The sequence below is a fragment of the Megalops cyprinoides genome, chromosome 13, assembly GCF_013368585.1.
Source record: "Megalops cyprinoides isolate fMegCyp1 chromosome 13, fMegCyp1.pri, whole genome shotgun sequence".
Classification (NCBI taxonomy): domain Eukaryota; kingdom Metazoa; phylum Chordata; class Actinopteri; order Elopiformes; family Megalopidae; genus Megalops; species Megalops cyprinoides.
Genome location: NC_050595.1, coordinates 19,389,775 through 19,507,879, shown reverse-complemented (window position 1 = coordinate 19,507,879; position 118,105 = coordinate 19,389,775). Strand labels below are relative to the sequence as shown.

Here is a 118,105-nt window from a genome sequence, read left to right as displayed (position 1 = left end):
AGATGGGGAGTGACAAGGAGATCCCCATAAACACATAATTTCAAGGGGAAAATTAGCAGGTTTTCCCAGCTCATGAAATCAACTGGAGTGTCACTTGGTAGAGTGCAAATGTCTGTCACCCTTAATAGTTGTCGTAGCACTTCTGAAATCATTTCTTCTTGGTCCCAAAGGCAGTCGTTTCACCAACTTTTAACACATAGTCATCCATGTCATTTTTACGTAACCTTCTGACAGACAGACAGACAAACAGATAGACTGTTGCATGCAGACAGGCAGGAGAGATCACAACCTCTGTTCCTCTTGAACATTTGCAGAGGTAATTAGCAAGTGAAGACTGTGACTGCACACCACAACTAATCAAATGCTGCCTTACTAACAAGAGCAACCCCTGAGAGATCATGGGAAGAGGAAGAATTAGCCTCTCCTTCTGAGGACAGTGCAGGAGGGTCTTGTGTTCAAGCCAGTAGGGCTGCAGGTGGTGGTGGGGTATTTTTGAGGCAGGCTATGTTACTGATAATGGATTGCATTTTTACTTGCAGTCCTTCATCTGCACAGCGATCCATCCCTCTCATAACCTTTGTGAAGTCCTGAAGTGCACATGCTAGCAGCTCATTGGAGCACATGTCTGTTTTCAGAGAATGCATTTCCTCTGTAAAATCACCTGGTCAGCCATTGCACGCCTGAGACCGGAGGTGAAAATCATAATATTTCTGTGTATTGGTGCTTTGAAGAAATATCTTAATGACACCGATACTGTATACAGCACATTTATAAATGGACCACTCCACGTATGCTATATAGTAATACTTTTCCCATTATCTTGGACTTCTCGGGAAAGATAATTAGGCACTGCAGAAATCTGTACCAGTGTACTTGCACAGTGACTTATATCTGACTCATATTTGATATTGCGCATTATGAAAAACAAGGCCTACCTTTACATTACATCATATTTATGGCCCTGCTTGTACGAATGAATACACGTTTTTAGCAGTTATTTTCAGAGGCTGAGCAGACATTAAGATCATTATAACAGTTCTAGTACTGTATGTACACATTTTGGCTTTAACATGGTGCATCACAAATGTTAAATATTTAACATCTCACGAGGTGATAAATGGATGATACTTTTTAAAAAAATGTTTTCTTTTCTTTCTAACACAAAATCTCAGCAGATCCTAGGCTTCCCTGATGTGCCTCATTGTCACTACTAATATTATAATACTACTGTTGCATTACATATCCATATGCATGATACACATATATAATGTAGTAATTGCATTCTATATCGACATTTTATGTATTGTTTGACTTGAAATTTAGGATTTTCTTGACTACATATCACATATGGGGTAAAGGAATTCACAATAAAATTTTTAAATGTACTCAAACTCAGCATGATTTTTTAAAGCTCATTTTCACTCTGAACGACAGACTGATGTTGCATGCTGTCGAACTTCACAGGTCGATGCGTAAAGGATGACGTTAGTTAGTCAGATGTTGGTGTGCTGTTAACGATTAAGGGTTGTGCGTAAAAAAAGTCATGACTTCCTGTCAATGAGAAAAGCCCACCCAACCAGTATCATATAAAGGCTGGAGCAGAGTCGCAACAGCACAAGACGGTCAAGAAAGAGGAGGCAAACATACCAATTAAAGGCACCGTTTTTAACATACCAGAGGTATCCGTGAAATTTCAAGCTCTACGCATCTTTCATATCTCCTGGAGAGATGGCTGGAGTTACCTGGAACAGCATTTGCCATCTTGGGCTCCTCACCTATCTTCTGCTTTTCTCTTACATTTCTGTGACCACTTCAGTGAGTCTCGACCTAACTGAGCTTAGAAATAAAGTTGCAAAAATTAAAGTAAATCCGAGGGGGAATTTATGGGCCACAGGTAAGTCTATGGGAACTCCACCTGTCGTCATGTTATACCCCATTTTTCCCGCTTAGTACGTCGGGACCTTTGGCTTCTTTGACTTCTGGGATCTAACCTCAATAGCTAATATTAACATTAATTAGTCGCCTAAATTATAATTGTTTATTTTTGTGCCATTGTATGAACCAGTTTTTGTTAGATCAGTGAAACGTGTTATTTAAATAAAGTTTTAGAGGTGCATTCTTAGAATATTTCAATGCATTGAGGAATGTCTCCATGAAAATAATAATTCATTTTTAAAATGTTTACACTGTAGGCGTGCGTTAATACGCAGTGCATTAGCATCAGACTTAAGATGGATTTTACGACGAATAATAATCAGTGTTTTTTTTGTCTCCTTCTCTCTTTCAAAGGTCACTTCATGGGAAAGAAGAGTGTTGTGGACAGCTCGTTGCTAGCGTCTTCCAATGAGCCTTCCATGAACGAAATTCAAGTAGCTATGAGCCCCGAGCGGCAAGCGCAGGACTTGAGGGAGCTAGTCACACAAGAGCTGCTGAAAATCGCGCTGCAGGCTCAGTTACTGGACGCTCCGAGGAAACAAGATGCTGATGACCAGGTAAGCCAGCGAACTCATGCAAATTAAAAACTCATGACAAATAAGATTTAATTGAAATATGCAATGAAGTACCGTGAGCAAGCAAGTGCTAATAGAGCACAACTGATGAATGGACCAATTATTATTGTGCTGTACTTCAACCAGAAACATTTGGCAGAAGTAGGCTATGATCCATTATACTTAACATTTTTAATGTCTTAGCTCGTTGTTTTGCATACCTCAATATTTTCAGTAAAAGTGTGTTGTGAGATATATGTTTTTATGTATAATGTAATGTTGATATTTTCGTTATTCCCTTTTGTCTAAGAGGACGAGGATGGATCGGTTCTGTGTAAATTAACCAGTTAAATGTTTATTAATTGATGGCGGTGGTGTTGTGAAATGTGGAAAAAGTAGAGATTAAACACTGTCAAACACTATATGCAGTATTCACGAATAAAACTGTCGCGAACAGTAACGTATCTCTCTCGTGCTCGCATCTGTATTTCCGTATCATAAAAGTGAGCATAAATGATTTGATTACTTGTGAAAAAAAAATCTTTTCACCAAATCCCTGTTTTGACAGCGTTCTTTTGATATTTCAGGAGACGGGTTTGTTGATGAAGATATTGGAAACCTACATTGGAAATAGCAGAAAGTGATGAAGGCACAGGTCCTAATTGCTCCCGGTGGCTATACCGATGCAAAGCATTCGCGTGCAGCACAGGATTGAAGACTCGCATAAGAGAACTCCAAAGGTTTACGTTTACAATTTAGTGAAAGATTTTAAACAACTCTTCATTTTGAAAAGATTGTAATGTTGTCTTTTTATGTTAGCTAATGTAATATTGTTGATATAACCTATTAAAAAAGAGGCAAGCAGCTCAAATCTGTACATCGCTCCAAGTGTGTTGTTGCTTTATTATGTAATTTATTTTTTAATTAAATAAAGACAATGATTTGCAGAATCAGAGTGGGATTTATGAAAGTGAAACGCCCCTCCACTGGATAATTTCATCCAGTTAATATTTTTCACACATATATTTTGGTTTCAGTGAAGCTTGTGATATTGGGTCATAATCAAAGGGGTCATAATCACAGTGAATCCATTTTTATGGAAAAGGTTCCCTTCACATGAAACTACCTGTTTTGGTTGTGGAGGAACCATATTCCATATTCACATCTGTTTGACATGGTCCATAGGTTCTCATTGGTCATTTTTTTGACCTAAGATCTTCTTATTGCATACCTTTGCCCCCCTCTTCACACAACCCCAAGATTTTAATGTGTTTTGGTGGATGATACCACAGCATGATGGTCCAAAACATTTGGAACAGCATACGTACAGCAGAACTGAGTGTAATCTCTTTTTTGGATTGATGTATTTTGTGAAGCAAAACAACATGGTCAAAATTGAACTCATAGTTTTCCCAATGTTCAGAATTTGGCATACCACACAAGAGCAGAGGAGTGCTCAGGAAGCCTTGTTTGAATCTGATTGGCTTTGATTGGTCTGTGACAATTTCTTTGGTGTGAAGCTTGATGTACAAATACTGCCTTTAGTTGGGTGGGATGCTCTTAACCACAAAGCCACAGAACCACTATCAGGCAACATCAACCTCTGATTTCAGTCGAGGAGACAGATGTGAAGACAGCGCTGGAATCTCCCAGACAGAGCATGGAAGGAACGCTAAAGCTAGGTATCTGGTAATAATAGAGCATTTGTGCACCGACTTCATCTGTGCTAACAGGCCAAGGTCAGTAGGGAACAGTTACCATAGGGTGAAGCGTCCCATATTAAAGACAGCTAGCCAGCTATCTCTATGGCTAATTTACCAGGCCTCCCTCTGCCAGCTGCTTAACATAACAAGCAACTCCTCTTCCTGAGAGATTTCTCCCCTGGATATTTTGACGTTATTGTATTCTTATGGCAGTGACATTGCTCATGAAAATACAAAATTTAATATTCTTAAACTGTAATTTCTTCAGCTCCTTTTCTGCATTATGCGTATCAAGAAACACCTAAGCAGTAACATATACTCATTGGTTTTGATTTCTGCCAAATAAGGGTCCCATCCCTGTTTCCAAGCAACAATTTCTGTGTATAACCCAACATATGACTGATAACTCTACAGATTGCTTGCACAGCAGGAGTGATAAAAAAAACAAGTTGTATGTTATGTGTGCAAAACAAATGTATTTAAAAGAAATCGCAAACCAACACCCACATAATTACACAGGTGGTCTGCACAGTGGTATATATCCTCAACTAGGTAATAACTGTATGTTGTTTTGAGAAATCGAATCCAAATCTAATCATTCTCTCTCACTAGGCACACACAGCACAGCTTCAGATTATATAACATCTGTTATCATTGTATCCCCCACTCCCCAAAAAGGTTTGTTTTAAGTTTTGTTTGTTTTAGGAGGTTGATATTGATTTGCTTTCAAATTTCTATTGTATGTTCTTTTTCATTTCACAGTTTCTGCATGATCCTGTTTTCTTGTTCTTATTTAATACTAATATATTTCACTGATAAAAAAATTAATGGATCTACCTTGACTTAATATACTACATGTATTTATGCTAGCATATTGTCTGACATGAGCAAAGAATAGTTTGTTGTGGTTCACAAGCAGAGAGATGATAAATTAAACTGGGTAGAGTGCCTTTGACTTTCTGCTGTACGCTTACTTTGCCTTTTTATCTGATCCTTTTTATGATTCATCGCTGGTCTGACATAAAATTTGTGTGTGCCAGAAAAAAATGTTTATGAGAAAAAATTAGTTGTTGTACAGTTCTGTTTTAGTGTGTCTTCAAACACCAAAGATAAAACAACTTCAAATCAAATCTTGGAAGAAGGTGCTTCATACAGAAAACCCTTTTTAAAAAGGTTTTTACATGTCCATCTGACACTGAAGAGGCTTTCTGCAGTGGGTTGATAATATGGCCCCGGCGAATGAGTACATGAGACTCAGCTGATATAGTCCAGTACAGCTCCATTTCCACAAGGAATACATGGATCACAGGTTAGGTCCCTGTTCTCATGTAAATCTCCTTTGGTTTGCAAAACACACCATAAACCTAACTCTGATGCTTGGTAGCTGAATTGGTGAATGGCTAATTCCTAATTAGGAAGGATGTGCTTTCTCTACTTGTTGTTGGCATTGGAATACAGGCTCTGTAAATGTCAGGTGACTTTATCAATTTGAATATCAATTTGTGTCCCATGCCCCTCTCTGGATTTGCTGAAGCAATCCAGGTGCTGTTATGTTCACATTCCATGATCCCATGGAGTTCCCTTACCTTCACTGAGTGTTTAGAAGGCACTCTTCTCATTAGAATGCTTTCTGAGGTTGCTGTTTACAGAACGATGCCTCCCTTTAACCATAGTCAAGTATATGAACCCCTTCTGAATCAAAGAGAAAAATAATATTTTGACCTTCATACCACAGCTTCAACATTTTTGTTACATATTTGATTTTGTATTTTACAGTGGACAGGTCATATAGACTGGGTGGGAAAGGTCTTATGGGTATAGTACCTGCTAGTACCTAGCAAATATGTTACCTCACCATTTATGATGTTACCAGTGAACACCTTCCTATTTTCAGTGCATCCACACACTGAACACAATATTAAACGAAGCCTTTCAAAATTTTGGTCATGTTTTTTTTTTTTCTTAGAATGATTCACATGGATTCCAGGGTACAGGTGATACACAAAGGCACGTGCTTCAAAGAAGGAACACTGTCATCTGAAGCAAGGAGCAGCTTCACAGACTGAACACCCGGAGACGCGTCATCGTTTTCAGAGAAGTGGTTTAGGGTACAGACCAAATAACCCAATAAGACACGCTGGCTTTTAGAGGCAGCTTCATCGGCGGAGGGGCTCTCGGGGACAGAGAGAGAGCTGTGCTTTGTTGTTTGTGCCACAGCTGTCTTTGAGCTGGTGAGAGAACCTGAACCAGCCAAGAAATTAATCTTCTGGCCATTGGTGGTATTGGAGATCAAATGACTGGACTAATACAAGGCACGAATCTATGAAATATATACCCCTAATAGTCTGGAGAGAGAAAGCATATGGTTTGCCAGAGGCATATCAGTAAAAATGTTAGTGTGTTTGTGTGGGGGGCATGAACCAGCATGCATTTTGTACCCGATTACAATGACTACATCTCCTCGTGTTCAAATCTTTCTTTGCCCGTGTCCAGCTGCCTCAGTGACTGACAGGTCGAAAACTAATCAGACACGTCATGTACAGTACTTAGTATTCAGTGAGGAGGACTGGATGTGGACCGCATGACTCTACCCTGTTTGAAGTGTCAGTGGGTCAGGCCAGGGCAATCCCAGTGAGAGTAAAAAGTTACGAGGCAACAGTGGGTTTGGTGTTTGACTACAGTGAAATTACTTTATTTTAAACAAACAAAAAACTGTGAAAATCTCACATTGGTGGGGATGCGTTGAAGTGGCAACTATTTATTTCTTTACAGACTCCATGAAACAAATGTGTTTCATTTCATGGTATTTAAGATAATTCAAAGTAGAAGGAAAAAAACAGACTACTCTAGTATAACACTATCATGTCTCCAACAGCAGACAAAGTGAAGATACAACATTTCGAAAATAGTAACTTCAAACAACAAAATGTCTGGATTTATGTTTTCCGTTTCAATAAAAAGTCTGTCACTTAAAAAACAGGAATAATTTACTACAGTGAGCAGTGAGATCTCCCAACAAATGAGACACAGCAGAGAACATACACTTCCTGCTCTACTGTGCACCACTGCTGGGTATGAATGCAAGCTTGTGCCGCCTCCATCCCCGGTACTTCTGCTCCAAACTGTGTAAGGCCAGAAAATACTCGGGCGGGCGTATTACTTAGAGGATTTGCATATATTTCTCTCTGTGGGAGTTCTGAGATGCATATGGGTCCACAGGTTCCTGTGGTGTGTTTTTAATCGCTTTTATAAATGGTTAATTATTAAATAATTCCAAATTGGCAGTAAATGGAGTTATTTGTTTTTCAGCAATTTTAGTTTTTCATCAAGGGCTTTAAGCGTAACTGATAACAATAAAAAAGGGAGTCCATAGGCCTATATTTGTAATGAATACATATGTGTTTAATAATAGGCTGTGTTAAGTACTAATGTGTTTTAGTAATAATGTGTTTGGTAATAAGCAGTGGTAACTCACTACCTAAACGTGATCATTAAACCAGCAGCAATTCAGCTATGCGTTTTCTAGTTTTAAGTAATCCACCATTTCCACAGCTTTGATATGCAGATTAAGATCTTATTTTTCTGTGGTTTAATTTCCAAGATCAGGAATCGTTTGTCTCTGAGTTTTGGCCATGTTGATCTCGGAAGCTGTGAGCAGAGGACCCCTCCCCATTCTGCATCACTCGGATGTCCCCTGACAGGTCCCTATCATCCCCTGAGGGAAAGACAGTTTTATTTAATTTACCATCTCACTGGACTGTTAGCACTTAAGTCAGTCCACTCGACAACCTCTTAACCCTCTCACGTCCCTTCCTTTCACTTTTACTTCCCACCCACACACTCTTGCCTTGTGCATGGTAGAAATAAAACAGATAAAACAGATTATGAGATGGGTTGATGACCCTTAGCCATCATGTTAATAAGGTTTCCGGTTCCAATTAGGCAGCCAAAGGCAATGCACTGTTCTCTGATGAAAGTACACAAATGTAAAGAATCATAAAGAAACAAACAAAAAACCCTAGATTCAATCAATGTTGGCCCTTAATTTTGATTAATAAATAAAGTATTACTTTAACAAAAAGGATTTCTTTTTGTAAATCATTTTGGTTATAGCTGAACTTGCTGACCTGTTTTTGTGAGGGGAAAAAGGGAGTCTTGCATTTAATTGTGAACCAAAGTCTTCATGCTCGTTTGACAAAAACTGTTATCCAGAGTGACTTACAAATCAAAAGCATAGAAGCATATAATTAGGCTAAATGAACAGCAGCACATAAAAAAGACATCAGACAAAAGCGTAAATGCATTGCACAGTGTTATAATAACCAACTCAATACTGATTAAGCAGACTAAGAATGAGTGAGTGAAGAGCTACAACAATCAAAACATCAGAAACTCAACTAAAAATATACAAATCAGTGCAATATCACCACAGAATGTTATACTAAAACTTGACTTCTGTGCTACAACAATGTTAGTGGAGCAAAGATGGACTCGGAAGAGGTGGATCTTCACTTCATGGCAGAAGATGCTCTGCGACTCTGCTGTGGTGGCCACAGCAGGGAACACAGCATGGGAGCTGAAACAGCCAAGGAGTGTAACCCAGATCTCTGACCCAGTGGGGGTATCTAAGGTTTGCAGAGGAGAGTGGTCTGTTTGTATAGCCTGATTGTATAAAGCTTGTATAAATAGAAGACTCATTCCCTTTGGTGTACAGTAGGCTACCACCAGGTTTTAAAAAAAAAAAAAGTTAAGGGCAAGTTGTGGGAAACTGTGGATTGAATCTGAAGAAATGCATTCAGGAACACAGCATGCTGAGAATTTGAAAGATATAAAAGCGCAGTGTATACTGACCCAGTTATACCACATGTAAATGTGCTTGCTCTGTGTACACCACAAAAATGTTTTATGTATCTTTATTTAGACATATCTGGGGGATTTAAGAGGTTTTAGTTCACCACTGTAGTCTGTGATTCTGTGAAAGGACACAACAATACATTTTTTTCTCTCCAAATCTGTGAAAGAGAGGACACCATTCAGATTACTGTAGGCTGTAACTGATGTTGATTTGCTATATTTATATGCCCCAGCAATATTAAGACCAGTTGTGAAGACAATTGTATGAGGGCATACTTGTGGAAAATTTTTCATCTTTCACACATGAGAGTGGCCTGTAATATTTATATAACTAAGAACTACAGGCACACATAAAATCAAGGGATCTTCCTTACGTTTTGTCATCTACGACTACGACACACCTGTCGACATGTGAGAGCAGGAATTTGCCAATAGACTTGTGCTCACTGTAATATTGCCGAGAAGAATCAGTCGGTCCAATGGTGTTTAAGGATACGGCGTGTAACTAGCATTATTTTTACTGATTTAATGTTTACTAACATTTTACAGGAAAAGACACGTATTGTGCTGCTTAAATATGTCGATCAGATCCAACCATGCGCTGTGATCTGCAGCCAGAATGTGTTCTGACCAACCAAAGAAGAACCACCTCAGTTTACTGCATAGCCTACTCACTTTTTTATTTACCACCACACTACTACTGCGTCCAAAACAGGTCTGTGGACTCATGACAGGAAATGACATTTTCCCCTCAGAGACTAACTCAGAGGCGTTAAATGGAGGGTGCTGTTGTCTCCATTATCACAGCGCGTGCTCTCCCTGTTGGATTTGCCTGTTAATTGTGACACCTCGTCCAGGTCATGTCCACACAAGCCAGAGAAGGAGCTGTGATGTATTTATTTATTTATTTGACCTATTTTATTTTTGGCAGGGTTCACAGCTGTCGACGTAGTTGAGGCAGGTAGAAAATAATGGTTTCTATAACAAGCCCTTTTAACATTAATTCCAGAATTACACAATAACTAGGTGCAACTCAATTACAATGTGAAAGTATCACTCACACACACACACACACACACACAAGACGTAAATGCCTACTCGCCAACATCTTTTAATACTGTTGTTGACAAAGACGGATCGGGCCTACAGATTTTCAATATTGAGGTGAGGCTGATGGCAAAGCTTGCAGCCAGAAGCCTTACCCACAATGTGGGAGGGTGATTCTGTTTTTTTTTTTTTTTTTGTAATATTTAACTCCCACCCTCAGCGTTGCCTGGCAGCAACGATTAATGTTCATTGTGTCTAAAACATAAATCAAATATACAAAAAAGAAAAGAAATCAAAACTCAAGAGAGCAAGACGGAAGTCTCCAAAGACAGTGGCCTACGTTCCTGAAGAGTGGTTCACATCCTTACAGCTCCTAAGCTGTAAATATATTTGGAAGATAATGTGTAATACACAGTCTCAAGCAGTAAGTCAGATATAGCAGCCAAACTGGACATGGACATGGTTTAACTCCAGTATATTCACTAAAGATTGGCTTTGCTGAATCAGGCTGCTCCATGAATATTTGGTTTTGCTGGTAGAGTTGACACATGCGGGCCTTTGTCGCCATCTACTGGTGGAAGGTCCATTCGGCGCTGCATTTGCTAAAGGATTGAATAGCTAATTTGCAGACAATGACTGTATTTTCAGGCTTATATGATGACAAGCCCTTTATTGGTCAAGACTTGAAAAAAACGTTTGTGCTCTTTCAAAAATAATTTACCTTGAATGTGTAATTTTATCTGTACAGAGAGATATATAGGTAGAGTATGTATGTGCAGTATATCCTCTAACATAGTATGTAGAGGTGCCTCTGATAAGATATTGTAGTTAATATAAGACGCTAACAAACGTTCATGTTCATTGCAATGGTAAATGACAAAACTGACTTTTCAAATAAAATTATTATTCATATTCCCTTTCTATGCTTTTTTCTATGCTTAAAGATGTACGTTGACTGCAAAGTATAAAAAATAAAGTAAAAGACAACAGCTTTTTATGTTTTGAGGAACCAGAAAATGTCTTCTTTGCACTAATGATTATTCGAAGACTAGTCCTGTACTTTAGCAGCTAAACGTCAACAAATGATGAGGTTGGATATTAGATACTAGGATATTGTCCTGACAGAAGACACAAGAAATACCAAAATATAACAATTTCAATGAGACATATCTGCATGAATCAAACATAGAATATCAAATCTATCTATGCTCCTCCTAGCCATGGTCTTTTTATCTCAGATGGGGGTCAAAAATCTGGTTATTCTCTCTATCATAAAGTGTAGTCTTAATTACCCCTTACTATGCTGATGACAAGGTTCAATACAGATTACAACAGTCAGAGATCATGGAAATCTTATCAATCTGTGTGTTAATGATTGCTGTTCTACCTCTTTTCCATACACCAAATACAGAACCTCATAACCGTACAGGCTATATGTATCTAGACAATAAAAGTTACACATTAAAAAGATGCTATCTCTTTGTGCTTTTCTGCAGCTTGTTGGCTTGATAGCAATGGATTTATTAGGCAAATATTCTGTTTAAACCTCCAATGATTGTGTTTAATATAGCCTGTGGTTTGAAAATATAAGATTTAAGGAATCCTCAGGTGGTCCATGCTGAAGCTGTTTCTTGGTCGACTCTTCGAGAGATTAAATAAATAAGAACCTGAATGTGCCTTCAGTTATTTCTCCTTTAAAATACTCCCTGTCTTTGTAACCTGGAACCTGGCCAGAAAGTTAGTTTAATAGAGGACCTTATTTTGACATCAGATACAGTGAGGATAGTACTGGGGAATTATTCTTACGACGGTTACAAACAGATATGTATATGCAAATGTATACTGTGTGCATAATAGTTATGAATGTATTATAAATGACAAAGGTAAGATAGCTTTCCTTCTAAGAATCACTATAATCCAATCTGTTGCAGGAGAAAACACAAATAGGTTTTAAATATTTTAGGACTGTCATCAGATTACATCCGATAACTGGGTTTAAGAAAATCATAAAATATGTTCTAGAGAAAGCACAGAGGATATTTTCAAACAAAATAATGATTGGCATAAGGCCAGTGTTGTGCTGTTTTGCTTCAGGGTGGTGAAATGAATACTGAATGCTTTTTTCAAACTTGGTTCTATGAATATCAAGTTGTTAGGCTTATCCAGTGGCAGACACAGGCTTAGAACTTGATCCTGGGTTCAGGGCAGTGTTTCTACTACATACATAAATAATCAGGTGCAGGTGTAGAGACTCACAAAGTATATCTCCATCATGTTGTCTTTCTTCTCAAAATATCTACCAAAGAATGAAAATACAACTGTTCAAAGGCTTTCACATAGCATGCTGTTATTTGTCATATTATTTGACATTGTTCCTGTGGGAACATTGCTGTTTGTGTAATGAGAAGGAAAATATGTGAAAGTCCTCCTTATGAGGAAAACCTGGAATCAGGAACTCATAAGTGAATCAATACCATTGACTGTTCTGATTTTTTTGCCACTAGATGTCAACATAAGTCTTTTCCTCATGTCTGCAATAAACTACTTTCCCTAGAAGTTTGGTTATTTTATCATGTCATAATTATGCCCATATCCTGCAGTATTACATATGCATACACTGTATCTGTTTAGCAAAGGGAGAATAATTCTGATATGGGACAAGCATGAATGCCATATTCTATTGAGAACATGCAATAAGACCTTTTACTGTGTGTAGGTATAGGTGTATAAAATACAGCCAAAGACAGGTTTTCATCTGCAAGCAAAACAATTGGTTTTAGTTGGGTCAAAAGGGAGTTAGACTCAATGAAGTCAAGAGGACTAAAATTTAAAGGCTGCTAAAGAGAAAAAAGAGCAACAGCACTGTAATAAAATTGCATTTTATATCACAAATACCTGTCTGTTTGAGCATTAATCCAATGCAGAGAAAGTCACCATACTTATGTTATTGCTGTTACCAAGACAACACTTAAATTACTACAACAATGATCCTTACATGACTTGGAATGGAATCCTGAGACCCCTGCAAATAACCATGATTTTCATTATTTTCACTTTTAACCTAGATTATGGTTGCCAAAGAGCTTATTTGTCACAGAGAAGCCAGAAAATCTAAAGAAGAACAAGCAATAAAGGAATAAACTCAAAAACTTTAAGACTGTATGAGGAACAGAAAAGAATAATAACAAGCAACTAGACCCTGAGATATCTTGTTACCTAGCACAGACCTTCCCTATCCTTTCCAGTCTGATCTGGTCAACACTTGTAAGTAACTCTGAATACTGAACACAGGTTTATTACCCTCTGGTTCTTACAAAAGCTTTAGGCTTGTGTATTCACAAATTTTACGCACAAAAAGCACTTTCATCTTCAAATGATCATCATCACACTGTATCGGCCATTTATCATATATATGGTCTTTTGGATGCATACAACAATGCATAATAATTATCTGTGAATGTCTTTTGTTGCTTTTCTCAATTCCTCCAATGCTGCGTTATTCAGAGAATGCTAGCTTCATTGAGTGAATGGCTGTCATTAAAATCACAACAGAAGCCTCTCACCGGGTGCGAGATTAGAACCATTTACACTGTCTCCAGGCTCTGCCTGTAGGGGCCTTGCTGTTGTGGTAAACAATGTTTTAACTCCATGACTGCAGCAGACACTTTGGAAGTTTAAGGTGACACTCTAGCTTGCTTTCTCCCATTGCTGTACACTTAAAATTAACATTGATAAAAAGTAGGGTGACCATACATCCTCTTTTTCCCGGACATGTCCTCGTTTAGAGACGCATGTTTTAGGTCCCAAAACGAGGACATGTCCAGGAAAAAGAGGACATATGGTCACCCTATAAAAAGGGACAATATGTTCCCAAGTCTTCAACTCCAAGAACACTATTATGTTGAGAGGTCAATGAATGCTACTATCTTTGTTCCAGTCAAAATACATTTTCTGCACCTATTATGATTAAATATAGAGATTGTTAGGAGACACTCCAGGTTGTTCAATAAGAAAATGGACTAAGGAGAAGTGGATGTACCAAATATTTGTAAATCTGTGTTTCAGGGTCCACTAAAGTGTGCTCGACACCTCGTCTAAACAGAAGCTCAGATGTCATTTTCAGGTGCTGCCTTTCCCCCTAATCTCATGAAAACGAATTTCTGCATCCAATCAGATGTACATACCATATGACATAAAGTTTGAAAATATTTTTTACAGACAGTAGCCCAGGGTTAGAGGTTTTTTTTGTTGTTGAAAATATTTAGCTAATGCCATGTAATAATTCAAATTCCCTCTGCCTTTTAAGATGTGTATGTATTCTTTGCACAAAACCGATAACGTTACACATGCATCTAATTAAACCGTTGATTTGGGATCTGCATTGCACAGTTGTATACATTTTGTGTATTAACTATCAAATCTGCAATTGAAAATTTAACAAATTTAACCTTTTGATAGGCAAGCGCATTCCTTGCAGGGAAGATGATCTCATCTGGTCACGTGACTAAAATCCAGCTGGCTGGTTGCTGTGGTGGCGTTTCGATGATCCAGAGTGTGACCTGGGCAGTCGAATCGGAGGGACCGACAGCCATTTTACAGTTATAGCTGCGTAGATTATTAGTGTACAAAAATATAATAGAATTCCTACAGCGAATATGGGACAGTGTGGCATTACCTCCTCGAAGACGGTTTTGGTCTTCCTTAACCTAATTTTTTGGGTAAGCAAAGAGGGCGACTGCAGTTAGCCGCGTTGTTTGGGAATGCGATGGTTTCTACGCAGTAAATATAGCCACTAGCGAGCTAGCCTGCTGGGTCGTCATGAATAGGGCCTAAAGAAATGTAACCGGTGCCGGGACTAGCCATTGTTGTAGACTGCGATGCATGCAGTGTGGTTAGAGATGTGTTGCTAATTAAATTGCAAGCTGCTGTTCTACGACGAACAGATCTGAATCGGCGTTAGCGCCCTATGTAGCTAGCTAGCGATTAGACACGCAAAGTGCAGACCGTCCTGTGATGCCGATTAGCCAGCCTGCTAGCTAACCAGCTGTCTTGCCCGTCTTGACAGCTGAACTCATAACGTTAACGTTATTGCGACACGCTTTGCATTCTTTGTCCACAGCTGATTTGTGGATAGTAAGCAATCAACATTGGGCAGGCATGCGAATAGACAAATTAATTTATTTATGCTACTGCCTTGTTTTGCAAATAAGCCTGGTTCAGTGATCGTTCAATGTCGATGGCTGCTAAGTGGTAGCCCTATAGCTCCATAGGTCGCCTTTGTATAAAACTTGCTAGGAGGCATGTTTGCCAGCTAGCGCTATTGCTTAATCAATTGAACATTATTCTGTGAATTCGTGCGTTCACAATGGGCGTACACTTTACAAGGCATTTGCACTGTGCTGGTTTGCTTTGTATACTATTGCAGCAAGAAAGAATCAACTAGATACCGTAAGCTAACATTTGCAACACTTTTGTCAGGCAACTGCGTCGCGGCTGATTCTAGCTAGCATTCCTATAACGTTAGCAAACGGTCGCCTAATCAAAAATGCTAGAAGTCTCTTCGTTGGCTAGCGTTAGCTGGCTGCACATGTTTACACCGCTCGACACATTTAATTGTATACGTTAAGTATGTATCTGGTTAGCTGGATGGATAGATGCAAAATTATAGACAAGCTAGGTAGCTAGCGCAAACTGAAATAAAAATCAGTCACATCAGTCGTTTTTTTTCTGAACAGATATAAACAGCATGGGAAAGTAAACAGTTGTGTTTTGTTTGCATAATTGGTGTTGAAGTGTAACACCATGAAGTTGAGTTCAGCTGATAAAATGTTATATGCTGCATTGTCTTAAATGCATGCTGCTTTGTGCAGAGCAGTTATTGTGATGCAGAAAGGGATCCGTGGGCGACCTCTATGAGGAGGAAACATTGGCGCATCATTTCTTCAAAACCAAGCTTCGCATCACATATCATTGGTATTAACGTTATGAACGTGAAACTGTCCAATTTATCTGTAGAACGGCTGCTATGCCCCTTTCATTACACAAGTTATACACAAGGTATAGTTAACGTTAGAGAGTGCCATAGCTGAAAACAAGAAGTTGGTTGCTGGGAGGAATTTAAAAGCACAGCAAAAAAAATGTTCTCGCCTGAAATTGTATAAATATAGAACAAGCTCGACCAATGAAAGTAGAATAGAGACTGCAGTTTTTAAAGCAAACCAGCGACTTGATGAGCAGCATTAATAACGGCACTATTGGGCATATTCTGGCATAGAGTATTGCTTTTCATAAACCCTTTCAGCAAACTTATGTGTGCTTTAATGAAGATACTTGTTAATGTGCGACCATTCTCTGCATGGGCACTTTAAGAAGTCCATACTCTCTCAGCATACTGTATTGCTCTGTAAGCCAGTTTCTTCTGTTGCTTTTAGTGACTGCCAGTCAGAAGTTGGTTGTCAGTAATCATTTCCACAAAGGGTGGTTTTCACTGGTCAGCTGACTTACAGCATCCATGGCTTCATGTACTTCAGTGTATGTACATTTCAGTATTGCCAAAATACCCGAATATGAGTTCAGTTTATATTGAATTAGGACAAAACACAAGTGTTTTCTTAGCAGTTCCCCTTATTTATAGTGTCAAATGTTCTTGTTTGCAAATTGTAGACTGTGGAGCAACAGAAACATTGCTGTCTGATTAGATATCTGATTTCCGATTAGATATCTGACAAGATATCTGTTAACATTTATAACAATTAATGGTTATGGTCATAAATGTTTTCCAAACATTGAAAATGTAGGTTCTGAAACATCTTTCTCTCGGTTCACTCCCTGGACCTGTGCTTTGTGTCTCCGTAGTAGATTTGTGGGGAAAGAGATTTTGGCAAAATGGGTTTGGGGGTCGATAAGGCTTTTCCCCTATTGTCTGGGGGGGGGGGGGGGGGGGGGTCCCACAGGGGAAAAGCAGCCCTTTTAAGCACTGGGCCATGTCTGTCTTTCACCACTGTACCGACGGCCTTTGGAGAAAATCTAATTATCATTTCATTTAAACAATAGGGCGTAGCTGTGGCTACTGTTAGTGTGTGCTAATGAGCAGGATGTGTGCCTGGGTCAAAATCAAGTGGAGATTCTGTTTCCTGATGTTTACTCTCTCAGAAAATTCCAAGGAACCCTTTTCTTTGTTTTTATTAGTGTTTTCCATCCTAATGTAGTGTAGTCTGTAGTTGATTGCTCCTCATGGTCCTGAATGTTTTGCCTGATTTTTGGTTTAATCTATTACCTCCTTTAATTTCTTTAAAAAAATACTTTTCTGTCTCTTTTTGTATGGTAATAAGAGTTTATATTATCCCTTTATGTCTACTGTCAGAATCTCAGAATGATAGAATCTTGACAAATGTTGTAAAAGTAGAAATGTCAAATATATTTGCCTTTAATTTGACATTTAGTAAAAAAAAAAAAAGACACGCAACCAACCTTGAAAAAAATAAGAGCTGACCCAGTTTGAACCGAGGCTTGAGTGCGTCTCAGACAGGAAACAGTAGAGTCCGTTCTGAGAGTAGAGATACATGTCTGAATGGCTGATGGCTATCTTTATGTTAATTGGCTTGTTTTTCACCGGCTCTGCTATCTTGCAGCTAAATTCCTGCATAATATACTAAATACTTAAGTCATGAGCTTGTTGGCCAGCTAATCAGCTGAAAAACTGACCATTGGACACATGATACCCAGTGATGGCTAACAGCCAATGAATACACACAATTTGTTTGCATTTCAATGGCTAGCTGGCTTTCATACATTACCCCCAAACAGAGAACTTGAAAAACACAAAGGAAACATACATAGATGTAAGGCAGGGCCATGCAGCTCCATTCTGGGAGGGCTGCAATCCCAAAGTGTTTCTGGCTCTCTGTAAAGCAGTAGAATTGATTCAGTCAGCACAGTGATGAGTTTAATGAGGGGGGTAAGTGCTTGGCTGGAGCAGGCTGCAGACATTGTGGCCCATGGTGCCCTGGCCTACCTAGAAGACAGCTGTATGTCCTATATTCCCTATTTTGGTTTGGTCTATTCTTCATCATAAACCAGGTGTTCATGAGTCACCCTTGGGGCATTGCATAGGCCAAGTCATATCCTTGTGTTATTTGCTATGACATAAAATTACGGCCCACACAATATTTTAAATAGGGATGTCAAAACCACTTGCAAGACAACATAATGTTTACCAAATGCAGAAAAAAATCCCAGAAAACAGCTTATGAGGAGGGGCCCCAAGGTGTGTGACTGACTCAACAACAATCAAAATATTAAAATAATATTAAAATGTAAGCGGGGGGTGTAGACAGCCAAAGGTTAACAGCCGGACCTTTTCCAGATGGAGGTGCTTTGGCACGTGACATCGGTGGACAGGCCGATGTTGGGTAGCCCCAGGGCGGATCTCTCTGATGGGAGCTGAATTGGATTTTGACGCCATTGTTCTCTGGTTCTCCCTCCACAGGCAGCAGCTGGCATCCTGTGCTATGTGGGAGCCTACGTTTTCATCACGTATGACGACTACGATCATTTCTTCGAGGACGTGTACACGCTGATCCCCGCCGTGATCATCATCGCCGTCGGGACCCTCCTGTTCATTATCGGCCTGATCGGGTGCTGCGCCACAATACGAGAAAGCCGCTGCGGGCTGGCAACTGTGAGTGCACTGCGGTTTCTGTATGGAGCATTAAACGGGGTATAGTGGTTAAAGAGCTGAGTCTGAATGCTATAAAATCAGAGGGAAATTTATAAGACCCATATGTCCATTGCTGTGCTTTTCAAAAGTGTGCTAACAGCAGTAATGTCTTTGGCTTGCTGTCGTCATTTTATGGATTTATTAATTTGTTCTCTCTCTTCGCCTTGCAGTTTGTCATCATTCTTATGCTGGTGTTCGTCACGGAAGTAGTTGTGGTGGTACTTGGTTATATTTACAGAGCAAAGGTGAGTTCCAGCTCTTTCTGTAAATATTTAGAAAGGGTGAGCTCCTTCTTTAAGAATTTCAGCTGAGCGCTTGCTATGCAGTTTAAATAAAAAAAAAAATAAATAAATAAAACAAAAATTTCAGGTTTTGTTGCGAGATGAACAGGTATCTGACTGTTGAAACATACATTTTCAAAGGGATAAAATGCTGAACGAAGTGAGAATACATGAACCTTGTTCACGTGTAATTCCTTTGTGTGACTCAAGGTATCGAGTCTTACGACAACAGTGCACTATGTATACAGAGCCTGGCCAGTATGTCTCAATGTCTGAAATTCTATCATTTGCAAATATTTGGGCTACAGAGTCTCCAGGATCTGGTGCAGTCTTTCTGCAGCGGGATTCCAGCCTTATACTAATTTGTAGGGTATTTATCCAGTGATTCCATAGACTACATTCAGATTATATGGAATTGTGCCTGATACCATTGAGGCCTGCAGTTTTATTATTCGGTTGCATACATGATAAATTAAAGTGTCTGTTATTTTGAAGTGTTGTGTTTTACTTACCATCAATAGCATGAATACTTAATCGCATTGTGGTGACAAGAAAAAAATTGTGTTTTGTTTCACGTTGCCCACTTTGTGTTAGCTGGGTTTATGCTAAACCTCAGTGCCAAACAGAGATAGAACAGATGTGTTCATATAGTAATGATGTGAGAAATTCCCAGAGAAAGAGATTTGCGGCTGGTTTTGCAGGTGGAAGATGAGGTTGATCACTCCATCCAGAAGGTGTACAATGAATACAACGGCACAAACACAGATGCTCCCAGCCGCGCCATCGACTATGTACAGAGGCAGGTGAGTCCTGGAGGTGTCCCAAAGCTTTATCCAGTCCAGATAGGCATCTTTTATTCAAATGTTTCTGTGAGCGTTGACACGGTAAGGGATGCAGCATGGATTTCCTGGTTGGTTTCCACGTTTTACAGTATCTTTCTGTTCACAGCTCCACTGCTGTGGGATTCACAACTACTCTGACTGGAAGAACACCCGCTGGTTCAAGGAGTCCCGAAACAACAGCGTCCCGGTGAGCTGCTGTAAGCCCAGTGTCACCAACTGCACCGGATCCCTCGCCCATCCAGGGGATCTGTACCAAGAGGTGAGAGAAACGGGGGTCTTAAAGGACACTACTACCATTGTAGAAGGCCAATCCATGTGTCAGGGAAGCAGACAGTCAGTCATTTAATCAGTCAGTATACTATGTAGCTATGTTCTTTGAGGAATTGTCATAGAGCTGTTTAGAGAGCTTTACTGACACAGTACTGGTTGTAGCAGATACAGCATGAAGTTGTCGGTGCAAATGTTGGTGTAGATGTAGGGTCTTAATGGTGTCTGGCAACATGGGAGTATTCTTGAATTGATTCTTAACTGGCTGGTATCATGTTTCATATCATACTGTACTCCGTGTATCGATAAATGTGTTGAAATCGCTCTGCATAGGAGTGTCTTCTAAGTGACGATAATGAATCCCTCCTGAGCCAGAAAATTCATACGCGTATTGAAAGGTGAACATCCCAACAGTGCAGATACACATACTGTGTTACAAGAATCTCAGTATTCCGTCATTGCCAGGGAAGGGTGTGTATGGTGTGTGTGCGCACACACACACACACACACACCCACACCTGCGTCAGTCATCCACCTAATGCAGGGCGGGGTATCCTGAAGAGGAGGGGCTTATCATAGCTGCATTCAGTCTGCCCATACAGAGAACAATGTCCTTACCAGCACTTTTGTTCTGTGCTCTATAGGAGGGGGAAAATATCAGAGATGAGAGATAATGATCTGGCCTGTTCAGTATCATTGTATTTTTCACGTTGCTGTTTTTCTCCTCTGTCTGATTTTAAAGTTGTGCCCTCTGAGAAATGTAGCCTTGTTTAGCCTTGTTGAAAATGTCAGTTTTCGGTTTGTGCGTAGAGAATGATGAAAATAGCATCCAAAAAGTAAAAATGGCAGCTAAGTCTGTTAGAAAAAATGAGGGACTACTCATTGTGGTTGCCATTGTACTAAATAAGTGTACTATAGTGAACCTAATAAAGTCACAGGAACAGCAGCACATATATAACACAACCAACCACATCTGAACACGCGTCTGTCCATCACACGTTTCTGTAATTACTAATGTTCTCTAAAACACTGCAGTGCTACAGGAATTTCATAGGTGCAACACAACATACCCTACAGCAATACAGAGACCACACAAGTAAAGGCAAGACTTCAGTTAGACTTATAGTAAATTAGAATGGCATGTACATACAAAATCATAGTCTGTTTATCACCCTGAGAATCTATTTAAAATGTTTGCTTGATAAAATGTTTATCTTGATTCCTGATGTGTTCAGTACATCAGTCCAGGTACTGAGGTTATGTTGAGTTCAGTGGGCTGGAGATGCAAATGAAACCTTGGTTGTTTGAAATTCTGAATCTCCTGATCTTTTTGCAGGGTTGTGAAGCTCTTGTAGTGAAGAAACTGAAGGAGATTATGATGTATGTCATCTGGGCTGCACTGACATTTGCTGCGATACAGGTAAAAAAAAACATATTTTTAAAACCTGAATGCAAATCGTACATAGGTGAGTTAAAGCCCCCAAAGTATTAGTCAAATTGTTAATTTGGTCATTTATTTCCAAATTTGTTACATATATATCTATTGCTGTGCCAGTAATTTATTTGAACACTCATTAAAATGTATCCAGTTCAGTTGTGCATCTGCTGTAAATAATGGTATTACTTCCAGCTGCTTTAACACTGAGATGTTCTTTAATGATTTGATGTATACTGTTTCTCTTCTCTGTTTCTCTCCAGTCTGTTATAATGCCACTGAGGTAGTGGCATAGATGCTATTGTCAGCTTTTTGATATCTGTGAGAGTTTTCAGCCATTCTTAGCAACTTGCTCACTGTAGGGGTTTTTACGTTCATTTTACGTTTACGTTTTTGTCCTTTATCAGATGGTTTTTTCCAGAGACTTTCAAAGTGCGAGTATGAAGTGCACCTAATGACATGGCATGAAAGTTATCAGCCACTCTTTGCAACTTTTTCACTGACTGGGACTCAGACTGTCTCAGACACTTTTTTTCTGGGAAGCAACTTGTGACAATTCCAGCAGCTTTTCAGTATCATTGTGGAGACTTGACTTAAACACTGTCTGAACCCTGTGGTCCAGGCTCTGCCTTTTCCACAACTCCAAATTGACATTGTGTGTGTAGTTACTGGATGATAGAGCTGAAGTTGTGTCATCACACTGTGACATCACAATGTATACACAACAACACACATTCACATGATGTGACCTTCAGTTGAGTATCTGGTGGAATGTTGGCGGGGGGGAGCAGAGATGCTCTAATCTTGAGCAGCCTAGGGATTTCCACGTGAGAGCTTCAGCGCTGACCTGATTGTGTCAGGTCTTCGGTCTGCATTACAGCAGCACTCTAAGGAGTAAGCACGGCACAAGGTACTGTTCAGAGACACTGCATGTCGAGGCAGTCAGAGAGGCCGAGCATTGCCATGCGGTAAAGCAGGAATGGCAAGTGTTTTCCAGTAACTGGGGGCGACCGTGAACAGGGGGTGTGGATAGTGTGTCTGCAGCTAGTTTCCTTCCTTGGTTCGAAATGTAAGTTCACAGCTCTGAATTATTTACCCTGCTTAATGTGACACATGCAACCCCTCTGCAAATGTTAGCTTCCTGTTTTTGGGTCTTCTTGACATCACAGACCTCCAAGTACTCTTAAGGGGTTAACTGTGGGCTCTAGCTGGTAACAGTAACCGTGTACCTGCGTGTTACATCGGCTCTGGGGCAGAGTGAGGCTTTTCTGTGTGTGATGTTTTGCTTTGTTTCTTTTGTGAGTTAAAGCAGCTGCTAGGCCCTCTCATGGGCTTTTTGGATGAAGACATTTTCTTCCTATGTGAAGTTTCTTTGCAGTATCAGTACAGTTCCCCTTTGCTCTCATTTTCATGCTGTAGTCAGCTGCCACTGTGCTGACAGTGCTATCTCTAATAACAAAACTTGTCTGTTTGTGTGTGTGTATGTGTGTGTGTGACAGAGATAGAGACTGAGAATAGTCAATGTATTGTTGTGGCTTTTGAATTATGTTCATAACATCATCTATAAAACTTACACATTTTCATTTTTAAAACTTTGCTTTTAACTTTTATTGGTGGTATATTCCAGGAGGGCCAAATAGTTCACAGTGTGTGAGGGTAGGTGGAATGAAATGGACCAGGTTGTGTGAGTCTGCCAATAAATTAAGACAGTGTCTTTTTTTTCCATAATGAAACATTATCTGCTTCGTTTTCTCCATCTCACTCCTTCTGTGTGAGGGACAGTGGGAGGGCAGCAGTGTAAAGCATGTAACAGCAGACTTTCCCACAATCCTCCACTGGAGGGGTCATGTCTTCCATTGATTAATGTTGACAAAAAACTCCAGGACTTATTCTTAAAGGTCACAGTTTTATCACTAGATGGTGAAAAGCTGTAATAATAGGACACACAAAATTGCAGCCTCTGAATAGTATTTGTTCATTTTAATAATTGGTTACACTTCCGTCTTTTAGCCTGTGTGAGGTGTTGCTTAGAGACAGTCCGTGGCCAACATCTTTCGTGGGCTTTGTCCCCACAGAGTGACTTTGCAGTGATCCCACAGAACCGCTCTTTGCTCTGCTGACCTGCTTTAGCAGGTGGAGCCATGATGAGTGTCTCACACAGGGTGGCAGTGGGGCTGGCAGTTACGTGACAAAGCTGAAAACATGCAGATTTATAGTTCTGACTGTATTGTAGATATCTCTGGATGATAACCTGTGGCACAGAGGCTTAAGTTTGAGTCACATATTACAGCTCAGCCTACTCACGGACGAGGTTTTGCTGTTGGTGTATTTTAGGATAGTTTTACCAACTGAAATGCCCTTAGTGTTGTATCAGGTACATGTATGTTATGTAAAGCTGGCTATTGTTGTGGATTCTTTTACTTTGCGATGAGACATGAAGTCAGAAAAGCAGGCCTTATCACCCCGCCTGAATCAATCTCTCCCTCTCACCCTCTCCTTGTCTTTCTGTCTGTCGCCCCCTGTCTGCAGATGCTGGGAATGCTCTGTGCCTGCGTGGTGCTGTGCCGAAGGAGCAGAGACCCTGCCTACGAGCTGCTTGTTACCGGGGGAACCTATGCTTAAAGAGGGACTCACACACACACCCACGTACACACCCACACACATGCAGGAACATACACACACGCAAACACACACAGCAGGGCGTAGGATACTGTATGTATGGGAGAGTTCACAGGAGAGACACACACTGGCTTTGTTTTCCTGTAGTAAGCTGAAGCACGCCTTGCACAATTCAGGACTACTTAGAGTATCCACTGGTGATGGGTAAAGCGACAACTAAACTATTTATTTACTTGCTTTTTAGGGTTTGGTGTTTTAATTTAAAACTTTGTTTTGTTAAAATGCTATGAAATCCTGCTAGCCAAAGTCTAAAATTGGCAGTTTGTGTTATTAACTATGGTAAGATTTGGCTATTTTATGTAGCTGTTTTTTGTCCTTTATTGGGGCAGGGGAAGGTGACCATTAGGGACTCCTGCCAGAGATGGCGGCCTACTGTATGGAAGGATATTCAGAATGTATTCTTTCCTTGTGTGTCAGTTTGCACTGTGTCTAGGGCTCTGGAAATACTTTATATATATATTTAATCGCACATGTGAATGTGGGGGAGACAGGGATCCCCCATGTATGAGGTTACCTTGTGCAGCTACAGTTTTAGTTCTGACAGTCTTCTGCCCATCACTAGTCTTCATTTGAGAGTAGAAGTAATGCCACTTAACACAAAGACACAGGGTCCATCCAGGACCGTAAAGAAATGTCAGGTTCCAGTCACATGAATCCAAATTCAGTCAGACCAGTGGATCAAGTAACCTAAACAATACGTGAAACTGGTTTTTGGGAATGATCTGTATGCACTATATGTTCAATACTCAAATGTTTAGTTAATATTATTTAGTTTTTTTTTTCTGTTTTCCTTTTCTCTCTGTGTTTTGTGTCTGATGTCTAGTGTGCTGGTAAGACAAGTTGATTTGGGACATATGTAGCCATGTAGATAAACATCAAATGATAATGTAAAACCGAAATTTCATGTAAATAGGTTGAAACGAAAACTTTCATTGAAATAAATCAGTAAATTCCAAGTGAAAGGTTGTTTTTTGTGCACTTTTAAGGTAAATGTTTGCAGAATTCTTTTAGGTAAGAGCTACAACCCAGATCAGATCCTTTTTAGAAAACCTTTCAAAGCTTTAGCATAACAAAGTCAGAAAATCCCCAGTTTTGATACCGCTTGAAGAAACCATATTAACTAACAGTGCAACCTGCATAAGTGTGCTGATACTAATGCTAAATCTCATGCTGCAAGCTTGAACAGCCTTGTGTTTAATGCCCGAAATCAGTTATGCACCAGAAACTTAGAGGAAGTATTTTTTTTCATTCAGTAAAAGAAACAATCATTTGAAAAACTCACATCACAAATATACAGCCAGTAGTTTGTCATTTGTAGTTTGTCCAGGTTTGTGTAGATCCAGGAGGATGGCGCCATGTCACCGTGTCCCTTGTGGTTTGTAATGTAAGAGAAGTAAACATATCCACACATGGTTTATTAATTCCCCTGATGGAAAAAAACTCATAAAATGGCAAAATGTAACTCTTCTACCATGTGGGTCTTGGTCCGATTGTTTTATTTTAAGGTGGTTGGGTTAGGCATTTCCCATGTGTGGGGGGAATGTTCTGTAAATATGGTTGACTTGGGTAGACTCTGCTCACAAGGCTTGGCAGAACAGTATAGCTCAGTATGGGTCTGGTGTAAGCAGTGCCCCTGGTATCTGGGGCTGTGTTTAGATCAACCTCTTCTCCCCGGTGCTCTGTCTCAACTTGTCGTCCTAGCGAAGGTCTCATGTGATCCGTTTCCTGTCCTGGGGTAACGGGAAACCTGTGAACCAGTTGGATCAGGCTACACTGTCACCCAATGCAGCATGGGGACACTGTGACTTGAGCCACGTGTGCCCCAGCTGCTTGTGGTGACGTCTGACTCCCAGTCTGATCAGACAAGCAAGTCAAGAAAGAGGCTGAAATTTTAATCAGGGCATTGGAGTGTTATGAACACTTGTCTGTCACTCGTAGGGATTCCACGGACCTTGTAAATCCTGATCTTAGACATTTGAAATCTTTGAAATTAAATCCCTGAAAGCATTCAGAGGAAAAGTGCCAGCATCTATAAATGGAGAAAGATACATTTCATTCCTTTCTCATTTACACCAAGTGAAATTTGTCTTTCAGTTTTCATCTTTTTTGTTAGTGGTAAATGACATCTGCATAATGACGTAAGACTAGCAATGTCAGTTTTCCTATATTGCTGACAGATAGGGTAGATTGCAGGCTTATGCCGTATATCCAGTGTTAAATTTTGCAGGTGATTTCACTTCACAGTCATGACCATCTGTAGTTGTGTCTGCCCTTGGGTTAAAATAATTTGTGTGTCAAAATGCAGCTGGGTTTCATAGGAACTGTAGGTACTTGTAGCAATAAAAGTAACACTAGAACACTTTAGGTTAATCCTGAAAACAACACTGAAGAGTCATGGAAAATATAAATGCGATTTGAGTGGCCGAGGTCCTGTCGAATCCCTTTCCATTTGTAGCTAGGTGTCCCTTCTCAGTTTACAGGTGAGTACAACTACACGTCTAGCAAAACCCACAGCATTCAGTCACCATGGTCAACATTCCCAAAGTGAAAGAGTTAGTCATTTTATTGGTGCAACATTATGGCTGTCATTGATTCGGTAACGTAAAGATAGCTCTGAGCTCACTGTCCTCAGCAATGACAGATTCGGCTTTGTGTTCAGCAGTCATGCCTTGAAAAAACCCCTTTGGGACAGGGTGGACAGAGCAGGGATTATTAATAGATTTGTGAGTGTCTCTTGAGCTTATGTCAGTAAATACTGCTACTGACTGATGGTGATTGTGTCCTTGGTCATCACAGCACCTTTTTGGTAAGTTCAGCATTGTCATTGAAGGCCAGCCATCTCAGATACAGGCTTTCAGGAAAGGCTGGGGCAAGGGTTTGGACTAAAACTAAACTTTCAGAAAGAACCATAATCTGGTTACAGGTAAATTTTCTTACATTCTACTGTGATTTTTCTTGAGATAAAAACCCTTTTGAACTACTTTTAAAAGAGTTTTTTTTTTATCAATTTGCTTTTCATGTTTTTTGTATACGTTTACAATCAAATTGTCATTGCCTTCCACTGCACTGTTTCCAGGAGGAGGAGTAATAAAAAATGAACTTTAATTGTCTTAAACAATGAAAAATGAAAATCTAATCTATCTATGACAAAAAAGATGCCTTTACCCTTTGCTAAAGTTGATGGAATAACAATGAATGAAGTCCTGGAAATACATGGATAGGGATGTTACATATGTATGCGTGCAAGTGTGTGGGAGCTTTCTTCAGGGGCTTGGAATGAATTGCTCTAGAGTGTTAAAATATAATGGTAGGGCAGGTTTGTTTTATTGTTTTAATATCCCACACGAACCCAACACACCCACCTAAAATGACCCGGACTCAAGTTACCTCCATAGCCGACTTTAATACAATACACTTAAATACCATACGTTTTCATTATGTACAGTGTTAATCCATTATATTTACAGATGGTTTCTTAGGCTACACTAAATCAAGACTATGCATTTCATGAGATAAGAATAAGTCTCTTTGAGCTGGTTCCAATGGGCTGATTACTATGTTTAATAAACCTGTGTAAGTGAGGTGTACTGTTACACTGGCATTGTAAAGAGGCATTGAGACGCTTTTCTTGGCTGGGCTATGACACACACCATGTCCTCTCCATGATGGTTGAAGGGACAAAAATAGATCCTCACGACTACATGTCACTAGTCTCAAGACTCAACTCAGTATGGAGAGCAACATGCTCAGTTTTGCACATTTTCTCCCAGATCCCCAGCAAACACATGACTGGATCTTGTCCTGAGGACCTCATAGGTATAAATATGTACAATAATTCTCCTGATGATAATGTCATCTTAGCCTTCCAATGGTAAATGGTTCCAGGAATGCAGTTTAGTCTGTGGAGTGTGACGATTTGGGGGGAGGGGGTCTCTCAACTCATGTAAAACAGCCTCTCACTACAATCTCATTGTCTGTAACACCACCAGGAATGAATGAAGTATGGCGGACAGTTCTGTGTATGGCGGACATCTAATGCTGTGTATGTGTGCATGCGTGTTTGTGCGTGAATAATGTGTGTAAGCTCAGGCTTTGGTCAGGTATGAGCCGGGAACCAATCCGGCCTCTCCGTTCCTGTCCACCATCCACCAGCCATCCTCGCTTTGCTCTGTCACCATGACGACATCGCCCGCCAATATGGTCAGCTCATCTGTACTCTGCGGGCAGAGAGGGGGAGGTTAGCAGCAGGATACCTTGATGCGTCTGTCACACTCAGGCCCGCTTGGCAGAAAAACCACCGCAAGTCAATATAAACGTGACCATCACGTTAGACACCACAGATGCACTGTAACAGAGTATCTGTGGTGTCTGTTGTAGAAGAGCTGGACAGGATTCATGCAGATCAGCGGATAGCCAAAGAGCATCCTCTGTAAAGGCTTCCCAGAGAAATCTCAATAAAAGTGGGTTGACATCACTGCAGTTCCCATGACGATGACTCAGACACAGTGATGCTCCATCCTTTATTTAGGTCAGGTCAAGTAGAGGGGAAAAAAACATTTCTATTCATCTCCTCTTCCATTGTGCAGAGCACTATTCCTCTCCCATTTACATGGAAAATGAAGGATGTGATCACAAGCCACGTTGTCTTTACAATGGCTAAAACACCTCACCATGCAGAGAGGAGTGTCTGATTGATGAATATGAATGATGAATGATGAATGAATAACAATCAGTGTGTCTCAGCAGTGATAATCAAGATAAACAGATGCGCTCCTTCCTTTCTCTTTGTGTTTAAGAGTGGAGCATTTGGCTTGACCAGACATCAATCCTGAACAGGAACAGATACTGGTAGCCACCCCTGTGAAGGTATTTTTGTTTCCATGGGAATCGTCACCCACCTGGGCAGTGTAGTCGTAAAGCACTCTGTATTCCGCCTCCGTTGCTGAGCTCCTGTGTGTCCCCTGAGGGAGGCCAGGTATGGATGCATACACGTTGTCCGAGTGGTCACCTGAGAGTTAATAATGCCAGTGTGACAAAACACCTTTTTATCCCAGCAGCAAGAGTGTAGTTTATGCATAAAAAATGGCAGATATTTCCAAGCGTCCTTACCAACTACATTTCCTTTTCATTTAAAGATATCACCAGGAAAGATGCATTTTTATTTGACAATGTTGACAGGTGTCCTAAAACAGAAAGGACTCTAGTTCTAGTGGGGCTAAAGGTCCAAAAACTGAAACACCAATCAAAATTCTCATTGAGGACCGAAGACAGTGGAGACAATGCCATACACAACTATAATACCACACTCTCACAATCGTAGGAAAGTTCAAGTGCTGTTCCTTGCTGATACTTGAGTATTGAAAACAGAAAACAGTCATTTGCACCCTTTCAGTACTAACCACTAGATGGTGGTGTTTGCTGTGAAGAGTCATTGACGTTCATCCTTGATCCACTGTAGGTCCCTTGCAATAGATTGGAAAACCTAAAAGCAGAAGCCTGCATTATGTCAGACTTGGATTTAGATGGGCAAAAAGGTAACAACATGAGAAATATCACAATCTCAGTGTGTCTGAACATTTCCTCTAAAAAGCGGTACCCTACCCCTGTAAGTTCTCTAGCAACAGTCTTGCTTTTGTTAATAAAGCCATTTCAATGTTAATCTGAGCAAGAGAGAAAGAGAGAGAGATTCTGACCGCTTCATCACGCCTCCTCCTCCTCCGAATCGGGCTGTCCCATTGCTTTCAGCGGCTGTTTCCCTCTCGTAGTAATTCTCAAACATGATAGGAGCTGAAGAGAGAGAGAGACTGGTGTCAGTGTTTTTTTTTTTTTCTGTAAAACATATTAAGGCCATGTCAGAGCAGGTCTACCTGTTTCTGCCTGACACCTGAGAATGCACAGACACAGGAAAACAGTGAAAACACAAGAGCATACCTGGTGGACTGGAACCCGTCATCTTCATCTCAATGAAGCACTTGTTATCTACGTCGATGTCACAGAGTTCTAGGGTTTTCCTGACTTCTTCGTAAAGCTGCAAACACAATCTGGTTAGAACATAAACTCACACCATCACTGTTCTGTGGATTTTACGACACCACCCACAGATGTGTGTTTCAGAGATAAAAATGCTTTGAAATAACAACTTGAAATAAACATTCGTATGGCACACAGGCGTACTTATAATCTTTTCACTACATGATCCACAGTGCATGGCTCTTGATAGAAGACTAGATCATAGCAACATTTTTCTCATATATGTAATTTAAAACTGACATATTAAAAAAATCATTGTACATTTATTTTTTGACAGTTTTACTATTATTGGTTTTGTGTTGTGCAGTATAAGGGGCGTTTCTGGTGGGGTTTAGGACATTGGCGACACCTAATTTAGGACACCTAAATTTCATCACAGCACCCCTAAATAACAATAATAATAATAATAATAATATAACTTATTAGTATTTTCTGAAATCATTTTTAGCCCTTTAACGTTATATTTTGTGAATTTGTCTGTAGAGACGGGACACACAGTTGCAGGTTCAAATGGCTTTATTTAAAAAGGTTTATACCACGGCTTGGTTAAATACTTGCTGATTGGCTGGAGGGGTGTGCATTATTCCCTTCCCCATTATTTCACTTCAGGGTGGTTAACAGCCCCTTGGCCCTGTGGGGCCGCATCACACCACCCTGTTGTGGTTTATTTCCATAGAACTGCACCACCAGTCGTGCTTTATTCCTTACTTAGAAAGTGTCTGGTTATAATTCCAAGAACATTAGCTGATGTAGTTCGCTAGAGATTATTGCCTAATGTTAGCTTTCTGAGCTAGTCTGCTTTCAATTTAAATAATTTCTTACCTGGCTAAATTACGTGGAGGACCTCTGATATCCTGCATAGTTACAGTCGAACAGCCAAGCAGCGATTTCTGGTTCCTATTAAACAACTTTCTGCTAATGCAGCGGGGGCTGCTCCAGAATCAAAGGCACTGGGTCCGACACCTTCGCATGAAGTGCCGAGTTCAAGTAGTGCATTTTCCGTGCCCACTCCGCTTTGACACATGATGTTCATAGTTCATGTATATATAGTTAGTTCATAATTACTTCAGGTAGCCTGGTATTTACAGTTTTTCTCAATTGCTCTGGCTAATGATATTTAATATTTTCAAAACAACAAGTGCAAAACTCACTTTTTGAAGGTTAAGTAATTGAGAAAAACTGTAATAACACATCGACATTCCAACATTTTTTCTATCTAAATGATTGGCTGTAGCAGATGACCTATTATCAACAAATATTGGCAGACAAGCCATGTTCAAACACCCTCAGTAGGATGCAACATGAAATGGGATTTGAACCAGATTTGAACCAATTCCCTATCTGAGATACTGCCACCCCTTATATCTTACATTTCTGTCAAGTTATAGGCTGTTGGTAGCCTATAGGCTGTACTATGCATTTTTTGATATGCTGTAAAAAGAAAATTATGCATTGGTGAATAAAAATTGCTCAACCCAAAACTATGATTGCCCCCCCAATTGGGGAAATCTAGAACTGGGCCTGGGTGGGGGTGAGGGCAGAGAAAAACTGGGGTTTTCTCGTGCATTTCATTTCTTAGCTCTGAATGGAAATTTCCTAAAAGGCTGTGTGTTGGCTCTGTGCAGCTCACGTGAAGCTGTTGTCAATTTGCTGGACAGCATCACTAGCACCGAAGAGGTTGACACACAGAGAGCCATGACAAGTAGGCGTGGTGTAAATGCAGATACTGTAGGGCAGGTGGGGCCTTTCAGAGCTCCATGTGCAGCACAAGAAAGGAGTGTGAAAGAAAAAAAAACATTCACTTCTAATTGACATCATTAAATACATCAGGCTTGGGTCCTGCGGATGTACAAAATGCTGCTACAGCATATATGACCACTAGGGGGCTCTTGAGCAACGTTATCCCTGTCATCCCACCAGAGCTATAAAACCAGCGGAGCTACAGTGTAGGTTTGTCGCAATATCTATCCCTCATACAGCAGATTTATAAAGCACTGTTGTAGGGATTTAGTTCTACTCAAATGAACAGCAGTTCACTGACCTCGTCATCTTTGACACACTGCATTGAGAAGTGGTTACAGTGGACCCAAATGGTGTTCCTCAAGATGCCGATGCGGTCACCTTCCTGCTGCTGAAAGACCTGCAACACAAACCCAGTCAACCAGTCAACCTGAAGGACCAAAACTCTGTCACCTCGGCTTCCCTCAGTAGTTCTCATCGTTATTGTGTCCTGCTCTGCTATTGTGTATCGTTGCAGCAACACATTACCGCTGTAAATATGGTCATATCTCATTTATTGCAATCCCATCTCTGTAGCCTGCATCTCAAGCAGTGTGTAACAATTGTGTGCCATTTCAAAGCAGACTTTATTGTTAAAAAAAACACTTCTGCTGTTGCTGTTTTATACCCAAAGCATCCAACCTGGTAGAAGTACAAAGCTGATCAGTTTTTATGAAATACTCAGTTGGCTTGTTTTATCCAGGGTGGCTGTGCTGTAGCAATGAGGAGTGCATTACACAATTTTAACAAAAAACATCTTCACTTAGTCGGGTCTGTATTGCTTAAGAATGGCATGCACTAACTTGAGTTGAGTTTATGTACCGTGGCCGCAACGGATTAAAGGAACCATTTCAAATCAATATCACAGCTGCCTAGAGAAAGGGTTCTTTAATTTTAGGATTTCTTTGTTAGGTGCTCTTTCGCCCAGGCACTGTCTTCAAGATGAGATGTGAGACTGAGGCCTCATGAAACCCAAAATGGGTGGTGCATCAGGCTCACATGAGTCGGTTGATTGACAGGACATTATATGGCCTCTCTCACCAGTTATTTGTGGGGTGTAGTAGGTGACCCAGGAGTCTCTGGATTCTTCCAGTAAACTATCAGATATGTTCACACATTTCTCTTGACTATTATTTCTGAGGCTGGGCAGGAATTCCTTTTCCAGTTTTTCCACAGTTTGCTATAGTTTTTCTGTCTTATTGAGTCCCTCTGGAGACTTACTCTGTCAAGTGCTTTCTTACAATGCAACTGTAAAAAATTTCTATAGCAAATAGGTTTTGGTTGATGGATTGAATGATTGACTGAGTGAGTGAGTGAGTGAGTGAGAGGTACAAGCTGCAGGGGCGTGAAGCTGATTTAATCTACCTCACATGTGCTCCTGTGCGTGCTCTCCCAGTCCTGGCGAACCTTGTCCAGCTGCTCAATATTAGCCATGTACTGCTTTTCTGCAGAAACAGCAAAGTGTTTGTTTAGATCAAGTTCTTTTTCATCTTTCACCTCTCAAATGGTCCTGGGGAGGAAATATCAACTTACGATGATTCCTGAAATTCCTCTTTTAAAGGTCATCACATTCTATTTTCAATGGGGTGAAAAAATGTTCTGGTTCTTATTGGAAAAGGTAAACCTACTTGACACATGCAGAGGAGGACAGTATATAATTTTCAGGTCACACTCAGGTCAGAGACCACTGAACTTCCAGCTGAAAGATCAGAGGAAGCAGTGTTTCCAGGTAACTAGTTCTGTCTAATTTCACATTTTCTGTTCGGGCTTTTCAGTTACTCTCTATAAATAGCAATAGCAATCTGTCGTTACAGCTGCCCTTTCAAAAAACAGGAAAACCTCACAGAAGATCTTAGACCGGCAGGAGAAAGACTGAGATAGAGAACAGCATGGCTCACATGCTGAAACATCCTCCACACAGTGCACAGCACATGTACCTCAATGGCAGAGGCAGGAATCCAGAGGAAATGTCTAACGTTCTAACAGCGCTGGGACAGACGTCCTATATGTTGACTAGATATTCAACTGCTGCGTTCCTTCCGTCCGACAAACTTCCTCCTCTTGGAAGTTCCGGTCAATAACAGGAAGCTCTGCATTGCCATGCTAGCTGTCTGGCCACACCATTACTTACCAGCCTCGCTAGCTGCGTCGCGGCACAGCCTGGCCTTGTTCTGCACCTGAAGACACAGAAACAGTGTCATGGAAACAGCCCAGCGCTGTGTCAAAACGAGATGCCGCTTCAACAGGTTCTCGTCTGAGTACAAAAAAAGCCGCTCAGTTCTCCTTTTAGGGAGAGACAGTGGGATGAGGCACAGAAAAGCTGGAGAGAAGAGCACTGGAATCTCTTCTGCAATGTGCATTTTCTGTTCCTACAACTCATAACCTAGAAATACCCTCCTTTCCTCATAATCCATGAATAAAATATTGTCTCTTTGAAATGACTGATTCAGTCCCAGGACCCAAAAGTCTAACACACTGCATTAGAAAAGCTAGACACATTTATGTAATTCCACAGGGATTCTGTTGTTCTAAATCCAGAGACTGTACAATCTCAAATTAATGTAGACTGACATAGGCTTTGATATGTCAACATTAATATTTTAAGTGAAATTACTGTGATGTAAGAAATCAAAAAGTCATGGTTATGTGACTTATGACATGGATAGTGACATGGCACATCCTACAAAAATCTCTTGTAGTGTTTATGGAGGTGTTATGTGGTTCTTACGCAGACTTTTTGTTGGTTCTTATGTATGACTTTGCATTGAAAGAAATAACATTTTCAAATGAACAGGTGAATTATATTATTACTCGTGAGACCAGCAGCTGTAGGGTAAAGATGAACTCACCTTCTCACACTGCTTTGGCGTGACAGAGGTCGTGCTGTTAACCCTTTCAGCAGCTTGCTCTGCCTCGTCTGCCTCCCTGCACTTCTGCTCATAGGACTTCTTAGACTGGGAGAGAGGACGGGGGCGGTGGTGGTTAAGGTGCAGGGCTTATAAGCAAAACATGTGGGTTTAGTTCCTGGCTGGGGCCCTGCTATAGCGCTCATGGCCAAGGTAAGCAAGTAGAATCAAACTGATGATGCAGTATGTAAAATGCAGGCTGTACATATGACATGCTATGGCCTGTGAATAAATGTGAGGCATTGAGGAAGCTTCGCTCATCCACTGTGTCACTCATCTGAGAATATGAATCATCACATCTTTCCACATACTGACTAATTCCATCATTCTTAGCTAACAGGAAGCTGTGACAATCTAAAATTTCTGGGACAACCTCAGATTGAGCAAGCTGCTGTAGCAGAATAAGGCAGACATTGAAGTAAAAAAGTAGCCTGGCAGCAGGACCCCTGTTTAGGGTGTGCCCACAGAGACTCATAAAGATACTAAAACTCAGAAAATAATGCAGAAGTAATTGCGCTTTCAGCCTTATCCACACTTAACACTAGATTAAATATGATGTGCTATACTTCTGACAGAAGTCAGAATACTAGACATCACACAATATTAAAACATACTCTTGTGGTAGAATTAGAAGACTTTATCCAACCTGACAGTTTTATCTCCCCTGTCAATTGTAGCTCTTAATTGTATCTAAGATCAACTTTAGAAGATGCAAGCGGCTCAGCACACAGCCTTATTTTTTGTGGTTCATATCTCATATTCATGTTGACGTATTTGGTCAGTAATAAATGCTGATACTGAATATTAAAAGGTGCAAGTGTGTGAGTTTGAGCACACACATGCATGCCTGTGTGTGGGTGTGTGTGTGCATTGTGTGTCTGTGCATGTGTGAGTGTGTGTAACCTGCAAATGTTTATGTAATTTTGTGTGTGTGCCCTGTGTCTTGTGTGTGAACATGTATATACATGTCTGGCTGTGCTTGCATATGTGTGTTGTGTACATATGTGTGTACCCTGTGTGTGTGTGTGTACATGTGAGTAAATGTGTGCATTAGTATGTGTTTGTTTGTATTTGTGTGTGTGCACCGTGTGTGTGTGTGTCTGTGTGTGTGAGTGAGCATGTACAGTTCCACTCTTCTTCCTCTTACAGTTAGAGCACGTTTCTCCCTCTGACTCGCTGTTCGTTTGTGTTTGGGTTTGTCAGCGCATTTCCTTCCAACAGATATATTGTGTGACTGAGAATGGCAGTTCCTCTTTTCCATTTTAACTCTTTTTCAGCAAATTTACATTTTGCTTAGAGCCCATGATCACAGACTCTGAACTCTCATTCCACACACCAGGACACTCTTTGTTATTTTTTCACATTGTTTCTGCATGTATTTGTGCAGCCTGGGGTTAACTCCAGGATAGAACATGACCTGAGCATAAAAAAAAACAATCATAGGCTCTCTTTTACATACTGGGTTTACCAGGGGCCATATGTGTCAGCTACCTGTTCCACTGGACATATCTGATACCTGTATGTTTATAAATACACTCTGTATTGACCAGGTTTGTACTTGGTATATCTGACCAGACATTTTCCCTGAAGTTTCAATTGCTTGTAGTCTTTATAAATAAATGAATCAGTCAGAAGTGCTGAATAGATTGCATGCATTACATACATTTGCTTTAAGTATGCTCTTGCTCTTAGAGCAACTTACATAGTTTACAATTTGTCCATTTATAGAGCTGGATTTATTAAGGCAGGTCCAGTTAAGCACCTTGCCTATGGGTGCAGTGGCAGTGGCCCAGGTTGGAATCCAACTGTGCTACACTCCTGCCTCTGTTAAATGATTTGCATTAGGGAGGAGACACTTATTTTCAACCAGGAGGAACATAGCTGACTGTCCCTTGTATTCACCCTCTCAATGAGCATAGAAAATGGAGTAGCCCTGGGTGTTTACACAGTCCCCAGTTCTACTGAACACTGAGTGCGTTTCTTTGCAGGCTTGATCGATAGCGATGCAATCTGGGTGTCATTGTCAGAGAGGAAACCCAGGCCTCACACGTCTCTCACCACCACTCCCACGAACAAGCAAATGCAAGCCAGGCTGAAATGTAACAGTCCGAGCTGCTTGCACGTATCTTAGTCTTTAGCTGAATTACATGGTACAATAAGCGTGTAACCAGAACGAGGTGAAAAACCATGAAGCAGGAAGTCTCAGCTTTATTTTTAGGGTGGCTTAGGTAACATGCCTACCTCCATGGTCTTTTTGTACAGGGCCACTTTGCTCTTCTGAACTTTCTCCATAATTCCTTCAAACTAGACAAATGGGGAAAAATACAAACACACACAATGCATAATACATACAGACCGAATGTAATGGCAACATAACGGACCCTGATCTTAAATATCTGACATCCTAAAAATAAAACTGACAATGACCATATGCTGAACATGTATATATGATACAAAAACTTTAAACTGATTAATACAGATTGATTTAAGTGTACTTTAAGGAGTGCTTTTGATTCAGTTCCTTCTGCAAGACAGAACCTTGAGTTTTCTATGCCCAGTGCTCTTACAGGCTAATTCATTAAGAAAGCCAAACTAAAAAGCACATAACCCCCTTTTCAAACACATATGACTTTTTCTATCCTTATTCTATCCTTTATTTGGTGGCAATGATAATGAACCTTTCAGTCAAAATGACCTTTTCAAGATTCAGCCCTCAAAAGGAAGCCAGCAACTGAACTGAGGCCATAAAGTCATGATTAAAAGTGATGAAAAATAACAAACAATTGTGTTCATATGAACTGTCTGATGCAGGAGTAATTTGGATGTTTTTACTACCCTTCTTTGAGCAATAGACAGATAAACGCTGACACAAACAAAAGTTGAAACAAATAAAAACCAATAGCAAATGCACCCCCTCTCTTCAGACAATGTTCTTACACAAAGGAGAGGGACAAAGTCTTTTAAGGGAGGGACTGTTCATTTCAGGTAAATGGTACCACATTGGGTTGAACAGGAAAGAACCGTTTCCACTGCGTAAGAATGGGAAGGAGGCAGGGGGTAGTGAGGTGGGATTTTTACTTCTGTCACAACACCCCCATGTTGCAGCCGCTGGGTCACTTCCTCTTCGTGCTTCTCGCAGTCAGGGGGTGTGTACATGTCTGCACATACATACCTTTTTCCGCTGCTCTTTCTGGTGCTCCCGGAACACCTCGATCCTTTTCACCTCCTCTCTCAGCGTCGCAGACAGCTGGATGTGCAGATTCCCGACGTTCTCGATTTCTGCAACAACACGACGGCACTTAGCACTTTGGCAAGGATCGGGTCCTCCAATGAGGGCTTCAGGTGCTTAAAGGTTGCTTTGATGGGGAGGGGAGCAGATGGCACAAACTTACGTGCTTTCAACTGGTCAAAGGATGTCCTTAGCGTGCTACAAAAACAAGAAACGCCTTTTATCACCGAAACATCGACATCACACGGGTAACAGGAAAAATAGCACAGTGGTGTCATTTCTGCCTAGTCCACAAAAGCTATGATAAAAAAAATAACAGCTTGATGAGGATTTTTATAACTCAGGCCCTCTTTCATATTTTAGTGAACATCTGATGAGCATGTAAAATGTTTTAGGTTGTGTATTCTGGGCAAAGCATCAAACCGCAATGGGCTTACACACGCACCGTTAGCACTAGCTTTTAGTGCTAACAATTAATAGTCTCATTGTGTCACTGTGATCAGATAAGGGTCTATTTTGAGCGTTACACATAGAACAGATGTCAGACACATACTATTTAAATGCCCCCTTGCTTCCTTCCTGTTCACATCACACCTCAGTTTCCATTGGGGGTTGAATCACAAACTGTGTACAGCCACCAACTCGTTACTGTGCATCATTCACTATTAGTGTTCCATTACTCAGGGCACACCAGGACTGAATAACCCCTCCATTGAGGGGAATGCACTAACACTGTGTATAGCACATATTTAGTGTGTTGGATGGACTTGATGTTATAAGAACTTAAACAAGCCCTTCACTGAAGCGAAGGTGTACAGGGCATGATTTGAATAAGCTGTCCTGCCTTCATCTTTCACTTCCTGCAGGTAACAACAGTGAAAGTGGGAGGGAGTGTGAATGTGTGTGCATGCGTGTGTGTGTGTGTGTGTGTGTCTATGTTTGTGTATGCATGCACAAACCTATTTTTGACAGCCTATCGCAGACAGAGCAAACAGAAACCAGAGTCAGTGCCAGTACGGAAGCATTGGTATGACCCCTTACACACAATGCTGAGTAGTAGTTCAAAGCATGCTTTCCATAGGACCTGGCAAGAAACAATCTGTAATAAGCATGCTTCTTCTGTGTGCTCAACCAGAGAGAACAGCAGCAAATTACCTGATCTCTGTCTGGCCCCCCACCCTCCGCGCTATCATCACCAGCTCCTTCCCGTACTTCTCCTCAGCCTGAGCTCTGTGGGGGAGACACAGCCCAGCTCTTTTGCCAAACCACAAAACTGTACCCTCTGTGTCACTGTGGTGTCTGGACCACCATACGGGTTATTTTTACATTTACTTTGAACAGGGTAAAACGAGGCATGTGTCACAGACCAGCGTGTGCAAATTTATTTCTCACAGTCAGGGTTAGTGACCACCATGCAGTTCTGCTCTAAGTCAGTGGTTGTGTCACTCTGAGTGGTCAGGGTCAGTAACTATGGTAGATTTCTGCTTGTACCTCAGCTTCAACAGGTCCTCCATGTCCTTGCACATCCGCCTGCCGTCACACAGCCTCTGAATGAGGGCCTCATAGCCTTGGTGACTTGTGAAATCTAGGCCCTGGAGAACAGAGTTTGGAAAATGTTTCAGTGACTCAGTAACTCAGAACACACCTGGAAACATTACCCGAAAAAGGGACTTTCCTGTAGAAAAAAAAATACTCACATTGGTGTTTATTTTAAATCCATAAGCAAATTAAATGCAAATATGGAAGAGGAGGGTCTGATGATATTTTTCTGCACCAAGGATTGACAGAAACAGAATATTTCAACTACTATCCATACACATATGACCCTGAAACGTATAACTACAGAAACACAAATTTATCACAAACACTTCTTTGTAAGTACTGTGGAAACCATATCTTCTGCAACTGTGAAAAAAAGTGTTATTTCAGATAGCTGCAGTAAATGTGAAAATAGCTGCATACTTCACTCACATTCAAAGATTCTTTTTTGCCTGCTGGACTCCTATTCTTATAAAATTATTTGAAATTCAAATTTGTGATTAATTCTCTTGCTATACAGCCCACAATGCATTGCCTCTGGACTAAGAGTAGATACATACCAGTGCCTAACAACAGAGGGTATAAATTTAGCATAGACTAAAGTATTCCAGGAGTTGCAACACTAAACAGTTTTCCTACATCCTACAGAATGGTAAAGTATGGGGTGCTTTGGGCATAAGTGGAAACAGCATCTGCTCTCAAATGATGCTTGTCAGCAAGTCATTGTGTTGCCAGTATCAGTCTGTTGAAGGAAAACTAGAGGTTTATTTTATCCAGAAACCCTCCCACTGAGAGTATGGTACCTGCTCTTACAGTAGCAGCATTACAGTAGTCCCAGGAGCTGGGACAGGTGACCCAGATTCATAATGGTGAGGCGGGGGGAGAAGGTGTTGGCATCTTGTGTTACATCTTTACATCTTTACAATAGACTAGTGACATCATCCTGGGGCTGGCTGGAAGGGTTATTCTGCAGTGCAACCAATATCGAATTGAGAGGAAGTCACATGACTTCCAACACTGGAAAATTAGTTTTTTTTAGCTGAGCTGTGCTATGCTGTCAAGCCTCTGAGGGTGGAACGTCTCAAAAACCCCAAAGTCCCCAGTGTCCAGCACCCCTGTGTCTGTGCACTCTGACATGCACTGATAAAACAGGGATTACTGCACGGTGCCTACAATGCAAATCAACCCAGAAACTTTCACTGGCACTGTAGATCGCAGCCATGGCAACATAACACAGTCAAAAAGATCAAAGGAAAAAAAGAAATATCATACACCATCATGAACAGGAAACCCAGGACAATGTGAATACTGAGTTAGGACAGAAAAGCCCCCCACCACAACACTAACAAGCCACTGAAAGAACACTCTGATCATCAACCATGAGAAGGCTCAATTCACTTTTGTCAAACGCCCACCTGTTTTGAAGTTCAAACTCCACCATTCATGGTTTTTATTTTAATCAGAAAATCTGAGTGACAGAAGAGCTTTAGAAGGTTCCTATCTCTGGGTTAACTTTGAAACATATTTTACAGAGTATTTGGCAATATTTTCATATTTCCACCCAATGGCATTGCAACTCACTCACGCTGTGCGAGGTTATCTTTGTGTAAAATACTAAATACTAAGACCTAAGTAAATAGATAACCTCTTCAGAATTATTGTATCAAACACATTTTTCAGTCAAGCAAGGTGTTATCTTAATGTGTTTTTCTAGCTGACAGGAGCAAAATCATCTCAGATAGTTGGTTGTTCATGCCTGCATTCAACTGACTAGGCATTTGCTTACGTAGTGAATAACACTAATGCTAAATCTCTTCCTGATACAGCAGCTGAGGGTTTGAACAGCTTTATTCCTAAAAACATCAAATGAACCAAAGAAAGATTTGTTAGCTCACATTTATTAGCAGCGTTAAAGAGGAACTTTGAGCTTTCTACATATCCCTGTTCTGAAGTGGTTGTACTAGTGAAACAGATTTTTGTAACGTCCTGTACAAGAGAAGTGTAAGCTTAACATATTTGTCACAGTTTCTGACCATCATTTAATCATTTGTCACTGCGTGATGCTCTTAATTTTATAATTTTGAATCTAAAGGGACCAACTCCAGTTTGCATTGTACTCACAGTAATCTACAACATTTGCCTAATGAATTTGGCAGGTGGAACACGAGCCAAAGGTTCACTTTACTCAGGAAGCTTTCCAAAAATGTACACCACTGCTGCAGTGGATGGCAGATCTAATAAACAAATTCATCCTATTTTCCACACAAGCTACTGTGTCACACACAGACCAGCAGAGGACAAGTTCACATGTGTCACTCACCCAGAAAGCGTCTTTGAATTGCAACATTGCCATTCTGACGGGAGGAAACTCTGCTTCCTGAACCAACAGCGATTTCTGTTTTGAAAATGTAATGCAGAAAATGTGAACACACTGAAAAAACTATTCCCAGCTCTAGAGCTTGAGGCAGGGAGGTTCACAGATGGAAAAAAGGAAAAGGCTCATACACAGCTGGCCCCCAGTTTTATAACACTGCCTGTGGTGAGCCAAGCCGACTCGAATGAGGAAGAGCCACCGGGTGATGTCATTGATCACAGCGTGATAACAGTAGTCGGTTTTGGGTGCTATTTGAATACATTATTGGCTGGGGTTCATGGAATAAATTTACTTTGCATTACAAGTGTGCATTACAGTCATGCCTAGTTTCTGTAAAGAGCAACTCACTCAATGTACCTCAAACCAGTTAATTAAATTAGCACAGACTTGAAATGCAAAATAGGTAACAAATCATGATACCTTTGTGTTATTGCTGGAAATGGCCTCCCATTTCAATCATAAAGCTGTAAGTATTTCATATATGTGTGGCTCATTCACTTACTTAGTAGGTGCCCTCATCTGTTATACTGCATTCATTTATATAGCTAGATGAGGAAACAGTATGGTTTCATGGTAAGGACAAGGCTAACAACCCAAAGGACACTGATGTTGTACCCTTGAGCAGGGTACCTACCCCAGGGTGCATCAGTACATATCCAGCACTATAAATGGATAACATGTAAAAATGTTAAGCTGTGTAAGTTGCTCTGGGTATAGAGCACCTGTTTACCAAACACAATGTAATGTGATGAAAATTTACTGTAGAAAACTGGGTTAAGTACATTCCCAGCTCCCCATTCGGGAATCAAATCAGTGATTTTTGGGTTATAAGTGTTGCTTCTTAATAGAAAAATGATTAAAAAGTTTTTAAACTGCCAATTACAGGGTTGTTCATTCGTACACCTCTATATGACATTTGTACATAAAAATGATAAATGATAGGGTTGCCAGCTCATGCATTCATCATAACTCTCCAGTTTTAAGGCTGTGAGGAAAAAAATTCTCAAAGTGTGAATATTACAGTAATTGCATGAGAAATGGTAACCTTGTAATTAGGGATGGCTACACCTTTACACTGAATGATGACTGTCACAATGTGATGGTAGTTTTTATGGTCCGTACTATAGGGAAGCCTTATGGTTGCACAAATGTGCTTCTTTGGACACCCTGATCTAATTTACTGATGAACTGGACTCTAGGTCAAGCCAAAGCTCCCAGCAGACCTGCCTCCCATACATTTGAGTAATTTGTATTTCTACTAAGAAATCTAATTTTTGCAGTGATTCTGGAGTGCCCTTGTCCTTTGCTCCAGCAAACTGAATTTCCATCTGTATATCACTGATACAAGTGTGCACAGATATGGGAATCATCACAAGATGCTATACAATATAGGCGTGCAATTCTGAGAACTATTGGTCTCTTATTTTGCCTATAAATATGGTGTAGCCACAAATTTGACTCTTCACAGAGAAAAAAAAAAAAAAACATTAATTACAACCTTTGAATTTACTGATTTCATTTGTACAACACACAATGAACTCATGACGTAACTCTTCATCCCAGCCGGCCCTTCCCCCCTGCATGACCTTTCCATCACCTTCGATGGCACCACAATACCATCCTCTCGGACAGCAAAGAGCTTGGGCATCACCCTCGACAGTAACCTGGACTTCAAGGAGTACATTGCTCGCACGTCACGGACCTGCCGATTCCTCCTCCACAACATCAGGAGGATTCGCCCGTTCCTAACCACATACGCGACGCAGCTCCTTATCCAGGCCACAGTTCTCCCTCGACTGGACTACTGCAACGCTCTCCTTGCAGGCCTCCCAGCATGCACCACCCACCCTCTCCAGCTCATCCAGAATGCAGCTGCCCGACTGATCTTCAACCTCCCCAAATTCTCCCATGTTACTCCCCTGCTGAAATCCCTCCACTGGCTTCCTGTCGCTGCCAGGATCAGATTCAAGACCCTGACCCTCGCCTTCTCCGCAGTCAACAGGACAGCCCCTGCCTACCTCCAAGAACTCATCCAGCCCTACACGCCAGCCCGACCCCTACGCTCAGCAGCAACTGGACGCCTTGCTCCCTGCATGGTCAAGGCAGGAGGTGCTCGTTCTGCCAGACATCGGCGTTTCGCCTACATCGCTCCCCAGTGGTGGAACGAACTCCCGGTCTCGCTACGGACAGCTCCTTCACCCCAGTCCTTCAGACGGGGCCTGAAGACGCACCTCTTCAGACTCTACCTGGACTGACCCAGCACACAATTGCTGCCCCTCCCCCCCCCCCCCGCCCATCAGTGCTGTCGTAAATTGCTGTGCTTTTTAAATTGTGCTTTTAAATTTCGTCTCTTGTTGCCGCCTTTACCCTGACGCTCATTGTGCCGTTTGAAGTTGTTGAAGTTTGCCGTTCGAAAGTATATCGTACTAGTTGCCCTTTAGGCTGTAATTGTAAAAATCTGATAGTACTGCGTCCTCAAACAGACCTTGCTCTCAGCTGAGAACTGTCTCATTGTGGAACTGTACACATCCTGTCCCCGTACTGTCGCTGTACCTACTGTATGCACTTTTGTAAGTCGCTTTGGATAAAAGCGTCTGCTAAATAAATAAATGTAAATGTAAATGTAAATGACAACTTTGTCTAAGTCAGCGAGTGTCCACAAAGGAACATCTACGGGGATGTTAGCTAGATTTTATGTAACTGATCATAAATACTGTGAAAAAAACTGAAGTATGGGCTACAAAAAACTGAAGTATGGGCTACAAAGTGAATAATTAATGCGACTGGTTAGTACTGTAAACGTTTATAGTGATTTCAGTATAACTTCTTAGCTGAATGCCCGCTACAAACCATCGCTGTCCCTAGCATTTTATACAGCGCAATACTGCCGCATAGTGGAAAATAGGGGCAAGTAAACCACAATGAATCCTCACAATGCCATGAAGATCACAACGGCTGTGTAGAGAAGTGACCAGTGGGTGGTAGCAGAGGGTCCGCTGTGCTTACTGCAGTGCTCAGGTGATCCTTTTTTTTCCTAAAAAAATACACAAATACACAATTAAAATATTTCTACTGGGAACATGAATTATCCACGCACATAGTTAACTTGTTGCTACACTGCACAGGACTAGACCGTGCATGTTCAAGGTGGTTTGTTGTGAATACCAGAGTTGAATTTCCATCTAAAAAACAAACTCTGACATGAATCTTCAAAGAGACCTTTAGTTCTTCTGTTATTCCTTTTCATAAAAGCCCAAAGAGACAGCCTATTAATAAAGTAATCAAAACGTCATACCTTAAAAAACATGTAGACATCGGGATATAAGGAGACAACTGGGGGTGCACTGGAGTCCGTCTGGGGGTGCACCCCACCAGCGCCGGCCCTGGTTGCTGGCATATGCGTTACTAGTGTGTGTGTATGTGTGTGTGTATATATATGTGTGTGTGTGTGTGTGTGTGTGTGTGTGTGTGTGTGTATGTTGGTCTGCTTACTGGATGAATTGGAAGAGAATATACATGTCAAATCATTACATGCGCCAAAAAACAATGTAATAGATAAATGAAATAACATTACAATAAATACATACGAAATGGAATATTCAGACAAGCTTTATTTTCATGACCACATCAATTGCATATTTTAGATATTCTCCGTATGGTTCTTGACGTTACACTCTGTAGCCTGTACCCCCACTCGCCTGTCACACTTTTATTTTCTAGAAAGGACATGGACGCACATATTTGGATCTTGTTTCAACAGCCGCAAATGGAGACACCCCCCCTACTCGGATATGGCCTTACTGCAGTTTCTAGACTTGATGACACTAGTGCGCGAAATTTCCGGCGCAGCCAGTACAGGCCCTCCAGAAAGTTCTGCACCGCGGCGGTATATAAATGAAGCCAGCCATCTTTCAAGGAAAACCAGCTGATAGCAGTGCGCACAACGAGCGGACGCGTGGCTCTCCCGGCATTTAATTTATACCACAGGTATGGTAACAGTAACAATGCGTTATGTGATTTGATTGTTTATGTACTCAAATGGTTAATCATGAATATGAAATGAATTGCCTGCATAACTGGCTATTGTTTTATATTTTCACGTTTAACTAGCTAGCCACCGGCAAGACGTACAGTATCTAGCAAGCCATGTTCAGTTTGTAAGAAAAATCTGCATTACTATGTACGGTTTACGTCAATGTGCGGAAGTATTTGTGATTATTATGATTGCGATAGTTGTCCATACATGCACTGTCTATGCTAATCACTGATTTCATCTGATTTCATTTAGAGAACATCTTCTGCATTCAAAATGGTTCGGGAAACCGGCTACTACGACCTTTTAGGAGTAAATCCCAAAGCTTCATCTGAAGAAATAAAGAAAGCATATAGAAAGTTGGCATTAAAATATCATCCGGACAAGAACCCCAGTGAAGGGGAAAAGGTAAGATATGTTTGATGTCGGTGTCCTGTTCCATCTGTAGGTTACTTGGTGCTTAAGATTGACAGCGACATGCTCGGAACTTTCTGGAAAGACCTTAACGTGGCATGCACGCATTTCATGGGCTAGCTGGAAGGATTGTGAAATTCTACATCCCAGAAAAGTCGAATGTTGTCGATGTTTAGTGCCCGTTTAGCGGAAGAAAATGTGTCATGAGAGCATTATTTTTGAGTTACTTTATGCAATATTATGTATTACGAGGAAGCAGTAAATGGCTGTTAGGCAGGTCATTTTTCAGTGCTGTTTGTTTTATATGCTACAATGAGGCAAGTCAAAAGATAATCAATCAGATTCATGTATTTTAACCTTTCCAGTTTCCAGTAAAACAGACAGAATTTTGAGCTTTTTCAAACCGCATAAACAGAATGAAGACAAGGAATGAGTGTAGAACCTTAAATTAGACTCACGTGAAAGCTAGAATCAGCCACTTCGTGTGGTTTTAGCAGATTTATTAACTGTGAGCATGAAGAAAATACTCTTGTAGGCTGTTGTGCTTGTACGTAGTACCGAATTGATGTGACGTGAATAAAATGTTTTACAGTAAATCTAAATAATTGGCACACAGTGTCTAGCACTTACTGAATGGGTAATTATTTTCAGTAATTCTGCCGCAGCTCTGTTTTAGAAGTGGTTCATTGTTTGAAAAGTAAAGGGGTTTCCTTCTCTCCTGCAGTTCAAGCTAATTTCTCAAGCGTATGAGGTTCTGTCTGACCCAAAGAAGCGAGACCTGTATGACCAGGGAGGAGAGCAGGCCATTAAGGAAGGAGGGACGGGGGGAGGAGATTTCTCTTCTCCCATGGACATTTTCAATATGTTTTTTGGTGGTGGTGGCAGAACACAGAGAGAGAGAAGAGGTAAGGCCATCAGAGAAACATTCCATGTCCTTGTGGAGACTACTGGGCTCGTGGTACATATCTTTACTATCTGAGTTGTTTCAAAGGGTATACCATAACCTATTCTTGTCTGAGGAAATTGCACGAGTCCCTGCTTCATTTACAGTTGAAAGTAGTATGCAATAATGTATTGAAACTCTAGCTGAAAGCCCTCACACATAGACATGAATGATGCTGAATGTTGTGTGGCAACACCTTGCATTAATGACCAAGCTCATTCCACAGTGGCTGTTTGCATGTCATTAGTGGTTATTCCTTAGTGGCTATTCTTTTCACTCCATTGTCTAACCATTGCTTTATGGTATACTTCTGTCTGCCTACCCAGGCAAGCCTGTTCTTGTGACTTGGACCTCATTGCCTGTGTTACTCAACAGTAGATATTTAGGTGGTGATTGTTTGTTTTTGTCCGTATTATGTTTAATGAGGTTTGCTTTTGTTTTCAGGGAAGAATGTTGTTCACCAGCTTAGCGTGACTCTTGAAGAGATGTACAATGGTGCAACCAGGAAGCTTGGCCTCCAGAAAAATGTTATCTGTGAAAAATGTGATGGTAAGTACTTTGATTACTCTGCTGTAACTTGTACCATTATCATTGGAATTCAATTTTGAATGTAGTGTCTGACTGCAAAAAAATACTGTTTTCCTACTTGATGGAAAGGTACAGCTAAGGGGTATTGTTGGCATAACAAGAGCGATTAATAATGCAAAGTGTAGTCCATTGCGTTTAGCTACGTTTGCATGCCACAACATATTTGAGGCATTGTGTTGATACAGAAAATGATTAATCGTATACCTGGACCTCAGAACCAGGGTCTTTGCTCGAGCATGTTGAGTTCATGCTCAAAGGCATCAACAGCAGTCTCCATCATGCATTTCCCCCCACATGTCTGAGCTGAGGGCCTGGGACTCAAAATGCCGGTAAATCTTGTTGACTCCAGGGTACGGAGGAAAGAAGGGCGCTCTGGAGAAGTGCTCCAACTGCAAAGGGAGGGGAGTTCAGATCCAGGTGCAGCAGATCGGGCCGGGAATGATCCAGCAGATCCAGAGCATGTGTCCGGACTGCCAGGGCCAGGGCGAGAGGTTCAACTCAAAGGACCGCTGCAAGAACTGCAATGGGCACAAAGTGGAACGCAAGAAGAAGATCCTTGAAGTCCATATTGACAAAGGTGTGTAGCCCCTGCCAACTTAAGTTGGTATATTGTTTTTTATTATAAATCATGTCTTTGGCTCGCAACCATGTGAATGACATTACAACCTGTGGTATAGCCTAGATGTCTACATGTATCTATAGATTCACATCCACATATTCAAGAAGCAGTGTCATGTCAGTACAGCCATATTAATTGTAGGACCAATATTCACTTAAACACTATAAAAGCAAAGGATGTGGAACTATATGAGAATGAAATCCAGGGAAAGCTGTGTGGGTGGATGTAACAAACATGTATGAGTCAGCCTTACAAGGGTCATTGGTTTATCCAGTTTAGCATTTAACATGTAACTATTGAAAGCTTTGAATTTTAAGCTCTGAATGCATATACAATTTGCAAGTAATTTACTGATTATTTTTAGAGAAAACCTGAAAGCCTTAATTGTCCATTTCCTAAATATACCCACACCCATGTTGAATACTTTGAATATCTGAACTGTCAACAAATAATTGTTCTTTTTTAATGTTTCTACATCCATATAATGTATGTCTTCATTGTAATGGCTAATGACTGAAGTTAAATATGAATTGTCCACTAAAATGTGATTTTGCTTTTGTGATGGACAGGTATGAAAGACGGCCAGAAGATCACATTCCATGGGGAGGGTGATCAGGAACCCGGGCTGGAACCCGGTGATGTCATAATTGTCCTGGACCAGAAGGAGCACCCAGTGTTCCAGAGGCAGGAGGACAACCTCGTTATGAAGATGGACATCAAGCTGGTGGAGGCACTCTGCGGGTTCAAAAAGACCATCCGCACTCTTGATAATCGAATGCTTGTCATCACCTCACTGCCAGGTAAGCAGTGAACTCCTGTGGTCAGAATTCATTTGATTCTTGGTGGAAAAATGTGCCCTTAACAGGCCCATGCTTCAGCAGTATTAAGCCTAGCTTTATTCTTCTCACCATATAGCTGTGTTGCTCTGTTCCCTGTTACAGGTCAGGTCATTAAGCACAACGACATCAAATGTGTACAAAATGAAGGCATGCCTCTGTACAGAGACCCCTATGAGAAAGGACAGCTCATCATTCAGTTCATGGTGAGTTTTTTTTTTTGCTTTTGACAAGAAGTTCATAGACGTGGAGTAAAATTCATAGGGTAAAAGATTCACGTTTGACTCAGGTGTAAGACTTTGCTCACTCTGTCTGTTGGGGTTCTCCCAGGTGGAGTTCCCTGAAAAACACTGGCTCCCAGAACACCTGCTGCCCCAGCTGGAGGCCCTGCTCCCCGAGAGAGATGATGTGATGATCTCCGACGACATGGAGGAGGTGGACCTCACTGACATTGACTACGAGTCTCAGAGGAGGAGCTACAGCGGAGAGGCCTATGAGGAAGACGAAGCCCCACGAGGTGGGGTGCAGTGCCAGACACAGTGAATGTGTGTGACCCCCCACACCCCCCCCTCCACGCTGTGCAATGTGTGAATGTCTGTGTGCACAGTTCATGTTGTCTTAGCATGCTGTTCCTGTATGTGTAGTCTGTTTTATAACTGATCTGTCCAAAAGATAACCCTCAGGGGCCAATGGAATCAAAATGTGCATACACTGTAGTTTTTTTTTCTTCACTTTTCATCTACCTTGTGTCAAAAAGGCCCATGAATGGAAATAAAACATCTATACTTTCTATGAAGGTAAAACTTTGTCATCTTGTGTACATGTTCATAATTATCATGATTTATGATAATGTATTTATTTTCCCCCCAAATAAAAGTATTTTCTATAAGATTGGGTTGATTCCTCATTAAAAAATGTGTAAGATTTTGAGGTATGAGCAAAGTGATTGACTGAAATGGGCATTACTCTTGTATTGAGTTGTAATTAAAACCTTGGTGGGTGCACATTCACTTAATGTTACCGACATCAACCGAAAAGAAGGGATCAATACTAGAGTAGAGCAACCAATAAGCATAGGTAGCACTCCTGGCCAAACAGAGTTGTGTTCAACTTCCTGCCAGCTGGTTATCCTGGAAAGGAATTCAGTATGTGGATACTGACACAGCTTAAAATGGTATTCTGTTTTTATGCTTTTATCAAGTTAGTTACCTTACATTGGTTATAGAATCTGCCTGATTTATCTGTATGACACCGTTTTCAATTCCTCCCTTTCCCCTTTTGGAGGGGAACCTTTTTCCTCCCTGTTTAGCACAGATTGAGAATTGGAATGGCTTAGCTCACAACCAGTTATCACACTGAAGAACATTACTATATGAATACGTAAGCACTCCCTTGTAACATCAAAAGCTAAGTCTTACCATCAAAACTTAAAAGACAAACCATTACTAAAAACCACTTTTTAATAAAAAAAATCTTTTCTGGACCATGTTTAATGAAGCACAGACTTATTTGCTGCACTACGTGAGAAGCTTTATTGAGAAAAATGAACAGATTACACAACAGAAAGAACCTGCTGCGTACCATTCAAATCACAATTACATTTCCATACTTTCATTCATTGGAATCAATGAAAAGTTTATAAGGCATTGCTCGGCCTAATACATAGATTCTTTCATTTCAATGCGAGCATTCTGCTTCAGTGTTGTTTCCTCCTGAAGGAGCAACCTGAAAATGAAAGGGGGGGATTCCCGGTGAGTGCTACAAAATGCACATCAGAAAAACAATGTTGAAATGTGTATGTCAGATTAGCAACCCAGTATTACAGATTTCATGTTCACACAATAGGCAGATGCACTTTGCAGAACAGACATCATCTTGTCAAAACTACGTGGCCTTCTCAGAAACAATACATATTAGCTGAGATGGACTGTCAACAGCATGGTATCTATCCTGTGTCTGCCTTCCAAATGTACATAAAATACAGATATGGCTCCTAGATGAAATTCTGCATTTGCAAGCAGTCTTCCTCCCAGGATATGGACAGGATGCAACTTGCCCCTCCACCCCTCCACCTACCCTCTGTGAGTCTGGCTTTTCCTCCTGTTGGCTGGCACAGCACAGTGGAGCAGCCAACACACAGCACCACTGTCTGAGCGTGGCTAAATACAGTTGTTATCTTATAACAGCCTGCAGGAAAAACACAAACTTATTCGCAACCAAGAAAACTACCACTTAGCTATGGATATCACACAAATGCAAACAGAAAACAATACAAAATACAAAACAAATTTTTGCTACATTTAGTAACTCTTATGGATACATCTCAAGCAAGAGTCATACCAGACAAAAAAAGGAGTATTGAGCCTTGAGTCATACAGTCTTATAATGCACACATACACACACATTAAGAAAGGCACACTCGGTGTTAATACCTGGACATTTCACATCCATGAAGTATGAGTTCGGGCTTTGCACCAGCCTCTTCTTCTTGTGTTGTCTCCTCTCCAACTCGAGAGGGGGGTGGAGTAAGTCCTTCGCCAGCTGACAGACAAACGAAACGTGATTGGGGTGAGAAACGGACACCTGCATAAGCCTAGTTGCTTGTTTGCTAGCTGTGCAGTCGGTTTACAATATCCTGGAAAGCAGAGCTATTAATACATCTGAGGACAGTGTACCTAGCGAGCACGTGCTGAAGCCAAGTTACATCGCTAGCTACTATAGCAATGCATCTGCTGTCCTCATTTAAACGTCACAAGTGGCAAGAAACATGTGGCCACCAAACCTCTTCGACACGCAGAGTTAGCCATCTTGGTGACGACTAATTGCCCTGGTTAGTTTAGTAACGAGCTAGTAGCTATTTAATATGACTAGGTAGTTATATAACCAATACAATAATACAGTATAGTCTATAATCTGCAGAGTGGGCATACAAATCATAGTTCTCATAGATAAAACGTAACGTGTGCAACAGACTTTGGAAATGATATTGAGCTAAACTAGCTAGCTAGCATGACCTGTTTTAAAGGAACGTGACATTTATATTCAACGATATTAAGTTTTCAATAAACGTAACGGCATCTCACTGAAGTTATATACTCAATATAACATAATAGAATTCGTTTGTAAAAACTTATAAAAACGATATTTTTAAGAGATTTGGGCGAACTTTACACGCTAAATTCGAGCACCATGCGTGTCACGGAAATACACACTTTAAAACACGTGCAAACTGTTCTTGGTGAAATACAGTAGTATGTGAACATATCGATCACTTGATCGATAGAAAATCAGTGCAAAAAAACTTGACGCTTATATAAAAAGTATAAAACAGACTTACGGGCATTTTCACTGACCAAGCGTTCCTTGCATACGCAGATTGTTTTGCTGATGTACGTAGATAGTAACGTTACGGTTGCCAGATACGAGATTTAAGTATCGTTATGAAAATGTTTGTATTTTCATTTTCGTTTCCAAAAAAATGAGGTTTTCCCCCAAAAGATCCATTGAATTGATTTTGCTACAAAATAGGCTACACTTAGCGGAATAGTTTAGAAAGGACGTTTTCGGTTTTTCTCTTACCCTTGTAGCCTACCCAATACATGTTGCTAGACCAGCAGCTTTCAGTGTCCTGAACAGTGTTATGAATATACGTGTGTAATACACGGTTGGTCTTATGTCCTTATGCAAGAAACAAATCACAACAACTGCACATTTTTTCATGACAGTTCAAATGTAATTCTGACCTATAGGGATTTCACTCAAGTAACTTTACAACATCAGAAAAAAATGAGAATGTGAATGAGATTTGAATCAGGATGTAGTTCAGAGTACAAAATACACTTCTAACCAGATTCCATAACAGATTCAAATCCTGGATGGGGTTGCTGTTGTATCATTGTTAAATGTGCCTGCATTGCTTTGGAAAATGTATAATACATAGCAGGTAATGTTATTCTGCGTATGTGGAAAGGATCAAATCTAAAATCATCTGAAATGGCCATGATCTTTCTTCAAAATGCAACAGTGAAATTTCTTTTTTTTTACCATTAGATTCTTCTTTTATTCTTATAATTTACATGTAGATCTCCAAAAAATTCATTCTGATCACTGAAACTCTCAATCAATGCATACACATGTCACTTTAGGATTGTGTTACATCATGCAGATCCTTTTGACTTTGGGTGTGTAACATGATGTCCTTCCAGTTTTCCCACTTGCCTCACTGACTTGGCTATTTCTGGATGCAAAAATGAAATCAAAATGAATGAATTAAAATGAAGACTGGAAATTGATGGAGGTCATTTTCTTTTTAATTTTATGTGGTTCAGACAGAAATGGGATATCAGATGAAAAGGGTTGTTTGTTTTGTATTAGTTTGCAGAGTTGCCCTGAATAATTATCTACTGCAAGGATCATCAATTGAGAGGGACTATTATCTTGAGAGCTATCTTTTCCGTGATAGGAAAAATTCCATGATGATTGACTATCGAGATGATGTGAACAGCATTTTTTCTTCAGGTATTTTAGTATTACCCATAGGGATATATTTAGATGTTTACATGACAGGAATGTGGTGTTGTGGTGAGGGCCAGGGCTCCCAAACCAAAGGTTGCTGACTTGATCTCCAGGTGGGCCACTGCTATTGTTCCCTCTGTAAGTATCCAGTTATTTAAGTGGATGATATGTCAAAATTGTAAGCTATGAAAGTTGTTCTTGTTAAGAGTGCCTACTACACCAACTATAATGTAAAAATATAACATATATGTAGACTGGAAAGCTCAAGATTATCAAAATCCACTTTTATAAAGTATGGTAAAACTGACAATATTGTTGTAATAATGTGAACCATCTGACTGCATACAGACTCTTGCAGGCATGAGTGATTCACTCTGATCAATCCACAATAAGGAATATATAAGAAATAATTCTGGACACCATTTTCCTACAAATCAGGAAATAATCCTCTTTATGTGGTTTGGAAACCAATCTGGCAACACGTATGTAAGTCATTCTGCTTCCTCAACTTCTTAAAGAGATAACATCATGTCCTGCTGGAACAGGACAAACAATATAATTTTGTTGTACTCTGCGCAATCATCCGACTTTCTTACGTTTAAATTCGTGGTGTCCTCGGCGGGTGCTAGAAGTAATAAACCTATACATTCCCACGACGCCCTGGAGCAGCTGTGTGACATACTTTGTTTCAGCCACTCTCTCATTTACAGATTCTGAGAATAATCATCTATTTCTAAAAGCACATTACAGCAGATGAACATATTAGTTGTCAAACAACTGAGGGGTTGACTGCAAAGACCTTGGGACACTGAGTATTCATTGCACATATGATTTTAGAGGAGTGGTCATAGTGAATCGATAATTAGTGATAATTCATAACAACACATTGTGTTCGAGAAATTTTGGCTGCAGCCAAACTCAGCACAATTAATGTGGCCACAGGATCGCATTTGGTCAGTTTTGTATTGGTTCATGCCATACGGTACTGTAGAGCACGCACGCTGTTGCTTTCCCTGGAAAAGATGATGGTTGAAAGATCTCTCGGGGCACTGTTACTTGAGCCTCACAGCTGGCTATTTACACCTGAGCCAAAACAGCATGTCAAATTATTCACACTTGATGACTGTAAAAACCGCTATAAATTTCAGTATTGCCATAGGTTTTCGTAATGCAAGGATATAGTTTGTTTAATATGGAGCTACATAGATGAGAAAGACCGATAAAATACGATATATCAGAATTTTGAAATCATAGTCGTTCAACATATTTTATTATTTACTATATTTTTTGTCTCAAAACTTTGTTCAAGACTGAAAGACATGCGGCTGGGAGCGATAGAAATATACATGCAAAAACTACAAGGACCAAAAGTATGTACGCGTACAGTTCGTGAAGACAGCTATTGACGTCATTATACTCACGCCCTCTCTTCCCTTCACTGTATGGATACTGTAGTAAGCGCTCGCTACCCTACCCGCTACATTGTCATTATCAAGCGGAGAGCAGTGGAGGGAGAAAATGGCGAAAACATACGATTATCTCTTTAAACTCTTGCTTATAGGAGACAGCGGGGTCGGGAAAACATGTCTGCTGTTCAGATTCAGCGAGGACGCGTTCAACACCACCTTCATATCTACAATAGGTCAGTTTACCCGGTTCTGTCTTTCGGGAAGATGATTCGGGGTGTGTGCCAGTATAGGCTGCTTATTGAGTTTGCTAGCCAGCACTGTACTGCAAAACGATAAGAGGGCACTGACACGGGAAAAGGGCCCAGAAACTAGCTAGCTAACGTTGCAGCGCATACAGGAAATTGCTAAATTCAGCCATCACTTGGCTAGCTTTTCTGAGAGGTGGTTAACTAAGTTATCGTTAGCTAAGATAGGTTAGTCTATCTCCTTCAAACAGAAAGCGTACCATTAAAGCTAACCATCCAGCTAGCAAGATAACTGTCAGTCGAGCTAATTTACATGCCGTGCGCGAAATGAAAACCAAAGCTTTGGATTGCTAGCTGGCAAACTGTTTCATGTTAATCTCCTCTGCTGTTAGCTATAAGGAGTTGCATTGTCTTATTTTTAGATTAGTTCAATTTACCTTGCCAGCGAGCGAGCTATTTTTGAATTCTAGATTCATTCATTATTTATTGGTGTAACGTTATCTGGTTTTCAGATCCGTTGCAAAGGTCTATAAACCAGCATCGACAAGGGAATGATGAAAACCCTTATAGGTGCATTATAGGTAGCGAGCTAACGTTAGCTAGCTGGCTGCAACCAAAGAACTAGGAGGACTTGTTGGATATTTCTCGCCTCACATAACCGGCTAATGGGCGTTAATAATAACGACCACTTGGGTCCCGGAAGGATCCAAGTAATGCTGTCCCGTTAACTTAAGCTTTGTGAGTGAGGCTCGTCTAAAACCGTTTCGGATAAGGATCCAAGGTTTGGACAAGGTGCCGATTGTAAATAAATAACTGTTTGGAGAACCGGTTTCAGGGGAAATCCTATGTATTACCTTTATCACAGGTGTAGCTAACATTTTCAGAAGTATAACAACCATTTAAGTCGTCATTTTTTCTGACAACAACCTATACCTGAAGAACAAAGTTGTGGTTGGTTATATGTGACTGTCTCCATAGTACGATAATTTATATATATCTTTAAAAAATAATAGGGTTAGCTCTTAGCTGGCGAGTACTAGCTAAGTATTGGTTAAATTAGCTATATAAAGGCCTGCTATAACAGCAGATTTGAATGGTAAAGTGATGGTAGTTCTGTGACGTTCTGATGTTGCTTGATATCTGAGAAAAAGCCAAATGGGCAATAACAGATTGATGTATTTATGGTAGGCCTATGCAGCTATAGCTAATAAGCTGTTGTGTTGTCGTTAACTGTCGCAGATACAGACGCTATTGGAAACAAAAATCTGACGCGGGTTACAACTCAAATGAAATCGATCTTGCAAAAAGATTATGCATATACAGATTTTACTGCAGTATGTTCGTGACAGGAAGACTCGGTTCTCTGTATTTTGTTGGATTACCGTGTGCATAAAGGTTCAGCAGGCAATGGTTAGAGTGCCAAGATTGGCATCTGTTGATCATTGATATTTTAGCAATCCGTCACTTCCTATTAAAGCAGATACAATACAAACAGTATTTGCTGGCGCAAAAAGGATTTCGCTTTCAAGTGTATGCATTCAAAGTGTTTTTGTTTATATGTTAATCCACAGATTCACCGTGTTCTCAGTAAGCATACTTAAAGTGGAAATAAAGTCAAATTTAAAAGGTCCCTGTCATGAGGAGGTATCGGGCGACAGCAAAACTAGGCGTACCAAGACACACTTTGTGCTTCGCATGACTGAAGTGGCAGTGGGGATTGATAGTTGCTCGGATGGGCGACTTTTACCCCTTAGAGCCGAACTATTATGTATGCGCAATCGCACAAAGATCAAAGATCTTGCTACAAGTCAGTATCATGTGCAGGTATGGGCCGCCAATCCAAAATATGCTTTTGCGAGCCCTTGCTTACCGCCGTCAATTTTAATTGGTTCTGAGGTGTTTTACTAGTGTGACCGTCAGCAGGCTATAATTCATGACTCTCGATATGCAGCCCTGAATAAAGTTGCAGGATTCTCAGTATTCTTGTGTTGCATAGCGATGCTACTCTGACTCATTTCCAGAACCAAGTGAAATATGACAAAGTTGAATTCCCCCTCAAATTAGTCATCACATGTGACGTTAAAAGTAATGAAATAGCTATTATCTAGAAACGTTCACGCTTTACTACAGAACGCGCGCACCGTCGTCCACCCTTTTCAGACGCATGTGTAAAATCCTGTGCATAGTCCTCTGTGCGTGAGACAAATACCGCTATTTAACTTTCATCGTCTCATGTGCACATACATGCAGTGGCTCCAGCCTTTCAGTTTTGTAGAGTGAAAACAATGGGTGTGACGGCGTGTGGCTCTGAGCTGCAGTATCTCGTAGTGACCTCATGCGAAGGTCTGGGTTTCTCCGTGGAATTCCCTCGTTGACTCAAAAGGGGAAGACCACCGTGATGTAAATGAGCTCTAGTGGTGTCCGCGAACAAACAGGATCCTACCAGTGACCTGTTCTTTAGACCCATTATGAATTCTGACAGGAGTATAACCACAGGAAAGTCCCTTGAAGTGTTAAAGTCAGTTGTGTGTTGAGGAGAAATACAGAACTTCCCCCGGAGTGGATTCATTAGATTACATTTATTGAGTGGCATTTCATTTTATAATGTGGAAGTACAACAATAGCAGACTAACCGTAAAGATAAATTCACCTATGACATGCAGGAAAATGATTCATTTTCACACAAAGGGCTATTTCCCCCTTATAATACAATTTAAATGTTGTTTTTCAAATATTCCAAGTACTCATTGTTATAGATGAAGAGTACTTCGAACTATTTCATGAAGCCATTGACTGTGAGACGTAATGTTCAGAAAATATTACGTTACCGATGTATTAAAGATTCAAAACTTTGTCCTGCCTTCTTTTCAGAACAGCGGAACTATGACTACAGCTAGTGGCCATAGAATCATTTTATAAGAGCGTATGGTTTCCGGCGTTTCCTTTTGATTAATGAATATGGCTTTGGTGTTCAGTTTTGTGAAAGTCATGAAGTCATCATAGACAAATGAAAAGTTTGTTGGCTGTCATTGACATCAAAAAGTTTATATTGGAGGTGTGTGTGCATAAAACACCAAACAAGTACAAAAATACATTATTTTCCAATTTTGTGAACTTGCTGTCTAATTATGAGAATCCTGTTGCCTTGACATAACCTGCTGTTGGAGACTTTAGAGTTAATGTAAGTGTTAGATGTGCTACACTATTCTGTTCCCTCCATAGTAACATTGCTTTATAAGGGAGCAGCACTGAGCACTGAACAGTCATATTTGGGACTATGACCTTCAAAATTAAATTGCCAAGACCACATGATGAAGATGGCACACACTCTTAATGTAAAGTATCCCAGTCCATTAATTCTTTTTCCACTTCGCTTGAGAGACTTTCATTTTTGTTGAGGTGTGTAGACGTCCAAAGTTAATTAGCCTATTTATTAAGGTTGGTTGTGAGGAGAATTTTCCAGAGAGCTACTGTACCTCTCTTGCCAGTCTGCCACACAGTAATGCAGCCTTGACCTCTGGCCATGCCGTTGTAGAGCAGCACGGCTTTGTCTCCGGTGTGTACAAGGGACAGTATCTGTTACCATAAACTCCATTGTAAAAAATGGTGCCGGACTGTATCAGTTTCCTCCTTTTGTCCTGCTACACAAGAGTGAATACAGTAAGAAAGGGCACTTCAGGGCTGGTTCTCCACTTGTCAGGTTTGTGTCTGACTGAGAGTCGCACCCCTGACTCACTGTGCGTGGGACATGGGTCCCAGCTGAGTTCACAGTGAAGTGGAGGATAGGGACAGGTGGTCTGGCTCCAGCAGTGTTATGGTGTTTTCTATGGGAATCCCTCGCACAGAGTGGGTGTGTGTGTTTTTTAACAGCCTCTCCAGTTGAAGGTTCGTCTTCAGTCTTCTATGTCGCCAAGGCCCTGAAGTGAAAACCTGCCTCAATTAGAATGAAAAGGTGGATATGCTGAGCGGGTTTACAATGTCATCTATTGAAAAACAACGCGCCCGAGGAGAAAACGGTTTTATATTTCCCTGTTGAAAAAACAAAATGGTGTGTTAAACCAAGGATATGAATAGGAGAGACTCGGTTTTATTTCCACAAGCTGGCAGATTGTAGTGCTAGTAAAGTCTGGAGAATACCTGACATTTAATTATGGACTTCAACAGCAGAAAAACCCTGATTGTTTCTCTCTCTTCCCCTACCCTCCGCACAAAGAATAGAATGGTCACGTTACAGTTTTAAACCCGTTCAGACTCTCAGTTCAAAACCAAGCTTTGAACATTCTTTGGTAAGAAACGGAAGTGCATATACGTGATCGTTTGCTTAGCTGCTCATTGGTCAGATATGCCTGCTCTATTCCAAGCTCATTGTTATACCATAAAGGCAGGAAAGAGTTTACTGCTGTCGACCCCTTTCTGTAGGCTCTCTGCTGGCTAGTGCAGGGCTGGGGTTTGGATTGACATCAGATGCCCTTTTTCCTCTGTAGGGGTATAAGAAAGCTAGCCTGGGTCCAGCTGTATCGTAGGAAAGGGGTCTAAAAGCCAGACTGGTTCCAACTCTACAGTTAAAATTGGATATAGTAGGTGAGCCAGCTTGGCTCTACCTCCACAGTGTAAAAATGGGTAATGTTGATATGGTTTTCTGCTGCGTTCTGAGTCCTTTAAGTAACTTGTGCTAGTCTCTTTTTTGTCCGCGTTAGTACCATGAGACTTGATTTCAGCCAGTTAACCAATTACACTACCTTTGACTGGTTTTATTGAAAAGAAAATACAATGTTCATCATACAAGATGCTTATAGCTAGCCTGACCTGTTGTAAGAACTTGCAGAGGTAGGCTACACAGTCATATTTGCATGTCTCTGAGGTACTAGCACAGTTTAGGTTTTTTCATTCAGATCTTCCACGGGGGTAATCCCATTTCTGCAACATCAGGTCTGTGTCATGAACTGTAGCTTTTTAACGGTCCTCCAGCTAAATATACCTCCTCCTGAACTGAATGTCATTTTAGTTGATGTTGTGATAGTTATAACTCTTTCCAGTTTACCGTGGAAGTTGCAAGCAAAGGAGGTGGTGTGCTGCTCTATTTGAATTTGCAGCAGTGCTATGGTCTGCATAAAAGGCAACATCATGCATCCGTATCTGAGAGGGAGATAGCTCTGTGCATAGGAAAGCAGTGGCGCTGAAAGACTGTCTTCATCACATACCGTGACACCACTTAGGCTGTCACAACACAGCTCTTTCTCTCTGCCATTCCATCGCCGGAGAATTGAATTATGGATGGCCTGTTGCAGTTGTGAGGCGTTTGATTTGAGGCAGCTGTGGACTGAGCTATTCTGTGCACGTAACTCCGTAAACACGCAATCCTCTGCGTGCCCGACGTCGCTGGTTACGGGAGCGTCACGTGGATATGTTTGCCGCCGCTTTTTCGCAATGCTGGAAGAGAAAATCTCGAAACATCCTGTGTAGTGGCGGTGTGTGACGCTCTCTGACAGTGTGGAGACACGGCTTAGCACTTGTTTAACACTTTTAACCACAGACACAGACACTGCTCTGAATCGCTTAATGCAAGTGTAATGTCAGGTGTATGGTTTGCAGTTACCAGATCTGCGTCGTTACCATCTCTCACAGCTAAAATATCGCACTCAACTCCCACTCCCACCAGACACTGCTTGTCCCCACCACATACTGTACTAGGCTGCAGTAACACACACTTCATAGAGAATAGGCTTGACTGTTATCTGAAATGTTAGAATAATAAAACATTGTGTTTTTTTAGATCATAGCAAAAAAAGTCAATTCCTTTGATTCCTTTGATTCCTTTGCTAATCTTCTAAAACTGCAAACTGAACATGCATTTTGAACGTGTGTCTTTGTGTGAAAATAATAAAATAAGGAAGGTGATTCTGTAGCTTGTCAACCATAATAAAATTGTTTCATAAATTTTATTTCAAGAGGCATTAATAAGTCTTGTTTCTTCTTGTTTTGAAGGCAAGACCTTACTGACGGCATAGACCTCCTCCTGCTGCAGCTCTGCTAGACTGTCAGATATGCTAATTCATGAGTATTGATCAGACCATGTCAATGTGCACCATAGGCCGGCTTTTCACGTAAGGGAATCCAAAGTGTTTTCATTACAGTAAAATGTAGAGTTAAACAATGACATTTTCCCCTCCCTTATAACACCAAGTACACTATGTAGGCATTCAGGATGAATGCAGTAAGTACTGTGCATTTACTTCTCATGTCAGTAGTTATTTCGGAAAATTTCAGTAGCTTATTGAAAAGGAGCTTGAGAAGTAGCCAGTTTGTATCAGGGTTATTACCATGCGGAAATGAGCTGGACGTATATAGGAGATGTCTGTGCTGCTTGGTCCCCCGGCGGTGTGATCAGCAAGTCACTGAAATCAGGTAAATTTGTAAACGCAAGAGGGCTCAGGTTGAACGATGTTCGGTCGGATGTAACGGAGAAGCACCCGGGTGGATTCAGGCTCACGCTTCTGCTGCGCTCTCCCAGCCGAAATGATTCCTGCAGCAGGGAGTGGGTCCCGTCCTTGATTTTGTGTCGGTGCCTGTAATGGATAGAAGCCTTGGCTCATTGTCCTGCTCCTGAGCTGGGTGTGCTAGCCGTCCCTCCCCCCTTTGTTGTAAGCAGTGGCTTTGCATGCGTGGCTCAGTCGTCCTCCCAGACACGCAGGGCATGCTCTTCCTCTCTAAAAGACGTCATTAGAAGAAGCATCTGCCAGCCTGGAGAACGAACAGGAAGCACCGCGTTACCTCCTTCACTCCTTCATCTCATGCCATCACTGTCCTCTATAAGGCAGTCAGGTGTATGGTCCAAGAGGAACAGAAACCCAGGGAATGAGTTCAGTGCGGCGACTAACACCGAGCCTTCAGTGTTCACTTCCTCAGGGGCTCATTTTCGTAATATGCAGACTACTTTTTTGCTTCCTGGACACTTTCGCTTGATTACAGTTGACAGTCAGGTATGGGTCTTTCTGTGTGTGGCCGGATGCGTGTTGCGATGTCTTTTGCGAATTGGCGCAGACATTTCAAAATAATGAATGAGACTAAATTTTACACTTATTTATTAAAATGATTAGCTGAGGAAGATCTATACTGTAGAAGACCTTTTCCATATTTTGCCTTCCCAGGTTAACATTAATTTATTATGAGCGCTGGGTGAGTTCTCCTATTGTTTAAACACAGGCTTTCCTGTATGAAAGAGAAGAGGTATGTAGCTCAGGGCAGTGTGGCAAATACAGTATGATTACTAATACTCTGCTAAATCTTCCTCATAGTGTTTCCTCTTTTTTTTGAGCTGATCTACAGGTTATTGAGTGAGAGTGCAGCAGATGTTATCCCGGGATCTCCTGTGGTTTTTGTGCTGAACGATGGCAGTAAGGCCTGGCTCTTTAAGTGCCTGCATATGTTCCTCATCACATATAGAACAACAAACAGACATCGCCTGTAAGCGAGCATTCCCCGAATAAATCACACTGCTGCGGAGTTCTCTCCTCCAGCTGGCTCCTCTCCTTTTGCCAAAACCACAGTGTTTTTCTTTCTAATGCCATATTTCAGATCAGGATTTTTTATGTGGGGAAATATTTCGGATTCTTGTGCAAAATCGCACTGTAGCCTAAGCGGTAGGGCAGGGGAGCCCCGTGCTATGCAGAAGGCTGTGTGTCTGTGCGCGTCATTCCCTGGGTGAGCGAGGGGGTGTGCTCCATTTGGGAACCGACACCCTGCTGATTCGTTTCATCACGGCTCTCGGGTCACGAATCGCAGCTGATGCCTTTGTTGAGAGGGGCGGGGTAGCGGGGGGTAGGAGGGGGAATACGAGCTGAGAAATTGCACAGCTTTCAGGCCTCTTAAAGCACTGCTCTCCCCTTGGGCCCCACCTTTGGAAATGTTGCTTTCACTTTGATTGTGAAACCCAAAGGAGAGGTTGAGGTGAAGACTAATTTATTCTGAGGAGGGAAAAGGAGTAGTGATAACCAGTGTTTAATGTTTCGTTATCTGACCCCCTCTGAACCCCTGCGAGCGCTTGCTCATGCCAGATGTTGATGGGCATGGTGAGGGTTAGGGTCAAAAATCATTATCCTTTGACCAGTGATTACATTAAAACTCTTACTCTTTAAACTCCCACTTTCCTGAGGGGGATAGGAGAGTCTGAAGATTGAAAGATTGTTGGTTCTTCTAGGCATGTCTTTTTATTTCACAATATCTTTTGGCTGGTTCTACAGCCCTTTACAGGCTCAGTATAATCGTGTTCATAAAAGTCAGCTCTCTCTCTGGAGAGAGAGGAAATGGGCTCTAGGGGCCTTGGATGCAGTCTTTTAACTTTTCAATAGCTTCGGCTTCATTCTTATTCCTCTACAGGCAGTAAAGTGTGATGAAGTGTTGAAAAGTTACAGTGAGTGGATGGAGGAAGAAGTGTGTAAAAGTGAAAAGGAGAGTAATGAATGTGCTGGGGATGTGCCTCTCCTTCCTCATGAAGGTCACGCTTGCGCCGTAGCGTCCCCACCCACCGTCTGGGCGGGCCTGTCCCCTCCGCAGTGGCTCTGTTTGAACAGAAGCCTCTCTGTCAGGCCTTGTGACTGTCATCTGGGGAGGGCGCGGAGCGCAGCGGGGCTTCCTGTGGCGACATCACTTCCTGTCCATGCAGAAGTGAGGTCAGGGCCTCGAGGTCCCGGCCATGCGGCAGCCTTTCCTGATTACCGCAGACGCGAGTCCCTGTTCCACTTCCTGCCTTCTGACAGCGAGGAGAGCAGGGCGCGGGGCATCTCAAAGCAGGGGAGTGCAAACGAGTTCCACACTGACCAGCAGTAACCCCTGAGCACACACACACGCGCACACACACACACACACACACTCATAAACTTTATACAGCTTTCTTTTCTCTAGAACCGTTTTAATGTCAAACACTCCCACAGACGATGCTGATAATTTACTTCTTGTTTTCCTCCCTTAAATCATGTCTGAAATGCAAGCACTGAGACACTGAACCAACAACATCAAGATCATTTGATTGAATTTCATCGAAAATACACATGCACTGTCAAACACACGCGCGCGCACTCACACACACACACACACACACAAATGGACAGTGTCCTTGTGTCTCCCTCCTGTCTGCAGCCCGCTGCACCAGCTCTGGAGTAATTCATGATGTACGTAAGACTGTTGTACACAGAGCTATTTGTTTAATTTGCCGTATCGCAAAGAAGGCCACTTCAGTTCACAGTTAACAGATGTTTTTGGCTGATTTTTCAGCGGAGTGGAGGTTTATAAACGGAACAGTGCAAGCGGGCGTTGGCCTGCGACTCCCTGATTTCATTATCTAAATGCACCCAGGGTTTGCTGGCCTCAGAACAGTGCAGGTGGACGCTGGCGCCCGACTCTTTGATCGCATTATCTAATGCACCCTGGGTTTGCTGACCTCAGTACAGTGCAGGTGGACACAGGGCTGTATTGAGTTCTGCTGCAGGTATGGGATTTTCCTTGAGCGCACAGGACGATGATAATGCTCGTCTCTTACCCCTTCTCCTGCTCTGGGCCCCAAGGGCCCCCCCCGGCGGCCCGCCTGTGACCGCTGACTCACGTGATTCTTCTGATGACAGGCAGCGAGAAGGGGGGCCGGTCTGGAGGTGGGGAGTCGGCCTTGTGGAAACTGGTGGGAGGCTGTCAGTGTAAGAGCACTCCGAGCAGCTGTGGCCCAGACCACTTCCTGTGCCTCCATCTTATCATTGCTCGGTGGCCCGGCGGCCCTTTACTGAGTGCTGCCTCGGCCTGTCCAGCCCCCCGGGCTCCACGGCGCTCTAACTACAACACTCAAAAGCTGCTCCTTTGGGTCGCTGTCCATCCTGACCTCTGACCTGGAGCCGGTGGAAAACGAGAGAGCACAGGCGCATAGCGCCCCCCTCAGGAAGGCAGCGTGACGCTTCTGCCGTGGTGGAGAACTGTGGCGGTAAACGGTGTGCTGCTTCACAGGCCTGCAGCATTGGCCAGAGTCTCACGCCTCACACCACGCCGGGCCTCTTAGCATGCGAGCTTTACAGCCGTGCTGATGTGTCAGGGCTGCGTGTACACGTATGGGGTTTCATTCCCTCAGCGAAGGCAGTGTTAGTCACTGAGGCCGTTTTCAGGAGATGGGCTCACGTTAGCGGGCTGTGAGGGCTTTATTTAGCCCTGCGGTGTGGGGCAGGCGGGAGTAAGAGGTGGGGGTAATGAAAGAGGCAGCTGCTGACTGAAGCTGTGGGCCTTGAGTCCACTCTCAGACCTTGGAGCTTGTCAGGTCTGTGCTGTTTAAACAGTTGGGACCTGTGCTTGCAGCCAAGTTTCAGGGCAGCTCATGGTATAATAATCGGGTCTGTCCGAAACGGCTCTGCTGTGTCTTGGACTTAGAGAGCTGCACTATCTTCAGGACTACTCTGTCCTGGTTCTGGAGGGCCATTAGAGAGCACATGTGCCTGTAGGCCTTCATTCCATCCAAGCATAAACACTTCACAACCATCTCAATAAACTAATCAGTGTTTTTATCCATTACAGTGTTGATGGTTGAAGTGTGGCTTGCCTGATCCAGACTGGATGATTATGATAATGATTTCCTGCTCATTTTGGAGCAGCAACACACTTCTACTTATCAAAGATCCATCGTTTTCAGTGTCTATGATTACCACATTCGGCTGCCTGTGCTTTTAAGTAGAGATGACGGCATTCGATTCCTTAGCAGGACATGCACACTCGTGGCACCCTGCCGTTGGTTTCTGAAACTTTCTACATGGCCGATTTCCATGATCGTTTCGAGTCAGATGTCTTCACCAGCGCGCCGCTGCAGATAAGACCTCAGAAGGTCATCACCACGCAGGGGAAGTCAAGCGCTGCAGGCAGAAACAAAAGTGAAAGTGATCTCAGTGGCAGCCTTAGAGATGCAGTTTAACTCGTATTTGATATTCAAATGAATGCAGGTACGTTTTACCGTACTGCAGTAGGTGAGACTTGTCTGAATTTCAAACGCAGATTCTGTCGCGATGCAAGGCAGCTTTTCACCAACTGATTCAAGCTAATAAATGATGTGGATCATTCCTCAGTTTGGGGAACAGCAAAAACACTGAACACTCACATAGCGCAGCAAAACTGTGGAAACGTGGTAACCCACTGTGCCGCCAATAGCGGGGGAGCAGGGGAACGGGAGTGGGTGGGGGCAGTCTAACTGCCTGCGCTGAGCACGTCTTAAGCAGGAGTGAGAGGAATACAACAGATCCAGCATCCGACCAGCTGCAAAGTGTCACTTAACGAATGTATGCAGAGGACCGATGAGGTGTTGATTCAAATGGTGCTGTAACCTTGGCTGCACTGGCACCATTCTAATCCAATTCCACCTGAGCGAACAGCAGCGGGGCGGCCCAACCTAAATTAAACCGCGAGCAGCAGAATCGCGAGTGAGTCATGGTCCCGCGGGGGCCTCGTTGGTTATTCCCTGCACGCAGAGATGCCGTTGGCATTCCGGCAGGACCGTGAGGCGTTGCAAACTGCAGGGTCACCCTTGAGAGCTCACAGGTCATTCCAGAATAAGCAGTCAGCTGTTACTCGGCCAATCACCAGCTTCCACAGGAGGGGTCAGAGGTCAGCCACACGCTGTATGGTCGCATGAATACACCCTCTACCAAGTCTGGTTTCACTGACTGAGAGTCTGTATGGTACCAAGTTTTCAGGGGGATTCAGATTGATCCTCTCTTTCCTAATAGTGTTTTTTAAGCCACTATTACACTGTGAGTGCAGAGTAATTACAGTTGAACTTAGAGTTCTGTGGCGGTGCTGAAAGCCTTGAAATGTCATGCTTGTGTGTCCATATGTTAGCGTGGGGGTCCAGAGGGCTTGATAAATGCTCTGGGAGTGTGGAACGGAGTGAATGAGGCAGAGTCTGGCCTTTTCGTGAGCAGCCCGAGAGGAGCCTTGCACCTCAGGGCGTTTGCGCTGTGCGCTCATTTCCCTGGATTGACATGTAAAAAGCATTAACGTACCCCCCCCCGCTGTGATTTCAGGGATTGACTTCAAAATCAGAACGATAGAGCTGGATGGGAAGAAAATCAAGCTCCAGATATGGTAAGCACAACACCTCAGCTCACTGGAGAACATGCTGGGTTTGTGTGTGTGTGTGTGTGTGTGTGTGTGTCTGAGCTGGTATTATCCTGTTCTGCCTCTGTCTATGCATGCTGTTTGACTGACATTAGATGCCAGTTACTTCTCTTTATGAGGATCCTTTCTGAATTTCACATTTTGTTGATAAACAAGTTAGCAAATTGTGAAACGAACAGCAGCAATAAACAAGGCATGATGAATGCCGGCACATTGTCCAGAGAACACAGCAGCTTTGCACCGATCAACGCGGACTGCTTATAGATGGGCTTGCAAGGTATGTGGAAGAATGTGTGGTAGATATTTAGAGCAGGATTTAAATATGTCTGTCTGTATGTCTCTCTCACAGGGACACCGTTTGCAGTGGGAGTGGATGTAAATGTGTTAGTGTGCGTCTTAGTCATAGAGAAAGAAGTTTATAGCATTTAAGTGCATTTAAACCTGTCTTTGTCTCTCTCAGGGACACAGCTGGCCAGGAGAGGTTCCGGACCATCACGACAGCGTACTACCGCGGCGCGATGGTGAGGCGCCGCCGCCCTCGTCCGCCCCGTTCCCTCCTTCACAAACTTCCCTTCCGCAGACACGAAAACCCCCTTCCCAGCATTCCACAGGAGGGGCCCCCCTGCGCAGATTAGATGATGCAGCAGGATTCCTGCGCAGAAACGCAATGCTTTCATGCTCTTTTGGCTCTGTTTGTCTCCGTTGTGCTGGGATCAGTGGGGCGTGCCAGTGATCTGGAGTTTAGCTGCGTGCGGGACCTCGGGGCACGTCCCCCGGGAGGGCCAGGGTTTCAGCCGAGAGCTGCATTCTGGCGCTTCGGGGCCCCGCCGGGGAGGCAGAGAGGCACAGTGTCGCTGTACATTAGAAACACATGTAGGGGTGATAAAGCAGTAAAATTCCAGCTTAGTGTTTGGACAGTGCCGCTGCAATGGGGGGGGGCTGTGCATTGTTCTCAGCGCTGTTGCATCACGCCCCTCCTTGGATAGGCTGGGTTATGAGGCGGGGCTGATGCTGACCTCCGACCCCTGTCTGCTCTGCCTCAGCTCCGCTTTCACGCTGTCCCAGGCCTTTAACCCTTTCGGCCCCAGTTCTGTAAAGAAGCACTGTGTCTTCACGCAGCTTGGACCTGCTTGTGAAGCATTGGAAAATATTTCATCTTGATGAATGAGTTGTATGAACAAACCACCCACATAGCTTTGCACACACTGCCAGCTGAGGAGGTCCTGAAGGTAGTAATTTCCTGTGTGATGCTGATTACCTTTTGACCCTGTTGCTCAGCGTCACTGAGTGCCGTGCTGTAAACAGACTTGCAAGGGAAAACAGACTTATGATGCATGGTGTTATTATTATAGTTATTGTTATTAATATTATTGACATGATTCCAAATTACCTTACAACAGTCTATAGTATCAGTCAGAGCTGAGCCCTCTGTCATGCTTTTGTGAAGTCTGAAGTTACAGATTGATGTTGATCAGTATTATCTCCAAGCCAGTCGGCTGTCTGCGCTCAGTCACTGACCCACTGACTCTTCCTCTTAGGGAATAATGCTGGTGTACGACATCACCAACGAGAAATCCTTCGAAAACATCAAGAACTGGATCAGGAACATCGAGGAGGTGAGCACAGGGGTGTGGTTCCCTTGCAGCGAGGTCCTGTGGGAGCCTTTGTGTCCCACAATCGGCACCATGTATGTCCAATGTGCTGTTCGGTGGATTTCCATTTAGTTTCCAGATGGTAACCAGCTAATGCCAGCTGTTACTCTATCTGTAGGAGCAGGATGGAGGTGCCTCTGTTGTTATCATTCCTCAGGAGTGGACAAAGTTGACTGTGTTGTTTAGAATTAAAAAGTGAAATAAAAAGCAAATCTAGGCCCCTAGACGGAGGGACATGATTCTCATTGCTGCCACCCACTGGAATACTTGGGTATTGCAGCATATACCATTTTGAGTTTGCTTTACTTTCTGTAACATGAGCACATTTTCTGGCAGAAAACATTAATAGCAGTTTTTTGCAGTGAAAATGTGTTTTCTGATAGAGCACATAAACAAGACTAATGCTTTATTTCCAAGTGTTGAGACTGAATCTTTGAATATGATTATTACATCACTGATTATTTTGATTAGTATCCCAATACTTGCTAATTAACCTGTTAGTGTGAAAAAAAATGTGCAACGTAGCCTAAAGTAAGAAGAAAAAAATGTATTTTATTAATTTTCCTGCCTTGAAGTAAGAGGGAATGCAGATCTCTTGAATGCATGCTTGAGTGCATCTGGGAAATAAAAAGTTTCTGTTGTTGAAATATCAGATATGGGGATTCATAGTATATTGAAATATCCAATGAATTGAATTGCACATCCCTGAAGTGCTACACTAACTATCTTGTGTCAGAAGCACGTTGTCAGCATGTGTGCGATTCCTTGTTTATTTATGCAATGACTGAACTGTTCCCAGCATGCATCATCAGACGTGGAGAGGATGATCCTGGGGAACAAATGTGACATGAATGACAAGAGGCAGGTGTACAAAGAGAGAGGAGAGAAGGTAGGTGGGACTGTCCCTGTTTTACTCCACTCTCACAACCTGACACAGCTTCTTTTACAATTACATTGTATTAATATTGTTATGGCTGGGGTGGAGAAGTGTGGAAGAAGTTAACCCCAACTCCCCACACCACACCTGGGTGATGTATGGCAGCCATTTTGTTTCAGAATGCTGGTCACACATCAGGTGGAGTGTGAGGGAATTATTTGGCCAGTTAAACTTGTGAATGTCACTCACTCAACCCTCTTTATAATGGTAATGACCACAGTGAGACCACCTTGGTTTAAGTCTCATCCTAAAAATGGGTAACACACTACCCCTTGTCATTAATATTGACTTGTCTTGTCATTTCTGAGCTGAGATGACTTGTGATCCTAGTGATTAGTTGTTAATCTTTCTGGCTTTATTTGTTTTCCAGTTAGCCATAGATTACGGGATCAAGTTCCTGGAAACAAGTGCAAAATCCAGCATAAATGTTGAAGAGGTGAGTAATATCAGAGGTGAAAACTCTTTCTGCTCCTCAGCGGCCGTAATACAACATCCTCATAACATTACTGCAACCCATTCTAGCCTTTGAAGCTTGGAATGTTCTGGCGCGGGAGAAAAAACAGGGCAGCGAGCGTGTGACAGTAACCTTTGAAGAACCTCTGTCCGCGATGCTTGCTCATTCATGCACACCTCATCCATTTTAATGGGGTCTTTTGAGACCGAAATGAAAGCGGAGGCGTGCTGACCCGGCTAGCCGAGCCCATTATGCGGAGTGCGTTGTGTAACGCGGAGGCGGCCGGCTGATCTCCGAGGCTCTGACGCAGGGCGCGGTTCAGGTGCCGCTCTCGTCGCATTGACCTGCTGCTGTCTCCACAGGCCTTCTTCACGCTGGGCAGAGACATCATGACGAGGCTCAACAGGAAAATGGTGAGTGTCTGCTCACCATTTTCCATGGCGTGAATCGTGCTTATTAAGCAATTATTACACCAACCCTGGGGGGAGGGGGGGGGTGCCATGTTTGCTTTTCACAAAGTGGACTGTATTGGGTGCCATGAAAGGGCATCCTGTCTGCAGCACTTCCTATTCCATAATCAATTGGACTCTTAGGGTAGCGATCAGGGAAAACATTCTGTTGGATGCAACAAACATTTCTAAATCTCTTAACCTGTATGTTCACTGAGTCCCTTTTACTGATATGCATTTAGTTTTTCTTGAAGGCTTGGATTTCATTTCTTGCTCAACTTAAATATTGTCATTTTAATAATAATAATAATAATAAGAAGAAGAATAAAATATTTTTGTGATTACAGAGTAAACTATTCATACTTATCTTCATGGAACAGCAATTGTCTTTAAATGCTTAGTCATTTTCCTTCTGGTTCACTGTCACACTCTTAACTGAAGACTGTCCTGCCCTTTTTGCTCCTCACCCCGCTCTCCCGCTCTCCCGCTCCCCCCCCCCCCCCCACACCTCCGCTTCCTTTGCCAGAATGACAACAATCCGTCAGGCGGAGGAGGACCCGTCAAAATCACGGAGAACCGGTCCAAGAAGAGCAGCTTTTTCCGGTGTACGCTGCTCTAACGGACCCCCCCCTCCCCCCTCTCTGCGGACTCGTACACCCGTCTTTCTCTGCTTCCTCAGAGAGCGCGACATCTCTCGGCCTGCGAAAGGACTCTGGGCTGGCTGTTGCTGAGAGCTGTGTATTCTGTTGACCACAGTGGAAGGAGTCTCGCGGTCCCATTTCAGAACATTAAAAAAAAAAGAAAAACAACGGAAAAACAGGAGCGATCAAGACATGTCGACGGGCCAGCTGTTTACGCGTCACAGCCCCATCCCCCCCCCCCCCCCTCCACCGTTGAGAAAGGGACCTTTTCTGTCTTTCAGTTTTTTGCCTGTGTGCCCGTTCGTGCTCTCGCTCTGGGCTAAAGCGCCTTCTCTGATTTCTGATTTGACTTTGTGCACTGATTGTGAGCAGCCTACTGTCTGTTGCTTTTAGCAGGGCCACCAGAGGGGCTGACTGAACTCCCTGTGGCCGTGTGGTCTGTCTGTCTGCAAACTGCTTGGCGTGCTCTTGCTCCTGTCTTTTTTCATGTATTGCAAGGAAGATCCCGTCAGTCATTCACATTTCAAAAATGCCAGTAAATAGGCTGAGCTTTTAACCAAGCTGAGTAAACAGCCGCAGGAAAAGAGAAAAGTTTCTCAGCATGAACGAAAAGTATGTTTGCATTACTGTATGTACATGTGCTTGTGTGTGTCTGTTTGTGTATGTGAGAGTGTCAATGTTTGTGTGAGTGTGACTGTGTGTGAATGTTTGTGCACTTGCTACTGTACACATTACTTTTTAACCAAAGTTGATCAGATCATCTTGATGCTGTGCGTTGACTCTTGTGTTGTGCAGTCGCGATGGTCTGTGTTTTAAATGAAAGTAAGAGACATGCATAAGTGTAATGAAGTATGAGGAGATACAGTGAAGGGCAGTAAGCTTCTGTCAGCAGATTTAGCAGCTGTGATTGAAGCCCTGCTCACCAGCAGTAAGTGAAGGCACTGTTATACAGCACTTCAGTAAGGAGTGTATTGGCAGTACTGTCAATGGGGCTGTCTGTGGTTTAGAAGACTTTAGGGGTACATAACTCTTGTCTTGTGATTATAGCCACAAGAAGAAGTAGCATAGTGGAAGGAAGATGCATTGCTTGCACTTTGAGTGAAGGCCTCCTTGTTGGAACGGGTTTTAGTGGTAGGATTCATATGAAGGAAGTTCTCTGATTCAGCATAGTTTCGCCTGACTGTTATTGCACAGGGGCCTCTTTTCAAATCCATTTCCATTCAGTAAACCAAAATGTGCAATACTACACTGTGGCCTAAGGGCTCCTGCCTGTGGCAGTTCTTCCAACCCTCACAGGTTTCTGTGCATTAGCAGATGGGTTAATAACAGCACACCCAGGCGATACACTAGAAACTGAACACATTAAAAATAATCAAGATGTAACTAGTGAGTGGGTGGGTGGGGATGTCTTTCTTGCTTTGAAGTGTTTAGAGCTCTGGTTGTCTGTGTTAAAATTCAGCAGGCTTTGACATGCGTAATATATAGGCACATTGCTGTATGCGTTACTGTCTCTGTCCAGAAGAGGGCACTTACATTCTGTTCTGAGAGAGGCCATAGGGGGCAGTGTTGGGTCCTGAGATGAGACATAGTGGGAGCAGATCTTCGCACAAGTGCTTATTGAAGCAGCGGCAGGCTCAAGCTCTGCTGTGACTTATGTGTTTAATGCAAATTTCTTATGATCAATTAATGTATCATTATATTTTTGTATGTACTCTTCAAAACATTGGACATTGGCACTGTCCTCTCTAAGTACTTGTGAAACCATAGGAAAACCACTTTATGCATGCATATGTAAATTTGCTGTAAGCTAAATTACTTAAATATAACATGTTACTTGTTGATTACTCCAGTTTTTATTTCATACTAATATTATTACTGTCATTATATTTTTGGTGTTTTTTGGCAGAGTGCAGGCTGTCTTTTTTTCTTTTAGGAAAAGAGAGTTTTAACGTAAAGAGTCTGTGTATTGTTTACAGAAGCTCTTTTGCAGTATTAACTGTCTCTTTAGCTGCACTTTAGCTTGTGTGCATTTGCTCTTAATGTAAAGGTGCATTTTTTTTTAACACAAGTGATGTAAAAGTCATACGTGTGCCGAAGACTGCGTCTACACCATTTCATTCCATTACTGCAGATTTTAAGGACAGGAGGCAGGAGAATTCATGATATGAGCCCAGGGCCGTGATGAGGGAAATGTGCTCTTAAGGGTAATCATACTAACCTTTAGATATCTCTGAAAAGTCAGACAGCATTTGTTGCTGTTGCACAATGCAGTTTTGAAGACATTTATGGTGGATTACTGTATTCCCTCTAGTACGGGCACCCCTCGCAGTGTGATACTTTTTACACAATAAAAGTATCAATAATAATTCATCCCATTTGTGACACCTCTTAACCATAAAATAAAACTACAAATAATAATTCTATAAACTGAGTTCTGTGGTCCACGAATGCACTCCAGATCTGTTTGTTTTAATTATGAAAGTGACCTGTCTGGTTAATTTTGACTTCTCTATAAAGTTAGTAAATGTTAAGACTATCTGATATGAAGTGTTCCCATTCAGAGGGCCCTGCAGAAATGCACCATCTGCCATATCTATGAGTCCGCCTGCCTTCTGAGGTTAGATTGTTTCTCTCATTATAAAACTCAATGATTTGCTTGAGTTACATGTCATGGACGCAAGAATCATTTAAGAATGTAGCTGTACTAGTTTTATTGCCATGTAGCAACAGTACTGAAATTATCATGAACACAATCATACTTATGGGACCATGGTTTTGCATATGCTGGATGTGTACAAGCATATGCACACAACAGTCACCGTTCTAACGATGTAACAATGAAAGCATTCCATTGAAGTCAAGAAAAGGCATTGTTAAGTCGCCTTCTGTTAGTCTGAGTCCACCACTATCGAGTAACTTGTTACTGTGAGATTCAGCCATTTTGATACCATGATACCACATTTATCACTCATCAACCTGATCACAATGATAATTTTTGCGGAAAGATGAAAAAGAAAAAGAACTGTTGGTTTTGTTGATTGTGAATCTTTTCTACGATATGCAACTGAAGTAAAGATTGCATAAAGAAAGTTTGTGTTTTACTTTCTTCTCCCCCTCCACCCACCCACCATCTGCCTAGCAATCTTTTTGACCGGGCACGTGTTATTTACTTACACAAATAAACCCAGGAAAGGTACTGTGGATGTACATTTTCAGTTATTTTTTACACAATTATTTCATAATATATGGTACTGCACCCAACCAGGTAAACCTGGAAGAAGAAATAATATATGTAATAATATGTAATAAGCTTAACTATTATAACATTTTTTCTCTTTAACATTGAAAACACTTCCATTACACCTCCATGTTAAGACAAACAGATGTAAAACCCTTTCTTTTTGGTTGCTGAATTTTATTTTAAATGAAACTGTTTTGATTTTCTTATATAGAGGTAGATAGACCTTTTTCCCTTTTTACTCAATACCATAGCCAGGCTCACATTAAAGGTCTGAGTGTTTCAAACATTTTCTTGGACCTTTTTATCTCTGACAGAAATGAACAGCATTACCTCAGAGACTTCAGCTCCAACAGACAAATATGTATGATGTTGAAGTAACAGAAAACAGCCAAGCTCTCATTTCATCACTAAAGCATATGTTAGCTAGTAAAATAAATGTTCTGGATGTATACTGGTTTGTGCCAAATTGTATGAATCTTGGATCAAAGAATGGAAGCACTTGCTCCATTTTTCAAACAAAATTCATTATAGAAGTCAAGTGTGTGGAAATACCAGGCCTGTGTTTGCATGCAAATGAGTGAACAGGGAAAGGCCGTACTCAAGCCCAGCCCAGCAAAGCTGTCCCACTGCGCTGCTTAAATCAGCCCAAGAAACGTCCTGGGGAATCTTTTAATGTCCTTTTGTCAAAAGAGGAATCGAGTTTTCTTGCTGAAAGAGTTGATCATACAATAAATAAGAGCAGCACTTTACACCTTGATTATACAATTGATTGTAAGTGCTGGTTTGGCCTTTGATTCTGTGTTACTTTCTGGTAGAGATTCAAATAACTGATATAACTGCAATGTCACCACATTTTACAGTACGATTGCGCCTTTACCTTGAGCTGTAAAGTGCGACCAAAAAAGAAAACAGTAAAATTTCCCTTTTCATTTGTGCCACCTTTATCTCTGGAGAGATCACCCCATAGGAAGTGAGGTAATCCTCAATGTTCTTTTAAACAAATTAACCAATAAAAAAGAGGGTGAGATAATGCTGGTATCAGTTCCTCATTAATCATTAAAGTACTACAGGCCATCAGACCTGACAGGGTCTGACTCCACCCGTCCTCCTGGCCAGCATTAGCAGTCTGTTTCGTCTCTCACCTTCTCATTGGACTGTGTTTTCTTCTTGGCCTCTGTCCGACTGACTGTGCCCCCAAAGGCCCCTGCGATGTCCTTGACGCTTCTGGCCGCCCTGGGCTTGTCCAAGCTGTCCCCCATGGTTTTCACCTTCCGGGGGTTAGTGTTCAGACTTTTCGACCGGAGGGATGGGTACATCCTGTCCTCGTCCACTAAGAGGTGGTCGCCGTCTGTTGCCTTTTCTCCCACCTCTTTCTCGTCCTCTGCCTCATTCTCTGTAGGCCTCTGAGGCCTCTCTGCCTCTGTGTTTGCCGCTTTCAGCTTGTCCGGCTCCTCTCCTCCGATCGTCACGGACGACTTGTCGGAAGGCCTCACGATGGACACTTTCGGCGTGTGTCCAAATAGGTTGGGGTGCACCTTATACTCAAAGCATGCCGTCCATCGGCCTACCGTGGGAGACTTGGTCACCCGCTCCATGAAGGCGCTGTAGTCTGTTGCCCAGCTGGCTTCTTCTTCTGCGTCAGCTGGAGTGAAGACAATGCTGCTCCTGGACTTAATGGCAGAGCCACTGAGAGACTCCGTGGGGTAGTACAGCAGGGCCTTGGGCTTCTCCAGGGGGTAGGAGATGGCTGCCTTCAGCTTCGTCCTCTCCCTCACCACACCGGCTTTCTCCAGAGCGGCTTCCAATGTGGCCGGGCCGTCCGCGGAGGACGGCGGCGCTTGGGTGTCTGCGGCGTCTTGCTTCTGCTCGCAAGGCGAGATCAGGATGTCCACACAGGAGCTGGGCCTCCTCCGGTCAGCAGGGGGCGCCACCTCAAGAGTCTGGCCGTACTCCTTGGAGACGGAGGACTGGCGGAAGCTGCCCTGGCGCTCCGAGGCCAGCTGGCTCCTCCTGTCCTCCGCGTCCTTGTCCTCGCTGCCCCGGTCGTCCTGTTCCAGGTGGTAGCGGTAGAGGCTGTAGCCGTCGGCGCTGTTGACGCTGCTGTGCCGCAGGAGGTAGGAGGGGTCGCACGACGAGGAGGCCCCGGAGCGGGTCCGGCACAGGTCTGACTTGTCCACCCCGGCCAGCTTCTCCAGAGCGTTCATCATCCGCCCGGAGAACTCCTCCAGCTGGGCCAGGCGGAGGTCCACCGTCTGCAGGGACGCCTTCATGGTGTGCTCCCTCTCATTCACCTCCTCCAGGCGCATGGACATGTTCTCCACCCTGGGACAGTATTAGAGGAAGTTTAATACACAACTCGTGGAGAGAACATTATTATTATTATGGGATCTGTACATGTGGTTTCTCCACCTGAGGCACCATTTAATGATAACTAATGAGGAGAATATTAAATCCAAACATAATCTCTGACCAAAATGGCTCTACTTGTGTCACTTTATGTCATTTTTCATTTTGTTTTTTTGTGCCATGGCACCAGGTAACTTTTCTGCTTTGGGATGAAGAAAAACAGTGATTCTCACAGAACAACTACCTGGGGTGTGTGTCTTTATTTCATTGAGTCACCATTCCCTATTGATGGAACTGTGTGGCGGGGCAAGACAAAGAAACTCTGATATCAACATTTTTTGTTGTATGCATGGCAAGCATGCTAGACTGCACTTCCTCAGTTGCTGGCTGTTGGTTGATTGTCAGAGGGAGCGTGCTCTTACCGCTCAGATGTGACCCGAATTCGCTCATCGTTGGAAGACTGCTCCTCGTCCTCCTTCTCCCGGAAGTACTCCTCAACACACTGCTCCTCGAACTCGTAGAGATTCTTCAGCTCCTCTGCATTCAAGACCAGCTCTGTCCAAAGACAACAATAACTCAGCTAACCGTGTTAATCAGTGAAACCATGAGTCAGGTCTGCTTCCTTTAGCTAGCCTTGAAAACAAGCCTTGACAACCATGTGCTTATCAGAGATAAATATGCACTGGCTTCCCCTAGTTCCAAGGAAGGAACAACTTTTTCTCCAACTGTTCCTTTATTGGAATTAGAAACATTCGCTATCCCAGTAAATGTGGAGCTTCATTAGGAAATGGTGACTGATTTAAAAGGGACATGTAAGTCTGTATTGCTTTGTTTTGCTTTTAATGGCATAACATCAGTGATAGCAAGGTTAGCAATATTTGTCAGTACAGGTAGCTAGCGTTGGTGAAGAGTTTTAAGAGGAGCTGTTGTAGGGGTTTAACTGACAAAATCAAACGCAGACCCCTGACTGTGAATGTAACCCAGCCCCTGAATTTGAATCTAAACTAGCCACTGATGGTGAATGTAACCCAGGCCGTGATAGTGAATGTAACCCAGCTGTGGTCAGGTGTGTGTTGCGGGGAACAGCGTAGGCGGTTTGACGCACTCAGGCCGCGGTCGCGCTCGTCCAGGTCGCCCTCCTGTCTCCTGCGGCAGCGGCAGCAGAGGCGCTTGAGGACGATGTAGATGTGGCTGAAGATGATGAGCGGGGGAGGAAGGACCGGCCGGTCGTGGAAGGTCATGATCAGCTGGTACCGCTGGAACTTCCACACCTGGTTGGAGATGGATTTGACCTCAAAGAATGTGTTGCTGTCAAGGGGAGAGGGAGGAAACAAATGTTAGCAGGCAGCCATGGTGGAACAACTTGCATACTTTGATACCATGGTAGACAACCCCAGTTAGCTCTATTCTCTGTCAAAACAGATGGATCAGCATCTTTGCTACTTCTTGAACTTATGTAGTATATGAAATGCACCCTGTGAAATGTTATGTGACAGTTATTTTATAGAGTGCCATTTCAAATTGATGGATCACTCTAATCCTCTGTGTCAGCATCCAGATGATATAGAGATCAGCTGATCTGTACGATGTGCATGAAGCAGACGGTCTGTGTGTGTTCATGAGCTACAGTGGCCATCAGCGGACGGCGTACTTGAAGACAGCGATGAGTAAGTTCACCAGCAGGATGTTAGCCACCAGTAGGTAGCAGGCCATGATGGCGGGGGTGAGCCACGCCCCTGGAATGCAGGGGGGCAGCTTCTTTCCATCCTCATCATACATGTTATCGCCGCAAGGAGCTGTGAAAACCAAACCGAACATCAGTCTTACAGCATTAATGGACAGCTAAAGAGTTTAGAAACAAGTAAAAACCATTGTGCTGTTAACAGGAGTTACTCACGGTTAATCTCCATTGCGTAGACTACAGACAAGTCCATGGACGCAGGAATATTAAAAAAAAAAAAACAGACAGAGAGAAAAACCAAAATAACAGCGGCCAAACATCAAGTAAATAAACCTTATTTTCTGTCATGAGGAGGAACGCTGTGTGTCTGTAGGCTGCAAAAAAATCTTTCATTCAGTTTTTACAGTTTCGGTTAAAATCAACCTACCCCTCTACAAATACATGTTTTTATATGTGTTAATCATATGCTAATTTTAGGCTTGCATGATTTTTACATGTATTTTTATATGTATTTTAAGTATACAGCTGGCACAATGAAGTAATCATGATCTTCATATCAGGATTAGAATTTCTCTTGAATTATCTTTGCATTATTCTCATTAAAAATGTGCAGTGATGTAAAAGGAACTGTTAGCATGCAGTGCTGGAATTGTACAGTCACATGTTCAGTCTTCCTCCTGACAGAAGAGACAGTAGCTCGGGAGAGATTACAGGTAGGCAGATGATCAACAGAACACTGATAACACAGTGATGCTTGGTCACTGATGATTTATTTTACAAAAACAATGTTCTTTTTAGATGTGCACCTATGGTAAGGGGCAGTGACAGCAATTTAAAAAAAATCAATGCATTAGATTTCACACACAAAATGCTGGCTAAAGCAGTTTGAAAAATTAAAAACAGACCAATCTGAACTACATGTTAAGGATTCTGGTTGCTGTTTAACGGTAGTGTTGACACAGCGAGACCCAAAACAGGTGAAGCTATCATCGTGCTATCAACGACTCGCTGATTTAAACCAATCTCTGTCTGATACGGAGACCAGTCTTTTGACTGAGTCATATGAGTCAGTGACAGTACACAGTAACTCCACCCGTATGGGATTCAGGAAGCTTCGCTCTCCCACCAGGATAAGATGTGTCAAAAATCAGACAGCAGAATGCAGGTGGGAAAACGATACCCTGATTAGCTTGGATGGAAAGTTTTCAGTGGAAACAACCAAAGCACTTTTCTGTTTAAAACAGAGTGTCCTTCATTTCTTGATGTCATTCATTACAGTTTGTCCTTTAATTGGTCACTTGAAAGGAAAATGACAAAGTGAGTTTTAATGATGTTAATGCTAGAAATTTGACTGACAAAATCCATTAATGTAAGACATGAATGATTGATATTTCATAGTAGCTCCAACCGTGGTGAGGTTAAGGAAACCTGACTCTCCCATCACTAGTAAACAGCTTGACTTAGAATGCAGTTAGTTCCAAGCTGATTGACAGTAGGAACAACAGGGACTTCCATGTTCCATATAATGAACAGTTCCAGTTACAGCTTTGAAAAAAAGGCCAATACCTGCAGTATATAAGTCTGCCAGCAGGGGGAGCTTAGTGAGCGAGGGACAGCATACTAAAGCTGCTCAGAATAAACTACCAAGGAGTGTGAGGAAAAGCAAGGGGAGGCAAGACTTAAAGCAAGACCACAAAGCATGCTGGGAAGGAGTTTTCCTGTGGGTAGACAGGGAGACTCAGGACTGATCATCCGCCCTTGAAACAGGAAACAGAATCTTACTATGAATTCTAGTCTTACGGTCTATGGAATCCGCAAACACCTCTCCATAGATCATCCAGTAAGGCATGTAGAAGATGTTTCGGGCGAGACGCCAGGTGGGCTCCTCGTCGGGGTGTAAGATGGCCTGACGGGCGACGCCGAAGCTCATCAGCACCACCAGCATGATGACCACAAAGTACAGCATGTCAATCATCTGTAGGACACAAAGCAAAGGATAATAATAATAATAATAATAATCGTCATCATCATCATCATCATCATCACCATGATCAGGATATTCAGAATAGTCAGAATAATCATAACATAACCTCACCATTTTCCCGATCATCATGACGTAGGGTCCCAAGTACTTGTTGACACCGAAGATGTCCAGCACGCGGATGTACCAGAAGATGATGTCCACACAGTAGATGACGCGGCCGTAGCCCATGTAGGGCTCGTTCTGCAGCCGCAGCAGCAGGCCCAGCAGGAATGTGGAGATGGCCACCAGGTCAGTGATGTTCCAGTACTCCTCTAGCCACACGTTGATCTTCTGCTTCAGTTTACCAGGTTCCGACATCAGGATCTGAGGAGAAAGGTATGTGTGCCCTAACTCATATTTGAGCACTATATTACCTGTTCCTGTAAGAAAGACTGCACAGTGGTTGAAAAAACAATGTATGAACTAGCTTGTGTGAACATGTTTGTACAGCGTTCAGCTTGTTTTTCTTTGTTTAAAAGAGTTTAAGTGTGCCCCTTTCACTCATTTAATACTGCACATTATACTAACTTTTTCCAGTCCCATGGGGATGATGTTAGATATAACTGTACCTGTCTAATTTCCTCCAGTCCCAAGGTGATGATGTCAGAGACAACTGTACCTGTCTGACTTTCTCCAGTCCCAGGGTGATGATGTAAGAGATGACTATCCATTCTTGGAGGGAGGGCCAGCGCTCCATCTTAACCAGGATAATGTAATTGTACAGCATCAGGTACACGAGGTAGGAAAGCTGCACAGAAAAAGACCCACCCATCTCAGATTACAACCACTGTATCAGTCTGCAAACACTACAAAACTTCACAAACACAAACTCACAAGAGATGGAGCAACCATGCACTATTAATCTCTGATGAGATATGAACCAATACTGTTCTCTGCAGCACTGTGGTTCAGATCAGTCAAAGTGCTTGATAGCACCACCCATCCTAAGGTTCATGAGACCAAATTTTAGGATTCTTGTATTGCTTTGATTGGCTTACGCATATATATTTCTTTATGAATCTTACGCATATATAGTAAACGTAGCTATTGTGATTGGTTGAGCATCTTACAGTGTTGAACCAGAACTTGGTGAAAGGAGCATTGTAGAACTCGTAAATCTTCTTCCCAATGGGAACCCTCCTCTGCTTCTTATTTCCTTCTTCCTCGTCACCTTTTTTGGACACTGCGTCGACGTTCCCCTCCTGAGGTTTGGGAATGTAGGGTTAAAGCAACATCTTACATCAGAGAGATGAAGCGACACTAGCACATCTGCTAGGTATACATAGATAGCATGGAAACAAGGGGAACTGCTGACAGATTGACTTGGGATCATGAGAACCAATCAATGACAGGTTTAGGATAACAAGGTCCTTATAAAATAAGGATACTATTCTAGATATTTACCAGCTTAATCATTCTTTGCCAGTGAGCCATTTCGGACTCACATGCCACCACTTCTCAGTCCATTGAGGCTGCAACTCTGAACTGTTTATCCTGATAGAAATCTCAGGGCTACCTTGCTGGACTTGTTGTCCTCATCCTTCTCTTTTGCTTCCTCGTGGTCTCCCGATGCTTGGTAAGATGTGTCATCTCCAATGCGAAAATCCAAGAACAGAATCGAAGGTGGGAAGATGATGCCCAGAATCACCTGAATGGACAGCAGATGGTTTTCAGTGGGAGACACAGCCAAAGCTCCTTCCTGTTTAAAGTAGTCTGGCCTGAGCTTCAATTAAACACAGCCAATGTGACATTAACGTAACGTTGCCGAAAACTCAGAGCCAGAGAATGGAATTCACTGGAATTGTCAAGAATTTCACAGAACCACATTTTTTTCATTTTAGATTATGTATTTATCTGAACTTTTCACCACACAGCCTAAAGAACACAGACACAGCAATGGTCACTGGGAGGTAAGCATTTGCAAGGAACATTCTGGAAATGATGATTGGGTGGCATCTTGTTGACTTGCCCTACATTCTGTTTAGCTGCAGTTTTTGGATAAGCTGCTGGTGGGCAGGCTGACAGAGGAAATCCAGTGATTGCTGATGTCCCAGTAATCTCTACATATGTATTTAAAGCAGGACGGTTTTCCACCACACATGCAAAAACCGTGGTAAGAGCAGGCATGCGTTTTATTAGGAGATATACTTCATTTACTCAATGACACAGTCATCACCATCAACACAAAGTTCACCCAAGGATTCAATGTTCATGACCGGACCCCGGGTGAGGGAGGAAACCCTGGTGTTGGGAGTATTGGAGGTGTTCCTGGTTTTTGTTCCGTCAGAGCTTTTGATTGCATAATTGGATCAGTTATTATGCTAAATCAATGTATATGAATCAGTCTGCGAGGTAGAATGTTAAGTAAGTCAAGCACCTGGTCACTGCATTTATTTAGCATTCATTCATCCAATTATCCAATCATTCATCCAATTTTGCAATAACCAGTTCAGGTGGAACGAAAGCCAGAAACATCTCCGGCACTCCAGAACCTGGAATGACCCATCCTTTGACCTAGGGGGTGGTTTGCTGCCATGGTTCTCAGTGTCATGTGACAGGTCAGCTGACAGGGGTCAGAAACTGCACCTTGAGGCCAGGGTTCTTCCCAAAGCGCAGGCAGCCCATCCACATGTCCGTGAGAAGCATCTGGCTGCATGTGTGGGCGATGAAGTCGCGGTGCTTGGCCGCCACCGCCAGCTTCAGGCAGGTGGAGTTGCTCCAGTTCTTCAGCTCGTAGGTCAGCAGTTTCATGGCCACCTGCTCGTCACGCTTGTAGGACTGGTCCAGCAGCTCGTAGGCCAGCTGTCCGAACTCCCTGCGGCACAGTGTGTGGTAACAACATGTCCGAGAAACGCTCCTTCTGCGTTTCATCAGTGCTTACATAGGGTATCTAGGTCTTTTTTGCTTTTATCGGTAAAAGCCGCAGTGGATTTATTTAACTATCAGTTCTTTTTCAACTTTTTCTTGTGTCCTCATTTTGAATAAATATCCTGAATGTCTTTTCATCACTTAATAGTTCATTTCTGCCTTTTCATTTTAAGTTCCCCAGACTTGCTACTGTATATTATTTTTAAGAACTTTTTACTAGTAAGCTAATTGTTTTTAATGGCTGTATGTAAAGTAATGTAAAGTAAATCCAACCAAGCACTCTTCCAAAGTTTTAGTTTTTAATAGTACAAGCCTGGGTGACTTTTAATAACTGGTCAGGGGCGAATGTGATTAGTTAAGAGGGCAGATCTCACCCAGTAGTATATGATCTTACATATTGGTAGCAGGCTGTGTACAGCCAACACAGGAAGGCAACTGACAGGAACTCACTTTGAGTTGTTGTCCAGGTCCTGGGAGATGTCATCTACCAGCTCGCTCTCAGATGACTCGTGGGCCATGGCCTTATAGAGCTTGCAGGCCACCAGGGCCTTGGCCATGGCCTCCTCGCCCCTCTGCCACAAGAAGAGCGCCATCTTCTGGCGCTTCATCAGAACCGCCCACACCATCAGCTCGTGGAAGGGGTACTGGAAACGGCTGACCTCGGGGTCGTCTACGTCAATATCGATCTCCTCCTCCTTCTTTTTCTTCGCCTTCTTCTTGCCCTTTGGACGTGGGTCATCATCCTGGAGGAATTAGGGAAGCAGGCAGAAAGTAAAGCTTTTGTAAAGATTCTGGCACAGGCTGGTGCTTTAGAAAGCCCTCACTAAGAGGAAAACACTTGACAAACTTTCAGTTTAGGTAGAGGTCAGTGAAAGTGAGTAAAGAATATGTACATGTTTTAAAAATGTTGCATAAACATACAGATGAGGACAGAGACGGGTCCCTTACAGGTCGGTTAGTAAAAGGGAGTAAGAAATGAGTAAACATTTTATAAAGGCTTTATAATCTTGTAAAGACGGAGACTTGTGGAGGGTACATTAGGTGTGACGGTTTAACTCAGTGATTCTGTCACACTGATGTCCAAAAAGTGCCGCTGAGAGAACTAAAGTTACAATTTGAGCTTTTTGACATGTGGACTGAAGTATAGTTTATGTAGTGAAGATAAGGTTCTCACCTCCATTCCCAATAGTTTCAGGGCTTTTGGCTGCATTAAAATAAACGGCAAAATAAAAGACAAAACAGACATGAAACAATATTGCAATAAGCACACCATGCCACATAACTAATTTGCCTGTAAGTGATGAAGTTGAATTGACCCCATTGAGTATTCCGCCTCACCCTTTTAAGCCCATACAAGTTGTTGTAGAGTGTGCGAAAGCTCTTCCTTGTGTAGTTGCAGCGATAGGCTCCGCCCATCAGAAACTCCAGCACCAACCCGATGTCAATCAAGGTGATCTGGTAATCTGGGGGCAAATTTCCCTGCAACATCACCACAGCATCAACATTTAATACTGCAACGCAGGCTTGGACAACCAAAAGACAACATGCGGAGCTTTGTCCTCATCCTTTCTGAGTACTCTAAATCTTTTTTTCCCCCTAAAATCTCCGCCAGTGTTTATCTCACTTTATCTTCGTGAGAGGATATTCCTGCATTTTGACAGACAGACGGTTGCTGCTCTTAAATGTGTCTGGATCACAGATTTCCACTTGTTGATGGGCCTGTGTTGATAGTCCACTTTAATCTTCCCTGTGTGTCAATGCCATCTGTGCGTTTGGGGCTTTTCTTTTATACAAAAATATAAACGTGTGTGTGTGTGTGTTTTGTGCAGCAAGGACGTATTCTAGACAACAATTTTTGCACATTCAGCTGTGTTCTTTGTGGATACAATGAAGAAACTAGGATGTTCATTTAGAAGTTTTCCACACCAGACTTGTTGTGGTACTTATGTGTCATTGAAAAAGATACTATTGTTTCGGTTTGTTAACAGTCCACCCATTATTTTCAACCAATGAATGAGTCATACTTCTTGCACTCTTAAACTCATGATATCAAATCATGAATCAACAAGTGACTGTTACATAATTTCAGCATCAGCATTTGGCAGCATCACTGCCAAATTCATTAGTATCTCAGAAAGTAAAAAAAAAAAAAAAAACCCAATGGGAAATATTTTCATTGAAAGAGAAACACAGTCTTACCTTTTTAACATCCCTGACAACAAAGTGTAAAGTATTAGTCGGCCCAAGCCTCTGGAAGACAAAAGCAACATTTCATTACATATTGACTGCGCTCCTGTTCAAACACAGATTCTGGGGGAATGGAATGACATCATTTTGGTAACACATGCTTGTGATGGGATAGTGAAGCAGCCCAAGCCACAGAATGGGTGGAGCTACACTGTGTTATCAGCCACTCGCCACTTCAAATCAATCATATTGTCTCTCTAAACCTCTACAATTTATATGCAGAATCTCCAGATTAAGGTTGTGACTAATACTCGGCGTATTCCATGTAAAGGATAAACCACATGCCAAAATAGAAACACATAGCTTTTTATCGTAGTAATGAATAAAACTAGTTAATCAGGGGAATAGGCAAAAGAAGGAGGCCATAGTAGAAATTTGAAATAGAGGAGACAAGTGTGCTGTGTGTAAGACAAAATATCTTCATTATGTAGTATTGGATTTGATGATTTTTTGTCAACACTTTTCAGCATTTATTTTCCCAAAGTTACTTGCCCTGGATATGTGACAAGCAGTGGCAGAAGATACTTTTCTCCATGCTTTTGGATTATTTTCCTCTTTAACATGGCTGCTTTTGCATTTTAATTTCATATATGCTCATTTTTGGAAAATAAGGTTAAAATACTACCTCTCTATAGATTTTCTGGCTCATATTCTGAATTGACAATATTGTTCTGAATATTGATATGCTAAATAAATTTTTTTCAGCAATTTTGATATTGCTGAAATTCAGTCAGGAATGCATTCCAAGGCTGACCTACATAAAAAGGCTGTGTTAGGTCTCCATAAAAAGCATATAGGGCTGTTCTAATGATAAAACAATTTCAAAGGAAAGTGTTGTAGGTGTTGCCTTTTAAGTACCTTTGACTTGGTGTGTGCCGTTTCTAGAAACATTTACAAGGTAAAAGTTAATTGCAAGGTAATCTACCAACCATTTGTCATACAACAGAATAACCTTAGATATTCTTGTATACAGTATGTCCTACTTGGAAGATGTGCTATTTCTTGTTGACTTATGCATCAGAAGATGTGACTGATAAACACATTGAAATCTATAGGAGGAGGAAGGATTCTATAGATTCTATATAGATTCTATATAATCTATAGTAGGAGGAAGCTGTTTTTATGGAAGCTACAGGTACAACAATCAGTCAAGCAGCTCACCGTATTGTAGAGCTCCTCAAGACGGGGGATAGTCAGGAAGTGGTGGATGTTCACCCCGTTCTCAATCAGCAGCTTAACGAAGTCCACTCTGTCCAGCACCAAGGCATCCATCATTGCTTGCTCCAGACAGTTGACCTAAATGTTTAATGAAGAACAAATGCAGTTTTCAAAAAAGTGACTGACTGATGGTAGCCATGGTGGTTCCTGATGCAAAAGGGACATGCCTATACATACATGATCCTAAATTGGAAGCTCTCAGAAATAGTTGCCTAGATTCTGGAAATAGAACCAGCATTGCTTAAAAGTTATTTAAACATTTCACATGAACAGAAAGTTTAATGATAAGGCCAGGTCATTCAGTTCCTCTAGGCTCATCTTGTTATCTGTAATTTAGAGTGAAACTCCACAGACCTCACGATCTATGGCTGTATGTACGGATGCTGACAACATTTTTTGTTGGTTCTGGGTATGTTCCTCCTTACCCAGTTGAGAAGTTCTAGCTTTCTGGGGTCTGTCTCTTCTGGGGGATCAGGCTTGGTTTTCCCCCCCTTCCCCTTCTTGCCCCGGGCCTTGCCCTTATTGGCACGGCCCACTGAGGGACTCTTGTGCCGCTCCTGGGTTGGGGTGGTTGTGGCTGACAGAGCACTTGCAGGCTGTCAGAGTTGGGGAAAGAATCAGAACAGCACAGTATCTGTCTTAAGAGAAAAGTGAATCATAACAGCCCAGTGCCACTCTGTGGCAGAATAACACAATCTTAGAGGACCTTCGGGCTTGTGACTGTTTTTTTGTGTGAGATTAAACTCAAGGGAAAGTGTTTCATTCCATGTAGCATGCTGTTATTGGTCTTGGGCTGGTCCAACTAAAAATTTTTGCTGGGTTTCATTTTAGACTGCTATAACATAGAATATAACTATAGAAATACTGAAATTGTTCCAGGGAGCACTGAAATGATGTCAAGCTCATATATAATGGAAAAGACATAAAACATAGAACCAGCAGCAAAACCAGCATTTAACTGTTCACTGTTTTTATTTCACAATAGCTCTGATGTCCTGTTGTTAAAAAACAAATGGGTCAGAGCAGAGACCATGAAATCTAGCTAACGTCTAACGTTAAGTGTAGCGTTATTAGCATCGTAATTATTTAGTTACGATGCTAAATTGGGATGAAGTTATTTGTGAACTTGACTGACGAATAAATAAAACAAAGAATTTGTCAAAGTGACCACACTCACAGGCCAGTGGTGTCCGTACACGAAGATCTGGCTGCGGGCGATATCCACCCTGTTCCAGGCCAGAGCCAGGCTCAGCTGGTCTGGAGCTGAGGCGTTTGTGCCTGAAAACACATGGAAACCAATGGGTCACTCTGTAACTCCACGCAGGCGCAATATTCGCACGGCTTGGTTGAAAACATAATAGCGCGATGGCGGTTAACGTTCATAAGGTTGCTGTTCGAGAATTCTTTTGACTGATCTAACGAACCATTCTAAAAATGTGTATCCGAAATGCAGAAAATTACCTTTCAGCAAGGCCGTCAGTATGGCCATCTCAATATCCTGCTGTCCTTCTGAGCCCATCCGAAATACTGTTATCTACATCAAAGGGGAAAAGTAAGAAATGTTTGCAAGGTGAGTTTTCTAGCTTGTGTTTTTGTAACCTTAGCCATGTAGTGAGTTTTCCGTCAATGTTTAAACACACCGTTTCCCGATGCAATGTTTGAATATGAACAAATGAAAATAATTGAGTGAATGAACAGGCACTGACTTCTTTCAGCCAATTTATTGCATTCTGTAAATTTACTGGCTTGCTGTGAATCGTGAATCTTTCAAATGAAAAAAAAAAGTAAACCTAGGCTATCTGAATAAATAAGGCCAAGCCCTGTGACGGTTGACTTCCGAAGGTATTATTGTATTGGCAGCTATCTCAGCGGCATTTGAGAAAGTTGACCCATTGCTATAGTTGTTTGCTTCCACGCTTAACATGACCATCTGCTTTGCTTATTCCCTTTAGGGACAGTGCTGTAGATAACCGTTGCAGCTGGGCAGAACTGAATGCGATTACACACAGTCACAAGTGATGCGGCGTCAGTGCTGCCGTTATCAATGCCAGCATTCGAGTCTGCGTACCAGCGATTCCACAAGCAGTCTCCAGACCCTCGGATAACGAATACCTCGTGTTGCAGGGCTATATTCTCGTGTTCGACATTTTCTACTTGTTACTGGGAATCACTGCATGACCTTTGGCTGCGTCACTTATGAAGAGCTCCACTCATAGTTTGGCCTATATGTTAATCTGTGTTATTCACTTCATGTGCAACGTGAGGTGATGGAAAGTTCAGATATTCTGTGAATGGGTATGGATAAGTATGGCAATATACTTATTGGGTATAGATTCACGGATGGATTTCATTGTGGGATTACACCAGTATTGTGTGACAAACGTCCAGTAATTTATAGGGGCTGAAGAAAAAGTTTGAATAGGTAAAGTGAAGTAGTTAAATACATACGTGTTGCAGGAGCACTGTCTGATTCATCTAAAGGTATAATTCTAAAAGCCTCCCAAACTAGAGTTTGCATGTGACAGTTCATTTATGACAGCCATGACTGTCATATTGTGCGCCCATACCAGAATTATGTGGAGAGAGTGATTCTTGAACAGAAGCATGGGTTTGCCCTCAAAGGCTACTGATGGATTTCTACCTTGTTTGAATAATACAGCAAATGATGCAACAGAGTATGTTTACTTTCTTTTGCAGTGCAGGCTATGAGAAGGATATGAACTGTCTCTCCTCACAGAGGCTAAGTGAATTTAGAGTCATGGCCACAAGTTCTATGTTTGCACTGGTCTGGTCTCTGTTCCAATCAAACTCACCATGTCACCATTTTGGAGTATCTGCTGTAGTGGGTTAATGTGGTCACGTTGACCCACTAGGTTTTCTAGGAAGTATTTTGAGCAACAGCTCAAAGCCTGTATGAAGCCTCGCTTTCATTGATGGAGAGCATTATGTTGTTGTTTTTGGTACATTCACTCAATTACACGGTGTATCAGCTCAATTGAATGCTTCAATGGCCATTTTCAAGCAAGTTGAATCAAATATGAAACATATCCTGTATAGTATTCAGATGCTGTGAACTGGAGCAGTTTGAGTGTTTTTTTCTTTTTTTGTGAAAAAATTCTTTTGTGGCAGTACAGCTTACCTACCTGTTTCTTTCTTTCACACTGTCAGTTACACTGAGTGAAATGCAACAATAGAGGTGTTGTGTGGTCTACCTTTATATGATAATGAATTTGAACTTGTTATTGATTGTTTTTCACAATAAGGCTCACTTATTAGCACCTGATTCCTTTTGGTTATATTTAATTAGATCTAATTTTACAGCACCATCTTTGTGTGTTTCACTGACTGTAGGCCTAAATATATCACTTCTTTTAAGTCAAACCTGATGTCTGTCAGACAGACTGAGTTGCTTTGCTGTATGCCCTCAATAAAATGATTCAGAAAGGAGTGCACAAAGTCAACTACTATCCAGAACTATAACATTCGATACAATTAAGCAAAATGAATCAGCTGCTGATTGGTAATTCTTACTTAAATTGGCTTGCCTATTAATAAAAAAGGAGGTTGAGGACCTTTGACTATATAAGGTAAGTCTCTATTTCAGGCTTGTGGGTCTGCATTGGTTGAAATGTGCTGTTCAGTGTACAGGTTTGTATGAGAACTCAATGAAAGTTGCATGATTCAATATAACTTCTCATGAATATTGAAGGTGGGATGGAGATGATGTAAAGAAAGTGAGGTGACTAAAAACTTTCACTTCACAGAATTAATGGAGACAGGGAGGAATGACTCAGTAATGAAGATGCAGGACAAAGTTGATTATGAAAACACAGGTTTATTGATGGATAGGAATTAATAAAATTCAAGAATTTTACTTAAATGACACTAATAAGTAACATTAAAAATGATTATCACAGGCCTTACTTACAAGTTCTCGTTTCTTCATGCACTCCATCACCATCAGGAACATTTGCTGGGCCTGGCTACGATTGTAGTTGAAGGTTTTCTGAATGGTGACCAGTAACTGGTCCCTCGCACTCTCGCTCACCATGCTGAGAGAGGAGAAGAAGAGAGAAGCTTCATACCTGCCTTCCCACACTGAGGCGGCAGTGTGGAACTGTGGGGTTCAAACTGATATCTTTCAAACTGATATCAGTTTTATATGAGTCTTTTAAACTCATATCTTTTTTTTTCCAGATACATTCTGGAGAAGGAGAGCCCTTTTTTAAGGCAGGGTACAATAACAACACCCAAGACTAGCAATTGCACCATTTTCACATTATTACATGTGTTTTTCTTGTTAGAAATCATTTGGCACAGACCAAGCTGCAGAGAGGGAGTTTCAGACTGAAGGGATCCCTGCTTTCACTCTTACCTGCCTTCCTCGGAGTATTTGTGCGCGAAGGAAACAATGTCAGAGGCACGGCCGCTGCCATCACACACCACCACAGGGACTGGGGGCTCTTCCCGCAGGCTCTCCAGCACAATGGAGATCACGTTGGGTCCCCCCTCCACAATCAGACACACTACTGGGACACCCTGGCCCAGACCTGCCAGAAACATGCACATGTTCAGCCACACCCTCGCACCCTGTCCCGGGCAGAGGAGTGCTATCAGAACAAGCTGAAGAGATGCTGTCATCCACTACATCTGTTGCACAGCCTCCACCTACCAAGAGATAACCACAGAGGCTATGCTTTACATTACTGGACCTCCCTGCATCATTGGATTTGAAGACCTTCTCATCCCACTCCACTCCCAGTCACTGTTACATGGGGCCACCTCCCTTGCCTTTTCAACATGTTTTTTGTTATAATCCAATGAAAGCCACGTAACAGTCTGTGGATATATTCATTTGCATGCTGTCATTTCTTTGTAACCAATTTTTTGGATGATATTCTGATCTCTTTCATTTTTGATTGCCTCTGGAAAACATGCTATGTCTACGTAAATATCATTGGTGGCATTTTGAGAATTTGGTAAATATCATTGGTGGCAGGACTGCATTATGTTTGGGAAGAACACTGTCGCTATATTGTGTATCAGATTAGGTGTGGCTCGGGTGAGAGTAGAGACGACGTCAGTGGTGACAGCTGAGCATCCCTTTGCTGTCCCTGCCTTGTCACTACCTCCAGGCATAGGATGACAAAGGGAAACCCACAGGTCACATTAGCCGGAAGACGCTCCTGCAGAATCCACCCTTTCCCCCTAGAAGAAGCATTACCCCAGCAGGGAAATTTCCACGTTTGCTATATTACCACCTGTATTGTCTTTCAACCTCTGCCTATATCCTCTGACACAAACATGCTACTAAAGGGGTCTCCATGGAAGCTTTGAGAATGATGGTGCATTGTGGGAGGCTGCACAATGCAGGGTGCAGAGGGATTTAACTATGGGATATATTAGCTGCAGGGGAATACATCACATGGGTGGAGTGGAGAAAATAGCTCCTGCATGGGTGTTGATCTTATGCAGGGAGGTATTTCAAAGGGTTGTGAACTCGGGGACATTTCAGGTATGGAGAGATGTGGAAACATGTGACATACGGGTGTTGATCTTCTGCAGGGAGATGTGCTTCTCCAGCTGCCGCCGCAGCTTGACCTCAGCCCCGTATTTCCCGCAGGTGCCATTATCAGCCAGGATGAAGTGGGAGTGGCTGCTGTTCAGCACTGACAGCTTGCTCAGAGGGTTCGACATTGTCTGGTAGGGCCTGGTCACCTGGGAGGAGCACAGAAACAGGTCAGGCTTCTGTCCTCAAAGACACTGACCCTTGACTTCAACCAAAAACTGTTATTGAAGGGAAAATGTTGTTTGGACCTCCCCTCCACAAACAAAAAAGGAAACTTTCACAGATTTTTATGGAGCCTTACTGCACAAAAAGTGACTTTTCCTGTGTGATGGCTGGACAGTTTCAACTGAATGCATGGGTCACTGTGCTGTCATATAATTAGGGATGGATAGTGGAAGGTTTTTTTGGATCGTATTAGATACAGGTTTGATTGAACCTGGGCTACTGCCAACCACACCATACATTTTTATAACACTACATTCCAGCAGCTTCATGCTTGAGGGTAATGTTGCAACTGCCTTTCATCTCTGTGAGTATAACCGTGCCTTGCTTTCAACACTTTATTCATGGTTCACCAGAAATATCAGCTTGAAGGTAAAATCACTTTTCTTTGTAAGAGCTGTCAAAATGACGTTACATTCCTCAGTGCTACGGACTCACATCTCGACCGATGAGGTCTTCCTTGTTCTCCACTATCCCCCATGGGGCAATCCCTATGGCACAGACCTTTCCCCTGGACTTTGAGGAGTGGTCTTTCAAGGCATCTCCAACATGGCGGATTACACCTGGGGCAGGAGAGGATGAAAAACAGAGGTGTGAGGTACGCTTAAAAAACAACTTGAATCCTTGTGATTTTCAACACAACATTTCAGTACTGTCAGCGTCTGTCATTTTTCCCTTCAGTTGGTTCACCATCCGATGTTTGCATACTGTATAAGGATTATTAGATGTGGTCTATTAATGGAAACAAAGGGTGCTGTCCCTAATCCATAGTATACACTGGCTTTGTCCCAGTGGGGGAAGGGATCTGTGGATCTGTATGTCTAGAGCTCTTCCTCAGGTAATAGAAGGCTGGTCCACCCTGACTCACAGTAATACTAAACAGTGCACTGACGCTTATGTAAATGCTTGTGGACAATTACAGCAGCCATGAAGCACCTACCGGTGCTAACTCCACCAGTGAAGATCCAGGCCCCCGTGGTGACGGCGGCTTTGATCAGGCCCTTCCCGAACACCTGCTTGAGTTTGGGCTGCAGGTCGAAGTTCTGAAGGCCTCCGTGGACAGATATGAGCAGCGTGGGCAGCTCCAGCTGCCAGTCCTTCACCATTAGGTGCAGCAGGTTGTCTGGCTTGGAGTCATAAGATACCCTGATGTACTGTAGGAGAGACAGGCAAGATGAATGTCAGCTCCCCACCTGAGCCAGCAAGAGAAGAACTTGACCCAAAAACATTGCTCCAGAGGCAGCACAGTGATGACAGTTAGAAAGAAGACAGTGGAAAGCAGGGTTTAGAGAAGCTTTTAGAGATACAATGTTAGGTTTATCTGCATGTTGAGGGTCATACCATGGCCTTATTGACGTGGCCACCTCCCTGGAATTCAATGATGCCATAGGCGTCGGTCGGGGAGGCCTGTGTGTGCTTGGCAACAGACCATCTCTCTGGCGGGGCATCGGCCTGTGGGACCTGGTTGCTCTCCTCCACACTCTTGTTTGTGGTGGAGCCAGGCAGGATGGCCACGTGCTTGTTCACCAGCTGCCCACAGCTGCATCTGCGGGAGCCAATGGGAAAGCAGACTGAGTGGAAGCTCAACAGGAGGGATGACCCAGTGTGGGAGCTGGGATTGACATGCATCACAGGACCACAGTAATTTGTGCACTGTTTGCTATCAGTGTGGTTTTGAAAGGCTGAGCTGCACTCACAGAGACCCATGACATCTGCTGAAGAAATGTGAAAACTGGTTCCGGTAATTTTCAGATGAAGCTTAACAAGGACGTATATTTTTTGCATTACTGCAGCCCTGATGTTCAGATGTGATCGCACTGGTCACAGGTTTCTGTTAGTGCCCCTATGATCAGGAATACTTTTTAAAGCTTTAAAGCTCGCAGTAGCTGTGAAGGGAGAGTGGGGAGTACGGGTGAGGGGTGCTGAGCTGGATAGACAGAGAGAGAGTGTGTGTGTTTTTTGTGTCTCTGTGCAGTCACCCTTCCTCCTCCTCCTTTCAGCACACTCTCCTTCATGTCTGTGCTCATGGCTCTGTCACCCTCAGGCAAATACGTGCCTCCACACACACAGAGCTGTGGCCACTGGCAGCCGTCCAGCTCACGTACTGACCCATCTGGTACAGATGCATAAAGCGACAACTGCAGCTGTAACTAATTGTATAATTGTCTGCTTGTCCCAGGCGAAATTTTCGAGCTGTGTCAGGAAGGTACCATCTCGTTTAATAGTCCTTTAAATGTACATGATGCCAAATGCTAAATGCTAAATGCCAATAATGTAAACATGACGCCTTATGAGCTAGCATCGATCAGCAAAGCACAGAGCTTGTCATTTCATGCTCAGGATTATGTACAGAAAATTATATATAGAAAAGTAGCATCTGATTAAGGCTGATTAATGCATGTTTATATTGGCAGATCCATTCATTAAGTGATCGGAGTTTCATGTTAGAATTGTTTATAGCTTGTAACTGGTATGGGGAGGTCAGGGAAGTCAGTATACTGTATTACCATTTAAATGATTATGTTATGTGTAATGTGCATGTCTTGAAATAGCCCTTGGAGCATTTTGTGATGCATGTGTACATGTTACAGAAGATGTATTTGTTAATATGAACGGGACAATTTTACAGTTTGAATAAAACAAAAAAATCCCTAAAAAAGAATTCTACAGGTAGTGAAAGAAGCTTTAATGTTTTAACGTACCTGCTTGGCTCTTTGGTTGGAAATATGTGAATGCATTCTCTCTTCTGAAAGGTCCTCTCTATCCAAGCTTTCTGTGCCTGAAAAAAGCCAGGAAACACAAGTCTGTGAAAGATGTCAATATCTTTGGATAAAGGCATTCAGCAGAGAAAGGTTCCAGTAGCAGTAACACTTACAATTCCATATACAGTGTAAACACACTGCTGAATACTGGTCCATCAGTGTGGCAGGTCAGGCATACTGTACATTTGTGTATAAGAGCTATAGTATCTCACAAATTTCTTCAAAACTGAACTGACAAAACTGGTTTTTCGACAAAGAGAGCACATTCATACAATTTGTTCCACTCCTAAGGGTTTATCTGCTGGGTTCATTTGCCTTTTTATCTTGGCTGCTTCAACCTGTTGAAGTTGTTTAAAGTTTCTGGAATGCAACCTGTAATGATCTGTGGAGCAAAACCTCTTAGGAAACCTGTTGCATTCACTCTCATGCTTTCTAAGCTTAAAAATAAAGCCATAAAGATTAGCTATTGGGGTGTCATGGCATTGTTCTACTCTTGCAATTTGTCCCAACTATAATCCAGTTTTGCTACACCAGCCACTCAGTATTCTCAGTGCTGACAGAAATCCCTCTCCATCTGGATACATACACACATATGAGCATTGCTAATTACCACAGGGTATCTTTTTTAGAATTTTTAGCGGCACAAACACCCAGTTTCACTGTCCTGAATGTTGAAAATCCTCTTATTCTGAGTCTGAACATAATCCCTCCTAAATGCTACAGCACAGGCCAGGCGTGGCAGAAAAAGCGTCCGGAACAGGGCAGCGAAAACGTGCGTGCAAAGCCAGATACTTTTAATGACACACGGCACATTGTTCTGCTCTGGTGATTAAAGCAGCACTCACTCACGATAGAAACCCGCCTCCCGTCCCCCACCCATTGCCTGTCCCTTTTGAAAAAGCATTCTCTCTGGATTATGGTGGATTAAACTCAAGCACCAACAAACAAGCGCATGCTCCGATATGCTTGTGTAGAACAGCTATGTAAAAATGTCATAATGTGGATGAGACTGAAGAGGGAGTTACTATATATTTATTACAAAAAACAAACCTAAATAACTATATATGTATGAAAATATATTGTAGTTTTAGTATAGCTGTTGGCACAGATGATTATATTGAGATAAAAAAAAACACAGTCATAAAACCAGAGCATGTTCTGTTCTGAGTTTTTGGTGCATACAAAATGAGTCCCCCCAGCTCCATTCTGGATCATCAGCATTGTTCTTAGAATGTGCCCCCAAAACAAACCCAACAAAAGCTGTGTTTGTAATCAACTTATCAAGTCTTTCAGAGTGTCCATTTTGAACTCTCTCCAGCGCTGGACTAAAATAACCTCAATTCAAAGCAATATCTGTCTGGCCATTTGTGCCTGACTGAGCGCAAACTAATTAAAACCAAAGCTTTTGAAGTGAATCTTTCCAGGAAGTTCACTCATGGTTGACAAAGAGGATTGGGAATAGCATGAGAAAGCAAGTTGTAACCCCTTGTCTTAACAGTAACTATCATGATAAATTGCTCAATTTCTGGACTAATCACAGCACTAGTATAAAAGTTATCATTAATATGATAATGAAAGCTATCGTTAGGACTACTTTCAGTGCAAGTTTTAAATATACTATCTCACTAATGTGTATAATCAACCATCCCGTGTTAAGGAAAATGATACAGCGACTGTGACATGGATTTTCAGTCAAGGAATTGACTGAGAGGTGTGTTGAAGGAACATTTTAGCACATGATAGATGGTTATTGTTGTAGTTTATGGTTATTTTTGCAACTCTCAGAGTAACCAGGGCTTTCATAGCCCAGCCCTCACCACCAAAACCTTGTTACTATGGCTGTGAGCTGTGGAAAAAAAAAAAAAAAAAACAACTTCATCAGGCATTTAAAATGTAAAACATAAAGGCAACTTTGGTTGGGTAGAGCCCAGAACCTGGTTTCACTGGAAAGGTTTTTGGAGGCACAGAAGAGTTTAAGTCATTCATACACACTGACAATGAAAGAGAACAGCAAGCAATCCAATGGAAAGCATATCAACTTTTCTCTGATTCTTACAAATACTCTTATACCATTCACATGAGCACACACGGATTTTCTGTGAATATAGTAACACTTATCACATGAGGAACCCACTAAGCAAATAATCCCTTAAAAAAACATGGCATAAACCAGACCTATGGTGAATGGTACTTCTGTAAGTAAATGAAAATATTTTTTGGGAGAAGTTTTGCTTTCACTGCATGGTACATACTCCGAGAAAAGGCAGTTTCCTTCTCTACGAAGTCTCACCCTTCAAATCCTTAACTGAATGTGACTTAAACCATTTTGAAACACAAAGCACACTTGGAGCATTTGGTTGAAAATGGATTTAGTCATTGAATAAATACACATTACAACAGAATGTATGTTCCTGACAGTCATTTACAGAGCAGAACATTTTTCACATGATAAGACCACCATGTGACTTAGGACCCTTCAGTCAAATGTAAGACATTAAAACATTTAAAGTTACATTTCAAGTCATATTATGTCTGAATTGCTCGCAAACAACAAAATGATAATGGATCCCTCCACTAGAATCGCACTATTATTCTGTCAAACTGTTTTCATACTATATTTAGTTTGCAACATATAGTGGTCACACCACACAATCTTTCGGATGAAAGACATTTCACACAGCATAAAATTGGTTTTCTTGATTTTCCACCACAAATTTTGTCACAAACAGAAATGCGAAACTTTACTCAAGCAGTAAGTAAAGCATCTGTCCTAAGTGAATCCCATCCCTCCACACACATACATGCAGCATTGGTGTCCGAGACTCCTATCAGCATTTTACCCCATCAGTGCAGGCACCAGCAGGAGTGTGGCTTACCTGGACAGGTCCTACTGGGGGACAGGCCTGGAGGGAGCTGAGAGCAGGGTGCCTGAGCGCGGTTCGGGCACCCTTTGCCTGGTCCCGGGACAGACGGGCTCCTCCAGCCGTTCGCTCTCGGTCTGCCCAGCGCAGTGAACCCCACACAGATGAAAGCTCATCACTTTATGAGGAGCGGTTCATATGATGAGCATGTGAGCGGGCTCTTTGTTCGGGCCGAGTCTTATGACTCCAGTTCAAGGTAATCCTTTGGGGAGTCTCATGACCCCCTTCCCAATGCCCTGAGGGCGTTTTCATCCCCCTGCTGGAACAAGGCACAACAAATCTACTTTGATACCCACCCACTAATCTCCACTTTGGTGAACTTTTTTTTTTCTTTCTTCCTCCTTTTCTCAAGATTTCTTTGCCAGCACGACAGTGTTGTCTCACTTAGGGAGAGTCCGGAGGAAAGACAGGGAGCAAATAAACCCCACACACACACACACGCACAAAAGGAGCAAAACAATAGCGCCCCGACTTTTAATTTGAAAGTGCCGCCCAGCCCCACTGCTTTGATTTCAACCCTATTTGCATAATTGAAACAATTGGACACTGGCTTGCTTTTTGAAAAGGTCCTTGTTAAGACATGACCGAGGTCCAGCTGGAGGCCTGGTCACCCAACGCCAGTGGGACTTAATCCCTTTCCATTTGTTGCATGAGCAGACCGCTTCAGCTGAAGCTGACCTGACATAAGCAAGAGCCCCTTGCTGGAAGTACGCACCTCTGCCATTGAGTGTGCTCTCTCTTAACATGATAGCATGGTTTTGGAAATCTTTGCGTCAAGGACAAAAACAAACCAGTCTACAGTTATGAATTTGGCTGGCTTAATTACTTGTTGCTAGCAGAAACTAAGAAGGAAAAGCTTACAGTATAATCAGTGACAGTGCCCATCCTCTGAATTCACAGTTTGAAAAATTACATTGAGGCAGGTAATTAAGATTGCGGATGGCATACAAGCTCTTTTGGAAAACTATTTAGTGCTCAGTGCAAAAATGTGGTGGCTCGTGCATTGGGCAGATGGGGGTGTGGTTTTGATTTGAAATGCTTTAATGAGATGAAAGGATACCCTTCCTGGCATGGAGGTGGCTCTGTCTGTGATATATGCATTGTGCTGTATCCCACAGAATAAAGTTCCTGAGACCTGCCAAAACCTGTTTGCTTCAGGCCAGGCTCCCTCGGTTGCAGAATTTTGGATGCTTAGTTTTGCCTCCCGTCCAGCAAATATAGCTGTGTATACCTATACATATGCTGTATACAGTATATATATCAGTGACTGATGTATCATAGTATACTTGGCTTCCATTGCCTAGTTAGATTGTACAAGTTAACTTGTGTTAGAGCTTGAGTAGTGTCATGCTCACACTCACTGGTCTGGGAGTGTTGTTAGCCTGGTCTGACACTGTTGCTCATTTAACTTGAATGGATGCACTTATGTTCTATTGTGCTGGAAGTAATGTGATGTAATGTACCAGCATGTAACTATGGCTGGAACACCACTTTTTATCTACCACAAGGCAGTTATGGAGAATAACATTTTCAATGTACCTTTTTATGGTACCATGTATACCACTGTCCTCTCAAACTGTGTCAATGGTTGTGGTGTCAGGCCTTAGGTATGTTAATTATTTGTTATGAGCTATCACATCACTGTATACGGCAGCGACTGTGAGAGGGCATACAGGTCTGCTCTTTTTGAGCAGAATTTACGCAAACTGGGCTTGAGCAGAATCAGATATTCTTCGGATGATGGCTGGCATTTTGGTTGACCTGATTTCAAAGCAGTTGCTTAGATTTTACATGTGAGCGCATTATGTTTTCTAAAGTAGACTTCATTCACCCATTACAAATGACTTTAGGACAGGCATTGCAAAACCAATCAACTAATGGTATGTATCATTAGCTGATGTTTGATGGGCATTTGTAAGTCATTTTTATATGGTCCTTGTATGTAGTGCTTATTTTAGGGAAGCTACTGTGAACTCATTAATCAATATGAGTAATGCTAGTACATGGTAAAACTGTTGTATTGATTGACTAATGGGGCCTTAATAATAGGAGTTACCTGGTAAATAATCAGAACAAAAAAGAAAACACATTGGTGTGTTTCTACATTATGATTTATAGTTTGATGGTGTCCTTTTCCCCATGATAGACAAACACATGTGCCTGAACCTCTGCAAATCTCAGTGATTTCAGGTATGAAAATTATTTCATCAGAAAGCAAAAATGCAAACATTAACCGCCAGGTTAATGTCTGTTTAGCCATTTGCTCTTTATTTTCATAGTTAATTTTTTTTAAAGCATGCATGTAGTTCCCATACGGAAATGAAATGTGTCGTAATGTGTTGAGAAGTATGTTGTTCAGCCCAAGAATATACTGCAAATGTAATTAAAATATATTAACGTAGATCAGAAATATACTGAAATATGCCAAAATGGCAACGATTGACATTGTTTATGTATAGATTGATCTAAAAATGTATTCACAATATGAATTTTTGTATGGGTTAATAGGTATGTAAGTTTTATTAGGTTCTTGTTAGCCAAACATGATCTGATTTGCTGGCATGCCATGAATATACACCATAAGGGGTGTAGATGAAGAAAAGATAATCATAGCTACAGTAGCACAATACATTTCCATACCATGCAATGCCGCTGATTTAAAAAATTGCAAATTAACAGAGCAATGTTATCTAAATCTACAGTTATAGTTACAGCATACTGACCCCTCCTTAAAACAGCAGTACTCCATAAATATGGTTTGTCCTGGCTGTAACCAGTTACGTTCCAATTGATGAGGGTGTGTACACAGCCAAAATCAGTAATTTCCTTTTGGTGATAGTGTGTGTAGAGTGTATTCTGCTAAAGCCGATCATTTTCCATTGATGGTGGTATGTATAGTGTGTATATGGTGTGTATTCTGTGTTATCTTACAAAATATTCATCCAATAAATATGGTGTGCATAGTGTGTAGATGGTCATGCATCACTTCTAATATTGTGACTCCGTGTATGGCTTTCGCTTGTGTTGTACTCTGCCTCACTTGTAAGTCGCATTGGATAAAAGCATCAGCCAAATGAATAAATGTAAATGTAATGTAAATATTCTAACTCTATTTGGACAACATTATTTTTTTAATTAATAACATTTGGGTCGATACGTTCCATGATTATGTTTAGTTTCACATAAACTGACATATGAGTGAAATAACCACTTTTATCAAAGAGCATCCACCCCAGATCCAGCTCCTTATTTTGTCTCTCACACACACTAGCACCCTGCATCAGCTATGGCACCAGCCATGATCCCCTTCACTCAGACTCTTCTAGCACCAACTCTGGGCCCAACACCTCCTTCACTCACATCCTCACTTCTAGCCACCAATCTTGGTGCTCCAGGCCGCTTCAGCAGTACACTCCCCGCACCAGCCTTGGGCCCAGCACTAGGTTCAGCACCAGCCACAGACTCTCTCAGCCTGGCTTGCCTCTACCTGCACTGCCCAGGCCTTTGCTTTGCCAGGGGAGCACACAGTTAAACCCTCTCCTTGGTTATTTACCAGAAACCTGCAGCTAAGTAGTCCTATCCCCAACATTTCCATTTCCCTCAGCTGCACTTTGGATTTAATGCTTTAGAGTGATGCTGGGGGGTGTTGTAGTTGGTGACATATGAGATGATGCTCACTACACTTATTACTACAGTAGCAACAGAATGTCCCACTATTCTTCAAAAAACCTTCCATGGTCTTCACAAGTTGCATGAATGTTTATCACCCTGTAAGGCTAAGTTAACGGTCCTGTCTCGCAGTTAGAGGGAAAGATGGGTGCAACTCGGGGTGGGGGGAAGAGCACAGGGTGATTTAGTGGGACCCCCCCCCCACCACCACCACCACCACCACCACCACCAAAGACGCCATGTTGGCTGTGATGAAGCACACGTGGCCTCGTGTTAATCACAGCTGCGGAAAACAGCGCGTGTGACGCACATACTGCCCTGCAGCCTGTTTCAAATCATTATCCACGGCAATTAAGGCCCAAATCCACAGAGCAACGGGTCCCACTGTTAGAGCTCCCTTTGAGCAGCTAAAAGCCCCTCCCAAGAGGTAAAATTAAATACTCTGGAATCAGATTTAGCTCCCCTAAGCAAATTAGCATGACTTACCACCAACTCGCAAACAATAAATAGCTTTTTTTTCCAAAAAAACTATTTTATATCCAGCAGTTAAGAGAAATCACTGTTTGGCACAAAAAGACAATTGTACACGATTAGAATGAAGAAGGAATTTGTCTACTGGATTTCAAGAACTAGGAAAAACAGATTATAACTGCTTTGTAAAGGACTCATTGTTTCAAATGTCCCACTGTTTCAAGAGTGAGACATAGCACAAAAATTTTTCTGCTCCTGCTGTTTCTGTGGAGTAGAAATTGAACAAGTTTGTGTCCTCACAAAAAAATTAAGATTTCCACAGCGTAAAGTTCCACCAAGTGAGTGGCATTCTTTTTTTATGCCATGACACTCTGCAGCGCTGTTTTGATGTCATATTTACATTTGATTTGCATGTGAATGGTGAACACTGTGTCTCTCACTAAGAAATGAATGTTTGTGATCACATGACTATCTCTGAGATGTTCCAGAAACACCCCAAGTCTCCTTTCTGTGAGGCAGTCACATACTGCCAGCTGAGCTGGCCCCATAAAAGATACATTCGTTTTATGAGGATACACTGTTGGCACCCTTGTGCTCGCCAATCAATCAAAACTTTATTGCCAAATCGACCTAATTGACTAGGAATTTGCATTTGCAGCTGCTCACATGAAGTTAACATTATTGTCATGAAGAATAAACAACGCATATACGGACACAGTTCTTAATATATTTATGAATGGAGCAATAAATTGAAATACTAATATTATAAAAGATTTAAGTGATAATATTACTAATTATGTGAGCAAGCAATCAGACATTAGTTAAATGAATATACCGTTGTATATTGAGTATGTCAAACTTTTACGTTAATATCATCACACTAAGTGTGTCAATGCATCTGCTTTCATTCACAAAGCTCAAACTTCAAAAAATGTGTGGGGTTTGATGATGTTACAGTGATCGCATGATCTGCACCACAGCGTATTTGTAAACAAATACACTCCTAAATAGAACTCTGCAACTGAATTTGGTTGCTGTATATTGGTTGGCTGGCCAACAAAAGGCATCCATCTTCCTATATTTACCCACCATAGATCAAATCTCCAAGTACAAAACTTCTGTCTTTTTGCAAAATTCACTGAATCATATTACTCTGGCCTTCAGATGGTCAGGGTCTACACTGTATGTACTTTAAGCTGAACAAGATGCTACTATATTAAAAGTCCTCACTTGATACTTTGAGAAAATAAAACCCTGTGAAAATGATACATTTCGTGAACACGAGTTAATGGGACATTTGACCTGGTGTGTGGTTGGTACAATACATTCAACTAAACACTTTTGTTTAAATACGTATTTGCTTCTACTGTAAAACCTAAAGTTGATCTCATGTTTCAATAACAGACACATTAGTTAAACAATGATTTTAGGTTAAAGCAGAAATCTTTTTTTTTCAGGGAGATCTCCTAAGTGCCCTTTGACATCACCCTGATCAAAGTTCAGCGTAAATAAATCGGAGTAAAACTGGGGCTGGCTGGTGGAGAATGTGGAATGTGATGTCACAGAGAAAGGAGATGAAAGGTATTGCTAATTCAATCTGCTCGGCTGGGAGGCCAAATTGAATGCACAACGTCAGACCCTAATGAAGTGTAACAAGGATAAACTGAGAGGGTTTTGTGTTTTTCTCAGTGCTCTGGGTTCCTGTCTTATTGTACCTCATTAGGTACAGGTCTCAGTGGAAACTGGAAGAATGTGGCTTGAATGTGAAAAGATTGTTCTTTTAGGGTTCCATATTTTGTTTCTCATGGAATGTTTTGGACAAAGGCAATACAAAGGGAGTAGTTTGGTGAGGGAAAATGCCTGGAGAGTTTTCATATTATTCTTAAACATGGCTGTTTCTTTTCAAACAGCAGTTTCTCTCTTGCTCTATAAAGGCTCATTGTCCTCTGGGATTTGAAAATCCAGTTAGCTATCACATGAGCACAACATGTTGTTAGTTAGCCCTGGGACCGGAAAGAGTCATAAGATATGTTTTTAAGGAAAGTATGAATGTGTGTGGAGGGGGTGAGGAGGGGGTGGTAGCTGGGAGTAAATGGAAGACTTGTTATGAGAGTTTTACTTTAAACCCTCACTTGTGTTCTCAGGACTGTATAAAGTGGTGTATGCAAGAACTGTTACTTTTTCACTGGAAATGAAGCTTATTTTTCACATCTTCTTGTATACTGCACTATACCACACTATAGTGCTTGGCTCTAAGCAAATTAAGTATGATAAAATATGATTAGATGGTTAGTAAACATGATTACCGAAATAGAAATCTAGTAGTGATTAGTGTAGTCAGATCTAGGCTTGATGTGGGTTTGGTAATGTCAAAAAGACAACTTCATGTCATTTGGGTAAGTATTTCTCTAATGTTGGATTAAATCACTTAACCTGAGGTACCGGCAGTAGTTACATGAGTGAAGGATGTAGGTCTACTGCTGGTTTTAAATGGCAACCTTTGCCGCCTGCACATACATACAGTGTTTAATCAGAAAGCCATGCAAGCCCACCCACATAGCAGTATTTGCAAAGAACACTATCTCTCACCCTCTAATTATGAAATTGGCTCCAGGCTTTGTCAACAGTCTAGTGTCAGTTAAGCTAATGAGAGATTTTAGGTGGGTTCCTTTAAGAACATCTCCTGTGTCTGCTTGAGTTTGCCTTTCGATAACCACAAACACAAAAAGGGAAAGTGCCTGTTGTCCCCCTCAGCAGCCTCACAGGTAAAACGAGTGTTCAGATAGTCCATTTCACGGCATTGGTGACTGCGAAGATCTCACTACAACACACCACATTGGAGTCCGATCCTCCCCTCCCAGGGAGAGGTGGAGAGAGAGAGATAAATAGATAGTGCTTTATTGATCCATTGCCTTTTTTAAACAAAGATTTGTTTTTAGATGGAGAGAATTAAAAAATGCACAGGTATTCATCTTTATGTACATGCTGAAATTGACTACATTAAAATGACCCATAAATAGTAATAAAGATTTTACAGTTGTGGGTAGAGAATAGGAAAACTGATTATCGTGGCTTTAGAGGTAAATTTGTATTCATGAGTGCAGATGTGCAATGGTGATGTAGATTGGATCACTGGGTCTATTCAGCCTAATCACAATGTATTTCATCCTTGACTTTGAGCTGTTTTCATGCAAGTGGTACATTTTTAAGCTCTTACACAACATTATGAAAATAAATTAAAGGAAGCCCAAAAAAAACATTGTGTGAGAAATGATCAAAGGAAATTTTGATTAAGCTGTTACTTAGATCTAAGGGAAAAGGGCATTCTTTCTAGATGAAATATGTCAAGGCAAATGGAACATTTCTTTTCACTTATTCCGTATTGGTGACTTATGAATAAATTTGTTATTCCATATTTAGGACAAAGCACATGTGGAATAATATTACCTCTTTGAAATTGTCACCAAAGCTGCCCATCCCAGTATTTACAGAATACTGGGCATGGCATGACCCAGTTGCAAAGATATCTGCTAAATGAATTTTTGATAAAAACAAGGATTAGGGTGGGTGAAGTCTGTGTGCCAAAAAGTAATTGCACTAGGGCATCCTTTCTATTTTACAGGGTTCCTCTTTCAATTCATTTCTATGGCATGAGTGTTTTTTTAGCTTCAAATTCAAACACAACAGGTTCATTTGATCAAAAGCAAGGATTAGTAGGAAATAATCGCTCAGAATAGGAAGCAGTATTTGTAAGAATACAGTATGTTAGCTCCACTGTTACATCAACAAAAAAAAAAATCATAAACTGAAGTTGTGACAGCGAGATTGCATTATGTATATAGATGCCCTGTAAAGAGCCCCCAACAGCGCCCCTTATGGGAATCAGAAAGAATATGTGAAATATTCTGAAAAAGAATGAAATCTCACCTAACAACCATCTTGTGTATTATCTCACAGAGGTGGTCCAAAAAATAGAGAGAAGCATTTTTCTTCTCATTTTGTTCATTAGAATTTCTGTGATGTAACATCTGCATTTTTAAACATGTCACCAGGGTGGAGGAGTGGAAAGGGAAGTGGGTTTGTAACCAGATGGTTGCAGGTTTGCCTCCCAGAGAAAGTAATGCTGCTGTACCCCAGGGTGTGGCATTCAAACTTCCAGGTGAGCAGTGGCACAAAATTTTAATGCAAGCATCTGTCATCCAATTAAGTTATGAAAGTGTATGATCTATGTGAGATGAAATTTGAATCTTGACTTTGTGCTTCATGTTACTACTGAAGTGTTTACTTATGAACTGTAGTGTTTTGGTATGAAAAAGCAATAAGGTGGTCATATCAAATATCAAATATCCACCTTATCTTATTTTCTTTACTGAAGAAATTATATGAATGCACAGAGCATGCCAATATAAAAACATGGTACAAATATGATAATATACATGTGATACAGCGTTCTTTCAACCTTTCCTGTGAATCCACATATTTTGTGGATATTGCACAAGCACAAGCTCAGGCCAAAGTGAACACGACTGTATGAAGCCTCACAGCCTCTTACTTCCTTTAGCAGTAGTATTTTTAAGTACACATTTGTATTTCATTAATCACATAAAAGCAGATAATAGTAAGAACAAAAGCCATTAAGGTGGCTCAGCTGCTGTAGCCCGGGCAGGGCCATTACGAGAGATTAAAGGGCTGTACTGAGGTCCTGTTCTCACGTGGTGCTGCCTCACTCACCCTCACCACTCACTGTTCTCAGGTCAGGTGTTATGAGACCGGCTGCCTGCAGACCTGTTGGCTGGGTGTGCTTGAATGGCAGCCTATCAAGTGTTTCCGTGTGCTGTTTTCATGGGGTTTGCGTGTGTCAGGGGCTGACACCCTCAGATGGTCTGAAGCTCCTGGAGGCAAATGGGCATGCTACAGTAGCTCTCATCCCAGCCTATCTCTGGCCTCCTTAATTAATTTACTAAATTAAAGCCATAAATTTACACCTATTAATTTCTCAGATTACACTGCAGTATTCTGAGTTGGTGTTTGTGTGTGTGTGTGTGTGTGTGTGTGTATGGTTGGTTGTCACATTTCTTAATTGCCAACATGCAGCAGATTCAAAATCCATCCCAGACTCAGGGGAGTCCTCTGAAACAGTGCCTCCTTCACTCATTACACATGGTATAGCACATTTGCCTGTCAGTCAAATGGAGACAACAGTACCATCTTTTTTAATGACAAAAAAGACCAGCTGTGCCCGGTGGTCATAGAACGGTCCATCGCCATCACCATAAAGGCAAATGATGTTCACTTTTTCACCCTCTGCAGTTCATGCCGACATGGCTGCTGAGTTAGATTGTGTCCACATTCTGAGATTGAAACACACAGACCATCACAGCCTTATGGACTAAAGTGAGTGTGTCTCCCTCCACCAGCCACGCCCCCTTGCATAACAGTTATGAGGCTTAACCTCTGAGCCTGGCAGTACCAGTCTGGAGCTCAGTATTTCTCCACATCACCCCAGTGATGGCAAATGGGTCACAATCTTAAACCAGCAGTTAAAACCACATCATAAAAGTGAAGGAAACAATGTCGGCTCACTGCAGTTTGTTTTATTTCTTGGGTTTTATTTGAGTGGAGGTGGAAAATAATCTTGATAGTTACGCAGTAGTCCACAGCATTGAATGGGAAATTATGAAAATGAAATATTTGTAAGAAAGAGATCCGTGAATGGAGTCCAACTTTGTGGACACAGTTAGATGAACTATTATGTGAACATGACCTGAACCTGTTTGTTTCTAGTTAAGCAACATATGAACACATAAGCAGATAAATTCAACTGATTTCAAAAACTAGACATATTCAGAATTTATAAATGCAAGCTTGAGGATTGGCAGTAGCACAAGTGCTGGTCCGTGTGATGAAATATCCTCTTCACTTATCAGTTTTCAGTTTATAAATAAGTTAGGGATTCCATAAACATACTAAAAGCATTATATTCTGCCATCATATAACTTCTGCTGTTGTACTGTTAACAAAGCTATCAACCAACACCAAATTCTTTGCAGCCATCCCGAACAATGCAACATGAATTTAGTCTGGAGAAATCTGCCTTCTGTTTAGCCACTCTCCTCTGCTGTAGCATATGTGAGATGGTATTTCAGAACCATGGACACACACAGACACATAAGACTCAGAGAAGAAGGAAGTGGGAGAGGGTGAAGTGTACTTGTCTTGCTTATTTCAGTTTTCTTGATTTTGATTCCAGCTTTGTTTCTCTCCTACAATCCTAACCTTCTAACTCCAGGTCAGATGCTTGACTTACACCAGAGTGTCAATGTCAGGCAGATTTAGTATGACTTTTCTGTTCATTCAGACTATCCAGCTTCCAAAACAAGTACTAAAACACTAGAAAAAAAATCTGAATCGTGTCACTCTGGGAACAATTGTATTATGATTAAATCTGTAGTAAACAGCTGGCAGGCTTGTAGCTTCCTCACATTTTATTGTAATGGCATTGATTTTACTATGTGCTTTTAATGCTCTGTGGCTGATCTGCTTGCCACTAGGGTAAACCGTCCCTCCTCGTGCCACTCTGCACCCTGCCAGTTGCCAGTGGAGCCATGCCAGCTCTTCAGATTCGCCTGCCTGAACCGCACACACACCTACCCTCTACCGTCTGCAGGACACCGAGGCTTCCTTGAGCGAGGATCAGTGAGATGCCTTACCTTCTGCGAGCCGGAGGTGGTGCGCTTGATGGAGGTGCGTTTGAAGGAGCCGCTTGGCCTCTTCCCAGCCGCACCCCTGTTCTCCATGTGTGAGCCCCACGACGCGTCAGCAAGCCGCACGCCACATCCACACTGCCGGGGCGCCCCTGTCCCCAAGCCAGGGTTCAGCAGCAAAAAAACAAACAAAAAAAAGAACGCAAACCCAAGAGGAATGAAGCTAAAAAGGGGTCCTAAAAAGAAAGCAGCGAACCTGTCCGAAAAGTAAGGAAAGCCAGGTGGTCTTCCCCCCCACCTCCTTATCACTGTTGCGCGCTGGCAACTGACGCTTTACAATACAGTTGACACATAGACCCCCTTTGCTCTTCCCTTTTCCTCTATAATCAGGCTTAATGCATTTGGTCGCAGGGAGTTGTGCTTTTTAATGGATGGAGATTTAATAAATGGTGATTGAAGGTAAATCTACTCTCATATGCCACGGCCAAAAAAAAGGTTTTAAAGCGTGCAAAGCAGAAGCTAGGGGTGGGGGAGTCAGATGGGAAAGGCCATTGTCAGATGTTAGAGGGAGAGAAGAATGGCAGCAGATGGTCTATAGAGTGGTAGTAGTGGGGTGAAGTGCTTTAACTAAAAAAAACACCTGACCTTGTGGTTGGAGGTAGTCCTGCTGCGGAAGGGGCCGTTGGAAATGTAATATTGAATCATTTATAGCCAGCCTGTCAAATGTATGCATTTGCTCTCAGCCGTACCTGGAAACCTGAGTCTTTCTGGCACTCTCTCAGGCTTTGAGGATGTCTCAGGTGAATGCATAGGACACCCTTTTCTGTTATGCTCTCTAAACTGGTATTTGTCATTATTCATACTACCTCCTTGTTGCTTCAGTTCATAAGCAATTAGCTCACAACCTGTGTTTGGTGTTCCCTATTGCACCCTTGGACAAAAAATGTAACTTTTTAAAAATGCTAAAATTATCTTATTTAAATTGCCATCATTGACAATACATATCGTTTCACACTCACAAGCACTTTAAGTAGGTCAGATCATAACATCTAGTTTGGCTCATGTTCATGCTTAAAGATCACACTTTAAGTTCTAGGAGTTCCAAGCACAATCATGCTGTCAGTATTATACTGCCTCATACTGCCATTCTGCACCTCTGCTGTACTCTCTGCTGATCTGTGGCATTCCATTTCGCAGCTTCGGCTTCACCTTCAGTATTTGAAGAGAAAATACTTCTGATACTACATAATGAAACACATATTCAAGACTAATGTAGTGACGTAAAACAGAACAGTCAAAAATCTTTTCAGGAATGTTTCCCAGAACTGAAATATGATCATTATTGACAGGTGTCATTACTGTTATGCGTTATTACATCTGGTTCTTTCTTTATTGATCGAGCTCATTTGCGCAGACAGGAAGCCCATAGGTTCCACCATCAGGGGTGAGCTTGAGGTCACGTGTCTGTTCGGCCAATCCCACGGAAGGTTGTTCTTTTTAGGTTAGCTCTCACAGCCTCACTGCTGCACGGCTGACGTAACGTCCATCTTACACAAGCCTGGGGGAGGGGGGCGCTGGCCCACGTCCGCACTGTCCTTCACTGCAGGAGACAGAATGAAACACTGCCCAGCATCTCATGTACTGCACTACCTTCCACTTTTACAGTAATGGAGACAGTCTGCAAATGTGTTTCTTTAAAACCACATACTGCGTTTTTATGTGTTTGGATCAGAGGGCTATGACTTCAAACTGTGTTGTGTTATTCACAGTTATAGCATACAATTGTTGTTTACTTGATTAAAAGAAAGTATGTCTGACTTGCATGGCTTATACAGTACATTTACATATTTTTCAGTTAGATGGCTGCATGCAATGCTGGAGAGTTAAGTAACTTTCTTAGGTACAGCAGCAGGATTAGAATCTGCAGAGTGTGAGACCAGTTTCTCAATGCAGGATTATTAAGAACACAGTTCAAATTTCACACTAAGCATAACAGCACAGGCTCATTGCTGTGCAGTTACAGCATACATTTTTAATAAAGCAATAAAAATGATAGTCATAAGACATACAGATCCGCATTGCACAACAAAATAATAACAATCCGGTAAAGGAAAAGAAAAAAAAACGACACCCGTTAGACTCTTTCAAAAGTGCGTTGCGGGTGTATTATCTACTCTTCAGCAGACACTGTTGTCAAGGGCTAAAACCTTAACATGTAAACTATTTGTACAGCTGGACATTTTACTGAAGCAGTTTAGGTTAAGCGTCATGCTTACGGGTACAACAGCAGTGTCCCACCCAGGACTCAAATTTGCAATCTTCTGATTACAAGTATCAAAACCACCATGACATATCACTGGGGAAGCCGCAGAGTTGCCACAGGTCTGCAATAAGTTTGTGTAAGGGGGTTCTTTCCTACAAACTCTATGAAGAAAGTATTTTGTTCTCTGGCAATTAACATTAGTTAATTAGTAACAAAGTGTTGGATTAGTATTCATTTCATTATTGCGCTTAAATTTCAAGGCACTGATGTTAGATTTAATGGTAAGCAGCCCCCTCTAGTGGTTAGTAATTCTTAGTTAGTTCTCTGTGCAAACATTTTGCTCAAGTACTGATTTCATGTTTTTGACTTGACAGTGGCATAGTTTTAGTTGCAGAGTACAAAATATAAATGATCCAGGAGACAGTTGAATGAATGAATTTCCATTTAAACAAAATTATGACATATGTTATAGAAAATGAAGACTTCTTGTCAGTGTTTGAATTCTGAATACACATATAGCCAGAATAAACAGAATTAATTTGTATCTCTATGGACCTGCCATCACAGTTGAACTTAAAAAATACCTAATGCTTAGGTGTGATAATTAGGCTGTATTTACCCTTCATTTTACAAGCCCTCCTCACAACATCTAATTTCTCGTGAACTGCGGTGAATGAGAACAGACTTAATCTGACCAGGTTATAGAGACGCATTGAGTGTTCTTTGCTGCTCTTTTTCCCTGACGCTTTCCCTATCCGGTTTATTTGCTGCGATTCTATTTGCGGCGCTTCTAGTAACACTGGAAGTGCAGCATTAAATATGGACTCAATAAAAAAATAGCGGGCCGAGGCAATCACTTAAACAAAGGCAGGGCTCAGTCCCTCTTGACCTAGAAATAAGAGGATCAAATTCAAGCTAATCCCCGTCACACAAAGAGCTCCAGTCAGCCATCAAAATAAGTCCTTTCAGCAGCCTGGGGACACACTCACATGAGCAGCCAGTGTGAGAAAGAAAAGAGAGACGTTTCGGTGGGAAGGGGGGAGATTACCGCCCTGGAGAGAGCCCTTTGAGACTGAGAAACTTCTAGGAGGACTGTGGGATGAAACACGTGCTAGAGGAGTGGGCTATGCAGATAGAAGACTGCTATTTGCCCTAACTTTGACTTACAAATAGATGTATTTCTAAAGCCCTTCATTTCTTCAGCACCAACAAAGTTTTGCTGTGTTTGTGAAGTACAATTACTAGAATTGAATATTAATTGTGACTCAGAATTACTGACAAATGATAACTGAATCCTGGGGTAACGTGTGCATGAACAGGCAGTGTTCACTGATTGCAGAGACTCAGGCGGAGGTGTAAACTGAGACCATCAAACTCTGTTAGGAAGGCTACTTCTGATCCAATGAGACGGACCCTTGGATCCAGTCTGCATTTGTCCTTAAATTTGACTCTCCATTAATCAAATACTACTTTTTTTCTTCTTAAATACAGTTGGGCAAGTTGAACGCTCACCAAAATTAAGAAAATCATGTTGTTGGAAGAAAGTAACAATTGTGTGCGATCATGAGTCAAATTTAAGGAAAATGTCAATTGCATTAAGGGTTAAGTGTGTGCTGGAGTGTGCACTCTTTGCTTTTAGAGGGGAGCCTGAATCATTTAACTGATCTCTCCATGTGACCTCTCCTCCGCATTATTCCACCAGGAAATATACCTTCCAATCACATGTTCTTTTTCACTCGCTAATGACCAAGTAGAGGTCAGGGCCTTGCTCTGCTGAGTGAACCATACTTAAACCTAAGAGAAAAAATATCAGCTGATCCCATAACATTTAATCTATCTTACGTTGAGTTGATGAGTATCAAGCATGCAAATAGAGAGCTCACTTGCACTTGGATTTAAAAATATGAGCAGTCTAGATATCTGTTGGCAAATACTTCTTTAAGGTAAAAGTGTATCAAATTTGTTAGCAAACTCTCAGATCTACATTGGCATTTGATTTAGTCTTTTGATGAAGAACAGTGTATTTGCACCTGCATTTGTATTTAATTTAATTTGACCCCAAGCTCATGGTAAGGGTGATCGATTAGATGATTGAACATCCAAAAAAGAACAATGATAACAAGTACATTAGTATAACAAACCTCTTTGCATTATGTTTACCTTCAGAATTACATTTTGGAACCCGTGAGGATCATCGGATGTGAACTAGTTCTATGAATGAAGATCTATGTGTCTGAAATATAACACATTTATTCCAGTAATTAAATTTTTACAAGTCATGGTGCTGTAGGCCTAAGGTCCTTTTGGTGAGCTCATCAAGCCCAAATTAGGAAAATAACTATGAAAATAAAAAGCAATTGTTTGAAAAATTGTGCACCCATCATACCCTTTAAAATCAGAACACAATCATGTCATCACAGTAATTCACATATCATATCACAGCAATTTACTGTTCTGCTCATTGTGCAATATTTGCATTAATTTTCATAAATCTTTGCCGCTTTTGCCCGCAAACACAATTTTAGATGTAGCAACCAGTCTGTACAGAAATGATTCCTTGGCTGTGACAGTGGATTAAATTCTGCTGGCCCACTGATGTCAGCGTAACAGCGGTAGAAATGAGACTCATATTTTGAGTCTGCAGTGGAGTGTTTAATCACAGCGTAATCACATAATCACAGCCTGCTGGAGGGACGAGAGTAAAGGCAGAAAGCATTACATGGCTGTGTCTGAGGGGAAGCGCGTGGCTGATAGAATGGAGCAGTCAGAAGTACCTGCGAGCATCCACAGAGGATGGAGCAGTCAGAAGTACCTGCGAGCATCCACAGAGGATGGAGCAGTCAGAAGTACCTGTGAGCATCCACAGAGCAGCTCTCACTGAGTCTCTCCGGGCAGAAGCACAGATTCACCATCTCCTGCTCCTCTGCTCCGAGCAGCATGTACTGAGGAAACCCAGCTGGAAGTGGGTTACATAATAAATGGCACTGAATAAATGAGCAGGTCCCCTAAACTGATTGCAGTACCTTGTGTTACCACAAAATGGTAAAAAGACCAGAATCTTAGTCTTGCTTTCCAAGTGCGCCAGGTCTGCCTCACTTACTCAGTCAGCCTGTCATACATCTGGTGACAACCATGGGCCTAACTGAGATAACTATGTGTGAGGACCCACTTGTGATCTATGTAATTACTGTACTCTGACTGAGCAGATGAAATACTTGTTGGTCTTGTTTGTGTGGCTTTTGTGCACGCTTTATCTCAGGTTAGAGCTGTCCGCAGATGTGTGGTCAATCCTGCTTTATACACTTACACATTATCACAACTTTGACAACTGAGACTAGTAAAATTATTTTATAAGAAATAAAAAAATGCAACTCTTAGTTATTTGTCATAATAGACATTGCACATTTACAGTATGTTGTATTCCCTCACATACATCACATTCCTTTATAGTGCAACAAAACTCTCCAATATGTGCAGAGCTGCATTAATCTGCAGGAAACTGAATGGACAGCACCACAGGAACACACTAACCTTTAGAAATTATTATTACGTACACCTCTATCTCCTTTAACTTGTACAAAACCTTGTTTCATTATGTGTCAATAACCACTAGATGGCGCTCAAGTAGTTTAGTTGCTGATTCTATAAAGTTGTGTTTAGCTGCAGAAGAATGTGTGTGTTTGTGTTTATCCAACTGCTTATCTGTAGAGGTGCTCAATAAAAAAAAAAAAAAAACCTTAGTGAAAGTACTAGGTGGCAGTAACTGACCTGTGGACAGTAAATATCCAGCTGTATAAATGGATAACATTGTAAAGAACTGTGACCTATGTAAGTCGCTTTGGATAAAAGTGTCTGCCAAATGAATAAATGTAAATGTAACTCAACAGGCAGCTAACTCATGTGGGAAGAACAGGTCAGTAAATTAGCCTACGTTTGGAATTTAGCATTATGTTTACCTCCATCAAAAGGTGTCTGCATACTTCTGGTTGACCAGACACTTGCCGAGTACCATTCAGAAAAGGCGGTGGTTAAGCACAGTTGTGACGACGAGTCAACTCCAACGCTATTCAGTGCAACCAAGTGTTTCAATATGACATATCGAAACTGATATGTTTGTCTCCTCAGTATTTGCACTAACTTGGGTGGAAGCCCAGGCCCTCACCCACCCTGCTAAGAGAGGTAGAAGAGGACTTTATGGGATGCATCCACACGCAGAGATTTATCACAGTAAAACGTTTGTCTTTGAAATATCTGAGAGGGGAGAAAAACAAGGGGTGTATAGTATCACCATTTGTCAGACATTACTGAAAATTACTGAAATGCTGTATCATCGCAGGAAGTGCATGTTCTTTTGCTGAGTACAGAATGCACATTTCAACCCACGGCGTCCCTGCTTGGCACCCTTAGCAGGTCTTAATTCCGCTAATCCTTGGGCTCCATTTTCAGTGCAGAATAACACCGCTCAGTCAGCGGAGACTTTGCAGTACATTGTTTATTAGCTAAGCAGATTCTCATATCCAGGGCAATTTACATAACATTTTTTTACACATATACAGCTGTGTGTATTCTGAAGCAATTCTGCTCCTTGGAAGCAGTTAGGAAGCACCCTGGTAGAACCCTGTTGTGTTTTAGTTAAATTACCTTGATCAAGTGAATAATGGCAGTGCCTCATCTGGGATTCAAACCCTGCAAGCATCTGGCTGTAGTGCTACACTGCAACTGCTACCTTTGTGAATGGTTTGATTATCACCAAAAAAAATCAGTCTGAATTCTTTGTTAAGTTGATGAAATTCTGTTAAGTGTAGCTAAGAACCTACAAAATTACTGTAAATGACAAGCAGTAACAGGACCCAGGTTCTCAGTCCCAGTGGAGGCCTCTGTTCTGATCTCAGCCACCATGTGAACTCCTGTCATCAAAGAGGCTATTGTGAGATTCTGCAGTAGCACTGACCCAGGACCTGTTCCATATTTTTTCCCCTGCATAACGGTTAGGAGCTGGGTAAGGGTAGGGGGGAAGCTGACTCCCAGAGCAGTTGTTGAGGGCAGAAATGATCAGAGTGACAGTCGGTGCTGTTCTGGTTGTGCTGTCAAACCCTGCGGCCCTTCCGCACGTGTTCCACACAAGTCCACAGTCGAGGAAGCTTGAAGGGTCCATATTTTCCATGTACATCCATCTGTTTGGATTAAACAGCATGAGAAAAACAACCAGGAGAAAACAAGAGCAAACAGCTGCTGAGAGTACGGCACTTTTCACTATCAAAGTTCACGGGTGTCAGAATAAATTGAGACGCTCTGCAACATTGTGTAGCCGATAATTTGCCAGTGTTTTCTGTTCACGACGTTTCATAATTCAAACCTTGAAACAACAGGGAGAAAACAGCTGGCAAGCAGTTTAAAGCCATAATGAATTCCATATGTAAGGCTGTGGATGTAGAGGGAGTGCTCTCGGGGAAAAAAAAAAAAACACACTTGGAATTTGGTCTGAGCTTGATTCAAAAAAGAAATTTTAAGCATTTTAATCCTCCCTTTGTTCAAGCTGAAACAAAGCAAATGAGGTGAAACACAAAAAGGCTAATTAACTTGAACGCAGCATCAAGTTGAATTCTTGGGGGAGAATTGTGAACTCGCTTTTAACCGAAACCACAGTGGCAAGTGACTTACAGTTTCTTCTTTTCCCAGCTCAGATTTTCAGACAGTTGTTGTATGCTGATACTGTATCGTCCTTATAGTGCTGTGTTCATCTGAGCCAATCCTTAAAAGAGCCCTATGAGAGGGGAAAGGGCAAACACCTTCCCCCTGTAGCAACCTTCTGTCACATCTGCAAGCTAAATTCACTGTTGGTTTGCCGTAAAGCTTA

The 118,105-nt window shown here is 41.9% G+C and overlaps 7 protein-coding genes across 7 annotated transcripts; 4 read left to right on the top strand and 3 right to left on the bottom strand.

Moving 5' to 3' along the window:
* Positions 1 to 1,635: 1,635 nt before the first annotated feature.
* On the top strand, positions 1,636 to 3,342 carry LOC118787611 (neuromedin-B-like). Its single transcript, XM_036543136.1, has 3 exons — positions 1,636 to 1,894; positions 2,290 to 2,492; positions 3,077 to 3,342. Exons 1-3 carry the CDS (start codon positions 1,729 to 1,731, stop codon positions 3,131 to 3,133), a joined length of 426 nt encoding a protein of 141 aa, XP_036399029.1. The 5' UTR covers positions 1,636 to 1,728; the 3' UTR covers positions 3,134 to 3,342.
* An 11,276-nt stretch (positions 3,343 to 14,618) lies between these two features.
* LOC118787910 (tetraspanin-3) lies at positions 14,619 to 25,278 on the top strand. The gene is made up of 7 exons (XM_036543672.1): positions 14,619 to 14,811; positions 18,582 to 18,773; positions 18,983 to 19,057; positions 19,795 to 19,896; positions 20,042 to 20,194; positions 21,539 to 21,622; positions 24,167 to 25,278. Exons 1-7 carry the CDS (start codon positions 14,749 to 14,751, stop codon positions 24,257 to 24,259), a joined length of 762 nt encoding a protein of 253 aa, XP_036399565.1. The 5' UTR covers positions 14,619 to 14,748; the 3' UTR covers positions 24,260 to 25,278.
* A 2,953-nt stretch (positions 25,279 to 28,231) lies between these two features.
* Positions 28,232 to 42,165, bottom strand: LOC118788407 (proline-serine-threonine phosphatase-interacting protein 1-like). The gene is made up of 15 exons (XM_036544388.1): positions 42,120 to 42,165; positions 39,752 to 39,852; positions 39,416 to 39,490; positions 38,424 to 38,458; positions 38,204 to 38,310; positions 37,273 to 37,335; positions 34,975 to 35,079; positions 34,257 to 34,302; positions 33,491 to 33,570; positions 32,388 to 32,486; positions 30,248 to 30,344; positions 30,010 to 30,103; positions 29,716 to 29,798; positions 29,215 to 29,324; positions 28,232 to 28,533 (listed from the first exon to the last, which is right to left on the bottom strand). Exons 1-15 carry the CDS (start codon positions 42,150 to 42,152, stop codon positions 28,402 to 28,404), a joined length of 1,260 nt encoding a protein of 419 aa, XP_036400281.1. The 5' UTR covers positions 42,153 to 42,165; the 3' UTR covers positions 28,232 to 28,401.
* A 3,886-nt stretch (positions 42,166 to 46,051) lies between these two features.
* LOC118787988 (dnaJ homolog subfamily A member 4-like) lies at positions 46,052 to 50,409 on the top strand. The gene is made up of 8 exons (XM_036543799.1): positions 46,052 to 46,160; positions 46,462 to 46,614; positions 47,345 to 47,525; positions 48,008 to 48,112; positions 48,501 to 48,728; positions 49,340 to 49,570; positions 49,712 to 49,812; positions 49,937 to 50,409. The coding sequence occupies exons 2-8, from the start codon at positions 46,483 to 46,485 to the stop codon at positions 50,147 to 50,149; spliced, it is 1,191 nt and encodes a 396-aa protein (XP_036399692.1). The 5' UTR covers positions 46,052 to 46,160; positions 46,462 to 46,482; the 3' UTR covers positions 50,150 to 50,409.
* Positions 50,410 to 51,122: 713 nt separating this feature from the next.
* Positions 51,123 to 53,179, bottom strand: LOC118787951 (40S ribosomal protein S27-like). Its single transcript, XM_036543735.1, has 4 exons — positions 52,944 to 53,179; positions 52,039 to 52,147; positions 51,683 to 51,793; positions 51,123 to 51,331 (listed from the first exon to the last, which is right to left on the bottom strand). The coding sequence occupies exons 1-4, from the start codon at positions 52,947 to 52,949 to the stop codon at positions 51,303 to 51,305; spliced, it is 255 nt and encodes an 84-aa protein (XP_036399628.1). The 5' UTR covers positions 52,950 to 53,179; the 3' UTR covers positions 51,123 to 51,302.
* A 2,388-nt stretch (positions 53,180 to 55,567) lies between these two features.
* rab8b (RAB8B, member RAS oncogene family) lies at positions 55,568 to 72,280 on the top strand. The gene is made up of 8 exons (XM_036543344.1): positions 55,568 to 55,763; positions 67,817 to 67,877; positions 68,371 to 68,431; positions 69,449 to 69,526; positions 70,362 to 70,451; positions 70,870 to 70,935; positions 71,316 to 71,366; positions 71,929 to 72,280. Exons 1-8 carry the CDS (start codon positions 55,640 to 55,642, stop codon positions 72,019 to 72,021), a joined length of 624 nt encoding a protein of 207 aa, XP_036399237.1. The 5' UTR covers positions 55,568 to 55,639; the 3' UTR covers positions 72,022 to 72,280.
* A 4,122-nt stretch (positions 72,281 to 76,402) lies between these two features.
* On the bottom strand, positions 76,403 to 110,078 carry LOC118788318 (transient receptor potential cation channel subfamily M member 1-like). The gene is made up of 27 exons (XM_036544278.1): positions 109,992 to 110,078; positions 96,161 to 96,237; positions 94,800 to 95,004; positions 94,399 to 94,612; positions 93,897 to 94,021; positions 93,214 to 93,385; positions 92,043 to 92,217; positions 91,596 to 91,719; positions 89,129 to 89,201; positions 88,845 to 88,945; positions 88,093 to 88,263; positions 87,611 to 87,745; positions 86,402 to 86,452; positions 85,541 to 85,681; positions 85,377 to 85,406; positions 84,653 to 84,945; positions 83,921 to 84,149; positions 82,851 to 82,982; positions 82,405 to 82,536; positions 81,954 to 82,082; positions 81,407 to 81,658; positions 81,112 to 81,286; positions 79,528 to 79,548; positions 79,282 to 79,426; positions 78,736 to 78,938; positions 78,053 to 78,185; positions 76,403 to 77,606 (listed from the first exon to the last, which is right to left on the bottom strand). Exons 1-27 carry the CDS (start codon positions 110,076 to 110,078, stop codon positions 76,403 to 76,405), a joined length of 4,929 nt encoding a protein of 1,642 aa, XP_036400171.1.
* Positions 110,079 to 118,105: the final 8,027 nt, after the last annotated feature.

Coding starts and splice junctions, on each gene's coding strand:
- LOC118787611 (XM_036543136.1), top strand. CDS start 1,729: ATGGCTGGAGTTACCTGGAACAGCATTTGCCATCTTGGGCTCCTCACC. Junction 1,895..2,289: donor GGGGAATTTATGGGCCACAG/GTAAGTCTATGG, acceptor TCTCTTTCAAAG/GTCACTTCATGGGAAAGAAG. Junction 2,493..3,076: donor AACAAGATGCTGATGACCAG/GTAAGCCAGCGA, acceptor TTGATATTTCAG/GAGACGGGTTTGTTGATGAA.
- rab8b (XM_036543344.1), top strand. CDS start 55,640: ATGGCGAAAACATACGATTATCTCTTTAAACTCTTGCTTATAGGAGAC. Junction 70,936..71,315: donor CCAGCATAAATGTTGAAGAG/GTGAGTAATATC, acceptor CTGTCTCCACAG/GCCTTCTTCACGCTGGGCAG. Junction 71,367..71,928: donor CGAGGCTCAACAGGAAAATG/GTGAGTGTCTGC, acceptor TTCCTTTGCCAG/AATGACAACAATCCGTCAGG.
- LOC118788407 (XM_036544388.1), bottom strand. CDS start 42,152: ATGGCAATGTTGCAATTCAAAGACGCTTTCTGG. Junction 30,104..30,247: donor GACGGGTTCCAGTCCACCAG/GTATGCTCTTGT, acceptor CTCTCTCTTCAG/CTCCTATCATGTTTGAGAAT. Junction 29,799..30,009: donor GGAGGAGGCGTGATGAAGCG/GTCAGAATCTCT, acceptor TTCTGCTTTTAG/GTTTTCCAATCTATTGCAAG.
- LOC118787988 (XM_036543799.1), top strand. CDS start 46,483: ATGGTTCGGGAAACCGGCTACTACGACCTTTTAGGAGTAAATCCCAAA. Junction 48,113..48,500: donor TATCTGTGAAAAATGTGATG/GTAAGTACTTTG, acceptor TGTTGACTCCAG/GGTACGGAGGAAAGAAGGGC. Junction 49,813..49,936: donor AGCTCATCATTCAGTTCATG/GTGAGTTTTTTT, acceptor GGGTTCTCCCAG/GTGGAGTTCCCTGAAAAACA.
- LOC118787910 (XM_036543672.1), top strand. CDS start 14,749: ATGGGACAGTGTGGCATTACCTCCTCGAAGACGGTTTTGGTCTTCCTT. Junction 14,812..18,581: donor TCCTTAACCTAATTTTTTGG/GTAAGCAAAGAG, acceptor CTCCCTCCACAG/GCAGCAGCTGGCATCCTGTG. Junction 20,195..21,538: donor CAGGGGATCTGTACCAAGAG/GTGAGAGAAACG, acceptor ATCTTTTTGCAG/GGTTGTGAAGCTCTTGTAGT.
- LOC118788318 (XM_036544278.1), bottom strand. CDS start 110,078: ATGGAGAACAGGGGTGCGGCTGGGAAGAGGCCAAGCGGCTCCTTCAAA. Junction 85,407..85,540: donor ACTTGTATGGGCTTAAAAGG/GTGAGGCGGAAT, acceptor ATTTTAATGCAG/CCAAAAGCCCTGAAACTATT. Junction 82,083..82,404: donor CCAAGTTCTGGTTCAACACT/GTAAGATGCTCA, acceptor TTTTCTGTGCAG/CTTTCCTACCTCGTGTACCT.
- LOC118787951 (XM_036543735.1), bottom strand. Junction 51,794..52,038: donor CATGGATGTGAAATGTCCAG/GTATTAACACCG, acceptor TTTTTCCTGCAG/GCTGTTATAAGATAACAACT. Junction 51,332..51,682: donor AAAAGCCAGACTCACAGAGG/GTAGGTGGAGGG, acceptor TTTCATTTTCAG/GTTGCTCCTTCAGGAGGAAA.